The sequence below is a fragment of the Chaetodon trifascialis genome, chromosome 1, assembly GCF_039877785.1.
Source record: "Chaetodon trifascialis isolate fChaTrf1 chromosome 1, fChaTrf1.hap1, whole genome shotgun sequence".
NCBI lineage: Eukaryota > Metazoa > Chordata > Actinopteri > Chaetodontiformes > Chaetodontidae > Chaetodon > Chaetodon trifascialis.
Genome location: NC_092056.1, coordinates 27,664,837 through 27,809,015, shown reverse-complemented (window position 1 = coordinate 27,809,015; position 144,179 = coordinate 27,664,837). Strand labels below are relative to the sequence as shown.

The 144,179-nt window shown below is 41.1% G+C and overlaps 1 protein-coding gene across 2 annotated transcripts; it reads left to right on the top strand.

Annotated features, from left to right (window-relative positions):
* Nucleotides 1–50,906: 50,906 nt before the first annotated feature.
* cdh8 (cadherin 8) lies at nt 50,907–142,383 on the top strand. Of its 2 annotated transcripts, none has more exons than XM_070994122.1 (12): nt 50,907–51,508; nt 53,598–54,141; nt 85,785–86,079; nt 109,367–109,486; nt 115,499–115,666; nt 115,935–116,122; nt 123,014–123,261; nt 131,281–131,417; nt 133,680–133,801; nt 134,538–134,655; nt 139,121–139,372; nt 140,236–142,383. In XM_070994122.1, exons 2-12 carry the CDS (start codon nt 53,884–53,886, stop codon nt 140,721–140,723), a joined length of 2,394 nt encoding a protein of 797 aa, XP_070850223.1. In that variant the 5' UTR covers nt 50,907–51,508; nt 53,598–53,883; the 3' UTR covers nt 140,724–142,383. The 2 variants fall into 2 exon arrangements, with proteins under 2 accessions (XP_070850223.1, XP_070850139.1); XM_070994038.1 differs by having other exon boundaries at nt 140,230–142,383.
* Nucleotides 142,384–144,179: the final 1,796 nt, after the last annotated feature.

The window sequence follows — 144,179 nt, the reverse complement described above, 5'->3', positions numbered from 1 at the left end:
ATCTTTTATTGTAAAATGACTGTGATTAGCTGTCATATAAAACATCAGTTTTGTCTGAAGAAAAGTAGTAACTGTCATAATGTTCTATTGTTTGTTGTGTTTATATTGCACTAGAAGTTAGGACTGAATTGAAGTTTTTATGATGCCTTATGTTTTTCTCTTACTCCTTGTGACTTTTACCTCATTACACCTTCCCAGCCAGAGTATTATTAGTATTACGTGGTATTCTTTAGTTGTCAGCCACCACCAGCATATTTGATCATATTCACTAATCCTTCAAAACCCCCACAATATTTGAGGGGACGCTGTCCTTAGAGGGGTGGAGGTGGGGGTAGAGTGATTGGTCATTTATATGAGCTTGACCAAGGAGACCGGGGGTGTGTCCTGTGAGAAACAAATGCTTTTCCTTGCCTTAAGCGAGTAGTTTTGATGCCTAAACCTGATTGAAGTTAGTTGGTTGCTTACTTTGACAACTTAATATAAAGTCACTTACATCATATGATTTAATATTGGAATGTAATATCTCAGCAATTCACATTCATTCAGATAAGCCCACGGGGCTTTGAATGTGCTTCAGTAGATCCAGTAACATCTAAAACTTGAAATATTATTTTCAAGCCTATAAGATTTCTCTCATTGGGTTATCTTCTTTCCACTGATTCCTATGGATCAATACAACTTAGAACAGTAACATTTTAAACATCAGTGTATTGTAAATTAGATTGTAAATGTAAATTAGGTTGCTTATCATACCTTGGTATAATTACTGTGAACAAATAAGACCATGCTTGACTGGCAGCCTAGCAGTGAGGTAGTTTCTCTAAAAAAACAAGGAAAAGAAAAAAAAGAAGAGAAAACGCCACTCTGGTCACAAGCACCAGTTTTTGCCCTATTTATGTGTGTTTGTGTTTTATGTTATATCTCTTTTTTAAAAGCTATTTTAAACTGAGATTTGAAAATAACTGAAGGACACCTGGAACAAGGCAAATAGGAGAATGGCTGTACTACTTTGTCAAACTGCCAGTGGCACAGTCCCTTTGGTAACAACTTTGTCTCCTTGAAATGCATTTTCTTAAACATTTATATATTTTTCATTCAATACGAAGCAAAATGCTGTTGAGATTATAAAATAACTGCGAAGTGTTTACATATCAGTAAAATGTTCACTGACAATGGCTTTCATTCTTTATGATATTTGCACCTGCAATGCCGCGTCCACCACTCACAGCACTTTGATAAGGTTAGAGGAAATTTTTTGGGCTTGATTTCATACTAAAAAAGCCCTCAGTGATTTGAAACATGAGACACGGCTTCTTTACTATACTGTTTCCGAAAACACAGCCTTCCCCAAACTCAACAGACTTTCTTTTCTTTTCTTTTCTTTTTTTTTTTTTGCTCAAGCCCAACCATGCACAAGACTCAGGATGCAATCCCTTGTCTCGAGTACTTCCTCTAACTTGCATAAATGTAGTACCCCTGTCCCTTACAAAGACTCTCACACAATGTACATTATAGATCACAAAGTAATAGTGAAAAACACAAGATTGTATAAAGATAATTTCTTGGAGACCTGCTTAGTAATACATACATGATGTGTCCACTAGATTTGACAGGTTTATTTTCATGTGTCGAGGACACTGACCTGTCCAATAATGTCTGCATACCTGCAGATCTTACAGAGACTCCTGCTTTAATATCCAAATGAGTACGCATACTTGAGTGTGGTTCACAAACTTGTCACAACGTACGACCAGTTACTCACGTCTCAGTCTAATCACACTATTATCCAGAAAGTACAAGCAATAATGAAACATTTTGGGGGGGAAATCCAGTACATTGTGGCTATGGAGCTTATTCAGCTGTCTGCTTATTATGTTCCTTTAAGCCAAAAGTGAAACTACTTTTCTTTGACTTGATCCCCTTTTAATAGCTATAAAAACAGACATGTCAGCCTGGGATGTGTTTGTCAATGTGACATCTCATTTGTTACTTCTTGGGATTATTACTCAACCAAGGCTGTGACATTGATAAACTCAGCTTCTCAAAAAAATCATATTTGTAGTTTTTTGAAGCATCCATTTTTTTGTTACACTGTGCTACTCAGAGAGCACAGATCAATAAAATTGTCTTGTAGCTCCTTATAAATGAGAGTGAATTATGAATTCAAAAATGAAAAATTTCCTCAGGGCCTTCACTTGCTAGGTGAACAGTTCTTGGGTATATCTGACAATTCTCTTACTGAGGCTATGGTCAGAGTGTTTATTTTCAAGGCAGATGTTTATACATTTTGCAGACATTACTGAAGACATTCATTTCAACCATCAAAGGGTCCGTAGCTCCTAAATTCATAAATCAATGTTAAAATCTGCGCATTGTGTAGTGTAGGTGTAGTGTAGGTGTAGTTCAGGGAGCCAAATACTATGGTACATGAAAGTTACATTTACATCAGAGCAGATGATAGTACATGCTCTCTAATGTAAATCCACGGACATTCTTATGTAGTCTGTGCAATGAATTGCAATAAGCAAAAGACTTTCTTTCAGGAGACTGAAAGTCAGTGTTATTTTAATTTACATAACGTACTTCAGTTATGCCATGTATATAACAGTAACATATTTATTTTAGTTCAACCTTGATCTTTTCATGAACTAATGACCAGTTGTAACTTAAGATTCTATGATTATAGACAGAGGCCTCTAAGAGCTGGTGTTATTCAGTTTATTCAGCATATGTAGTCATGAAGATTTTCTTTCCCATCACTGTACAGTTGTATCTCCTCATGTACAGTATATAACACCATCAAAACCTTATACTGTATCTGCTCCTCAAAGCCAGTATTTTGGCCAGCCAATGCCAGTGGAGCAGGGGGGCTAAGTCTTAGAGGGCTACATGTATACTCATAGAATCTGAAGTTACAATACATAACTAATGGTCTATTTCACAGGTGCCATTGGGTCAAAGGCGAAGGTGATGTAGTGAATGTCCACTGTCCTTTGTTCATGAGGTGGCTGGGAGGGTGGGTTGCATGCCAACTGACAGTTCTTGCTGGGGTGGAAGGTGCGCCTGCTGAGCCATGGCCACCAGCGGAGTGCACTGCAGCAGGGGTGAAGGTGGAGCCACAGTGGCTGCACAGCTGCAGCTGCAGGGTGCCTCTTCCTGGAGTGAGCATCTTGGCACTATTGATGAGGCTGAGGAGCCCTAAGAGGTGCGATTCTTCATCCTCTCTGCCTCCTTGGCTGCTTCAGGCAGGGGAGCTGAAGCAGTTTAAAAGAGTGGTCCAAACAACCAATCAGACCGTCCAAATATTTCTCTGCATCATAGTTGGGGATGTAACCTCTGTTGTCGCAGTGGTGAGAGTCAAGGCTTCCTAATTCAGTTCCAGGCCACAGGAAAAGTGGAGACAACTGAGGACAGCAGGGCAATGTTGTTCCTAGCTGCAGCAATCTAAGTGGCATCATGTGAATGGTCAGAGAGGGTGCAGAAGTGCAAACTTGATCCAGAGGATTTGGGAGCTAGACTCTGCTCTTGCTATGGAACTGAGGGAAAACCTTTGCCCATGTCTTTGTGGACTCTGGTGACGTGCCCGTGCCTGAGGGGGATGCATATGCAGAATCCTTCCTCGCAATCTCAACAGGGTGACGGAGTGAACCGGGAGGAGATCTCACTGGATCCCTACCCAGGATGTCTGAGGGGTTGCCGCTGAAGATTAACCCATCTGTCTCAGTCAGCCCAGCTTCCATCACCACCACTTCCTTCCCCCAGAATTCCCTGAAGGTGTCCGATTGCCACTTGAGCTCCTCTGCCTGGAGGCATGTACAGTACTGCCAGGCGACCTGCATAGAGGGAGCTAGCTCAGCATGCACAGCACCGAAAGAAGCCTCACAGTGAAGGTGAAGGTCTGCCAGCAGGATGTAGCCCGTTTGACAGGCTGGGCACAAGCAGAGAGTTTCAGAGCAGCTGAACTTCATTATCTTCACTTGCATGCTGAAGAAAATTTGGGAGCACAGCTCATAATGCAAATGAGGACCTGACAGCATTAACTGTACCAAGTAATTTTGGTGCCAAACTCTACGCAAACTGCATGCATTTCAGTTACAGTAACACATTTATTTTAACCCAAATCATAATCTTTTCCTAAACCTAACCAAGTACTATTGTGACAAATCTAACCAAATACTTTTGGTGCCCAAATCTAAGCAAACTGCAACTGTTTTACAATGTTATCCTCATGAGGACAAAGGCCTGGTACAAAGCAGGTCCAGTTAGCCTGTTGCTGGTACTCTCCTACGGTGATACATGTCGTTTTTGGAGTCACTGGTAATAAACCTATTCAGTCACTTAGGTGTGAGGATGGGTTGGTTTAAAGCAAATTCATCCTGAGATGCATTATCTGTAACTGTAAAGGGTGCAAAATGATCAGTATCCCAAGAAGAACCCCCTTCTCAGACAGCAAATTTTGATTGGAGCCCTGGGTTTCAAGCAGGTGGTAGATGGAGAAGAAGAAACACATGTCTTAAATAAAGTAACTCCCACAATAATTGTGTGTTTATAGTTGTTGAATAGTGCAAGAGTTTGTCAGGCCTCAGTTTTCAGAGAAACAGAATGACAAACAGGTGTGCAGAGTCTCTTTTTATGATCCTGTGTGGCTGACAAATAATACTTATTAAATCCTGCATTGAGATAGTACCTTTGAGTAAAGCTCTGCTTGTATACACTGCAGTCATCTAATTTGAGGTCTTGCACTGACATAATAAATCAGGCATATCTAGTAGATATATCTGGTACATGCTGATAGTAAACAGCAGGATTTTCATGCATTATAAATAAAATATCAAGAAAAATTGGTTTCTGTTCTCCTGACTGGTGCAGCTGGCACAGGGATGTCATATATGCTAATATTACGTTTTTTGAAAGCTTCTGTGCTACCCGCAAGAGCTTACATTGAGTAATCAGGGGTACAATTACTAACTAGTAGCTGCTGTTTCTCGCTTGAATTTCATGTGTCATGTTACCGAGCTCGAGCTGACAGATATTCAAGTTTTACAATCAATTCAGGCACATATGTTTGTTTGTCATAATGAAACCATTTCTTCCATTTTTTTTATATACTTGTAAGTTCCTTCTTACTGTAATTTGATCCATGTGAATGTATTATTCATTTCCTGTTGTGACCAAGTGATGACATGAGTTTTGTAATCACAATTGACTATAAAGCTCAAATCCTCAAAACTTGAAGTAAATAGAGAAAAAAACAAACACATTTATACAAATTTATAACACGTTTATACACACGAACATACACACACACACACACACACACACACACACACACACGTGTATATGTATGTATATATGTAGCATAATTGATTGGTAAAAGCTGTGGTGAAAACCATGCCTCATTTCATATTTTTGGTTTTATATTTTTATATACTTTAGGGACATAGTGGGCTCAAATCTTCACTCTAAACTCAGTTTCAATACACTTTCACAATTGGAGGCACGTTCTTGCTTGCCACACTGCTGCTACTGAAGTAAATGGCCCAGATAAGAACAACCAGATGAGCAGTATAAGTCTGTCAAATCATAGTGATTGACTAGATCTTTAGAGGCAATGAGATTCCTTTATATTCAACATTAATACAGTATGTTAATATGCTTTAAAACACACACTTATACAAATGTATGTTAGAAACTTGAAGTATTACATTATAAATGTCCTAGCTGTAGATAATAAAAGTGACTGAAAATAAGTATTTAAAAAGCATATTTGAACATGAATCCACAAAGAGAGACACTAATACAATATAACGAAGAAACACTGACGCACTGTCATGGAGATTATTACAGTCATCATGTGTATGCTAATGCAGTTGTATATGCTGTGTTATGCCATGGTCTGCTACACACTCTGGGTAGGACAGGAGCCATTCATAATTGATACCCAGCGTTTACTGCAAGCCCAGGTGTGTTGCAGGAAATAACCACTGACCCAATTACAGTTTGCATCCAGCATGCTTTGGTTAATTTGTGTAAAAGCCATAATTGCTCTTGGTTTTATAATTCATGAACAAGGGCGTGTGGCACTGGCAGAGCACCAGCATCTATTACTAAACCACCCATGAGTGCATCCTCACAGTTGCTCTACATAGACAAATAGTAAACATGCCCCTGTGTGAGTGTGTGTGTGTGTGTGTGTGTGTGTGTGTGTGTGTGTGTGTGTGTGTGTGTGTGTGTGTGTGCGTGTGGACATGTAGTACTCACATTGTCGGGGGGCATACATCTATTTACAGTCACATTCTGGGGACTCGCCTTCCTTATGGGGACAAAATGCAAATCCCCATAATATAACTCATTAAACTTTAGGCTGAAGACTTGGGTTAAGGTTAGGATAAGATCAGGTTTATGTCAAGGTTAAGGTAAGTCTCCAGGAATTGAATGTAACTCTATGTAATGTCCCCAAAAGTGATGGAAACATGACTTTGTGCACCTGTGTGTGTGCATGCATTCACACAGGCGACACAAAGACAAACACAAAGTCTGGGAATGCACTTGGGTTAAACGGTTGCAGATGTTAATAGTGTGGGTGAGAAAGATTATGAACTCTGGTGAGTTGCCACTGGGAGATACTAATGTGTTTTGACTGTCGTTGTTGTGTTTTCCTACAGGTGCTACTGCCATCAAAAAAGATTGGCAGCTGGTGGGGAGTCCACATGCTCATTGTTAACAGCGTTGTCCATAAAGAGGAACTGCACTACATGCTTCAGGCTGTCTGTGTTCCTGGGATGGCACAAATTACATTCACACTATTTACTGGTATTTTCTCCTGCTTCTACACGTTCTTGTTCATCTTGATTCACTAATATGCCTCACATTTATGAATCATGTTGTGGTTGAAGGGTGTGTTTTTCCTGTCATCACATAGCTGTAGGAAATGTCATGCCACATTCAAGGAAATCTACAAAGGCTGTTGAAAGCTGAACTTGTAGCTAATATGTAGAACAGTGCTTATGAACCTGGAATAAATCTGAGGGGGTCAGAAGATTACATCAAAGGAAAAAAAAAAAAAAAGATTTATTAATTTATTGCTCAATTTTTTTTTCTGAGAAATACGCATGTGTTGGTGTTGCGTCTGCGTTGTGTCTCTCTGTCAAACACCTCTGTCAAAACTGACTTTTTATGAATTTTTAAGCAACTTTTTTATGGCATACTTTTTAGATCTTGTTTCTTTTTGTTTTGCCCTCGGCAAGAAAATCGCTGAGCTGGAGCAGAGGATTTCCACTCTACAAAATCCAGGAAGCTGAGAGGACACTATCCTCTTCGGCCCTGCACAAGTCTCTGCCTCCAGTAAAGAGCTTGAGGCCACGGCTCCCTACTTGGCTGCTGTTTACACTTCTTCGGCTACTGACTCCCCACAGCGCGCTACTACGGCCCCGGCCGCGGGTTCCACTCCACCCGCTGCTGCTTCTGCTCTGGCTGCTACTACCGCTGCCTCAATACTTGGCTCTAGGCAGGCTGCTGCTACCGCACCGGCCACTGGTTCCGCTCCATCAGCCTTTCCTGAGGACTCCTGGTTCCAGCTCGGGGCTAAACCAAAGGTCCCAGTCAGCTCCACTCCTTTACACCCAGACACCTGGGTGGTTGTCTGCGATCGCAAAAGGATGGAGAGGCTGTCACTTCATACTCCAACAACCTGTGACATCCAGCTACAAAATCGCTTTGACATCATGGACTCACATAAATTTTCACCACTGGCTGGGAACCTGGGGCCTTCTTCCTCACCTTCGAGGATTTTAAATGATTTCAGCGGATCTCCACCGCTCCCGCCTGTCCCGGTGAACACACCCGGGCGAACAACTCACCCCACACCCCACCAAGCAAAGCAGAATTTCATCCCTTCTCCGCGGGGCTCTTCTCACTTCTCAACGGTACTCATCCCGCTCCACGACCTCTTCTGCCCGACATTGGATCCTGAAGGAGGTCGTGCTCCGGCACTCCAGTGGTCTTTCTCATCCGGAGCCAGCGGGGAATCCCTCTCCCAGGCTCGATAAGGCATTCCCCACACCGCATCCGTCTGTCCGGACGCACAGCGCAGACCACGAATCATCCAGCCACAGGACCTCACAACCACCACCTCGTCCCCTCCAACCACTTTAGTAGTGGGCGATTCAATAATCCGAGGAATTAGCTTCTTCAACGCAGCCACTCACTGCTTTCCAGGAGCCACAGTCCCGGTGTTAGGATCCTGCCTTCGTGGCTCTCCTTCTGTGTCTCCTTGCCCTTTTTCCCTGTGTGTGTGTCTGTCTGTTCACCCCTGTTGGCATGGCTGGGCATCCCCTTACCTTCAGCCAGCTCCACCTCCAGCACTCACCTGTGAGCACACTTCCTCATTGTGTGGAGTATTTAAGGAGTGAGCAGTTCTCTTCTCGTTGCCGGATTATTCCTCATCCTCCCATGATGGTGTCTGGTCTCTTGGTTGTAAGTACTACGTCTCTTTGTTCTCCTCTCCTATCCGAGAAAGTTGTTAATGTTCCACTGTTTTGTTCCAGCCACTGATAGTGTGCCCTGTGGTTATGAGCACATGTTCAGCACAAACATTAACCTGGCTGTGCTGAACGTGCACTCTCTTTTAAACAAATCTTTTATCATAAATGATCTGATTTAGTTAGATGTTTTTTTTTTGTTGTTTTTTTTGGTTTTTTTTAACAGAGACATGGCTTGGCACAGAGGCACCAGTTGTTCTCACTGAGGCTTGCCCACCAAATTTTAACTTTTTATTCTCCACCAGGGTAGGCAAGAGAGGGGGCGGGACTGCATCACTTTTTAATAATATTTTAATGTCAAAGGAAGTTTATTTTAACAGTTACTCATCTTTTGAGCATCATGCCTTTGTTTTTAGCAGTCCTCCTGTTCTCTGCATCACTGTTTATAGACCACCCCATCATTCCACTGCTTTTATAAGTGAATTTTCAGAGCTTTTATCAATCATACACACCTCTTATAACAGAATTTTAATAACTGGCAATTTTAACCTGCACATGCACACCTCTGACTCACTGTCCAGAGAATTCTTAAACCTTTTAAATTGCATGGATTTTAACCAGCACGTCACACAGCCAACTCACAACAGAGGACACACTCTGGACCTGGTCATAACCTATGGCCTCTCCACTGGTGTGTCCTCTGTTGTTGACCTGGCTGTGTCCGACCATTATTGTGTGTATTTACCATTGCCAGTTTTAACCATCAGGACGCCCCGGTGAGAACAGTGAGGAAATGCCACCAAACTTCTGAGGTGGCTGCAAATATCGAGATTTTACAGAGCACTCCTGCAGAATTTTACCTGCACCCTGTGATTTTATTGTTGACAATTTTAACAGGAAATTGCAATTAACTTTAGACTCTGTGGCTCCACTTTTAACAAAAACGGTAAAAACAAAACCTTTACCCCCGTGGAGAAGTGAAGATGAAATTAAAAAATCAAAAAGACTATGCAGGATTGCGGAGAGAAGGTGGAGAAAAAACAAACTCACAGTCCACTGTGAAATATTCCGTGAACAACTCAAATCATACAATAAAACAGTCAAACAGGCAAGAATATCCCATTTCTCAAACCTCATCTCAGATAATAAAAACAAAACAAAAAAAGGGGTCAATTTTAGGTCCAGTACTTTTTAATCTTTGCATGCCTCCCCTTGGGGATGTCATCAGGAGACGCTACGCTGATGATACACAGCTTTAGATTGACGTGTCTCCTGATGACATGGGGCCTATTGATACCCTTTTAAACTGTATTTTAGACATTAAGTCATGGATGGCAGAAAAATTCCTACAGCTCAACCAGGATAAAACAGAGGTTTTAGTTATTGGTCCTGAAGACAAGAGAGAGACACTTTTACTCATATTAAAAATGTAACAAAGATAGGTTTTTACCATCCTAAAGTCCGCCTGTTTCTCTCTCAGGCTAACATGGAGATCCTGATACATGCTTTTATCTCCTGCGGTCAAGACTATTGTAATGCCCTGCTCTCTGGTCTTCCCAATAAGACTATAACTTACAATTACTCCAGAACTCAGCTGCACGTGTGCTGACGAGGACCAGAGGGTGGGAGCACATTACACTGGTTTTAGAATCGCTGCATTGGCTCCCCGTGTGTTTCAGGATCGACTTTAAGGTGCTTTTATTAGTTTTTAAGTGTCTTAACGGTCTTGGGCCATCTTATTTATCTGACCTGTTTTTATCATATCAGCCCTTGCGGATCCTGAGGTTCTCTGGCACCGGCCTTTTAATTGTTCCAAGGATTTGGACCAAAGCCCATGGGGAGGCAGCATTCAGCCATTATGGTCCGAAGCTTTGGAACAGCCTGCCAGAGTGCATCAGGACCGCAGAGACCGTTGGTGTTTTTAAAAGGAGGATCAAGACTCACCTTTTTAGTTTGGCTTTTAATTGATTTCTTTTACTCTTTTAACTCAGACATGTTTTACCCTAGCCCATTGTCTTTTATCTTTCAGGTCCTTTTATTTTACTCAATTTGAGTTTTTAGGTCTTTTATTCTATTGTCTTTTAGGTTTTAGCTCCAGTGGCTCCACACTGGGAGGTGTGTGTGGTCTGCCTGCCGTGGCGTTGCTGTGTGTTCCGGGCCCGGAGGACAGGGGGGATCTGCCCAGTGTACCCATGGTTTTGTAGGTCTATGGGTGTGTTTGGGGGGGGGGGGCTTATTATATTATTATATTACAGTTTCATGTTTTTATCTTTTCTCAAGCTCCGTGTGTTGCATTTTTATGTATGAAAGGTGCTATACAAATAAAGTTTGATTGACTGAAGTTTGAAATATTGATCACTTGCTTTAAATATTGTTCAAGTCGCCTCCTATCTGACCTTGGCCATTCTTGAAATGAAATAATGACAGAAAAATGTCAAACTGTCCACCAATCATGGCCTCACTGAAGGAACATTAAGTGCAAAGGCCAGCATTTAGTGCCAAGAACCAGTAAGTCAGAGAGTGTTTCTCTAGTCATCATTGTTCAACACTCATGCAAGGAAAGACACAAGAGACACACATTTCTCCAGCAGCCACAAAAGACAAGAATGCATTTTTGTAATCTGAACTGGGCACAGTGCCATGGGCATGTTTTCTCTCTGTGTTCATATTTTTTTAATGAGCTATGGTTATTGCTCCTTTTAGCTCTACTCTGACTGCAAGCCACAGTTGATAACAGGACCTTAAAGTGACAAACAAAGATGTAGCTCCCCTAATGGAAACTAAATATTGGCATCACTAGGCGATGGACCCAACTGGCCCATGACCACCTGTGATCTTTACAATTCTAAAATTACTGTAACAAAACACAATTAGAAAGCTTACAAGTTGTCATTTGAGTGTGGTTATAGAAATGTATATCGAAACAAAAATCTGATTTATCAACTTATCATGAAAATACCAGTCCTTGAAATCTAATTAAACTGGACAACTGAGAAACTGAGTCAGTGTACTGTATAGCTCTAGTAATATGTGTTTAGGTAAAAACATTTTAACAACTTAGTCACCTGTGGGCAGTATTTTTTATTATATTTTTTTGCTGTTTTTGTTTGTGTTTTTGTAGAGAATTGAATGTCTTGACAACATAACCAGAAGGGCAGTCCTAAAGGACAAAGAGCAAAAACTGACAAAACTGACATTTTAAGACATTAAGATGTAACATGTAAAACCATATACACAAACAGCAGCTGCAAAAGAAAATTCTGTTGACATAAGCATGTCTACATCAGTGGCTCAACCCTGCAACCACTGTTACTTTCTTTTCTAGTAGTTGTTGCAGGTTAAACTGCAGGGCTGTGACCGTTGGAGACTGTCTTTCAACAATAACTGTCCAATAATGTTGACATGTTGCTACATTTCTTTGCATGTCATTGCAAAACACCATGCGGAGTACAAGCAGACGTTGTTTGTGTGTACAAGCAGTCACATACAACATTTTTATTCATTTAGTTTACTTTAGTTTGGAGGACTTGTTAGACATCTTGGCAATGTAGATGTGTGATGACTCTGGTTGGGCCAGTTTCAGGTGCTTTACATCAATACCAAACTATTTTCTTGTTTTCCACTAAATTTGTACCAATTTGTTAAAGTTGGGGGAAATGAGGCATTTGATTTGAACAAATCCAAGTCTTTAGAGGGCCTGCACCCTAAATGACAAAAAATACACACGAAATATCCATTTGTCTTATTTGTTGTAGTCCTGACCTAGCAGCCCATGGAATCCCATTAAAGTGAATATATCAGTGGCTTAATATTAAGTTTGTAAATGCTTCTGTCTGCTCAGTAAGTTTACAGATTTCTGTAAGCTACAGGTTTGTATGCTTCATGTGAAACTGTATCTGCAGCCTTTACAGACTGTGACTTTGCTGGGATATTTGGATAAAATGTGCAATCACTACTCACATGGTTTTAGCTAGGCCGGGGGTTGATTATATACAGTATATCACAGTAAAAGAGCATGCACAAGAAAATGATGAGGACAATAGTCGGGGGGTGAGTGGATGGGGTTGAGGGAGAAATGTAGAGAAAATGTATAAAGGATTTTAAAGACTCATTTGTCTGGCTCCTTAATGAGAGGAAGCGGAACAAAGACCCTGGCTAATATTCCGAGGGGTCTAATTAAAATTAGGTGTGATCCAATGGAGGAAGGAGCCACAGAGGTGATTTTAGTCACAGCCCAAAAGAGACCAGCTAATTAGGGAGAGTGATGGCCTTTACTTGGAAACCACTGGAGAGTCGCAGGGGCACACACATTGTCCACGTCCCTCTGGCCTGGCATGGAGACTGCTGCCATACTTGCTACAGCCAGGGCAGAGAAAAGAGGACACTACAGGGGAATGAGACAAGAACACCGGGCAACAACAGGATCGCTGCAGTCGGTGAGCGGCTGCAGACTGTGACTGCATGGACAACAGAGCAAAGATGAATTTCATCCCTGCCATTTCTCATTTTCACACAAGCATCTGCTCTATTTGTGTCCATGCTGCACAAGTTTTCCTCTCCAGCACTTGGATGGAGGCAGACTGCAACTCAAGATAGAAAATGTTGCCTAGCTGCATGAAGAAGTCCAAGATTTCAGCCTCCAGCCTCATCATACCAAGAGAAAATAACACTGATGCCTGAAATAAATTAATTAGACTCATCCTCGCCAAATTCCAGCATAATTTCATTTCGCTGCTGTGACGGGATCCCCTCCAAGCTGTTTGAGCCATGTCACTCTCATTGATGAAGAAACATCAATAGCCATTTGTCAATGTGAGCATTATGTATATGAGCTATCGGTTTCTCTTTGATTTTTCCCAACGGCGTGTACATGTTCATCTTACCTTTGACATTGAGGGAATGCCGTCGTCTTGTTGTTCTTTATGAGACTGTGATAGCACTTGCCCTAATCTTAATTGATGGCGCTGTGGCTCATCTGCTAAAAGCAGCCTATATTTATCTGCTCAGACTATATATGTGCACTAATAGCAATTGCTTTCTGCTGCCTGTCCTTGGGAAGCTGCCAAGAAGACTGCGAGAGGGCAAGAAGTATCATCCTAATGTCTCAACACCATGGTGCACTAAATCATTCTGTTCATAATAAAAGCGCAGACAAAGACCACACAGGTACAAGCACACACACACACAAACACATAATCAGTCTTGTCATTATCGGTGGCAGCATGTTTTATTTAAAACGGAAAAGGTTTAACCATGTATCCTTCAGTCAAGGCTCACAGATCGAGATGATCTGAATGAGAGAAAGACCTTGACTCCATCTCGACTCAAAGCAGTCACTTTTCAATTGCTTCTCACACCACAAGCATGGAATTGTCAAATGAAGCAGCATTCATGTGTCTGGAAATGGACTCCTTGGCTCTGTGTAAGCTTGGCAAGCTAAATCATAACAGACCAAAGTGCAACCTGGTTTGTGTGCATTTTGTGTCTATCACAAAGGATATAAATGTGAAAAATCAGTGTTCAACAGAGTTACAAATATAAAACATCACAATACCCTGTCGTTATAATGTAATTATGAACCAAGATAGTTGCAGAAGACTTGGAATTTTCAGCTATTGTTCACTATGTCTTATAAATCATTGACTGTGTACAGTGGTTTGTGGAGAGCTCCTAAGAAGAACGGCAGCATCAATCGTTTTAATAAGTGCCTGAAAATGGCCTGTATACGATCAACTGACAATGCCCTCTAACGGCCGTTGCACTTATGATGGAAACAAAGGACAAAGTCAGGTGGCAGTTCAACAAGGTCCACATGAGGAGGAGGTCTCGGTGAATGGATGGGTTGGTAAACCTTCACACTTTAACACAGGGGACAACTCTTCATCATATGCACGTTTTAAGGATTATCACAATTGTTTTCTTAACCTGTTTATCATTGTAATCATGGTGAGGAAGGTCCCCTGACCTAAACAAAACAATAATTTTTAACTAAAGCCATGGTGGGGTTTTTTTGGCAGTGCTTGCCTTATGCTCAAACCTAACCACACTTTAACTATAATGTTGCTACATCATAATGGTACCAGATCAGAAAAGGGTTACTGGTGTTCTTCTAGAGGGCATGGAGTAAATACTTTTTTGTCTTTTAATTTGGATGACTTGTTGGGTTTATGGATCACACCAACCTCAATATTGTGTTCCTTGTTGTGCACCATGGCTTTGCTATACAGAAGAACTTTGATGGTGAACATGAGTTGATTCCCACAGGAAGAGGGACTTTATTGGCTTCAAAGTGATTCAGATACAAATGATCTAACACTGAACAAGAAGTAATCTTTTGCAAACCAAGCATGAGACATATGTCATATGTCAGCAGTCCAGCTAGATCCAGAGCTTTGCATAAGCCAGTAAGCGAGCGATCACACCAACAGCTGCCACTGGGCCATTTGGAGCCCAGAATGCCCAGGTATTACATTCAAACTGGATGGTTCTTCAGCGCATGTTGTGTGTCCAGTGCCAACATTCAGTGTGAATGAAGTTGTGTGCTCTGACATGGTGCATTGGCATGTAAACACTTTAATTCTCATGCAACAGACAGGAGTTCACAACCCTTCATAATCCAACACTTAAAGTGAACCTTTTTATAACCATCATGTTTTCCTAAACTTAACCATGCCAGTGCAGTTACTGAACACACAACCCTTTGCTCATTACTGTTGTAGTTACTAAATCTTATGCATGCGGTGATATTGTAGATTGAAGTAGATTTGAAGTTCTGAAGAATTGTCCAATATCAGGACTCTTTCTGTCCATAGGGCTGTTTTTTTATGACCAGCCGTGGGATTAATGTCATTGATCATTATAGATACTGGAGATGGATGGCAACAGGAATCTCATGAAAGACGTACAGATACAATGAATTCAAAACCAACATCTTTTGAAAATTGTGGAACTGCGCTGTCTCCAAAGAATAATCAGGTATAATCAGGAGAACCATAATTATTGTCAATATATTGTCACCAGGAACAGATGACAGTCTTTTCTATAACTCCTCGGATTTAAAAACAAAATACTTCCCAAACAGAATGGTACTCAATTTCCGTTAAATTCAGCAATTTCACATCACATCCTGTAGACATTGTATCTGCAAGGGGGAGAGAGTTGGAGTTAGTGTTGAAGAAACAGCAAAATTCTACCAGCAGTACTTTTAAGGTAGCTGACATGGTATTGATTAGATGTCCGCAGAAACTTTGAGCTGAACAACTTATTTTTAAGCTCGTTTGTATTTTAAAAACATAACTTTTGTAACAGTGTAGACTTTGTTGACAGACTCTCCCAGCACCAGTTACCCTGACAATATTTCAAGTGTACATTTTCAATTCAAACCTACAGGAGTCCAGTCTTTATTTAAAGGCTGCAGGTACTGCGTTACACTCTAAACCGTTCATATGGGACCTGATGTGCCCAGTGGCTGGGATCTGACAGGCCACGGGTGCCACAGCAGGTTTATAAAGACCTCCGATGAGAAATTGATCTGACAACCATTCAAGGGTAAATCATTTCCACAAATTAATTACTTTAGAAGAAAAAAAAATAATAATAACACGGCTGAAAGTCTGAGGCATCTGTGCAGAGTGTGAGAGCCAGGTCTCTATCAAGGGAGCGCCACCACTTACCAGCTGATGGATCACACAAACTGCTCTGTGGTGGCTGCTGTTTATGGATTACTCTTACTTCAAATAGGACTCAGAACTAGAATTCTAAGAATATATTGAAATCTTATTATGCTTCTTATGTTTATCGTATTATATAGTCTGTGTTATTTGATTTCATCAGATTGATTTTCATGAATGCGCTGCTTCTGATTGAAAGCCGAGACCAAACAAAATAAACATCCTTTTTTTGTCACCACGTTCTCCACCATGTAACATCTTTGCCTTTTAGTCAGCCAATTTACACATCGTCTCTGATTAGATTTGTGCATTTTAATAAAACCATGGGTGAACTCCAATCTCCTCTAAGTGACTTTAATCTGCTCAGATTAGTCGATTTGTACCACGCGTGAGTATAATGCAGTGAGAAGGGATGCATTTTTATGGATAAGTAGTCAATAACATCAGCATGTTGCTGCCATAGTGCTCCTTGGCTGGGATCCAACCTGTTAATACCATTACAACAATACTGGTAAAAGGCCTGTTGGCTTTGCAAATTGAGCCACTGTCGGCTCGCTGGGATCTGATTGGATTTCCCCCAGTCCTGCGGCTGGGAACATGTGTTTCTGCGATCCCCAGAGCGGCTGTCAGTGATGTTTCTCTCCACCGGTGGAAGGAGAGAACAGAGAGAGAGTGGGGGGAGATAGACAGAGACAGAGAGAAGCACCCGTGGCTATTTACAAAACATTCATTGTTTTATCTGCACGAGGCAGTCAGAGGCCTTCCCAGTCCTCCCCACCTCTCATTAATCAGTGACAAAGCCTTATTTAAGTGCTTGTTGTCCTGACCTATTCATGACTGACGTTGGCATTTAAGAAATACCAGCGAAGAGCGGCATGGTATCGGCAGGGTGGGTGGGACGGGTTGGTCCATGCGCAGCATTTTAGTCAGAAGCAGAGCCATTAATATGTTTCTCCTCAGAAGAAGCTGTCAGCTTGGCGACAGCCCCCTTCTCAGACTCATCAGTCAGAGGGTGAAGGGAGTTGACTCCGGGTTGATGAGCTCAATGGGTGATCACCTTTTGTAATGAGAACGACTGAGAGATAGCAAGGAGAGCAAAGCTGAGACACACAGACAGGGTGAATCACCTGTTCCCAGAGATAAAAGAAGGAACAGACAAGCTTAAAAAGACACAGAATGAGAGATGCAGAGAGTCGAATGAGTCACCTGTTCACAAAAGCAAGCAGGAAGGGAAATCAGTGAAGAAGAAAAGAAGCAGAGATGAGTGAAGAAATCGAGACTACTATTAGAGACAGGATGACGTATGATAATGACTAGAATCATTTTTGTCATGATTTCTATGAGGTCGATATTCTTTCAACCAACAAGTGTGTGGAGAAGTGAAGGCCCACAGTGCATCTATTTGACAAAGGTCAACCTCTCATAACTCCCCCTCCTGACTCCTGTATGGCTGCACATCAGTCAGCGTGGCTTCATCATTAACACGTTCTCTGTCAAGGCTTTATCACAGGTCAAGTTCAACGACACTCCTGGCAAATAAAGGCACTTCATAATTCAGCCGCTTTATAAGCATGACTGGGTGATTGACAGAGGCATAAGTGATGAAGCGACAGCCGAGATGGATGGGGAGAGGAGCACAGATGAGCAAGATGAGCAAATAGGCAGATAGAGCACAGCGGATATCAGAGAAATTTCAAGCAGAAATGCAACCAGAAAAACATGTATTTTTTCTAATTACAACAATTGGACATGGCACATTGCAGCAGTGCTTTTCTGTCTCCTCTCCCTTTTCTCCTGACTGCAGAAACCCCTCTGCAGCGCTGTTATCACTCTCTCCACCTACATGTAGACAGCACAGGGAGCTCTTTGCTGAGAGCTTGTCAAAAACACATTTCTGGTGAAAGTACAATTTCACTTACTGAAGTAGATGTAGACAATGGAGGATGAGAGAAAGTACAACAAATGAATCACTTGCAACTTTTTGTATCAGCACTCACTCAGTCCAGAATAATTGTTTCCAGGCTGAAGTGGATGTGTGAAATGTTTTCACTCCTATTGACTCACTGCACATTTCCTTGCACTACAGAACTAACTAAAAGCAGCACTAAATTATTTTTTTATTTGTACAATGAAGCAGGGAAATATATAAAAGTATAAAGATCCACTCATAGCAAATTCCACTGCACGAGTGTGTGACTATTTCACTTGGTATATGCAAGCATTATCTTATTTAATACTCTAGGAATTGAATTGGCTGCACTTGAAACAGATAGCACAATGCACAGTAGATTCAGTGCAATTCAAAGGTCTCCCTCTCCACAATCATTAAATATGAGCTTCATTGTATCTGACATAAGTCTCTGCCAGATTCAATGCATGTTTCGCCTTTTTTAAAGAGCTCCATATTCTTGGAGCACCTCAAGTTGCTCCGTGCGGACAAGAAAAAGTTTGGGGCAGATCATTTTCAAAGCTGAACTTAGAAAAAGTTTATAGAAACTTTTTTTAAGTATGTGTTTTGCATAGTTCCTCATCATTAAATAGAATATCAACTTTTATTTAAAATAATGAATATTTTCTTATATAATTGATCACATGATTACACATAGAAGTTCATATGAAAGGGGAGAGAATCATCATCCATCTCTGCAGTTCCTCTCAGATCTGTGGGGTACACTCTTTCCGCTCATTGTTTTGGTTTACAGTTTTGGTTCACTCTCACTGCTCTCACTGTGTTATTTTAGCCACAGCAGGCAACTCGCTGTGGTGAGAGAGCTCTAAAAGCCAATTGTACACTACTTGCTCAGCACCAAACAGCAGGCAGACGCAGTTCACGAGTGGCTGGTCAACATAGTGGAGCATCTTGCAGCTAAACACCCAGATATTTTTGAGGAGTTGGTAGAGATAAAATCAGTGCTAAAAGGAGAGTGGTTATTGAACTTGCATTAGTCAAGTGGACACAAACACAACTCCAAATGAATACTAATGTTGCCCTATATCTTTCGAATGTGGAGAGGCAACTTTGTAACTGTTTCCACTGCCCCTAAGTGGCCAACAGCATCAATTAGTGCAGAGCACAGCAAAACTGCAATAAAAACGCGAAAGAAATATAAACAAATTGTTACAACTTGCAGGTGTCTTCACAGTAACCGTGTTCCCATTTCAATACCAATGTCTTTAATAAGGTAAAATGAAATGTTGCTGATACAATTTTGCCATAGAAAAACTGGGCATTGTACATCAACACAAGAACTGTTTGGGTTTGACTTGCAGGTAGTTTGGATACAGAAATCCATTCTATGGTACAGTATATAACTTTTTTGCAGTGACAAAGCCACTATACTACCAAGGTAACTTCAATGGGGTAGAAGTATTATATCATGTAACGCACTGCCACCAACCATTAAGTGTTCAGCAGCTGTCAGTGATGTCCATCCTTTAATGATATTCAACACAAAGGACAGCTGGGATTAGACATATGACAGCCACCTCACTAATAGTGCAAACTATAAACCAGCACAAAAATGACAATTACCAACATAAACCAACATGGAAAATAAGATTTTGAAATTTTAAAAACCAAAATTAACAAGCGACAAACTACTCAGTCCAGCACAGTATAATGGGAAATGGGGGCCGTCACTGTGAGTTGCAGCTTTCAGTAAACTTGGAGCAAAAGAGTTGTGTGTTTATGTATCTGTGTGTTGTGCACATGTGTGTGTCACTGGCTATGTCAAGAGAACAGCACACTCTGTCATACCTGTCAACATTGGGATTTGAAAATAAGGGAAATTTACCTGATGCCCCATCCTGGGCCATCCCATCACTATTACCACTGTCCACATACCGCTTCCATTTAGACAAGGCTACACACAGCGAATCCTAAAATCACCAAGAGGCAAACACTTGCTTTAAAATATCAGAGCAACAAAGATTGGGTTAACTAGTTCCTATGTTAAATGACTGCAGTTGGTGGTCAGAATCAGATACCTGGTTGAAAATGAAATGCTGTGAACATCCCTTCTTTTTCTCTCTTGCTTTCAGGTATGCACTCAGCTGAGACAAAGCTGCATACATTTAAACAAGAGCGTATCTCTTGAGTGAGACGTGTAAGTAGGAAAAACACATCTGCTAAAGCTTGTTGGCAAAATTCCTGTCAAAAACAATCATAAAGTGAGCTAATCTTGCTGAAGAGACCAGTTATGCCAAGGCTATAACTTACAAACCATAATGTAACTGTAATGTATAGCCAGATATAATGCTTGTCATACTAACTGTGGTTATTTTAGTGAAAGTAATGCTAAAGTACTGTTATCACTAATATTGTAAAGTAACTTTAAAATTAAAGCTATGAGTAATATGTAATATATTACATTTTGAAAGGGACTTTCTCAATTATACTTTATCATAGATGATAAAATTATGAAAGACATTTTTTTCTCTTCTATTAAATATTACATTTCCATTGGCTATAAAACTGTTCAGGGTAATGTTCACAGTAAACTGTTCACAGTAATTATGTTAATAACTGGTGCAGATGCCTTTAGAAATCTGAAGTGGTCAAAAGAGAGCCACAGACATGACTTCAAGTGGCTTTTCAAGTTCCTGCTGTAGGCTCCAATTCATCAAATGAAATCATTTTAGACTCCTCTCAAATCAATGGCGGTCCATAGTTCAGAAGTCCTACACAGTATCAGACAGTCTTAAAGTGAAGCTCAAACATTTCAAGGTCACACATGAAAAGGGAGCTAATGAATGGAATCCATGCTAGTTGATGCAGTGCCACTTTTAGCACTACCAAACTCCAATGTGTTAGTTTTCCAAGTTATGTGTTTTGTCAGCTTCCAATCATTGAAAATTATACTGTCACTGTTCATACTGAACTAACGAAAAGTTCTCCAACTCTGCTATGGATGAAATGATGAAAGTGATGAGAAAAAAATATCCTTACAGTATAACCGCTGCATCCTAAACTAGAACATCACTAGTGTAATGCACCTTAGCTGCCCTACTTTGACCAACCACACCCCATTCTACCCCCATCTAAACCCCCACTATTTCTCTCCTAAACCAATAATCTAACCCCCTCCCTGTTGGGTCCACTCCCTCACTTTTTTCCCACGGATCGCTACATCCCACATGTTGGTATTTAGAAACCCTGCTTGTCATCTAAGACCTATCCGAGCAAGGCAAGTCTTCCTGCCAGAAGTGATTATTAAAAGATGTAGGGAAGATGGGGAGGAGGGTGGGGTTGGGGTGCAGTGAAGGGGGAGAGCAGAAGCAGCGCAATGAGAAAAGACAGGGGTTGGAGGGAGAGAGGGAGAGAGAGAGAGAGAGGGAGTGAAGACCCGCTAGTGTCAAGCAAGGCCGAGTCTCCCGATTCAAAGAGGGATTTTCACATTATGATTCTGCAACAGTGTATTGCATACTTCAAAGACCTTATTACAACGGCCTATTAGCATTCATGCTGCCATTCACATCATGAGTCCAACACCTGCATGGGAAACGGCCAAGATTTGCAGCGAGGAGGACTAGCTGAGGATCACAGAGCTAGGGAAGATGACTTGGGAAGGAGGATACTTTTCAGAGTGAGGAGTCATAGGACATGAATTCTAATTAATGCCACTGTCTGAACACTACAGTGGTGATGGAGGAGAGGGAAGCAAATGCATAAGGACCTTTATGTGTATCCTTAGTTTTAGCTTCTTTTTTCTCCTGATAATCCATGAACTTCTTAAAGTCTTCTGTTCTAGACTGTTTTGACTGTCAAGAAATATATGTATTTCTTCTTACTGAAGATGTAAACCTTTAAAAATGGGTCACAACTATTGTTTCATATTTTAACAAAGAGCTTTTTTGTTTTCAAAATCAGCTGGACACAGCTGGGCATTTTCACCAAAAAATCCTCCAACAGGTTGCACACAGGTATTGGAAATAGTGCATTTGCTGTGGACTATTATCAGTGGAATAACACACATCTTGGGCTTAAGTGATATTTTTTGGGCAGCAAGGACTGTGTGCGTGGACTTGACTCAAAATAAACTACATTGTCCATGTTCAGCAAATGAAATGAGCACCTCATTTATGTATTTTTAATAGGGGTGCACTGAATCAGGATCAGTATCATTGAGCGGATAAGGTACGAGCTAGACCTAATTAATCAGTATCAAATACTTGAGTATTTTCTGCTCTGCTCTGCTCTGCCCTGGTCATTTGCTGCTTTAGGGTCATTTTGATCTGCTAAAGTATTTCTCTTTCCATTCTTCTATAATAAAATCCTTTTCATGTGAAGGTGGTAGGCGTGTGCTAGAAACCAGAAGCATCTGCAACAATATTTGCGGCCTGCTAATGTTTTGTACCTAGAAACACATGGACAAAAAAAAGAGTGACATCTGCACAGACCCTCATCAGCTAACAGAGTCTCAGTGATCTCAATCATTTCCATGCAGGTATTGAACTGGTACTGGGTATTGGTGCATACATTGTGTATCAAAACTGATATTGATATTTGCTTCACGGTCATTGCTCTTTATGTGGATTCTTTTACTGTTGGTTTTAGTCTTTTTGTGTGATTTCTTGAGAATATGAACAACACAGAGTCATGCGAGCTGCGGAGCTCCTAGAAGTGAAATGAATCAATTGTTCTTCAATGAAAGCATTTAATGTAGAAGTCACCACTGCAAGCACTGAAACTGATTGCAGGATGGACTTCGGTTCATTTCTTGACTTGTAGAATAAAATGATACTGCTAATAAAGGAACATTACCCCGGCCTTAACAGAGTGACTGCATTTGTCTTAGTCTTATTCTAATTCTAGCGTCAATTTAAGTTTTGTTATTTGTGAGAATGGGGAAAAACCCTTCATAACCAATAACTGCTATAACTGTCAAATAGTTTGTGTTTTTTCGTTTGAAATAGAGAGAACAGGGCGCTGTCTGTCTAAGGTTCTTTCTCTCAGTGCTGCACAATAAACTTAAGCCTAAAACCATGGTACTGCTCCATGAAAAACAAGCCACCGAATAGAAGTAAATTCGATTCATTTCCAGTCATTCGACTGGATTCTTTCTCATGTGTGACGTCTATTCTTTATTGCAACACTGTCTGCTATTTCTCTCACTTTGACTTGTATACATGTCAATGGATTATGTCTGTTTTCCACTAGCTGTAGGATATAGTTTATTCACTTAAGCATGCTCAAGCCGCCAATGAAGGGCTTTTGATGCAACTGCTCTCTCTTGCTACACCCCACAAGCTGTTTGCTATGGTTCATTAGCTTTCTGTTGAGTTGACTGCTAACACTTGATATTGTTGCAGGCTGTTCATTCCACACATTTCCAAGTGCTGCCCACTAGCAGAGCACAATTGGAGAAAGAGAGCGCCTGCCATTATAATAGGACAAATGTTGTGCTCACAAAGCGCCAACAGAGCCAAACAGCTCATCATGTGGACTGTGGAAAGGTGGTAAGTCATTAAGAATGTTTTTTTTTTTTTTTGGCTGATTAATTATGTTGGATTACGATGCTCAGTGAATCTTAGATATAAGCTAAATACTTTTCAGAAGAGCTCTTGAAACATTGTTATAAAGCCCAATATGTGTGAGACAACAAACTGACGAGCAATGTTGGCTGAGGAGCAGCCACTGAGGTTATACACATACTGTTCACAAGATTGTGGCAGTATGAATTGCTCGGGATTCTCTGAAGTCAGTTATTTTAACACCGTCATAATTATGAGCAGGCGGATGGGAAAAGTTCCCATCAGCTTCCCAGCTGTAATTTTCACTCACGAATGTCAAGAATTTCAGACAGCTACAAAATCTCTCGCTTGGAGAAAAGAAGTACAGAAGAGTCAACAAAACGGCAGCAAAACGTAGTAAAGATGTAAAATACAATACTTATGCTGACACTGATTCAGCTAATCAAAAAGGAAAACACCGTTTACTTGTATCTGGTTTCTCTGCCAAAAAATGTGATGCAGTAAACGTAGCAAATTCAGTGTCTGTCTGTCTGGTGTGACAAGGCCATCAATGGGGGTAACTATCTTGAAATAATGTATGAATGCTCCCATGAAGGAATAATGGGAGGTTTTCTTCTTCTTTCCATTCTACCAACAATAGAAGTGTGTAGTGTGTCACAAAAGCAGGAAAAAACTAATGAGGTGTCTAGTGTGACATGGTGTTAAAGTCTTTACATGGCCCGTGTGGTGGCATGTTTATCAGTAAAATGAAAACATATAGAAAGAGTAGCAGACTGCCAGCTAAAGTCCTTTGCACAGAAACATTTAGCTTATGTTAGCAAACATTAGTCAATAATAGCCTTCTTTTTTGTGCATGATGAAGTCAGACTGTCGCATGAAAATCCCACTGTTTTCATATTAATTTGACTTTTCTTATTAGAAGAATTTGTTGTGAGGAGGGTATTCGTTAAAGGTTGACTTAAATTGTAGCGAACACCCACACAGGTTAATGGATTTTTTGTCTATCCTGCTCAAAGTAAGAAAATACAAACCATCAGCAACATGTCTTTCCAAAAACAATGTCCTGGTCACACAGGATGATCCACACACTGCTGGGACTATTTCTTTGGTAAAAAAGTAGTTCCAGTGAAGACTGTGGGTGGCAAGCTCTGTGGATTATCCTCAGTAACTGAGGACATTGTTTATGCAAAGACACACTGAGTTTTTCAAATACCCTCTTTCAAAGATTTTGAGTGCCACAAACAAAATTGCTTTCACCTCTGTTTTATTAGAGTAAGTAGATATTTCTGAGGTGGATACATATCTCGAGATCTTGCCACATGAAAGCACGAATATGTGTTGCTAGATAACACAGAGGGTGAGTGAGAAGTGTTTTTTTTTTTCTTTTTTTGTGTATGAACCAACCCCCTTTGCAAAGTTAAACAACCAGACCAGGACAAAATTACCCTGTGAACTGTGATCAGGCAGCAGAACATGGACATCAGCAGGCACCAGGAACAGATATCTAACCTGGCACCAGACGAAAACACACACAGGGAGGACAGTTGGATGGATCAATACGGCTGCTTGGAATAAGAAGTACTGGGCTTTTAATACAGATTGCACTCCTAAATGGATGTGAACGTCTGCTCAAATACCTCCCAGTGTTAGTCAGCTTAGTTGGAATCAGAGCCAAGAGTTTTCCATCTTTATCTCTCACTCATATTAAAGCCATAGCACTGTGCTGGCCCTCAGGTGCATGGGTATTTAGGGTAAAACAGACAAATTTAGCTCTGTTTACTAATAACATGCCAATTTTATTGAACAAACTCAGCCTAAAGGCAATGGTAAGAACATTTGGTCAATGATTGAAACATTTTAAATACCTACAATACATTTATGTAGCTGCCTCTCCATCGAACTCGGCTGCAGTATGGCTGTTCTTGACTGGAGACGGCTGATTGGAGAGGGTGGAAGATCATAGTATCCCCATTATACTCTGTGATCAGTCTCTCCGTTGACGCCAAAGCATTTGCCTCAACAACAGAAAAGACAAACAACGATCAAAGTAGAATGAAAAGAGAGAGAAAAAAAACAACCTGCAAAGTTAACACAGGATGTATTGCAAACGTTTTAATGAGTCTACTCTTAATTAGTGCCACAGGAAATCGATGGTTACCCCAAATGCTTGTCATTAACAAACGAGCAGACAGCCAACCCATGGGACCTGTGCTGAATAACTGTTTTTCTGTCACGTGCTGCAGCTGAGGACCAGAAGGAATGTGAAATTGTGTGCAAGAGTGTGTGTTTCTGTACGTTCCTGAGCTTGTGTGTTAGGCGGCCTGCTGAGCAGAGCAGAGCACTGATATTTGTAATGGCTGGAGGTAAGAGGAGAATAGTTAATGTATCTGAGACATGGGAAGGCACTGATCTATAATACAGTGCATTTTACCTTGACTCATCATTTCTGTTTCAAACTTAAATGTATTTGTGTCTCATAAAAAAAAACCCTCATCCCATTAAAATTTATTCCCAAACAAAGGAACAATGGAATCTTTATTTTTAACCACCAGCTACATCAAATTAAAGCTCACCTAAAAGTGCAGTGAACGTTGTTTTTTTGCTTGTTAGAGGGAGAAAAAACTCCAAAACAGTCTATGTATTTTTGAGACAACTTACTCCAAAAAAGGCCAGAGGTACTGAGGTGTTGTTTGCCTTTAAGACATCATGAGGGACAGGTGGATCGGTCGAGTCTGGATTCATTAAAAGGTGGATTATTTCATGATATTAAATGTTCACAGCAGTCATCTTGTGTGTTCAGTTAAACCATGGCCCAAATTCATACTGCTTACTAATTCTAAACAGGTTTGGAAGATGTAACGAGTTGACACTGAAAAAAGTGACAAATTGTAAGTACATTCAAACCAGACAGAATGTGTACTGATTACAATTACTTTTTGAGTGTGCTGTCCATGGATACTAATCTGCCATAATGCACTGCACAAGAGAAATTTAAAGGCGTCCACAGCTGTAAAAAAAACAGCAACGTTTCACAATATAATCATCAAAACTCTGAGTGAGCTACAAGGAAGAAGAAAAGAAGTCTTCATGGGTTAGAACAGACTGGGAGATTATTATGAATCATTAAGTAATGATTAAGTCAGAAATATCTGTGAATCTATATCGATTCAGCTTTCACCATGAATCGTTCCTGATTACTCTGAAACAGCTGCCAGTAAAAATTATTTCAATATTAGCAACTATTTTTGTGCCCCGTCAGTAAAGTGGTGAAACGTTGTTACGAGTTTAGTGCCACTCCTCACCGATTCATTCTTCACTCGTTCGTCCACAAATATTCAGTTTTCTTTTTTGTATTGCGAAGTGTCACCAATAAAATAGACGATGTGCGATGGTGAGACAGTTCCAGAGAGACTCAGCAAAACAAAAACATGCACATCAGATTGTAGAAATGAATTTTGTATTCTCTTTGTCAAGTTTAATTGGTTGTCAAATGATGTCCAACATCACGCATTCCTCTTAGTATGAAGTGGAACAGTCAGGAAATTAAGCCACACGACAACACGAAAACGACAATGAAATTGTCAAGAAAAAAATAAATAAATTTAGGGATTTAAGACAAGAAAGATGTATGAAATGAAAAGAGGAAATTAAAGAATTCCAGAATTTAGTCCAATCAAAATCACAGTGGAATTGAAAAAAAAAAAAAAGCTTCAAATGACAGTTTTTCATTTATATTTTTGTCTTTCCAACTGACAAAACATTTGGCCTCTATTTGTCTTCATACAGTCTTGCCTGTCTCTGTGGCAGCAGGCTTTTCAACCCCCATGGAAGTGTGGCACAGCTGTGTCTGAACAGCTAAATACTTCAGTCTTCAGATGATCAGAGGTTGCATTAACTATCTTGTTTTGAGGTTATTCTTACCTTTACGAGCAATGCAGGCCTGCATATGATTCAAATGAAGACATCTGTGGTTCTGTCACACCTCTCCCTGCTCCTGATGATAGTTTCAATGGGAAACCGAAACAATGCCTCCATCCTTTCCCCATTGTGAGGAACATGACTGCATACCTATACAGCCTATAATGCATAACAATCAAACTACATGAGAGAGAAAGACATTTTTGTGTCCTACATAAAAAGTCTTGCAAGTGTGAAAAGCATCTCAACTTTTTTTTATATTTTGGGGATATTAAACCAGCAAGGAAAACTGCATTAAGTTATAGGAGTGCTTTGAAGATTAAAGTTAACTGTCGTCTCATTCGACATTACAGTAGGTACTTTCATGCTCAGAGACAGCATAATTTATTTTCATCGGGATCTGTCAGCATTGGTTGCAGGCGGAGTGTGGCCTCTGTTTGTGATGGCTTTGACTTGCTGAGCGCTTGATTGGAACACACAAGTTTTAAAAGGGGACAAGCCCTCTGACTTTGATGGATTTCCGGGCAATATTAGTCAGCGAGCATGTATCCCCCTAAGCTGTGGTGGAACTGATCGAGGTTGACCAAATAATCTGCCAATTCCCTCCCAAGAAATGCAGAGACGACAAAAAAACGTCTAAGTCTCTCAAGCCCTCATCCCCGAGAGCTGGATCAGCAGTTGTGTCAAAAACTCCCTTTAAGAGCACAAGATTTCAACTTTAGAGAAGGTGGTGGGAGGACTTGCAATTTCATGGTTTCACTTTTAATTCATGTTTAATCAAACAATCGTTTGCGGGATCACAGAGTGAGTGCTGATGGAGTGTGGCAATATCGTTAAAAGAATCGTCAACAAATGTCACGCGTCTGTATTATTATGCAGCCTGAAATAAACTGTCACACCACTCCCTTAAACCTCTGACTTATCACTCAGGTAATGAGTCAATACTTAAGAACGTTTCAATGTTTGTCAGTTTGTAAGTCATGTCAAGGGCTGGCCTCCAAACTCCCAGCGCTCTCTCATTCATCTCACTTCATAAAGCTTCAGTCTTCCGAGCCCCATAAGTGCTGGAATAGATTGTGTCAGTGCTTTTTTTTTTTTTTTCCAGGCGATATAGTCAATATGGTTTATGAAGCTGAGTTCTCCCCAGGTCACACGAGAGCAGGACATGAAAGCCAAGCGCTCGGCCTCCACTTCACAAACAAGCTGTCCCTACTTCAAACGGGTGGCAAAGCTGCCCCACATTTCTTCTCTTTTCACTTCCAATAGCCAACACTGCTAATGGCCGGCGGCTCTCTCCATCTTGCCTCTCCACCTGGCAACAGGACTGGGCTCGCAGCCGCGGCCAAAGGTAGCTTGAACCGTGACAGCACATGGCACAGCGCTGAGCTTTTAAACACAGCATCATCAGCATCCACGGAGGAGTTAAGGTCATCATTTGGATTTTATTCAACAACTTCCATTTCAAGATAAATCGTCTTTTTAGAGATTCATTAAAATTATTTTCCCCCCATTTCCTCCAAAGAAAGCCCAGAGAGAAAGCTCCTCTAATAACAGAGTGTGAAAGGAAAATAGAATCAAAATGATATATACAACTAGAAACAGTTCAACAGTGTTCGAGAGTGTTATCATCACTAATTCCGTTTCCTAAAATATGCTTTTTGTTGCCCCAGGGAAAAACTGTGTCATAAAGCAACAGTAGAAATGTTGTATTAGAACATACATACAGTATGGTCCTATGCTTCAAACGATTTAGTATGTATATTCAGTAGTTTTCCATGGTCATGGTCATGTTTCATGGTCATGAAACAGAGATCAGCATCACATTTTCGACAAGCTGATATTTTAGTTTCCACGGAGAAACACAAAAGTGAATGCAAAGGCAAATGCAGAGAAGGGTGTGAGAGTAACCATGGGCTGAAGAGGCTTGCAGGCGAGCTGACATGCACAACCGACAAACCGGTGCTTCCAGCAAGCTCATTGGTTGATTCAAGATCCTATCAGGAAGTTTGGCTGTACATTTTAGCATAGTGCTGCCACAAGTGATCATTTAGCAGAGCATAGGAAACTAAATTCCTCCTCAAGGCACTCAGTGTTGTTGTCCATCGATTGATATCGCTGTGGTGGTTTGTTTCACTGTCACCGGTGGTGAAATTGATTTCTGTTTCCAGGTGTCTTTTACATTTTCTTTACCTTATGTTTTGCTAAAACGGAACTGCTTCAGGCAAGGTCCATTGTTGCTAGATGAGTACACAACATGTCTTTAAGCTATAATTTATTTAGAGGTGAATGCACCTGCTTGTATTTTTCCAACAAGTTATCTCGATTTAAAGGTCAATGTTTCACTCTCTTGGCCCGGTGCCACATGTGGTTATGATCCTCAAAGTGTGTTTCCACCCCAGAATGCAACATTATTCCCATTTCAGCACATCTTTTGTTTAATCAGAATTATTTAATCAGATAGTAGAATATGTAAGAATTTAAATATTTATAAATGGGATGCTGTGAGGGTCAGAAAGTATGAGCCATACATATAAATCACTGCATGCATTTTCTCTCTTATCCTCTACTACTTTCCACAAGGTCTAAGGCTTCCTGCCTCCAATATGTTCACATCTACTTATCTGTTTGCATGTATGAATGCAAAGACAGTTTATGCACCTCTTTTTGCTCATTTGCCAGAAGAGCACACAGGCACACATGCCTCCCCTGCCTGTCTGCTACCCCAGTCATCTCCACTGGCCCCCACCACCCAACTTCAGCCCAGTGTGTAGGGCCCCTCCCTGCCTCACCGTGCCGCCAATTTGACTGGAACAGCGAGTGCAGGCCGGGCAGGCTTCCAGGAGCCTTTCTAACGCAGCAGAATATTCATCTTCATTAGGGGTATCACCACCCCCACTCCGTCCAGGGCTGGGTCCTTTTAACAAGGAGCAAGTGATCCAAATGGATGCGGGGGGGTCAGACTCCAAGGGGTTGGTGGGAGGTGAAGATGAGTTTTTTCCTTCTTATTCTTCTTCTGTTTATTTTTTATTTTTATTTTTGTCTGAAGGCTGTGTAGGCAGTCTGCTGTTGTCAACATATTTTTAGTACTTGTTGGTCTGACACAGTAGGAAGAAGACCGGGGCAAAGATGGCTGCAAATAGTTTTGGAGCTGGTGCTGATTTGTCACTGCCTGTTGAACATCAACAACATGGGCAGTGAAATGTCAAGAGCTGACAAATCCTTTTCACTACCATTTATAGGAATGGCAATTAAATTCCATGTTATTGTTGCTGGATTCAAATGTCACACACTTAAAGTGTGCTTTGGATGGAAAGAAGATATTTATCATTCTTATTTGTCAGTTTGTTTTTGTTGGTTTGAGCTTCATAGCTTGGACATCTGACTTAAGATGGGAACAGAAATCTTAGTCCAGGGGCAGCACACTATTTGAATAACTGTACAAATTATGCAATCAAATAATGCTCCATTGTGCTGTGCATAACAAAACACTGATCCAGGTATTCATTGTGTTGCTTTGCATAACACAATGGAGCATCGTCATCTAAGAGACATAGAAAAAGCTCTTACATTTTCCAGTTACTGCACTGACAAAGAATCAGTGTTGTGAAAGAGGTTATTTTGCTATTGACAGCAGTGGAAGTACCTGCTGTGACACCACAAGTTGGGGTGCAGCCTGAGGTGCAGTATCCAACATGACAACCCAAACAACACTGGCACAATAGCTATTGTAACTAATGACAATTGACTATCCAGTTAACCCTCCCCCGAACCACATTTGTCCAATCAAAGCAAACAGCCACCACTCGGCAAAGCAGCTCTGTCAAGCTTGGATTTGTCAGCATGATGAGGTGGTGTGCATGGGGCTGTGTAAGAGTGATACTCAGGATCTAAAGACTTTAAGCATTTGTATCTTTCTTTACCACTTTTCCTAATTCAAAAATACAAGAGTAGTTAGTAAGCAGTGTAAGTCATGAGTTTATCTTCTCTAACATAAGCATCCAGTGTTAGCATGCTAACTAGCTCACTACAAGCACCGCATCCAAAGACACAATGTCAGATAGCGACATTAATTTGTTGGGTTACGGGTTACAGCTAGAAGTAAATCATTACAGAAGCACTTTCACTTTTACTTGAGTAACATTTCTCCAAAGCAACAGTACTTTTTTCTTGAGTACAATATTCTAGTACTCTTGCCAAGCCTGACAATAGGTATGAGATGCTGAATAATGCAGGCATTGAAATAAAGTGTGTTGTTACTGAGCTAGCGGGCAAAAACAGTTGAAAAGTATAGGAGCAGAGTAGGTGTCTTTCGTGTTAGATCTCAGGGTAGCTCATGGACCTGAGGGCAAAGAGCTTCATGAACAGCGCAATGCTCCATGCAACCCTCCCAGAGCCAGGGCTATTTCTTAGTTATTGCAGTATATGTATAAATTTGACTCCTCCATCAGAATGAATGGAGAACTTCTGCAAAACACAAGGCTTCACACCCCAGACATTTTCTGCCAATTACATCATTTATTTCTCCCAGTTCTCAGTCTAAAAGGGATTTGCCATTCTGATATTCCCCAATGCCTGTCAGATTGTGCATCGAGTCTCTGCCTAAACCCTTCCAACAGAGCACTGAAATATACATTACAGCTTTATTTAGGATTTGTTTTACCTCCCTGGCAATTAGGCACATGATGTGTCTAGCCAGGCTTCATTCCATTCACTCCATCTGAATATGCAACACAATTAGAGGTGAAATATAAGAATGATTGAGACTGTCTTGCAGCTAATGATGTATAGGTGCCATGGGTTAGATTATATAATCCAAGAAACTCTGTTTGTTGTCCTAGTGGGAGTAAGCACCTGCAAATGCATAAAGCATGAGATGTAAAGGAATATGAATTATGGCTGCCGGTTATCAAATCGTACTCCTCTGTTATCGCAACACTTGAAATCATTTGCTTGAAGTCAAAGTGTTTGCCTGAAAACTTTGGAGACCTTTGGCAACATTAGAATATTTATGCTTTTTACAATTACTTGCCAAAATAGATCAGCATTTGTTGGGCTCAATTTTCTACCAACTAAGACTTTGCCTTCTCAAAGGGAATTTTCTACTCCTGGGTGAGCAGCCTTTTTCTACAAAAGTATGATAGAAATTGTCTGTGACAACCGCCACTCAAACTGAGTGGCCCATAACGACAAGAGAGCCAAGAACAGGCTTAATACTATTTATAAATCTCTGAAATGGCAGGGTTTGCAGTAAAGTGTGAAGGAATAAGGGATGGAGGGTAGGAGGTGGTATGTTTTTTTTTTTTCACCCCAAAGCTTCTTATGACCTTAGTGTTCCTCCAGTCTAAACATAGCCCCACTCCAAATACAATGGAGCCTTCCAATCCAGTGCAGCCTCTAAACAAGCATGCATTTTAATCGCTGTCACACTGCAACGCTGCTGTTTGTGTTTAATGGTTTTTGATAAAAGCACCTATTTCAGTCCTTAAACATTCTTAGTGTTGATATTGTGTTCATCATCTGTGTGCGAGCATAGAAGTCTGCAGAGTATGTTCATTAATTTTTCAAATGAAATATTCCTAATCCCAAAAATAGTTTTATCCTGCACACCATAATTTAAACTCTTGACTCTAAGGCTCCTTACTTTTCCAAGAGCACAGCAAGTGTTCAGTCCTACAACATCCAGTTCTTAGAAGTCCCAAAGGATTAGCCAGATTATTGAATCACGGTTTTAGATAATACCATCAGTTACAGTTTACTTCTGAGAACAGATGCAAAAAAGGGCGATATGGCAATGCTGTGAATGTGCTAATGATAGCAGCAGACTTTTCCTCCAAATAAGCAGATGCAGTGAAGTTTGAACAGCTGTCAAACGTGATGAGCGTGACACAAGCGCCTGCAGTGGAAACTGTGGGACTTTTCCTATGATATAGCGGCCTACACACCAAGAGAACATACCAGATGACAAATCACACTATCTGTGAAACACCTGCCGCTTCTCTTTGAGAGGAGATTCAGGGTGCAGAGGAATTATAATTTAATCAAATGCAGCAAACACAGGTAAAGTATGTATAACAACTCAAAGATTACTGAAAGTGATGATAACAAAGCTATCAAATGAGCAGCTTTATGTCAGCTTATATTGTAGAGTAGAAAATGCTGTAAATCTCAAAATGTAGACTATAACCATAAAACTCATATATATCATACACTGATTGCGCCTGATCATGGTAGCCTCAAATATGATGTCATTGTCAGAGGTGAGTAGCCAAGTCGGCCAATTAATTACTTGCGTAAGATTAAAAAGTACTAAGTGAAAAAACTACTCAAGTACTGAGTAACTGCTGAGTAACATCTTTGTTCATTAATCAGGACGTCAAATAATAAACCTGAATGCACAAAAATATAAAACAGCAATGAGAAAATCCAGAGCCAGAGAATATCTCTTAAACAACTAAAACAATAATAAATTCAATCTTTACAAAGTAACATAACAACAAAACAATGGGCTCAATAAGCAGAGATTTCAAAGAACAAGAGGAAAAAGGCAGTCTGCACATAAGTTTATATCAACCATGTAAACTGTGTGTGTGTGTAGTTCTGTGTATTTCCATGTTCATGTTTCCAAACTATAAAACAAGAACAAGGCAGGCTGCACATACCATAACAGTGTGTGTGTGTGTGTGTGTGTGTGTGTGTGTGTGTGTGTGTGTGTGCATGCGCGCGTGTTATCTTGCTGTCTGAGGCCGCAGTGTGTCAATAAATTTCCCCAAAACAATGTACTTTACAGTTATTTATAACGTTACAACAGGGCTAACGTTAGCCTACGAAGACAGCCAAAAGCACATACTTACCACAATGTGTTTCCTCAAATTCGACGTTGAGTCTTTGTAAGCTGAAACGTCCACTTATTTGGGGAGCCACATATGACAACGCATTATAACTGTTATTTTTGGTTGTCTGGAGAGTGAACACTGATTTTATGTGGGGCCAGGGGTGATGTGCCTCTACCACGTTGCTTCAACTCCGCTTCTGGGCTGTTCTCCGGCTAGCCTAGCCTGCTTGCCGCGGGTATTTTGTGTGCGTCCGGTCATGTGACGGCTTGGCTCTGTTTGATTGGTGAAACCATAGCGGCTACATTTGATCGGTGAGATGCTGTTATGTGACAGAGCGTCCACTGAAAGTCTCGACAAAACAAAACATAAACAAAGAGACCACGCAAAGGACGGATCAATAAAAATAAAGCAGAGAGTAGCGAGCAGAATGTAGCCTAATGTAACGGAGTTAAAGTACCGCTTCTTCTTCACAAATATATCAAGTAAAAGCAAAAAGTATGCTGCATTAAAACTACTCTTACAGGTACAATTTATCCAAAATGTTACTCAAGTGAACGGAATAAATGTAACGTGTTACTACCCACCTCTGGTCATTGCCATTGGTAAGATATTACTTTAAGATGCAGATGTGTCATGAAAGTCTTGTTTAAGGGTCACAAATCAGAAAGAAAAAAATGTTTTATCGCTCACCTTTTGTGCTATCTATCCATGCAGATAATTATGGTTTTGTGTGCTGAGATTCGGTCTCTGAGATTTATTCCTCCTCCCCAAAACAATGGAGGTGACTGGGTTTTTGTTTGTGGTGCTCAAAGCCTTGGAAAATTACATATGAAACACTCAACAACAGTGTGTCCTTCCTGAAACAGTGTTCCAGTTACTGGGTGATCCACGGAGGTCGCAGTAGACAGGTTTAGTTGGGAGTACTTTTTTCTAGAGGAATTAGTTTCTTTCTCTTCCCTTCCGCCTTTCAAACAACATTTATATGCAACTATTTAGCATCAGTGATTTATCTTCATTGGCAGCATGGAGTACAAACAGTACATATAGCAAAATGTCTTTAAAACAATATAGATTTTAAATAACATGAAATTACATTATTTGAGTTGGTTTCCAAGATCTTTCTGAAACAGTCTAACCACCCTTCTCAAGTTATTGAGAAATGTGTATTGCACTGTGGAACAATAGCCAACAGCTCATTCATCACATACATCTAGAGCATTTTTAAAAACGAAACGAAATGAAATGAAATAAATAAATGAAATAAATCTCATGCACATAGATAATGCATGCTTGACAATATCATCTGACACCACTGTAATCCTATGCTATCCTGGTCTCTTCATGAGAGCTGAGCACAACATGCAGCTGACAGCCCAGGACAAAACTTAGCAAGTGGACCTTGAGTTAACAGTTTTTGTCAAACTGTGAAATTTCCAAGGTCAAGAATGAACCCTCAAGCTCAACATGTCTTCATGAGTTTTGATCACATTTCTAAACACTTTTGAAACAACCTATGATTGATTTATAGGCCTACATGTGGATAAACAGTAAATCATTTATATTGTTTATATACTTTTTATATACTGCCTATGAATACCAAATAGGGGGTTAATCTAAAGTGTTATGAATTAACTGTTACATAAAAATACTACACATTTGTTGGCTCCATTCTCTCCACTGTGAGGATTGACATTGTTGCTCTATCTTATTATAAAGTGACTCTCTGTGTTCTTTAAACTGTTTACGCAGAATAAGCAAGTGGCAGACAATGCCTTGAACTAATTTCATTGTATTTTACAGACAAAGTAATATATAAATGAAGTGAATCATTGGTAATGACAAATTCTAACAAGCCTATCAATGTATTTGTAGAATGAGCGTGCATAAACCTGAATTCATGTACTGCTGTATGATTCCTATATATATATCTCTGTGTGGGTGGGTGTGTGTGTGTGATTTCATATTCAGCTCCATGAAACTTAAAAAAACAAACAAACCTCACGTTCCCTATTTGAGAAGCTGCCACCGCTGCCTCCACTGCTGTGTTCTGTTGCAATTACAAGATTAATGGACAAGGTGGATTTTGGTTCACCGGAATTAATTGTGTCTCATTTTACTCCCATGCCCCGACAGATGAAACAATCAGGGCAGTAAACCTGGTGGTGATTCTTGTCAACACGAGTGCAGATGGAAATTAATAGATGCTCAACAGGCCATAACTTCCCACAGCAGTCTGGGCAGGTTCTGGATGTAGCAGATATGCACAAAGGCCTTTCAGACTTACCACACTGACACGTCGTTTCGCTGGTTTTCTCCTTCACTTGTTCCAACAGTTTTGGTCAAAGTGTAGAGTGCATGCATCATCTTAATATCTCTACAAATACTTCAACCTCTCAAACAAACAAACAAACAAACAAACAAACAAACAAACAAACAAACAAACAAACAAAAACCTCTGCTCCTTCCTGGATAGTGGCTGACAATCACTAGTACTGTATTTGTTGTTGTCTAACCTCAGGGCTATTTCACAAAACCGAGATAGATATTAAGATGGCATTTCTCAGTTATCCCTTAGAATTTAGCTGCAGTGGGTATCTAAACTACCATGGAGATCTATTCTGTGCAGCTAGCCTGCTCCACATCAGGCTAACAGCGAAGCTTGATTAACCTTAGTGCTTTATTAGTTCAGTCAGCAGTCACTCTGATTGGAAACGTGTTTGGAAACAGTTATTCCACGTTTCTATGTATGACTTTTGATGTTTTCATTAGCCTGCATTAAAATACCACAAGTGCCATTCAGTTAGGCTTACTATTATTACTTTCACATTATGACCATTATTTTAGTTACTCTTCCATGTGTATACTTTATTTGGTACCACACAATTTGTGGTTACCAGGTTTTAGAATTGTATAATTAGCTCAAATTATAGTCCTAGTTTACTGGAGCAATAACTACGATGCCACAATGGTTTTTGACTTTTTTTTTTTTTTGCTGGGATCACTTGTGCGTTAGGAGCATGAGGCAGACAAAAAACAACAATTATTACATTAATATATACATCTCTACATGCAGTTCTTATCATAATTCTTTTTTTGTGATATTTGGCTTTTACCTCTGCCAAGTCTATTTGTTTTATCGAGTGTGTGCTGTACAGACATCTGACTCTGTGAATTCCCTAAAAGACATATCAATTAGCACAGCAAGAACTCTGCATGGTGTGGATGTATAATACTCACGACAGCTCTCAGGCTGTAGAAGGTCTGGGTCCTGTTACAAATATAATATTTTCTATGACTTCTTGTCCATTATGGACAGAATACTTATTTCCACAAGACTGACATAATACCTGTAGCCTTCTGAAGTCCACTGAAACAATCTCCTCATCGTCCACTGCAGGAGTGTCTCCCTGTCACCCTTCACATTGACTGAAAAATAAATTGACACGTGCCAAGCCAATACCTTTAATGAATAATACTAAATGGATTAAAGTTATTGTTTTGTGGCTTCATAAAACAATAACAGTAAGAGTGTCGTGAGAAGCTGGAGGACAATGTCAGACAGTCCATTCAAGATCATATAAAATGGTTGATTACCAGACTAATGTATCCACAATGGAGGGGCAGTTTCTGTAAGTGGGACTGAGTCAGTGGTTCACCACATCTGTTCCAATTATTCTTTCAGCCACTGGTACTCCTCAATCTTTTCATGCTACTTGTTTCTGATGTTACTGTGAGCTGGGATTGCCACATCTATTCCACCCTTCCTCTTCTGCTCCTTATCAACCACCACAAACTACAAAGTCCCACAGCATCTTAGCTCTGTGGTTCTGAACAACTTTCAGTGGTGTGTCACACTGGGACTTGCATAGATGCACAGATGATCCTGTATTCTATCCGATCCCCTTGGTTATGTCTCTCAGGGTATGCTGTCCTAACTCACATCTTACACCCTGCTACTATGTGCTTGACTTGTCTCAGGGGCATATTCGCACAGTGTGCACCTTGGGCTCTGTCTGCTGTGGCTGACCCCCTGAAGGGCCTTCTTGTGGTGCCATGATCAGACCCTCTGTGCTGTCTTTCAGCACCACCATCAAGTAGGTCGCTGTTATTAGCAACTCACTTATTTGTGCTGACAAGTGATCATGCAGTGCTGTGAGCTTCTTCAGCCAGTAGGAACGGATCATGTCCAGTTGGGGTGAGGTCCAGCTCTTCATGCCTTGTTGAATGTCTTTCTTTGTGATGTTGACTGGTTCTTGTTCTGAGAGGTTCCTGTGGTCTCTTCTTAGATCCACCAGCCACTAGACATTGGTGGTGATGCCTCTTTGTCCCATATGCACTTCCAGTATTGCTCTGGATGGGTATTTCCCTGTGCTGTTATTCTTCTGGGGCTGGGAGTACACCCCAGATGGATCCGGAGAATGGGTCATTTATTGCCTTAGTGCCTACTTCTCTGGTGTATGTCTTTAGCCTGGGAGCCAGAGCTGCGTGTCTTTGTCTCACTTATGGACATCTTGTTTGCACCTCTTTTCCATCCAGGACCTTTCTGTCATGGAACCCCTCTGTCCCTCTGTTAGCAGGCTAATGGCCCTTCGGGCTGTCTTGATCTTGGCTTCCAACCTTGGTCTCCATGGGGGGCACTCTCTGCATGTTGCATTCTTAATCTTACACCCGAGTATCTCCAGCATCTCCAGTGGTGTGTGTATATATATATATATATATATATAGATAGATAGATAGAGAGAGAGAGAGAGAGAGAGAGAGAGAGAGAGAGAGATTTGCGCATAATGTACGTGGTCGTTATACATATTCTAGCATTGTGGATTACTGACTGTAATTAATCTTGATGGGAAATCTCCTGAGTTGCAGTTCCCTTCAGCTCTATGGAGTGGTTTCATTTTAGCTAATTGTGGTTTTATGTCCCCCAACTTTACTATTTTGGTTTACTGTCACTGCTCTCAGCATCACTTTCACTCCATTATGCATTATATTTCCAGCACCAAATGGCAGTCTGAAAAATTTAGCTGATGTCGAACATAGTTGAGCATTTGGCAGCCTGATATGTGTTTCAAGAGTTGGTGGAGCCCAAAGCAGAACTAAACGGAGAGTGAATATTGCACTTCGATTTATCAGGTGAGCAGAAACACAACTCCAGCGGATGCTGAATATTGATCTGTGTCTGCTTCATATGTAACTAGGCAAGTATTTGCTAATTAGCCTTGATAAGATAGCCAACTCAAAAGGTGATATGTTAATGTGTTGTTTCCACTGCCCCAAAGTGGCCAAAGTTAACGCTACTGATAATCTTTTCCAACACTCAGGCTATTTGGAAACACATGACGTACTATTCATACTAGTATATGAATGTCTGTATGTATGATGTCAAGTTAAGTGTGTAGCATGCTTCACCTGCATTCTATGTGGATTTTGTGTACACGAGAAATGCATGGATGTATATTATTTTAGCAAGAATTTTGTGAGTATGCAGCATGAGCTTAGTGGACGTGCTCAGCTGCCCCTCAATGTATTGCATCTCTTCAGACTGCAAAATGTTGGAGATTTTAAAAGCTGTCAATATGTCAGTTATTAAGTTTTGATGTTTTTTCAGGGAAGAAAGGAACCATTTAGATTCCCCGTATGTGGCCAGTTTATCTAAATAAAGCCTGTGACTGCACTGCATGGCTGTCTTGCTTGAGTATACTTCAGAGTGAAGAGCCTGCTGGTAATGGAATACTGATTCTGTATCTATGAAGGAGTCCATTAGTAAGTGATTTTGAATACAGCTTCAGTTTATACCCTTCAGGATTGCTGTCAAATAAAACACATGCAGTGCTAGTACACCATCAGCAATGTCCAGGAGCAACACCAATTACATGTGTTGTTGTTTCTGATAATGGCAAAAGACAAATCAATACCCATGGTTTAAATCTAGAAACTGATAAATATGACCAGGTCAAGATGTTTATAATGAATTGCACTGAGATTTTAGCTTATTTTTGTGTCAATTATCAAAATGTTTGCTAAAATAGATTCAGTTATTGGTGATTTTACAGGTTCTGAAACTTCTAGGAAGGGATCCCAACAGAAACATTGAGTTAATTAGATTGACTGTGTCCCCAGCACTTGTAGGCGGATAAAAAGGAAGGGGGATATGTATGTAGTTATAGATATGCAGCTAGATTGAACAACACAATGTATTTGTAGATGAGAAAACAATATATCTCCTTCTGTCTTTGTTCTGACACTAAAAACACACTGACGCTGGCCTTGGTTTTATCACCATGTAGGATACTGTACAGCCTTTCATTTGGTGTGTAGTCTAAAACACTCCCTCCTCACACAGAGGCTCCTCTAATCTGACCAGCTCCTGCCTTTGCAGTGTTGGGGAATGTCAAGGATCCTTTGAGCCATTTTGAGTTTCCAGTGATGGATATTGGCAAACAGCTTGCCTCTGTGAGTAAGGATAACCTTCCATTTGATCAATCTTGCACCCGTCTCTAAGACTATACCCTCCAATAAATCAATAGCCTAGATGTGTTTGTCCTGGTGCTCTCCATTCTCCTCAAGCCCTTTCCACATGATCCTGTCCTGAAGCACCTTTCATTCCTTTTGCTACCCTCGACACGTTGTCTTTGATAGCCATGTCTCTTTGTTCTCCTTTTACATTTCATTTTGAGGCTTACAGTATTACTTAGACGTGATCTAAAAGCTGCTGCACATTGCATTGTCTGCTAATTTGTCATGATATGGTGCTTCACAGAATTTCCCAATGTTTGTCATCAAACATTAGTTCACACTTGGCTGTCTGTTTTGGTTAATTTTATGGAGAACAAAGGAAACTTTCTGTATGCAGCACCATGGGACAAGCCTTTTTGGACTGTGGAAGCCGTGAGATATGGAAAACCGAACACAGAGGGAATTTGATTGAGTCTCAGGACAAGTAGCAATTTATCATCAAACAATGAAGTAAGTCACTGAGAACAACAGGACTTAGGGTGTTAGCATTAATATTTTTCCATTAAGATTATTCCAGCCTGGAGAAAAAAACATTTTTGCTTTTAATTTCATGTTAGAACAGAGTCATTATTTTGTAATACTCATAGGAACAAGTTTGTGGATGTCGCAATTAAATTTCCTGAACAAAACACTTTTGGTGCGGCTGTGCAATCCCTGCAGGATTGCTGGTCGCCTTCTTTCTCTCCTAGATTCAGTGGGGGTGGGGGTGTTTCTAATGACTTCAAATAATCTCACAGAGTGTCAGCCACATATACCAATTATTAATTAGAAACTGGAAATCCCTCTGAGATCTCATCTTGGTGCATGAAAAAAAGAATTAGGTAGTCCCATAGTTGCCAAGCTTCAAGCCATTTCAAGTCCATCTTCAAATGCAGGCTGTACTGCCAAGAACCCACAAGAGATGTATAGGCAGATAAATCAAAACATCCTCGCTCAGATTATATATTGTATACAAAGTAGTACTGTTACATGAACTTACCCTGCCGTGTAACTACATCAACATACATATCCAAATGTCTGCTCAAATGGGAAGAAATTGCCCAAATAAATGAAAAAAAAAAAAAAAAAGTCATCATCATTGAATCAATCACAGGCATTATTCATCCTTTATCATTTAAACATACAGTAATTGATTTTTTTTGATGACTTGGGGGCAGCATAGACAAGCTGTGAAAACATCATTGGCATATAATCACCATTTAAATTGATATTTTGAACCTCTTAAGAAGCAGAAGCCTATTTACACATCCAGCTGTCAAAATTAGCATTTATTCGGAGTCATGCTTCTGTCCACCTGGAAAATTTAAATGTAATTTTCATTCTCTTTTAGCTCTATTTTTGGTCTCTACTCATTCCTGAGGGAAACTAGCGAGTCTCTGCTGGTTGATGTTGAGCAGGTAGTGTACAGTAGGTATTTAGACATTTGTCACTGAATGCAGCTGTCTGCTGCTCCTGTAATGATATTATGAGAGCTGTGAGAGTGAACCAAAACAGTGAAACTGGGAGAAACTCACTGTAAAGCTCTATGAAGCCACAGGGAGCTGTAAATTCAGGTGGTAATTCTCTGTGGATTCATGAGTATGAGCAACCCCTCTCATATTATCGCATTGTTTTCACATTGTCATTTACTACAGCACATTGTAATATGAAAAGACTGATTATAGCTGCTTTTACTTTAAGGTGTATTCATAATTTTGGTAAGTTGCAATTCTATAGTGATTGCTGTGGTAAAAATCACGATTGAGAGACAACAAGGATGTGTCATTTTTTGTTGCTCTTGTTAGCAGAGGCATGAACACACAGACACTTCCCAAATCTGATGAATGACACCGTTTCAATGACTTAAGTAAAAAAGGTACACTGGTAGCAAACATTCATTGCATGAAGCCAACACTTTAATTTCATTTCAATTTAATTTAATTTTCAGTTGTCTGAATACGATGAATTGTGCAAATGACGACTTCATTGAAAAAAAAATCATTCCATGTTATTACACCAACAGTTTCGTTGGGGTGGGCGTGTGTGTGGGTGTGTGTGTGCATGATGTAGGTCTGCAGGCGTGATGGGGGGTGGGGAGGTGGTATTTTCTATGATATTGCTATTTTATGTTTCTATCTTTTGTCAACCTTGTGTTGCATTTTTATGTATGAAAGGTGCTATACAAATACAATTACAAATACAAAATTGGTCGAAATGCTAAAAGGCCTGTGCTGCAGCTTCTCACTGAGCTCACACAGAGGTTTCTCATGTCTGCAGCAGGTTGTCCAACAGAAAAAAAAAAAAAAAAAAAAGTTGTGAGATCTTCGTTGAAAAATACTTTTGCTTATTAAATGATATTATTTATATTAATTCAAATTAGTTTAATTCTGAATATGTAAAGTTTTACATTTTACATTTTATATTCTGGCCCCCCATTCAAAATGGTCTAGACTGGCTCCTGGTTTACACTTGATGATACGCACCTCTCATCAGACCTTCCTTTATCTATGGCCTGACGACAAATGGCTGAGCTCATCTTTCATCCTCGCTAACCAAGTGGCTAGTCTTCTTAATGAGCACTGTTAAAGGCAAAGTGTCATTACTGCAGCACTCTGTCTATTCATTACAACCATCAATGTCTACTGATGTCCATTTTCATCTAATCATAGAACTCTTCTCCCAGCACTTGTCTTTATCTGTAACCTCCCTCTCACATGACACTAGATTAATGTCAGATTGCTTCCTCTTTTTTTTTTTTTTTTTGCCACATTCAGTTTTGCTTGTATCCCCGTGTTCATAAAGCATCACAACTGTCAGGGAGGCAGACGGACATGGAGAGACAGCCCGATGACAGCTGGGTCATGTAAAGTCCTGATGTAACTCTCTGGTGTTGAGTGTGAGCTTATATAAAACAAACTCACCTTAATCCAAGCGATGCATAGAAGTGGGTAATACCCTATAATGGAAATATATCATTACTATGTATTATCAACAAGATTTCAGTAATTTTATCTTATTTACTATTTTAAGTAACACATTACCACCCTAAATTCTATATAATAAGTTTAGGTATCCACAACAATGCCAGTGTTGTCAATGCTGTCTCCCTTCAGAGAGCAGCACACTCTGCTCCACCTGGGTAAGGGTTAATAGAAAAGTCATAAATAAAAATAAGAAATGTAGATAAACATATTTTTTCTGTGCCTTTTCTGGGCCATCAACCTCATGTTTATGCTCATATTGTTGAAAAAAAAAAAAAAACAGACTTAAAGAGTAAATAAACGCTTCAGGTCACGGTTACACCTGTGAGACTCAGCTGAAACGTGAGCCTACACAGAGCTGGTGCAGATGGCTGCATAGATTAAAATGAGAGCAGTTCTGTTGTACGTGATGTGCAAGTAGAAAAAATGCATCTGATAACACTTGTCAGCAAAATTCCTGTCAAAAGGAATCATGATGTAAGCTAACATTGTCATAGAGACCAGGTTGTGTAGAGGCTATAGCAGTGGTAGCATTATTATTACACACCATATGATATATAGTCACATACAAGTGCTAGTCATAGCTACTTGTACGGTTATTTTGGTTAAAGTAATGCAAAAATAGTGAAGTCCCACCTATTAATAAATAGACTTTTTGACACACTAGAGGCTAATTTTTCAACAACTATTAGATGGATCACCAAGACATTTTGACGATCATGGTCCTCAAAGGAGGAGTCTGCTTAATTTGATGATCTGCTGACTTTTCCTTTATCGCCATCACAGAGTCAAAATTTGAATTTGTCCAATATTTTCAAAATGAATGATATTTCCAAAAGTCTTATCTGTATTTTCTTATTTATATGATTTTTTTTTTTTTTTTTCTGGGTAACATTACATAATGTTGCAGATGTGATTAACATTACATGGACAGTACTGGAGTGGGGCGGGGGGAGGACACGTTCCTCATACATGTTGTCATGTTGGCACAACCGAGGAAAAAATAAAGTCACTGCCTGTGTTCGCTTTAGCAGTTAAATGAGAATCTCATGGCCTCATTAGCTACACTGTATTGCCAAAGTCAATGGACACTGCTGGGCCATCCCACCTGAGATCCCATATGAGCTTGTTGGACCTCCCATTCTAAAACCATGGGCATTAATGTGGGGTTGGGCAACCATTTGCAGCTGTAACAGCTGCCACTCTTTAAGGTGGGGCTCTCCACAAGATTTTGTCTGTGGGAATTTATGCCAATTCAGTCAAAGGTCAGACACTGATCTTTGTCAAGAAGGCCTGGCTGGTAATCCAATCATGTCTTTAAGAGCCTCGCTTTGTGCACAGGGGCACAGTCATGCTGGAAAAGTGCCACAAGTGTTGCCACAAAGTTGAACGAGCCCAGCTGGCTGGCCTGGCATCCACCAAACCCAGATTCATCCATCAGACTGCTAGATAGTGAAGTGTGACTCATCACTCCAAAGAACACATTTGCACTGCTCCAGAGTCCAGTTGTGGAGTGCTTTACACCACTCCAGCCAACACGAGGCATTGTCTATACTGATATGAGGCTTCCGTGCCGTTACTCGGACATGGAAAGCCATTCCACGAAGCTCCCGACGCACAGTTCATGCACAGATGATGCGCAATTTTTAAGCACTACATGCCTCAGCACCCATTGGCCCTGCTCTGTGACTTTGTGTGGTCTACCACTTTGTGGCTGAGCTGTTGTTGCTCCCAGGCGCTTCCACTTCACAATAATAGCACTTACAGTTGACGGGGCAGATCTAGTAGGGCACAAATTTCATGAACTGACTTGTGGCCAAGGTAGCATCCTATGACAGTACCAGGTTTCATAGATATGAGCTGGATTTTATTCAGGCTCTATTTTTATTCAGTATCTATCTATCTATCTATCTATCTATCTATCTATCTATCTATCTATCTATCTATCTATCTATCTATCTATCTATCTATCTATCTATGTCTCTCTCTCTAAATGAGTTCACTCACTGTTTTTCCTGGTATATTGAACAACAACTATTCACTACTTGTTGAGTCAACTTGCAATTTTAGAAGAGCCACATAAACACACACACACACACACACACACACACACACACACACACACACACACACACACACACACACACACACACATTTCTTTTTTACAGGTGGGGTGGTTGTAATGCGAGTTAATTCATATGTGTCGCCAGACGTGAGTTGAGGCTCCCTGTCACACATTTCATTACCCCTACAGTACCCTCAATGTATGAGAGCGGTAAGAAACTCTAATAATCATTTCTGATGCTCTGCTTGTTGCTGCAGCTCTTCAACCTTGGATACTCATTTGTCCCTCCATCCTATCAGCATCTTATTACATGCATGCCTTAATGAAGCAGGAATGGAATTACTGTTTGTTATATCAGCAGGGGTCTGAGGACTGTCCTGCATAATTGGGAAATAAGTGGAATAGATATGTGAATGTGAATAAATAAGCCCAATGTAATTAATGAGGACCAATGATTCGACCGGTGATAATTAAATCTGCCGTGTTTTTCAATTTGCATGATTAAGATGTTAGTTAACGTTATGTTGTACCCACACGTTACAGGTTGTTCATTCTCAAAATGTCAACATATCAGAATTCTCAACACTGCACTTAATTATCTTCAGGAGCCTTAAAGTTATCAGCTAAATCAATTAACTTCAATCTGCAACCAATTAAAGTATGACTTTTACGAATGCTAATGTGCCACATGCTGTACTTACATCTTGGCTTGCTCAAACACAGACGTCACCCAAAATTTCTCAGTGACTTCGAGTGTGGGGGATTGGTTGTCTGAACAGCAAAACCGAGCATGTTAAAGCAGGAGGTTTTTTTTTTTTTTTTTCATGTTTTCTCACACTCAAATCAAATGTAAGTTGGATTTTATGCTGCGTTTTATGATTCAAAAGAGGTTAGGAGTGATTTGCATATTTTGACATTTTAAACAATTCACAGTAGCTCAAAAAAGGATTGTAAAAAACCTGCCTGAAATCAGCCATGGTGGTTTTGAAGGAGCCGAATGGAAGGACCCAGCCCGGGTACTCAATTGTACTGTTCATATTATACTGTCAAAAAGGAGAGGGCAACACTTGACAATGAAGAACAATGAGTATTTCCAAGCCTTTCATGTCCCCCACCCACATACCTATTGAGTAGAGCACTTTGACTGATATTCTATTTCAAATGTTTTAGTGACCAAGACAGGGGGACAAGGTGAAAAAGAAGATACAGAAGAAGAAGACACTTTGATCTGTTTAGTCACAGAGCTATTCCCCCACATCCATCTCCCACACCACACTAACACTTGCACTGCATCGTCACTCATTGATAACGTCATTGTAACCCTTCGCTTGCCCTAATGACTGTGGCAGTGGCCCAAACATTAGTGAGACATGTTTGTAACCAGAGGGAAACTACAGTATTTTCAATCTCTTGATCACCTGGGAAATCCTGGGAGGAGGAAGTGAATGAACATTGGTCCCTGCGGCCTCACTTCCTTTAAAGCTGCAGTGTGAGATTTTTTTTAACAATAAAATGGTACCACATGAGTTAGATATATTGCACAGGTCCAGGTCAGATGTGGTCAGTACCGTGTGGCAGTGCCTCAGTAACTGGCTCTGATCTGCCATCTCTGTGGCTTCAAGACTGGTTCTAATTAAAACCAACCTGTTAAGGTTGAGGACAGCTTGTGGTCATGGTTAAAAGAAACTGATATTGACAAGATGAGAACACAGGTGTGGACACTCATGGACAAGAGGTTTTGTGGCATTTTAACAGTGTTATGATACTTCCATCTTTGCATCATGAGTAATTAAGTTCAATAACTGATTAATGTCATTTTTCTGACAAAACTAGTACAAATTTTCTGATTAAATTAGTCGATTGTGAGGATTTTTCTATGTTATATTGTTAACTGAATAAATTGGGGTTTTGTTGGTTAGACAGAACGAGGCTTGTTTTGAATGTGTGATTTTGGGCTCTGGGAAATTTGAATTTGCATTTTTCATTACATTCTGACAATTCTTAGACAAAACGATTGTATGAATAATTGAGGAATAACTAAAATGATCACTATCACTTGAATAAATATTTTATTCGACTGCATCCACTGTATATGGGATCAGTCACACAATAATATATAGTTGTGTAACACTATAAAAAAAATTAAATCAGATTTTTGACTTCAACCTAAACCAGCACCAGGATGGGACCACTGGAGAGTTATTGTTAGTAATTGTGGTGGCATGGTGGCATGGTGGCAACACTGTTGCCCCACAGCTAGAAGGTCCCGGGTTCAATTCCCGCTGTGGGCGCCTGGGGCGTGTCCTCTACCATGCCTTCGGTGTCTGCTGCTCGAGGAAAGGGGGCCTTTCTGTGTGGAGTTGGCATGTTCTCCCCATGTTCACCTGGGGTATCCTCTTTAAAAAAAAACACTAAAAACATGCAAGAAGATCACCACCTGACCAATGGTGCCTAAAGCTTGGTCGGATGGCAGCCCACCGCTACTGGTCTGCCGTGGAAGTAAGGACGACCAGGATGGGATAAATGTGGAGGAAGAATTTCACCAATTGCATGCCGTGTCAGTGTGTATGTAGTGTGTGTGTCCCTCTGATTCTTCTAAAACAGAATTTAGCTCCATGTAGACTGGCTATAGCGTCTTGGCTTAAGTAAGAACTCAGTCCTTTCCAATAGCTCAGGCATGAGGAGACAAAACCATGTATGACTTGATTGAGCTGTTAGAAAGACAAGAAGGGCTGAGCTTGGCAATGTTTCTAAACTGAAAATAACAGGACTGAATAACCGAGTGAGGATGTTTTTTTTGTTTGTTTTTTTTTTAAACTGGGAAGCTAAAATGACCTCTCAGTTTATGAAAAGAGTCATTAGTTGCATGACCACCACGAGTTGCTGGCCGGAAAACCGTAAACATGCAGTTGTTTTTCTCATTTTGACAGTTTTCCCTTGAAGGCATCTTTCCAAAGAGGAAACTACTTTGCAGCATTTCCCACGGATGAGCTAGGCCAGTCGTCAGCCAATTGTAGCTGTTAAGATGAGGCTAGTAGTCACACAGCAGGGGGTTTACCAGCAGCAGCAGCAATAAAGGAGAGGTAAATCAAAGTAAAGAAGGAACATCAAGCTAAAAGCATGGTGTACAGCGTACAGCTGCTGGTTATCTCAACCTCAGGCTTAATGCTCAGTCAAGGTAGACCGCTCATCAAAATGACTGATAGGTGCTAAGACGCAAACTTGGCCAAATTAGAGTGTGGGGGCAGCAGTGATGGGGTTATTTGCAAATATGTGTCACTGATGACATTTGCACCTGCTTTAACACGCTCATACATTTGCAACTGAGAAGACCCTGGTGTGAATATCCATGAGATTGGGAACTCTTGTGCTCAAAATGATTGGCTGTTGCACAAATAACATAGCAGAAAATCTAAATCAAGCAATAAAGTCTGTATATAGTAACAGTCCCTGTGATGGTGACTTGTTGTGCAGAGTTTCAGACGTGGAAGTCTGTGGCGCACACTGCAACAGCTCTGTGATTAATACCACTGACAAAGCAGTAACTAATGATCGATTGAGGATGCTTGGGTTCTAAAGACCATTTCCCCTTCACTTACTTTGCCTTTTTCAAAGCCATCTGATATTTTGATCACTGGCAGGGGCCATGTCAGTGGAATTAATCACTAATTTAGAGCTGGAACCTTTTCATTCGCACCAAACTCTACTCACAGAAGGTGGTTTTGAATGAAATGTTAGCTTCAGATTCACCTGATGTCAGCGCAGCGTTTCCCCTGCCTTTTAAACGCTCAGGTTCATCACAGTACATATTGTTGTATTAAGCCTGAGTTAAGGCTTGTGCTCGACACATTCACCGTGCTGTTTCAGCCAGTGCGTATGTGTTTGACAGACGTTAGACAGCATCTAATAATTACACCATGCCAACAGGTTCAGTTACTGTCATGTGCCTTTTGGCTGTTTATTTGCTTGAACAGTTACAGTGATTTTAAATGAACGGCCCCCTCTTGAGGACTACTTTTTACACATTTCACTACATCCTCACATACTCAATGTGCTCCTACTGTCCATCAATGAAATCTTCATTCATATCAAGCAAGAGAAACATGGCTCAACATTTACAGTCTAATGTATTATGCAGCAGAAGCTTTTAAAAAAAATGATTGGAGAATTCCCATCTGAGACGCAGCTGCAACATCAAAGCATGAGTGGGAGGAAAATTAAATGGTACAGAAATAAATAATGGTAGACTTGATGTCTTTGCTAATTGGGATCTCTAGAACTTGGGTCAAAAGGCCTCCACCAGGCGAACCCTAAGAGGACGAGCTCTGTTGTGGCAAGGTGGTAAAGTACAATAACATGTTGTGCTAACAGACAAACTCTTTTACTCTTGGACTGAGACTTTTTAACATCGAATATGCATGCAAACACCTCAGCACTGGGTTGCGATGTTGTGATTGTTGGACAGGAGAGGCAGAGTTTAATACTCGGTGGGCTGACATGAGTTTCATAAAGAGATTCTCAGTGCTGAAAAAAAGAAAAGCCATGTGTGGTAGACAGTGCACTGAGCATCCTCTCCTGCTGCGCTAATAAAATCTGCTCCCCTAAGGCCTGCCTGGCTGCTGCCAAGCAGCCGGACAAACACTAGAGGGCTCTCTCCGTGGACAGCAGCATGAGCCCCCTCTGCTGTCACTCATAACACTCTACTGCGCTCACACACAAACACATTCACAGTCACATTCAGATATGCAATGATGAGCATGACCTTTTCAGTGACCGTCTTAATAAGACCTGTGTAACTCTTTCCCAGGTCCTTGTCTGTCAGTAGTCTTTAGTTTTGTGTCTTCCCCCATTAATGAGTCAGAATACAAATAAAGGAATAGAACTGTCAGTGGAAGGGCTAGGAAATGCAATAAACCCACATGACTTGTTTTACTTTCAATCGTGCCAGCAGGACTACAATGTGTGTGTCCATCTGTCCATTGCTTAGGCCTATCAGATGACGGTGTCAATGAGCAGCCACGGTTTCACTGATCGCATGGCCTATTTCATTTGACTAATGACCAAGAGAAGCGAGGGCCAACTCGTGCGTCGTCGCCTCAACAAGGAGAAGAGTTACAACACGGAGAAAAATGTAGAAAAAAAAAAAATGAAAGCGTGTAATATGCAGTATGTAATATCTGCAGCTAAAGCCGGCAATTTGAGACGATAACCTTTGCGCGTCCGTGCCCGTGAAGAGCGGCATGCATTCATTTGTGCGCCTGTTGACCCGGCTCCTCATCAACCCAATGAGCGCCGCGGAGGGGAGGCTCTCGTCGCCACCGTGCATCTCTCCTCCATCTCCTCCTCACTTTTCCAGTCGGCCAGCAAGCCTGTCGGAGCTCTTAACTACAACCCCAACACTGTCACTCAGCCTCGGCAAACTGCAGGAAGGATTTCTAGCCTCTCGCTCCTCCACGTTTCGCTCATTTTCCCACCGCCTCGAATGAAACACATTGGACTTTTTTTGTTGTTGTTGTTGCGTATTTTGAAGGGGAGAAAAAATGAAGAAAAAAACGTTGAAATGATACAGCAGCGGGAAAGGATGCAAGTCCCACTAGTAAGTACAACCCGCCACCATGTATATAAGCCTAACAGGTATTAGTGTTTTTCATTAGTGTTTAGTAGAAGGGTTTAACAGGACTTCTCACAGCCGCTTTCTCCACCGCGGGGATACGGTGCATTAACAGGAGCGAGATGACACGGAGCGACAGAGCAAGTCCACAGAAAGGTCTGCAACTTAGGCACCTTCTTTATCCACGTTTCACTTGCATCTGCCGCGCTGTAGGTCGCAAATATGCTGCCTGTGTCGGATTAATTTTCCGTAAATTGTAGTGCTTATGCGCTCTGGTGCCACATTTGGTGCACAGAGAAGTACTGCTTGGAAAGAACCTCTCCCTCAAAGCGTAAAACTTCAGAGAGATGGCGATTTGGGGTGATCGGGGTTTGAGCTGCAGACTATTGGAGATGCGTAAAAGACAAGGAGCAGCTTCAAACTTTGTGGGCTAATTCGTGTTTTCATTTATTTCTTCACGTTTTTTTTTTTTTTTTTTTTTTTTTTCACCGGATGACTAGAAATTGCTAAATGCATAGCCCCTGTGCGTGCACTACCTCGGACAGCTCCTCCGCTTCCGGCACTCGGTTTTCGGCTGAGCTGTCTGGACCGGCTGCTTTCTGGCGGGGAGCTGTCCTAACCCCGTGGTGCTGAAACCGCTGCTTAGTCACGCACCTCAGTGACTTCAAATGCACTTAAAAGGGGGGGGGGGGGGGGGGGATACAATTTCACGTTAGTCATTCATGGTTTAATTTATATGCTCTATAATGCTATATTCTAACAGGTTTACATGCCCTTCTTCTTCACCCTTTTTACTTATTAACCTGGTCCTGCGTCTTTTAGTCTCCGGGTCAGTACCTATAGTTGGAGAATGTCACAGTAACTGGCATCATTCCACACTTCATGATATAGCAGCTGGCTTCAGGTGGAATACGTGTTACAGCTTATTGTCCTTGGAATTGCACTGCTGGAACAACGGAGCCCATGACCGCTGTGACATACTGTGTGTGTAGTAAAAGTTACCAGAACTAACACTGACACCGTGCTGAAAGCAAGCCATTCGCTGCTGTGATAGCATGTCCACCTGCATCAGTTTTAGCCAAGGACAATTCAAAGCTCAAGCCTTTGTGTCTGTGCTTTTTTCCCTCTGGTTTTGCATTCTGGTGAATAATGCACATCAGTGTGTTGTACACTGAGGCGACTGAGCCGGTTAAATGGCTGTTAAAGCTCAAACTGTTTTTGATTAAAGGGCAAAATTTACATTAGGTTACATCTTTTTTTAACCTTATTTTACATTTCTCTCACTCTGCTGTGTTGAATTGTGTTAGTATTACTTGATTGCGCTCTCCCTGTGCTAAAGAAAATAAAATAGAATAATATAAAAATAACATTTCTGGCCGTGCTTATCAGAAAACAGCAGTTAATATCAAGAGTCAATATCACATATTGAATTCAGCGATTAAACGTCTCTTTAAATACCTTCACAATTATCTCATGTGGATTACTATGATATCAGTGAACTACAGCGCTGTGATATTGTAGAGCTCACCTGCAGCCACCCTCTCTATCTAAAGCTGTCACTATTGCATGCATGCGTACTGATGTTTAGGAATATGATTGAAGCATATAGCGACATTGCACCCAGAATGTATCATCAAAACATTAATCATGAGGAACATGTAATTGCTCAAAATCTTTCCAGGATAATCCCCAGAACAACAGATTAAAGCAAGGCAATCTGATGTTGTGGGCTGAATAGCCTCAGAGTACAGACATACCCATTTGTTGTTCAATTGTAGCAGGATAATATGAAAACGAGATTGGAATAAAGGGTCATGGCTGCTACAGATAGATCATTTGTAATGATGAAGTGACATCTTGATCTTCTTACTGGAATGAGAATTTTCTTCCTGTTTTCTAATATTTTTTCTTTCTTTCTTTTTTTTTTTTTGCTTTTGTCATTCTGGCTGTCTTGATTTGTTTAAATGTTTATTTGACCCCACTTTCTTATTTCCACCCCACTTTCTTCCCCTCCTTCTGACAACTCCTCACAAGACTAAAAGCAAACTAACAAACTGTGATCGCTCCCTTATAGGTCTCCCCCTCGGAATAACGCCAAATGGATGTTGTGCTGAGCGCCTCACCCCCTCACCAACTGCTATGGAGGCATGCCAAGCCATGCAAGTGACCTTTATCGCACCATGAATGCAAGTGCTGCTGTTCAAAGAGGACACAAGTAACCTTTTCTTGTTATCTAAGAAGGAGCTGTTGATCTGAATCTCTATTTACAACTCCTCTGAGTTGTAAACGAGAGACCGAGAGAGAAGAGTCTCGCAAAGCAAACAAACAAACAAACAAACAAACAAACAACGAACGACAGGATGCCAAAGCGGTCCAAGGAGATGCTCATGGATCTGTGGATGTCCTTGCTGCTGGTGTGGATTACTTGTGTTCCCTGCGTGTCTATGACTCCTATCATAGGCCAGTCCGAAAGTACACAAACTGGTGGGTCTGCAGTGGTGGCGAGCGGTCTTGGCGAAGGACAAAGATTACTGAGCCGCGCCAAGAGAGGATGGGTTTGGAATCAAATGTTTGTGCTGGAGGAATTTTCTGGACCCGATCCAATTCTAGTTGGCAGGGTGAGTGCTGTGATTGTCAGCATTATATTAAGCTCGCTTATCGTGTGCAAACATTAATTCGGCCATTTGAATGCTCCCTCCATTTTTTCGCTTCCCATGGGCAGTGGGAGGGTTTTGGTTGTCAGGGGGAAGCAGAGATATGAGGACAAGAGAGAGGGAGGCAGGGGGGGGTGGGGGTGGGGTGGGGGGGCAAAATGGTTTTGGAAATAATTAAACTCCCATCAAATAGCATCGTTTTTTGCAGTGTTGGATGTCCTTGAAATCCAAGATACTGCGTAGCAGTCACAGAGATATTTATGTTTATTTATTTATTTTTCAACCACAGTTACTATCTTCCGTACAAAATACGGATACATGTGATAGGATGCCTTTTTAAAATTTTTTTATTTTAATGCTCAATTTTTGCCCAAAACATTTTTTTCTTGGAAATGAGTATAGGAGATGGCTATTTTAGTTATAGCTAGTTTTTTCATTGCGGCTCTGTAATGAACAGAACTGCGGGCTAATCCTGCGGCTAAGGGCCACCTGCTCCCTGGCCTGTGTCAGGCAGGTTTCAAGGGAGGGGAAGGCTGCTGGCCAGCCCGGCCAAAGCAGCTTGTTCACAGCTCATTGCTGGGACTCACCTGGGGAGAGTCAGGCTGGCAGCCGCTTGTTTCACTCCCCCACAATATCACCCAACCACTCTGGCATGGGCGGGAATGCAGGCCATCAAGCATAATATTTGATCTTGTTCAGTAATAGCTTTTGCAAACAGTATTTCGTGCCTAATATTTGATAATTGGTGGGTATGTCTTTCTTGTTTATGACACATTACTATTGCAGTGCATTGAAATATTTTTGCAACCCTTCAGATCTGGCGCTTGGAAGCAGTAAAGCAAATAAAACTGCTTACATTATTGTTGCACAAGAAAAATAAGTCGCTTCTGGTCCAAGGAAGTACATTCAATTTCCCCTCCTCTTGTTTTTTTTGTTGTTGTTTTTTCTTCTTCTTTCCCGAGCATTATCATATGGCTGCATCAATTAAACATTTCCCACCATGCAGGATTTGCACCTGTGTTTGCTAAATACCATACGAACACAAAAATGCTGTTAAGTGATGCATTAATTTTTCAAGCGAGTCAATTAGGAAGCCTCTGCTGGATTCGACAATGGCTGTTCATCAGAATGCTGAAACAAACAAGCACTCATCGGGGCCACAGTGGCCATATGTAAGCTTTGAATTTAAAGGTTAGATCTCAGATGTGAGATACTGAGCATCAAAGATATGACATATCCTCTATCAAACTGTTATATAGTATTTATAGATATTTAGCTTGAAAACGTTTTTCAGAAAAGAAAAAAAAAACAGGCAAAAAAGAAATCTGCACAAGAATAAGATAACATTTACACGTTCAGACATGTGTGATATGTAATCCTTAACTCACACTCTTGAAATGTTCTTGAGATTTTCAACATAGGATTGTTTGCACAAAATCAAGTTGTTTTCCAAGTCAGGAAGGACGTGTTTTCTCAAGGCCTCAGTCAATGCTTTGCAACAAATTGGACTGTAGGGTAGGTTAGTCATAGGTATAGGCATGTTCCTGTTGAAGGACATGCAAGGATTGGGTGCGGGGGGGGGGGCAGCTCTGGGTGAAGAAAAACTCGCCTTGCCTTTTGTGAGGCGATGATGATGGGTTGCGTTCGCTGCAAGGTTAAGTGCTCATGAGTATGCCTGGCAGAGCTAAGATAAGTCCTATGTTAAACCAAGATGGCACTGTATTAGTTTAAGATTATAAATCTTTCCCCCCTCAGTCCCCGTGTCTCCTTTTCTTCCCCTTTCTCTGTGTTTCTCACACTTAATTAAAAAATGAATCAAATGGGTAGGAGGTGTGATTCAAACGGGTCATACAGCTCTCTGTGTATTTTGCACAATTTCCTCTGCTGTGTGAGGCCGTCTCTGTCTGTAGTTGTGGGCCGATTATCAAGGAAGTCCAATCCAAGATTGGACTCTTTCCATCCCTTAGTTTTGTAGTGCTGGTGTACTCTAAGGTTTAATTATACGTGCGTCCCCCATCTTTGTCTGCGACCGGGCTCCCCTCAACTACAACAACACCGAGAGGGAGAGATAGTGTTCGTGAGAGGGACAAAGAGAGATTGTGCCATCGATTTTTAACGTGGTGTCATTCTTGGTGTTCTCTCTCAGCAGAGACTATTAGCATAAATGCGGGACAGCAGGGGGAGGAGGGTAAGGGAAGGCTGAGGTGTGGAAGAGTGAGAAGGACGGCCACGAGCTGTGACAGCACCCTTCCCTTTTGCTGTTCTTCTTCAGCGCATCGTTTCTTGACATTGTGATTCACTGAGCGGCACACTCGTCAGCCCCCGTCTGTCCCGTTGGCGTCGGGGAGGCAGACATGCAGTACCTGTTAAAGTGAAGCAGGGGAGACAGCTGTGAAAGCTTGTTGCTCGGCTGTAGTTTAAAAGGAACACGGTGTTGGAAGGGATTTTAGGATTACTCATCATGAGCCAGGGACCGTTCAGAAATAACCCATCATTAAGAATAGAAAAAGGCAAACGGAGTGTGAAGGTAGATAGGCTTGAACATATCACTCACGGACTGAGCCAGGGGACGTTTGCTCATTGTTGACGACGAGTGGGAGATGCCACTTCAATGGACAAAGACTCTCATGCAGACCAATTGAAGGCAAGCGCAGGGTAATTTTAGGCAAAGCAGCTCTTTGTCATTGCACAACCATAATGGAAAAGTGTGACCTGGGTTCTACAACAGAATGCGAGTTCTGGAGCATATCAGGTTGTTGCAATCATGTTGAAGACCTTTTGTTTTAGCTTGAGGCCTATCCAAACGTTCTGCGACGTCTGTCAAGTTTTTCAATTGCTTTGCCTCTTCAATCAAAGCTGTTTCAATTATTCAAGCGTACAAAGAAGGAACTCATTTACATCAGGCCATTAAAGGCACAATATTGCCTTAGAACCAAATACAAACAGCGAACAAATTGCTGTGTTTGCACCAAAGAGAAATCAGAATGTATTTCCTTTGTAGTGTGAGGCAGATTTATGGCAGTTAGCGCTGGAATTTCTCACAGCCTCAGAAGCAACTTTCCTACATTACTTCCCAGCAATCATTTAGCATATGGTGTGTGGGGATTGATAATGATGGGTTCCAGTCTGCTGAATTGTATTGCAGATGTAGTAAATTGACTGATCCTTCTTCCCATTGTCCAACACTTTCATCCACCACAGCATTCTATGTGTTGTTGCACAAAGAGAATTGATAATCAACCATTAATATTCATCAATTCAGGCTGAACTGCAAGATTGCAAGGACTGACAGCAATACAGAGAGACAGAGAGAGAAAAAAGAAAAAAGTCTTTGATTATTGATTCACCAAAGAAAACTGATATGTCCAGAAGAAGAAAAAAAGCTTTTGCTATGTGTGTATGTGCAGGGGGGAAACTGAAACACAGCCTTCATTCTTCCAAACAAGCTGTTTGACAGGATTCCCAACAAGAAGGGCCACAATAGTATCAGATTGGTGGTGTAATCCGCAGGGTGTTTTGTTAGAAGCAGAGATGATATTCTGTAATATAAGTCATGTTTATTGTGTTCCCCCCCAAATTGAACCTTTTCTTGTACAGACTTGTCTGAAATAGTTCGATCCGTCTTTCTTGTTTCCCCGTCAGAGGTACATTCAGGTGAAACTGTTAAAAGATCACATCTTGGATTTATTTGTTCAGTGTGTTCCTTGGAAAAAAGCAGGTGCCCCTGTTATGTATGTATTTATTTATTTATTTACTGAATGGTGTGTCTGATCAAGTGAAAATTGAGGTGTAATTTAGGATTGGAATTACTTTTTTGTCCATTTACGACCTTGACCTGAGCAAACCATCTATATCTGGGATAGCTTTCTGAATTCAGTTCAGACCTTTTTGTTGTTTTAGTAGCTTTCTGCGCTTTGGATTGCTAGTACAAGATGTGGGACATCAGTCTATAAATACTGATGCGAGCTACTTCTGCTCAGCTGGATTGCCTCTCGTCTGTCCCTCACCTCCACCTCCGCCTTTCTCTCTCTTTCTCTCTCTCTCTCTCTCTCTCTGTCTCTCTCTCTCTCTCTGACAGTGTGATTATGGAGAAAGTGACTCTTGAGCCCAAGTAAGCTTGCCTCCAGGGCCGATGGGGTGGGGTACAATGACATTGTTAAAATTTCTCCAAGTGTTTGGCTTTGGTGATGTGAAGCAGCGAGGCAAAGCTAAGGCAAGATTGAGTCCTGAATGTTGCTGCCGGAGCTCCCTGAGACTCCCTCGTCCTGCCATTGGCCCTGTTGTTGCTGGTTTACAGCAGATCAAAGGTTGATCCCCCTCCTTGACTGAGTGGTGCCGATGTGGCCTCTGATTAGTGGAGATCCACCACCTTAATCTGCATTTACTGTGGCTCCAGCAATTGAGCGGATATCTGGCACTGCCTTTGAGTGATGGATGAGGAGTGGGAGTTAACGAGAATATTAGCCGAATTATTGCCGGTGATTGATGGCCAATTTGACACATAAATTATAAGCATTGGCTTGAATATAATAAATTCTGAAATATAGCCCAAATTAGACACAGGTTCCAGTGCCATGGTGAGAGGGTTGAATCAAAAAGCTGTCATTCAGTCCAAGAAAGGAAAGCCCATCAATGTTTGTTGGACTTCACATTTCATTCCATTTGGTTTCTCACACCCACAACAGCTCCTGGAATACTGCTCTGCAATCTCTCTTTAGGCAGCACCACAAAGATCCGTATTGAGCTGCAGTGTAGCAGCAGCTCCTCTGTCTCTCAGCTCTTAGATCCCCATTCCCTCCTCCTGTGTAATTTAAAAAGAAAAAAAAAAACATGCTAACAACCCTCTGTCCTCTGCTTCTACCTCTTTTCCCTGCTCTGTTACCGCACTCCTCTCTATCCCAGAGGCTCACCTGTACAGTATATCACTAATGCCGGCAGGGCCATTATATCAATGGGCCATGGTCACAGTCTCCCTCTTCCTTTCCAATCTCTCCCTCTGTCTGTCCCTCCTGGTCTGTAATAAAACACTGAGGGCAGCAGTGGCTCTGATAGAGCTGTGGGATCACATTATTGTTGCCCTCGAAGAGCTTGACAGGTTGTCTATGGCTTTGTGTTGTCATCCTGGTTCCCATTAACAAGCTGTGTATGTGTGTGTGTGCGTGTGTGTGGGACAGTAGTCCATTCGGGGATGTTATAGACTAAAATGAGATGAGCGGACGCAGGCTTGGATGGAGTATATTTAGACATGAGGGTTGTGTGTGCAACAGTAAATACAGTGTGTCCATGAAGCTTTATAGCTGGTGTATCTTTGCAAACATTTGCTAGGCTGTCAGCACGGTCATATTTATGAAAGATTTCCTCTCTAAACTGCTCCATATGTGTTTGAACAGAAATTGCAGACAGAAATCTGTGGTATTTCAAATTTACAGGTGACCTCATCCTCAATGGCATTATTACTTTTCCGGGAAACATATTGTCATTGCTTGTATCTTAAATGTTATTGCCAAGTAATTTTGTTTTTACCAGCCTGTCAGTGATCATTTAATAGAAGTACTGTAGAGAATATTCAAATTTTACCACTGGCGGATGTGTCATTTCTGAAATGTCACTCATTCTGTTTCCCTCTATAAGTCTTTCCAAACACACCCACACATAGAAACATGCACAGCTCCCAACGCCCCGTCTTTCCTCTCACGTGTACATCGCGGCCACTTTGCATTAAATCATGTTCTGTATTCTCTCCCGCTGTATTTTCATAAGGGAACTGAAATCATGTTTCAGCTCAGTGTATCATAAGGAGGCACATGACGCGTCCTGTCCGCGATCCCTGGAAGCTCTCTTGTGTACATGCATCAGCTGCAATTATAATTTAACAGGAAACCACATCCATTCACACAGCTTCAGAGTCCCTGAGCAAAATAACAAGCTTGCTGCTATCACTCACATCTGTGCCTCGGTGTGATTAAATCCATGTTGTACAGTGAGAAGCTCACGTGGGGGCCACTTTCCTGAGCTTCAACATCAGTGCTAATTCATAGCAAATAGCCCCTTTATGGCTTCACCTTGGACTGCTTTGCTGCGATTAGCTCTCTCCCATGTCAGTGTTTGTCAGTCAGTGGTGTCAAACTCTTCCAGTGGAATTCAGAAAAACCCTCTCGTCTCATTAAGCCCACCTCTTCCCCACCCCAGCCCCCTTAGCTGCTTTCCTTCCCCTCTCCTCTCATCTCCTTCCTCCCTCACACTCCCTGGCTCACTGGGCTTGGCCTGGGCTGGCTGTGCGGAGGTGGAGCGCTTAGCAGGCTAAATCGTCTGGCACTCTGCCTCGAACTTTGCTCTAACTAATTTATAGGAATTAAAGCAGTTCACCTCAAATGCTTGGCTCGTGAGCTACTTTGGCTAAATTAGTCTAGTTTCTTTTCAAAATAGGGGATTTTGTTTGTTTGGATTATATCTCTCTCAAAGCATCAAGAGATACATTTGCAATTTAACAGGCTTAAGCGTCTTGGCCTTTGTCTAGTGCTGACATTTAAAGGATTGTTGATTTCCCAGACAAAACACGGGCCCATGTATAATGATATTTTAAAAAGGCAGCATCAGACAAGTGAATTAAGGCAACATTAAACAGAATGATGTTGGACATTCTGCTTACTTATGAATCCAAAATGTGCTTCCCATTCAAAACACTGGCCAAGCATCAGCAGCAGTAAATTAGGTTACAATTATTCAAATCTGATTATTCAAATCAAAAGATTATGATTATCTGAAACCTGCTAATTGGCCCTTGCCTCTGTAGTTGTGAGCATAAGCCACAGCAGCAGCAGTAGCAGTAGCAGCTAAAGATTCCTGCTCCCTGTGCCAGTGTGCTCTTGTGGGCTCGATGTTTGGCTCAACTCCCCAGGCAGCTCCTCTCCTATGGATAGAGCCCAGCGTATGTGAAATGCTGCAGGCGGCTGCAGGCGGCTTATCCCTGCGCCTCTGCTCCCATACACGTCCCATCAGCCAAACTGGGACTGCCGGAGTAATCTTGTTAAGAATGGATGTTGTTATTGTGCGACTGGATGTGCATTTGGCTTCACGGTTTGCTGGGAGCACACGTGGGCTGGAGCAGGAGAGACAATGGGGAGGGAGTTTTGGATCGGGGGGCGGGAGAGAGTGCCTATTTCTGGCACTTAAAAGATGACAGTCCTCAACCCTCTTCCTCCACCCCCTTACTTTCCCTCCTCAGCCCTTCTCTGGCTTCTCTACCTACCTTTACTGCCTCATACAACATGGTGTAATGATAACAAAGAGGCCTCAGTAAACAGTGGATGTGACATTTACTTGAAGATCGGTGTCTTCACCTATAACAGGTATTAAAGATGATGATTATCATCACTGCTGAGCAGAAGGCAGGGGGTTGCTCACCTCAATCACTGAGTTGACAATAAAAAAAAAACACACAAGAAGAATCAATGGCTCCATCCTTTGCTCTCTTCCCTCTCTCAATGCAACCACTCCTAACTCTGGTATCTGGGTGCCAACAGACGGTGGCTTTGACCTTTCTCACAAATGAATTATTTCTGTTTAATGATCCCTTCTGCAGAAAGAACAAAAAGATAGCTGAAATAATAGCCAAAGGAGGAGAGGCAGGAACGTAAAAGGGCAGCACCCACACACACCCCATACTTTATTCTCCAACCTTACTTACACTTTACCTGTGAAGACACCTGTATCCCTCAAATAATGCCTCTGCCTTGTGTTTGTGTCTCCAAGGTGCATGTGATACATCCATCCTGAACCTTATAAATGAACCGACTTCAAGAAAATACACCTTGGATATCACAAGCAGGTGGCGATGATGCAAACACAGGCCTCTTCGTGTGTGTGAAAGTGACACTTTTCCTGGATTATTTTTCTTTCCTCCTCCAATGTTTGATTAATTCGTCTTTTTTTTTTTTTTTCCAGTCGGATCAGAAAAGGGGGTGGGAAGTGGAAGGGAGGGGGGGCGCATGCATGAAAAATTCAAAACGTTATAATATAAAATCCAGATGAATCATGAATGCTTAATGGGAATCAGGGCCGAGTGTGCAGGATGTTGAAATTGTTCTCAAAAAATCCTGCTGTATGTGCGTGGTCTGCCAGCCCTGCGTGCACAACAAGGGACATGGCATGTTACGTCGCCTCTCTCAGCTGCTCTCTCCTCTCTTGATGGCAACGAAATGAGGTGTTGAGGGACTGAATAGAGGATGCCAGAAACATGTGAAAAGCTTTTAGGGGGTAGAGGCCGTCTGTTATCGAAGTCTGGCTAATTGCCTTTATCCTAGCCACAACTGCCTGTTGTGCTTGTGGATTGGACATGCACCGATGGTCTATCTGATGAAATATGAACAAATCTTTGCTAACACCCGGTCTTCTCTATTGTGTTTTAATGAAAGGCAGAGTTCCAAGAAAAACTTCTGCTATTATGAATAATAGAAGATCCAATTAGTGTAACATCATCGTAGATGAGTTTGATGAAAGACTGGACTGGTGTAATGTTAGACAAGTGAGAACATTTAGTTAAGTTATCAAAGTGCTTGAATGTGGGAGGATGATGTAGGCTGATTGCTGAGTGATTTGATGATGACGTCATACGAGATGACACACTGTGGAGTGCTATGTTATGTTACTCTTAACAGAACTTAAAGTTGAACTGAAGTTTACCTTCCTTTCACTTTTTATGTAGGAAATATAAACTGTGATGACACTGTAGCTATTTTGCATAATGTATTTTTACCGTTTTTTTTAAACGGGATAAAATCAGTTTTGCAGATGGAAATCCCGCCAAGCTCCAAACTACCACGGCAGCAGTTGACTGAGGGAGCAAGAGATAAGCTGTTAACTGGAGAATGTCACGCTCTCGTTTTCTCTTTAGCTCAATAGATTTGCTTGTGTACTGTTTAAGTTAAACATTTCGGAGGATGTATTGCATGGTTCACTTTGTATTTCACTCAGAAAAGGGGAAGCCAGCAAGCCAGGCTAACTAGCTTTCCTTTAGAAAGTGGAAATGTAGCTTGCTAACATTAGCTGACTAGCTGTTTGTCTGCCCATTGGAAGTGAAGTGATAAAACAAATTAGTTTTACTGCTTGAATTTGAAGCAAACAAATTACAGCACCAACGCTGCCAGTCAGAACCGAAGACTCACGCCCACTGGAGAACTCTATCGTAAAGGGCGCTGTCACTGCAGACGAATAAATAAAACTTCAATTTCCTCTTTTTGAAATGATAGTTTTACTCTTTTCGAAGTGCACAAATCAAAACAAACAGATACAGTGTGTACTGCCTAAAATCAACTTTGAGTATCCTACAGCATTTCAGTAATGATAGGTAAGTACATAAATTGCTTTGTTAGAAAAACAGCTATTCATTTTCTAAGCTTATGCTATTGCTCCTGCAGGGTCACAGGGGGCTGGCACTTATCCCAGCATGCACTGGGCAAGAGGCGGCGTACACCCTGACAGCCTGCCATGCTATCAGAGGGCTAACACATTTTCACACTCACATTCACACCTACAGGCAATTTAGAATTTCCAGTTCACCAGTTAACCTCCATGTCTGTGGGCGGACACTGAAGCCGACGCAGGACGAGCATGCAGAGTCCACATAGCACCACTGCGCTGCCTTTATGGTATCTTTTGGGTATGTTTTTGCCAGCACACTTTTTAAAAAGTGAGCGCTGATTTGTTGCTCACTTGTGCCATTAATGAAGGCCATTTGAGTAATGCACTGAACTGAAAAACCAAAAATACAACATTGTCAACAATATTATGCTTTGAGGAAATTCTCTTTGAGTACAGACTGAGCTGTTAAAACAAGAAGTGTAAAGATACTTTAACTTTCACAAAAAGTGGGAGCTGTGTCTTGGAGGGAATCCCCCTATGAGTCTCATGAGATGACTCTCCTCGCCTCTAAGAAGAGGAACACTGCCAAATGGCACAGTGCCCTTTTATGTTACTTTCTGTGCGTCATGAAGCTACGTTGCTGCTGTTAGCTGATGAAGACGAGGAGCAGCTGTGGTGAGGCAGCAATATTTTAATGGCTCCACAGATCTTTGAATGGTTTGTCATCGGGGGAAACGACCTGGGCCAACCCCAAAACCATTGTAGCCTCCATCTGGATGGAAACAGTCACACAGGTCCTCATTTCCCTCCATCTCAATCTGTGCAGCACTCCCAGTGTTTACAGAAGCCGGCGCCTGCTTGAATCACCACTTGCCAAGATGTGGCATGTTTATCAGTGTCTCTCTCTGCACACAGTAACCTGCAGGCACATAAACACAGATGCACATGCAAACACAAACACACATTGTCTATGTGTCTCATTGAGTAGCCAGATAAGAAAACATGACATTATCTTTTTGGTTTGTCTGTGTACCTGTGCATGCACACGCACACACCCACATGCGGTTGTGTCAGTGTTTGTGTGCACCCATGTGTCCACGCATTGTGTGTGCAGTCAAAATGCTAATGTCCTATCTGTCTTGATGACCTTTTCTTCTTTGTTGATGCCCAATGGTTTTAGAAATACTGAGCTGATATCCTGGGATGTGTAATTACCGCACCACAGCAACGCACTGCCTCTTTATTAGTTTTCTGACAATGGCCTTCCTCGTCACCGCTGAGTGCCCTGTGTGTGTGTGTGTGTGTGTGTGTGTGTGTGTCTTGATGTGTGTGAGGCTCTTCTGTTGACCTGTTTACACAGCTGAATCCTACAGTACACTAGCAGTCCTCATAGTACATGCTGCTGCTCTCACACACATTTCATAAAGCTTTAGGATCAAATGCGTGATGTTGCTTTTACTTACATGTCAGTTCAGCTCATCAGCAGTCATAATATCCATAATATCCCGTTTACTTAGACAGCTTCATAGAAATGATCTCAGGGGATTCATAAATGGATCATATCCAGTCCAACATGTAGATGAAAATAGGATGGAGGGATTTAACTGAGCAGATACCTGAGTGTGCTGTAGTACCTCAACAAATACCAGATTAGATCAAGCTGGAATTCGGATCAGGTGCCTCGAGCGGGATCTTTGCACAGAATATGTGAGCTAACATTTACAATGCAGGAATCAGAGCGGGATTCCTGCCTTTGTTGCATCACTGGTGTGGAGGGAAAATGCACGTCAAAAAGGTCTCTGTGCATATGTAATGGGATCCTACTTTGCAGCAGCTCAGCGTTTGTCGATAAGGATCACACTCCCCAGGTTCAACTCCGGGGATTAGGGCAGAGGCCGTTTGATCTTGGTGGTTTTGCATAAAAATCGCAAGTCTCCTGAATCCTTTAGCAAAGGAGCTGAGTTAGCTAATTGGGAGGTGCTGCTGCATGCTGGGATGGACACACTGTAGCTTCATGTAGTGTCCTCAAGATGCCTTTGACAACGCCGCAATTACAGTAAAGTCAGACTGCTGTGTTAATGATGCTTTCAGAGTGGAGGAGAGTAGAGGGGTGTTTTGAGTCATACAGCAATTGACACACTGTAAGCATGCTTTCAAATAGAACACACACACACACACAGACACGCAAAAAGCAACTTCTCCCAATTGCAGCAAGCAATCAGACAGGAAACTAAGCTTCTCCATCATCAAATATGAGTCGTGGTCAGCCTCAGCTGGTGAAAGTGTATCGCAAAATGCTCCGGAGCTGCGTTCAGGGTCCCCTGCGTCCAAATTGGATCCACATGTGCCTAAGCAGCCAACGCAGCAAAAGCATAGAGGGGTGTGCCAGTTACAGAACATAATTGCTACTAATGACCATTAGGAGTTTGGTTTTCATCCTCCAGGGGCCGTAGAAAAGGCCTTTCGTCTTATCAGTTGATTAGAAGCAAATAGACGGGCCGGATCCTGCATATTAAGTAAACAGCGGGCTAAAATGGTGTTACTCTATCAGGGGAAAGCCTAATGGAGTGGCGGGCAGCTCATCCTCTGTTAATGCCTGAGCTCCAACAAATGGACAACCGCTCACAAACCCCAACTCCCCTTGTCAAACATTGGTAACATTTTTTTCTCCTGCCAGTTGAAACTGTATCTGTAAAAAAAACAAAAAAAAAACAATAACAACAACAAAAAATCATCCCATTAGCTCGGGGCTTAGACTCAGTTTACTTTCCTGCTCTAACAGCAAAATGCTGTAGACCTTTGTGCTGCTCTGTTGTAGAGGCACTTATGCTTTTCCAGCAGCAGTGCTGGTATCCAACTGTCAGTGATGGCAGCAAAGTTGTTTTTTCCTCTCCGTGGATTCATTTGCATTATGCAAATGAACAATTGATATGGATCTTCTCCCCTCCGATGAACATTTTGCACAGCAATTTGCCAAGCAAGTAATTACTTATTGATAGAATGATATTACACAGGAAATTGGTGTATAAAATGGCAAACTCGTCTCATTGAAATGGTAGCCAAAAATAATAAGAATAACAACAATAAAATTAGAAATCATCAGTTAAATGGACAGGAGTTACAGAGGCTTGCAGTCATCACGGCTGTTCTCACTGCGCTCTCTTCACTGCCACCTGTGGTTGCACTCTGGGCTCGTGGCTTTGCATTTTAATTAATTCCAAACATTATTAAGGATACAAATTCACTGTCTCACTCCACTGCACCACGCAGTGTAGTTGAGCTGTAGGAATATCAGCAATTGTGATGGAATATTTATGCTGTGTTTGTGTCACCACCATGTCACAGTGTGTCGTGACCAGTGATAAAGCTTTTGTTTCTGCTCTTAACATGCTGAAACAGAGAAGTAGGAAAACATCTTGAAAACAACTTAATTTCTCAGTCTTTTTTTTTGCAGCTTGATAAATGGTATTAGAAGAACAGCATTGACTGCACTTACAGTGCATAATATATTGCAAAATGGGAAAGGTGACTCATTAGCTTTAGTTTATTTAGATGGACATCATGTTTTAAGGTATCCACGTGCTCAGTTTGTTTCAATATATGAATCTCTGATGAATTATTAATCAAAGGCTGGATTCTTGTAAATGCATCTCATTTTTGAAGTATTTTTAAGGCCAGTTTTCAGCAAAGTGCTATTTCAACTCCAAGGCAACATCAAACCAACCAAAAAGATGCAGCATTTCTGACCTCTGGTAACCTTGAGAAAAAACAAAAGACACCTAAGTGTCACCTAAGTTAGTAAAGCTATTAATATCACTCGAGCCGGTCAATCGCATGAATTTCATGATGTAATTCATGATGATCTGATTCACAGTTTGATTTCCTTTTGCCTGTTTCCACCTTAATTGCACAAAGAAATTATCTTCCATTGTGTTGATGCTGTTGTGTTTGCTTCAGCGCCACTCCAGCTCTAATATCGAGCATCCTGAGAGATTGGCACCTGGAGGAAAACAGAGAGGGGAAAAGAAAAAAGGGCCAGTGTGCAGCTGCATTTTCTTCCTCAGTAATCGAATCCCTCAAAAGAGGTCCATTTTTCTTCATCTCCCCAGGTCCACAGGACCTTTAAACAGAGCAAGGCACCAAAAGAAGGTGCCATAGAACACAATTATAATTCCAATATAGTCTTGTAAAGAAAATGTAAACAGATAGCCAGGCTGCAAAGCTGCCCCCATTTTCCCAGAAGACTAGTAATAAAGTAGAAAAGATGTAATGCTGGAAGAGGCTTTTTACCCCCCTGTCCTTTTCTCCCTCCACAAATGTAGAAGTGTGGCTCTCTGAGATGATGCTGGTGGAAGAAGGGATGCTCTGAGATTTATGAGAGATTCAAAGTAGAGACAGAGGAGGGGTAGATTTTACTAGAGGCGTTAATGCGGTTGTGCAAATGAACTCTAATGCGCAAGTATTGATAAGAATAAATGGTGCTCTGCAGTGCTGGTAGGCGACCTCTTTCCAGTACAGTAACTGTGCATGTTTTGTCACAGGCTTAATTTCAAAACCCTCTAGACTCTGACAGGGGACACAAACAAGGCACTGACCCTTCCAGAGGTCTTAACAAGAGCAAATTGGTGGCAAATCCTGATTTGCAAGAGCATGCTGCTTTTATATGGGCGAATCTTGAATTCTTCGGATGAGACATTTTATCCCTTTCCATCGTTCTCTTGAATATTTTGTGTGTTGTGTGTGGACTCGGTCGTAACATTTGTTTTTTGCTCGATTTTGTTTATTCGCAAGTTTATTCTCCAATCATTGGAAGGCAGAGGAAACAGCAAAAAGGCTGCTTATGATAATTTCCTGGCTGTGGTTGCAACTGTCCTAACAATAATTACTGGTAGTGGAAGCTGCTTGGGCACACAGCTTAAGGGCGTGTGTGCATACAGGGCGGAATGTCTTTTTGTTGCACTCGTTCACAACAGGCATCGCTCTTCAAATCATCTATCATTTATACTTCACAAACTGCTGCAACAATCATGTGAGGTCAACGGTGCATTTTGTAAAACAAGCCAGACTTTTAAGAAGCATTGGTTTATGCTATTTTCTGAAAAGCATTTTCTTATTATTGACCATAAAAAAATACAATCCAGCAGTGACATCCAAAGTCTGCTTTGAGCCATAAGGGCTGCGTGGTAGTGGCATGACCTTTAGCATGAGAATCTTGGAGACTTACTCACTTACCCATGGCAAAGAGGCTCCTGGAGCCAGTTAGTGGGATGATTGTGACTGGTTTCCCACCGAGTATAAATCACAGAAACAGAGAGAGCGGAATGGATGTTTGTACTTGTGTGGGTGTGCATGTATGAATATGTGTTTGCTCTCCTTGTGTGTGTGTGTGTGTGTGTGTGTGTGTGTGTGTGTGTGTGTGTGTGTGTGTGTGTGTGTGTGTGTGTGTGTGTGTGTGTGTGTGTGTGTGTGTGTGTGTGTTAAGTGTTTGTGTGAATTCCAGTCCGGGCCAAGAAACAGTAAGGCCTGGCAAGCCAGGAAGGCGTGGAGGAGGGTGGTGGGACGCAGTTTAGTGTGAGAAGGGGAAATGGCATGGTGCTGCTGAAGCTAGTCATCCGTCTGCTGTGACACCCAGCGTGCATGGAAGATGTCCTCAGGACCCAGCAAGGCTGAGAGGAAGTGTGGTCGTGCAGAGGAGTGGGCGGTAGAGTGGAAGTGTCATCCTCTCTGTAAGTGTCACTCTGTCACTGGTTCACTGTCTGTCTCTTGCACATGGACGTCGTGTCTGTGCTTCGTACTTGCTTTCACTTTCCAAATGTTTGACCGCACAAATGCACATTTTTTTAACCTGCTGAACCCTAGGCTGCTTTTACACTCTTTCTCCACGGGCCTCTGTCATGGTCACAGCACGTCTTAGCTAGCTATGCTATATATATTGTCAGGTGTAACCTCTTAACACCAATTATTGATAATGCAACAACTTGAAAACAAGCAAAAGTGAAAGTGTAATAGTATTACAAATGAGACTTAACTAAACCTTCAGAAAAACATTGGCAGAAGCATATGGTCACTATGTCTTGTGTGGATTCACGCTGACAGGTCAGACCTGTCAGCACTTTTCAAGATTCTCCTGTATTTTCTCTACTGATGTCCTCCCATTTAAATATTTATCCTGTATTTCTAAACTTTCTCACAAAAAAAGGAGGGAGCTGTAATGCTGATGGGAGGCATAACTATAACTACCTGTTTGATGATTTTGCTACATTCCCCTCCAGTACAGCAGGTGACCGTATGTAGAACCTTAACTATAACATCTACTGATGAGAAGCCATTCATTGAACTGGCACCTGCTAAGAAAGAAAGAAAGAAAGAAAGAAAGAAAGAAAGAAAGAACATGAGAGGAATGCAGTACTGAATCACATAAAGGAAAAATACAGTGGCCAACAAGGACGAATGCCTGGGAAAAGCTCAGAGAAACATGCTGCAGCTTAAGAAAACTCCAAACACAGAAAACCAAAACAAGTGCAATGACAGAAACATGCTAAAAATGAAAAGAAAAATAAATGCATTAAAATCAACCATGCTGCAGTCTAAAAGACATGACCTCTGTATTTGTATTTGTTTTATGTTTATTATAACAGGGAGGTCACCTTTATGAATGAGAATTTTGTGCTTGTAAAATTATGTGAGGTCTTCTATTTTAGTGCTTAATGAACATACCATCAAAAACAAGCACACTCCCCTTACAGGCTTGGAGTACTTTCGTCTTGGAGTGTTTTCGACTGCATCGTTTCTGTATTTGCAGCGTTGGTGCTTTTGATGCAATAGTTTTAGCTTTCTGCAGCACGTTTTATTCTTTTGCGGCACGTTTCTGTTGTTGTATTTGTTTTGGATTTTGTATCTCTTTTGGAATTGGCATGGTTTCTGAAGCTGCAACATGTTTCTCTTAATGGAAATGTTTTGGGCTTTTGCAGCACATTTGCCCTTATCAGCCACCGTAGAAAAGCGATGTGAAACAGCATGTCCAGTCTGCCAAGACTAAGCATACCCAAGAGGCTTCAGAAACATGCTCCACCATGATGCATTTATACTCTCTCTCCCATCTGTTTTCATAATCATCTCTCTCTTAAAATCACAATGTGTGTAAGTGATGTATAAATATCCTTCAAACATTTCACTTTCAACGCAATCCTTGATGCTCTGATGTTTTAAATCAAGTGTTAATTTTAGGATTCACTGTGGAGCCTTGTCTAAATGAAGGCGTCCACTGACAGAGGTGAGGGTGGTGGACAGTCCCGAGTAAGGTGCCAGAAAACATCCCTTATTTTTTACACATTTTCTCTTAAATGTTGACGGGTATGGTCCAGGTACAGATACTCCACAGTGACTGTGTTTACTCTGCAGTGACAACAATTTCACTGTGCAAAACACAAACACGCATACACGCAAACATCTTCTTTTGTCCAAAGAGTCCAAAAGTGTAATTAGGAGAACATTACTGTACATACAAAAAATAAAGTACAACAAGGAACAAAACTTAATGTATAGAGTAACAGTTTTCATGGGAGTGATCTACATCATTGTGAGATTTTCTGTCAAATGTGTACGATGAAGTGATGATGTGCAGAAAAGGATAAAAGAGGAGAACGGGGGACATTGTAGTCATTTGTGTGCATCTCATTTACTAGGTTCCTGGGAAGGGTTAGTTGGTGGATGCTTTTTATGGAGAAAAACAGTAAAGCATTTGAAATGAAGAGGTTTTTTTTGTCACGCCTATTCTATCTTTTCATATATATATATATATATATATATTAGAACCAGGGTTCCCATCATGCTTTAGGTGATGTGAACAGTGCTCACATGTAGTTGGTTGCATTCTCCACCTACAACTGGCCTTTAGCTAATTTTGCATTCTAGAAAAGAGACTTTCTGGCTTGCAGAGTAACCTGCATTTCTGTTGATACTGAATAAAACGTGGAAATGTGATGTTATGAGGCCAGAACTGGACTTATAATTGCCATTTTCTTGTAGAGGAAGAAGTTCTCACACCCTTTATGTTAGTAGCAGCAATACTGTGAAAATATATCTTATTATTTAAAATTATACAGAGCTATGTAGAGACACTCTGGCAGCAAAATGGAATTAAAGTATCAAAAGTGAAAGTAGTCTCTATAGTGTAGTATTATATGTCATTATTGGAAGATTATTATTGGTGCATTAATGTGTCAGTATTTTAATGTCCCAGTGCGTGAGCTGACAGCTTTCTAACTGATGCACATACTGTCAGTTCGTTTAATATGAAACACTGCATCATATTTTGAACCCAGAAAGTGTTTTAGAGTCTTAATTTTGAAAATAAGTAGCTGTCAAAAAATGTAGCAGAGTGACAGATATTTCCATGTGGAACATTGTGGAGTTGAAGGAAAAAGTGGCATGGATTGGAAATACTCAAATAAGTACTAGTTATTAATGTGTTACCTTGAGTATCAAGTGTCTCGCTGTGGGTGACCCAGTTGAGAGAGGGAGAAAGACAAAGAGAGACTGAGGGGGGAGCCAGAGTTGCTGGGATTTTAATGGTTCCTGCTTGCCAAGTGTGGTCATAAGCCTCCAGTGCAGAGCAAGGCCTAATCAAAAGCCGCACACCATGTGAGTGACAGCATCAAAGTGCATCTGCATGCTGCAGGGAATTCTCCAACTTTCTGATTTCTTCACAATTAAAATGGGTGTGGGAATGGAAACGCAAGCCTCAATGATTTCTCCCCCCTTCCTTTTTTTCCTCCCTCCTTTTCCTCCTTTCGCCCGTAAGTAACATGAGTGCTTATCCCGTTCGCCTGTTATGTTTGTGTACATTATTTCCCAACTCTCAAGAGGCCCAGAGGAGGAGAGGGAGAATTAAAAAGGGAGAGAAAGAGCTGAGGAGTGAAAAAGTAGTCTCTCTTCTTCACTGCTGAGGAAGAAGAGAGACGCAGACAGAAGCGAGAGTGTGAGAGCTGTATTTTCACGCTGTTACTGCTTGTACACCGTTTTAGCACCCTGAGTAACTATGCTATGTCAAAAAAAGAGAAAAAAGAAAAGTGTTGTGCTGCTGCATGAAAACATCTTTTTGGAATACATCAGTGTGACCCACAATAGCAGTTGACCAACAAACTATAAACAGGACTTGGATGATTTTCCACATGTGAAGACATTACAGTCGCTGGTGTTTGCTCAACGACAAGTTTTCCTGTTTCTGGCTGCTATTGCATGTTTTGCAATAAATATTTCACACTCAAACTCATCAAAAACATTTTTTTGGGGGGAGAGGAAGCAAGCAAAAACTCCAGCACGATAAAATTTATTTGTCAGGTTTATGCTTTCTATCTCCATTTCCCTTCCTCGCATTAGCGGATTGGCTACTCAAGCGCTGCTTCCTACCAAGGGAACTGCAAAACTCTGCACGAGCCAGAATGATGGAAATTACTTTTCTGGCTTCTTTGTGTGGTGCTACTATAAGGCCAGGAGTGTATTTCAAATGTAATTGAGTTTGGTGCATTCACAAAGGCAAAATGCTGTGTTTGTGACCAAAATGATGCACATTATTTTGCCTTTGGATATGCTGCCAAACTTTTAGCACAGCTATATCCCCCTCCTTCCAAAATTCACCTGGAACGGGTTGGCAGTGTCATGGGATTTGTTTTATACCTGCGTCCTTTAGACCTTCAGTTTCTCCACACTCCTCCTAAAGTCACTTCCAAGCTCCTCCATTTGGCTTTGATGTTTGTAGACCTCAGGTTGTGTGTAGTATACTGGCACTTGCTCACAGCATCGCACTCGACAGACTCGCAGAATTTGGGAACACACCAAATTCAATTTCCATTACTGCCAGCCTAATGATGATGACGACCTCACAGAGTAAATGCAAAATGAAACTTTTTTTTGTGAGGAGCTCTTAGACGTTATTCCTGATCCTGTGGCGTCCTTTGTCTTTTCATCCACCCGTGCCGACAGTGCAGGTCAATAGGTTTGGCCACCCGTTTCTGTGTATGTAAGCATTTTTGCCAGCATCTGGAGCGACTAAATGGATATTGGAAGCTTTTGCCGGAGCCGAAAGAATGTTGGACAATGGTTGAGATTGATGAGTGTTTGGGCGCTTTCCCTGTGACCCCACCGCATCTGGCAGGAACAAAGTCAGGCAGGTGTGACAGCCAGCATCCATCTACTAGTCAGCTGTAATAGGGAGGGGGCATTTGTACAGGGACGCACATGCACACGCACTAACACGCTCATGCACAAACACACACGTAAACACACAACACAAACACACACTCCAGCCTGTTTTTTCCACACATTTTAGCTAGCAAGGATGCACACACAGTATACGAGGCGAATGTGCACACACCCATTCAGACACACACAGACACACTGACTAAGAAAAAAAAAAGGTTTCCTGGCAAGCTTCACTGTGTGTCTTTCCAGGAAGGAGTCGTTCTGTGATGCTGACTTCCTTCAAATGTCTGCGAGCTCTCATGTCTTATTATGGGAGACAAATGGCATGTCGTACAGACGCCGTGTCCCGACTCATTACCTCCGGACATGACAACCATTGAAACACATTTCACTTAGCTGTGTCCACCTGTCCTGTTCACTGAACATGTGCAACAGACAGCGCACATGTCGGGATTTCAAATGTAATCATAGCATATATCAAGCTGATTTGGGGCTTCATTTACATGATAATATAAAGCCTGTTTGTGTCACAGAGGTTATTAATGTCAGTTGGTTCACCCAAATTACAAAACAAATTAACAAAAACAAAAATGCACATTTGGATTTATGTTGTGTATGTGCTTCAATACAACAAAGATAAATGTAATTTCATTTGTGTTTGGATTTGTGGAAAAAATACATCAAAAATGAGGGACATCTCCATCAGAGGCAGCGCCCCGTTTAACCCACAGAACTCACAGTTCTGTAAAAGTAATTACACTGAACAGAGTGATTTTTGATCATGGTTTGCACCATTTTGAAATCTGACTAAAAATCACAGGTTTTAGTTGTTTTAATGACAGCAATTTAGAACCTGCAGAAACACCACTCATCAATAGCTTCAATACGTCATAGTCATGCAAATATGCAGGCTCCTGTTTGCAAATATTCTGGAAATAACTCAGTCAGACCTGTGTGCTGTATATGGAGGATGTGACATTTAAGGAGCTGGGCCTGAATGCAGTCATGCAGGTTCTCTTTGCACTAAAAGCATCTCTCAGCTGGGTGGTCTATGCCACCATTGTTAGAGTCCCTCACTGCGTCAAGCCCCAGGGCGCTAGCCACCCACTCCCCCGCCTTCACCCACCGCCACCTCCACCACCACCACCACCACCACCACCACCACCGTCAATGCTCCCCTCCCTTCGCTGGCATGGAAAATCCCCCATGAGCCTCTTCTCTGATGTAAATCACAGGTAGGGGAAATGTGAGCCCGGCTGATGCACCGGCACTGTGCCGTGAAATCTCTGTTTACATTACCAACGGGCGATTCCAGAAAAAGACACAGAGTGAGAGCGGGAGAGGAGGAAGAGAGTGATAAAGAGGGAAAGGGAGCGAAAGAGTGAGAGATGTGAGGAGACGTGAGCATTTCAGGGAGTCACTTTTGACTTTCTTACTTTTTGACTCACTGTCTTGTCTTCGTCTCCTGGATGATGGAGTGAGCTCAGTGGGCTGCACGCTTTCATCCCCAGTCTCTCATTGAGATTTGGCATGTTTAATGATTTTTTTCTCCGCTCCTTTATAGGCTGACACAGAGAAACTACCTGTTTTTACTGGTCTTAAAAAAGCACCTTTAATTCAACCACTGGATCCTACAGCTATAATACCCTCTAGGCCTAACCTGTTTTCTTACTTTTCTTTAGGTAACCTTTTAACAGACAAAGATTGATTTTTTTTTTTTTTTTTTCCCCAGCTCTAGTAGCTTTGTTATGTGATAGCAAGAAGTGCAAGAAGATGAAGATAACTTGGAATCGAAGTGAAGGTAACAAGGGAATCAGGGAAATGGGTTATGAGAGGCAATTTCCATGCCCACTCCCCTTTCCACTGAAGGGAAGAGTAAATGACTTTTACTTCAGTGTATGAAAATATTTAGTTGTACTTCATCTCAAGTGCACCATTCCAGAAGGGCTTTGGAATCATTTCTCTTGCTGAGTCTTGTTTTTGTGCTATGGGAGTGGTGCAACGGGATGTAAAAGTTTGCCCTGTTTAGCCACGGGATATGATTATGTAAGCAAGAGAGGCCTTGGATATTTGTCTGCTACGGCGGAGGAAGGCTGGGGGATTTTGTCTCTGAGCGGCGGGGTAATGCACTCGATATTTGCCCGTGTGGGGCGAGGGAAGGGATAAAAGGAACATGTCATCACTGTCCGCTGCATAAGACAACAGAGATGACTGTCTCCGCTCTCCTGTCTACTTTTTTTCTGCTCCTTGCTCCTTTGTTCTCCCTCTCTCCCTCGCTCCTCACCCTCTCTCTCTCTCCGGGTCTGTGTTCCAGACAGAGTGTGAAACACGTATAGTGGCATCATGACACACAGAACGAGTGCTTGTGCTTGTAGCTGCCGTCCACTCCAAGGTGATCTGACATCTTAAAGCGATGCTCTGCGCAATTGCACATTCAGTCAGACAAGCGTGTTGACGTTGCTGCCTAGCCAAAGGACCCCTCCTGTCCCCCCTTACCAGTCTGAAGCCGGCTGCCAAGTGCTTCCGCAAAGAGGATGGCTTAATTGTTTCTGCCACAGCCATGCCTCTTCTTCATTTTTCTCTCTTTCCTTCGTAATCCCAGGGACGGGAAAATGGAGCTGTTATTTGCATGTCTAATGATACTCGATATCACAGGCCTCTCAAAGGAGAAGGCACAGATGATTATTAATATAGCCAATGAAGCCCTCATTTATACCGCCTTTTGTTCTTAGGCCTGAGCAAATGCTGCTTTCCAATACCTGCTTATTAAAGGCCGTATCCCATAGATATGTTGGCTTTGAATGTGGAAAATAGGAAATATGTACATGTTAAGTCTTTGCGTGTCTCTCTTTGTGAGATTGAATGCTGGCATAAGACACTAATGTACATAAAAGCTACTTTATCCCAGATAAATAATGTAGCTGGGATACCGCTCCAGCTGGAGATGAGATCAGTACTCCTATTTTTAGATGTTTTACACATACAGGTCATGATCCTTTTTTGGCAGAAATTGGGCTTGCTCCATAACTTGCTCATAAATCTGACAGCTTTTCTTATATGATGGAGCAGGTGTTCACTGTCAAAGTTAGAAGAGTTGACAGACCACTAGCATTTATTGCACATTATCAATTGCTGTAATAACCCTAAGTGCCTGTGGTGCTTTTCTAGAGACTTACTATAAGACAAACAAAGGGCTAAGCAAAAGCTGTCAAAGCCATTATTCAAGTCCCCATGCAGAAAACTTACTGTATACCTGCACAAATTTTCAACAACAGGGGTGCTTGCCTTTCCAGCAGTGGCAGTTGGCATTGAAACCAGCTAATTTGCAAGGCTTCTCAGGTTTAGAACAATGACTTTGACAGCTCAAACAGGCACTGTGGAGTGCATCTGCATTTTTCCGCAGGAATAAGCCCCAAAGAATGGCTACGGCACTGCATGCCTTCCAATTATGGAAATTTGTGAATGTCTATATATATTCTATATATGAAACTCCTCTTGAAACATGCAGATTGAAATGCATATTAGGTCAAGATTATGGCTATAGTTCCCTGCAGGTTTGTTCACCATTTTTTTTCTTAATAAATTGTAGCTCTATTTTTTTTTACTATTATCTGAAACTAAATTCATCCCAGATTCAAAGGAGAATACGCAAACCACCGTCTCTCATATATAATACATATCAGTATTTGATTCAGCATGAAATGTGTTGGTCAGTTTTCCAAGGGGAAGGTTAATCAGTACACTTTTTCAAATATTGGACTTGAGAACAGTTCTGTGGTATTTTACACATTCTACTGCAATTAAGAAGGAAATACTGAACCTTTTACTCTGTATTTAGAGTTAAGTAACAGGTACCAGAAATGTTACACACAAGCCAGTGGTCAGCCGTGAGTCTACAAAATATGATTCCTAAAATTTAAACCACCTTAACAGCATAGACAGTATTTAAAATATATATTTTTAAATGTTTGGATCACCCTGTGTGATGAGTGCTTTTACTTCTGATGCTTGATGCAACATTTGGTTAATAACAAATGTGTGCTTTATTTAAGAAAAACTATTTCACTCTAAAAAAACTCTAAAAAATGTTCTCTCCAGGGTCGTTAACCTTTTCTCTGAACCTTCTTCCTGACACCCTCCCCACAACACGTCAAAATAATATAAAAGTGTTATATTGTTTGACTTGTTTGTATCCCAATTTAAAGCTTAATATCTTAATAGGGCTTTTAATATGCACCACCACAGGACAAGCTAATAAAACCTTCATACAGAGACTGAACAGTTGATCTCTGCAAATAGCAAAGTTCACTTTAGAGCCATAGCACAGGTGAAAGTTGCCCTTTTGATGTAGCTATTTATCTTTCTATGCATGATGTAACAGAGGAAGGCTGAAATTAAAGATAAATTAAGGACCAGAAAAACCCTCTGCTGCTACCCAAAAAAGTCAGACGACCTTACCTCCAGTCAAAACCATTTTCACACAGTTCCTTAGATTTTCAGTCAATCTGGAGACACTCTCTTTTTCTGCTTTACCTTTCTAAACATGAGCTATAACATCTCCACCGTGAAACTCACCAGTCTGCATTTGTTGTTTGTGACATTTCACAAAATCACAGGATCACATGTTCGACAGATGACTTTGTGATACTTATCCACATCAACACTCATTTACTCAGTGGTTAAACCATGAGCAAAAGAAAAAAGAGCCTGTGAGAGAGTGAAAGAAAGAGGGCGGGAGGAAGTGGGGGAGGGGAGTAAAATGTTGAAATATGAATTACAAACCCGAGCTGCACCATCTGGACCGAGAAAACACACATCATAGTGGAGAGCCGGCACATTGAATTAGACTTGCTACGGGATCCATCTGCACCTCGTGAAATCAATCTCATTCCTTGATTTGATTAGGTCAGCCGCACAGAAGAAAGAGAAAACTGTTGTGCTCCTTGATTAAGCTTGTTTTGTTTTGCACTCCTCCACACCCACCCACCTTCGTCATGCTGCGTATGCCGATGAGTTTTGGGCCCACAGGTAGGGTAATGACAGTAGTCGAAGTTAATGCTAAAAAATCTCCCTCTATTTAACACTCAGCATGTGCGCCCCAGCCCCCGTAGCTGAGCTCATTTACACTTTTTTCACAGCTCTGTCTCTTTATTGTTTAGAACATTTCTCTCTTTTGGTTATTTATTTGTTTTGCTCAAATCGCAGGTTTTTCTTGCAGGCTTAATTCTGTCTGCAGAGCTGTTCAGAGGACACATGTAGTGCTACCATGAATGGGACAAATGCTTCATACCAGAACTCATCTTTTTTTATTTACCTTTGTTTTCTGGCATTGAGGGTTGCATCAGGCACACCAATAAATCAACCAACAACAGGATGTAATGAGCAGGCGGCAAAGTCTATACTGAAGATTGCTTGCATACAATAGGTCATTCTTGAAGTAAGAGCCGATGTAGCCGGCAGCCTGGACGTATTATGCAGAATTGTTTCTATTTTCTCATTTCCAACTCTGTCTCAGTGGTGTGACACTGTACCCTCCCATGATTAAAATGCATCCTCCCATGCATCCACACTCACAAACAAAAGGCTTTTCATGGGTGGCTAAATCTAATTGTGTTACCCTCTTGTACTGAAGGTAGCTGCTTTGACTTTGACTTATTCTCCGGAAGCAATAATGTGCTGGTGGCAGTGAATGCAACACATGTGCCATTGCTCAGAGTGCAGGGATGGACATGGAACACATTAGCCCTGATTGACCTTGGTACAGATTGCACACAAATCCAGTACAAATTATCTGTTTTTTCTTTGTTTGTCTCATTAATTCGTGATTGTCCAAGAAGAAAATAAAACAGGATAAAAGCGGAAGGCGAAAGCTTGTCCATGATTCAGTTCTTTGTCCAACAAAAGCGAAAAAAAAAAAAAAAGAGTGTGTGAGAGAAGCTTTAACAGGGCAGGGAAGGTCTGTACTGATTGTAATCACAGTACCTTGTCTGAGTGGAGCTGCCTTCAATTACGACCTGTCACCTTTGCTTGTATGTGGGTCATGACACCATCTCTTTCCCATTGTCTCAATAAAGGTGTAGCATCTGCAGTGATAACAAATGAACAGGAAAACATGCAAGGTACTCTTTCCCCTTTCTGGCCTCCATGAATACTGCATTTGACCTCTCTGAAGAGTAATATTGATTATTGTTTTATTGCAACTGATGCCCACAAATCCCCATTGGATTTAATTATTTTGTGTTCAGTACAAGAGGACGATAATAGGTAATATAGCATTTGAAGTTGTAATCGACAAAAATCTGTATCTGTTAGCAACAAAAGTAAAGAATAATTAATCTTATAGCTATTTAGACATTTTCTCAACATCTCCACGCTTGCTTCTGGCATGCGTTATGAAAAATTTAAGCCCCTATGAAGTTCCAGGCTGCAATATTTCTGAATCGGACTTTTAATTTCCAGTAACTGAGCACATTGGATGTTCACTATATGGTTTCCTCCAATTGACTCTGTTGTGGTTCACACCAGAAGGGAACTTTTCTGTCTAATGTGATAAAACGCTACATGCCATGAGACAGACTGGAGGGAAAATGTTCCCAAGAATAGCTAAGTGTATCATATATCATGCATTGTGCCATCTGTTCCGTACATTCAAAATGTTATTGCAATATTTAGAATTACAGATTATTCATGTAGGTGTAATTAACAGACTCGAAATCCAACAAATGGGAGGAAGCTACAATTAATTTCCAGACATGTTTGAGCAGAGTCTATCTGGAGTAACTATTTAGGCTACAGTTGCCTAAGGCTGTACAGATGGGGAAAAATGGTAGCTCTAATTTTACCAGTTTTGGCAATGAATTACCCCATGTTGATCCTTCATTGCAGTATGAAGCCCTCTTGAGTGAATTCTTTGGATTCGTTCTGTGAGACTGGGTCACATCGACCATATGAGGAGAACTGGGCAATAATAACTGCCTGAACTAAAAAGAAAAAGGTTAACATCTGGCTGTTACAAAAGGTACTGTGTAAACTAGTCCACATGGCCTCAGGGTTCCCATTCATTTTACATAACAACATGCAATCTACTACATATTTAATGTGGTAGATCGCTTCTATCTACTGCAGTATGGTTACACGGTCTGGTCATGCGGCCTTGGCTGAACAAACTCGTCATCTTTGCCACATCAGGATGCAAAACACAGCACATTTTCATGCTCCTCTAGATCTTTGCCAGTTTGCATCATTTGCTACATTAAGTTACATCCAATGCTGCATAATGTTACAAACAACAGCAGAGGAAAGAAACTAAGTGCTGTACAAATTTCAGGTACTTGTACAATACTTTACTTGAATATTTCTATTTTATGTTGTTTTATACCTACTGCATTACAATTCAGCAGGAAATATTAAATTTTTTACCCCACTACACTTATCTGAGAGCTGCTAGTTGCCACATTTAGATTTTACATTAAGAATATACCCATAGAAGCAAAGTGTACTTGGTACGTCTTGTTGTATGTTTCAGATATGTATTAGTTATCTGTTTTTATCTGACATTTCTGGCCCAAACTTCTTAGACTTTACTTTGAATGACTGTTCAAGTCTCAAAAGGGTCAACTTATCAAACACTTCTCAAAAAAGAAATTCAAAGATGATACAAAAGTCCTAAATATGAATGCAAATTTTCTAAATAGCGCTTTGTCTTTTCTCCTTTCCAACCCCATAAATGATCTCATGACCCCTTAGATTTATCTTGTGTCCCTTTGGTGGGCCTGGACCCATAGGTTGGCATTCACTGGCTTAAACTACTTAACTGTGTATATAAAATACAATAGTACAATGCTACTCACACAATTTTATCAGAACTGACAATCCAATAATGCCATACATTGCACACTAATATATCAGTCACAGGGGCCATTTCTCAGAGTTTGCTTCAAGTCCTTTTGAAGCTTGAGGTACATTTTAGTAGAACTTTGTCTGCAGGAAAGGAGCACTTTTACGTTGTTGCAGTGGTAACTTTACTCATCTGACTTCTACCTCCTCCACAGATAGCGTTCATCCAGTCTACTGTGTGTGTGTAACTGTACATTGAGCAAAAGGAGTCATCTCTGACCTTTTCTGAGGACTAGCTGAGGAGGAATCTGGAGAAGGTAGTCCGACGTACTGTGTGCAGTCTGTTCGAGCAGACAGTAGCTGACAAGCTGCATCACAGTGACAGCATCTCCTCCCTCCCGCTCCTTGCTTCAGTCTGCCTCTTCTTCTCCAGTCCTACTGGTTACATAAAGAGGAGGAGGACATGTCCTGTCTACCATTTGCCCTGACAAGGAGCAAAATCATTAGTTCCCTCTGTAGGGCCGTACTTAAGTATGGAACCCAGGCTTGAGGCGGGGGCTAGGTTTTGGGGGTTGAAGTAGAATCTCTGGAATCTTCCTCATTAGGACACAGTGATTGCTCAAGTGATTGCTGTAAAAGTAGGGACTGGCATATTTCCGCCTCCACTGACAGAATAAGCAGTGCTGTGCAGCCCCTGATTGGGAGTTGTGGTTGGCAAATGGAGGTGTGCACGTGTGTGCCCATGGACGTGCACAAGAGTATTTCTTCAGTCTGCCGTGGCTTCCCTTATCATTCTGAACTGCAGCTTCAAAATATGTGGATGTCTGTCTTTTCAACCGCCATAGTGCAGTAGCTAAGGCAGGAGCCACATTAACTTTCCCAGTCTGTGCACACCCGCTGAATCATTTCCTCTCTATGAGAGATTCTCTTCACATTAATACAATAATACAATTGTTTAGTTTGGTTGCAAGAATGAAACTATAAGATCATGGCTGTGGTATATTCCAGTATTATTCAGTGAATCGAAAGGTCTTTTGCAGATGTTACAAACAGGGAGGACAGGCTACTAACAACTCTTACCACTGCTACAAGTCAAATACAAAATAAATATGGGCATGACGATGATCTGTGTATCTAAACAATCTTCACTCCTTTCTCACTGGATTGGTATTTTGTGACTCCACTTTGTGAGGTAACACATAATCATCATGACTACAGTATGCTTTTATCCATTATTTGCTTGTTTCCTGAATGCCACTGTCCATGTCACTGATTGTTGGTGCTCTTTTAGTTGCCCAGGCAACTTGGTTAATGACAGGGACCTGTGACAGACTTTCTCTCCTCCCCTTAAGTAATTGTCCTCTTTGATGACCATTTGTGCACTCCAATGCGAAGGCTGTCAAAGAAGTGGGCGACCAGGGCATAGAGGAGATATCACTGTTAAGAACTGCAGCTGGTTACAGCCAGCTCAGCTTTCAGTGAAAGAACAGTTGCAGTTTCCGGCAAAGTGATGATTGCTGGCTTTCCATGACTATACTGTTTGAAAAGAGAGCTCACCCTGTGCCATTTATTTTAAGCAGAGGATTTGTTCATCCACCTGTAATTTTTGTTAAATTGTCAGCCGCGATGTACCATTGCATGTGCTACCTAGACAAGGTGATAATGTAATTACGATATCACAAGTTCCAACTGTCCATAAAAAGATGAATCCAGTGCAGTAAGCCTTTTGTGTGGTAGATATGCATTGGCATGCTTTTCATGTTGACATGATGAATGTTTTTCTATGCTTGGCTTGTCCTTGGTTTCATAGTCTCAACATTACTGCTTTATAAAGCATTACATGATCTTCAACCTGTTTGACATTTATAATGTATGAATCAGTAAGAGCCTTCAGTTCATCTGGCACAAGTCTTTCAGTTGCTCCAAACGGAGGACAAACAAAACTGGTTGAGATCTGGAACAATCTGATAGAAGTTGAGTGTTGGTATCCAACCATATAACTTGCTTCTTTAGCGTTTTTTTTTTTTTTTTTTCGTCTGTTATCTATTGTATTTTTTTCATTATTTCCCTTTTCTCACACTCAACAAACAAATTTCAGGATGGCATGATGAATACAAATCAACAGCCAGAGCATCAGACTCAACCCTAAATTCTATTCCATGTCAAAAATTGTTCTCTCATTCATTTAGCTGCATGCATGTATATAGTTTTGCAACCTCATCAATGTTATTGTGCTTGTTGACCTTGGGACGAGCAGTTTCAACGTTAAGGTCCACTTGATCACTTGTTCTGGAGCCTTTGACCGTGTCCCACGATCCTCAGTTTGCACAGTTGCCATGGAGCTGTTGTTCAAACTTTCCCTGACTCACTTAAGAGTGTAGTCTGACAGATCATTTTGACCTTGAAGCAGGCTTGGAATGAAAAGATGTATTCTAAATTATCTGTGCATACATTTGTACATGGGTGACCTCGCCTGACAGTATAAGTAAGGAAGTGGAGTGTCAGTGCCAAGCACACAGGGATTAAAATGTTGATGCGCTGCAAAAAAAAATCTGTCTGATATATGTCACAACCAAAACCAGTATGCAAACTTAAATAGTCAATTTGCACCCCCATGAGCGGAACACAGACACATGTAGTCATATATGCTGAGCTGCAGGCACACCACTTTGCACAAGAAATCACACGTGGGATAAAAAAAAAAAAAAAAAAAACAGTGACAGACCATCATTAATTTTAGCTCATTTAAAGAGTTTCTCAGTGTGCAGGATGTTGCGAGGCATTTGTGTTAATGAGCTACATCATTCATATGAAATGATGGCACAATTAGGAAAACAAAAGTGCAAGGTGTGACAATTTAAGTGAATGTGCTTTGTCAGTGTCTGCAAACAACACCTCCGAGACAGTATATGCATAAAAGCTGGCTTATAAAAACATTGCGGGGGGTTTAGAGGTCGGGATTTTCACCGACAGATTTTTACATTGCGATTCTGCACCCTAACCACGCTCCCACAGGAATCTCTGTTGAAACACTGTGGCAGGAAATGAAATTAAAGCTGCTGAATACAAATGTTTTGAAGCATGCCTGGTTTTGTGTGTGTGTGTGTGTGTGTGTGTGTGTGTGTGTGTGTGTGCGTGCGTGCGTGCGTGTGCATTTGAGTGCGGCTGTGTGTTTTTGAGAGGCATGTATACTAACAAAAATAGGAACTGAAAAGAAGAGGGCTGCCAGCCATGTCACAGTAACACTGAACATTGTTGGATTTGTAAATGTTCTACTCAGTCCCTCTCTCCTCCCCTCTGAAAGTCACTCACCTTGGGGATCAAGAGGCTTATATGAAAGGTACCATACAGTTGAAGTGCTCTTTCTGTTTATGTGAATAAAAGCAAAGTTCCTTGCTTCCCTCGTGTCAAAGCTCTGGTGGTTCTCTTTTTCTCTGACCTCTTTCTTTCCACACCGTTGTATCTCCTGCCCTTCCAATTTACCTTTTTAACTTGAAACGGCAGAAGGTTTTTACCCGTTCTTGTCCACAGATGTTTCAACAGCCTTATGTAGCATTGTCAGACTCATTAGTTATACTCAGCCCATGCGGCAAGCGGGAGCCAACCACTCAGCCTAGCACATAATGCAGCTTTAGTGAACTAATGAAACTGTAATTACAAAAATAATGAGGAACATGCAGTATCGTCCAGTAACTTTGGGGCTAGTTATTTGTGAGCATGAATCATCATGTGCAGAGTTGCCTCTTTAATTTTTTATGGATTCTGATACTTTTCTCTTCTTGCTGTGTTATGAAATGCGCATTCAAAGTACCTCTTTGTTCTGTGAATTTCAGACTGTAGGGAGCAATATCCCCCTCAACGTGTGTTTGTATGATGTATTTGCGATGTATAACGAGGAGCAATGTAGGCTAAGGTCCATTTCCTGTGCTACTTATAACGTTATTGTCCCCAGTGGGCCTCATTTAACAAAGTGTAGGCTATGTTGCGCCACGTTCAGTATCCCTGCTACACTAGTTGCCGCAAAGCACAGCAGCAAAAACAACATATTACAGTCATGCTGTACACTTATCCGCATTTACATAGTGAAAACTTCTGGAATCTGCTGACCATATCGACTCATTCATCAAAGCCCCCCGTGTCTGTTTGCACAGTGCGACCAAACTCTGCTGCACCTTTTAACTTTCTCTGTTTCTTTCTTTTGATTGCAGCTACACACAGACTTGGATGTGGGTGGCAAGAGGATCAAGTACGTCCTAGCAGGTGAGGGGGCAGGCACCATCTTCGCCATCAACGAGTTAACAGGCGACATTCATGCTATGAAGAGGCTGGATCGCGAGGAGAAGGCCGAGTACACACTAACAGCCCAGGTCATTAATGCTGACACAGATGAGCCCTTGGAGCCACCGTCTGAGTTCATCATCAAAGTCCAGGACATTAACGACAATCCGCCGCAGTTTGTCGAAGGCCCGTACCGAGCCTCTGTTCCAGAAATGTCTGCTGTTGGTGAGTCACAATAGACAGACTTCCTCTCAGCTCTGTGCCGTACACAGCAGCCTAATCAGTGTGTGAGATTTCAGAGACGGCTGATCTCTAATGGGCTATTGCATAAAAATAATGAGCGAATAAGAACAAGAGGAAATGAGTATGCCTATTTACATGCTTGCTTGCTATGAGTATCTTGGCAAATGAAAATACAAGAACGATAAATCAAATCAAATCACTAGAACTTCACCCATAGCTCCGTGCTGCATTGAACAACTGGCGCCAGTGTCAGCACACTCTTCAGAAGGCTGTGTAATGCTGGTGGGACATCCTCTACCAAACAGCCCACTCACAAAGACGTCCACCAAACAAAATGTAAAACGTGAGCTTGTATTGTAAAATTAAATGGGCCACACCAGGAGAGCCATGCTAAAACTCTTTTATACAACAACTTGCAGCTGAACAAGCAGCTTTCCAACATCAGACATGCATAGATACAGCACTCGCTGTCTGTCGGACATTTAAAAAAAATGCTATTCTCCACTTTGCGTAGGTCAAGAACCATGCTATCTTTTGATGTATAGTGCTTTGGAATATGTGGAATTTTAATTGCATTCCTTAACATTTTCATGTGATATAATCTCGGGATCACTACAATCAAATATTTATGGAAACTTTAGACAGCTCACAATGTAATATTTTATGGGTGGCAGAAGCTGTGGGAAAGGGACAAGAGGCAGGAACCACTGTGGGCTACCTTATTTTGTATCAGAAGCATCCAGAATAGGTCTTTTGACCTTTTTTCTTCTCAGAACTGCAGCAAGGCTTAATAAACCTCACCAACAAAGTGTGCATATAGATAGCTTTGAATTCAAGATTCAAATGTTTTAGTTTAATCATAGAGAAAATTAGAAGAAGCCAAATAAAAGTATAAAGGGTCTGCATTTACACTCAAAGTATCACTTAGCATGGCAAGACTGACTGATGCTAATTGCCACAGGCTACTGTTCTTCAATCCCCCACAAACTGGTACACAAACCGCTGCAAACACTTTCCACTTCATGCTAATGTATTCATATATTCACATTCTTCTTCCATCCATGCATTTAAATGACCACTGTGTGATGATCACATAACTCAAATGTATTGCTCATGTGGGTCTGGCAGAAGCCTATACGTGCATCTGTACACTGAGTTTTTTCTTCAGGGGAGCCTCACCACTGACCCCAGAGCAGTAGGAGTCTTGTAGAAACAGTTTCCATCAGTAGCAGGAAGGAGATCATAGTGTGTCTTTATGGCGTTTTGACATTGGAGGAGTTCAGTGAGGGTGCTGAGGTCTGTTGTTGGGCGGTGTGCGCTTGTTATTGTGTTTCCTCATCAAGCTTCTGCTTGTTACCTGTCACAAAGATGACAGAACATGCTAGGGCAGATGGCGTTAGGTATGTAATGGAATCTTAAATCCCATCTGTAGGTTATAGCCTTTGCGTACTTCTTTGAGTTAATGCTGATTTAGCCGCAGCTTCTCATGATCATTGCAGCTGACTCCTATGTGCCGCGGCAGCAGCGGAAGCAAAAAGGAACAAAACACAATGCAAAAAAAATCTGTGTAAACACAGAATAACAGTGAACCCTTGTTGTCTGAACTCTGTTACTTGATCCCTGCTGCTCATTGTTTTAGATCTCAGTTGAAATGTACTGTATCTCTCTGAGGGTTTTCGCAGTGCAGAGCAGGGACAGCCATAGTGATGGGGTAGAGAGCAAAGTGGTAGTTGACAGCATTCTGTGATTTGTCAGTGGGAATAATGCATAAGAAATGGAAATCGGCATCCCTTTGTTGATTGTTGTTCCCTTTTGTCACTACTGATTAATTAAACATTCACGAATGCTCAGTTGTTTGCTTGAAAGGCTTTTCTTTCAGCGACTAGTTTTCCTCTTGTTAAGTTTTCATGGGCTTATGGGAAGAGTCAGATGCTCCGGACAAACAAACAATAAGTCATTCATCTCTCTCACCTCATATCCATAAATCACAAGTTTCTTTACAGTGGTGTTTCATCTTTATCATGCCGAAATGAGAATTTGTGCAGGACTCAGTGGATTACTAGAAGTGTGCTGAGCAGTGGATAACTAATAAAGTCCACAGGAAAGGGAGCAGTAAATAAACGGATGTTGGCGAAGCCTGCTGGATACGAGCAAATCTCCACCGCGATGTGAAACAGGGAAGCATTAAAATGTAATTATGGCACATGCTAAGAGACGCTGCATTATCTGGTGTTTCAGACGATGGAGCTGAGACAATGCTGAGTGCGCTGATGTGTTTCTGCTCAGAGAGGAGCTACCTGCATCGAATAATCAAAAATCTAATCCAGACCACACCGGGCTGGTTCTCTTGACGATGTTATCCACTTACAGAGGTTGTCAGTTCCACTCCAGACTTCATCAATGTCTTACCGGCTCCTCGCTTATCAAGAGTGTATCCATGCTGAATCAGTGAGACTAGAGACAAATATCAACACTCCCCTTTTATCTGTCGAGGACTGCGGCTAGATAGGAACCCCCCTCATTGAATGTCACCATCCCCCCATAGGAAGCGTTCCCCACAGCTGGATGAGATATGTGACATAGGCCACTGAGGTCGCCATGTTTCCTGTGTGCGGAGGAGCATAGAGGTTAATGGGAAATGAAGGAGGAAGACCTTTTGTTCTCCCTTTAAAAGGGCCAGTCGGATAAGATGTGTAGCTTTCTGTGACTTTTCTCTGACTTTCATTTTCCTGAATGGCTGAGAACGGAGGTGACAACCATTTTAATTGTTTAGTGGATCGTCTCTCAAAGTACAGTGCAACAATGAGAGGAGACGGAGAGCAAAAGGTGGTGGCTGTACTGCAGGAGAGACTTCCAGTCAGAGCAGAGTTTGATCTCATTAGTGAAAGGAGCCGGGATAAGTCTGTTGTCTGCAGAGATTTTGTGACCGCTGTGCTTGAATGACTACATGGTGCTGCTGTCAAGGTGTGTGTTTGTTGGGGGGGGGCAGCATCTCCACAATGTAAACGCCGCAGCAAATTCAGAATACAGGTGGAGAATTGTGTTTTTAAAGCTGCGTCATTTTGGCCATTTTTACTTGGACAGTGGAACAATGTAATGTAAAACTAACACATCACCTGACGCAGAGTAACATTAGCCTTCATTCTGAGTTTTGTCTCTGGCCACCTGGGAAATGTAACTCAAGTGCTCACTCTTCTTTTACCTCTGTCCCTATGCACAATTTACTGAAAAAGTCTCTTTTGCTGCAAAATGCTCCACTATGTCTGGTAGCTAACACTGTAGCTGACATAAAGGAATGTTCTGCAAATACAGACAACACAAGCAAATACATGAAAGAAATGTTTCAAGTTGATGCCAAGGGGGACACTGATATCAACTTGTTAATAATGTTCCAACTTAAATTAATCTTATTTTCACTTCCGCTTACATGACTGTGACATTTTAATTGTAGGGTTAGCCTTCGCAAAAGATATTTGCTGTTCTGTGTACTGCAAATATAATTCCTGGGAGGCCAGGTTGTGTAGTACTGTGGGGAACTGCAGCGTTAGATCTCTTTCCACATCGCTCATATATACTCATTTGATCCATTGTCAATTAAAAAAAAAAAAAAAAAACATTAGTTGTGCAACTTTAACCACATAAGATATTTTAATTAATTTTTTTATGTGTTTTACAAATCCAGGGGTTGTGTAATTTCATCTGCTTCTAATCTTCAGGCAAGTAAAGAACCATGTGACCTTTTCTTTTAATTAAAGGATAAAAATAATAATCATTATCAATTTGTTTAATCAAATTAATATTTGATACCTACCTGTCCATAGTTTCACACTGTAAGTTCTGTGTATTCTCTGGATGATTATCTTTCCCTGACGCTTCAATTAAAAGTGAGTTTGTTGCATATTTGTGCACGCCTGGCCATGATGACAGTTCATTTGCATGGATTGTACAGATCTCAGAGGATTAGTAGATCCTGTTTTCCTGTTAATGGGGTCTTCGACTTTAAGGCCAGTACAAGCTGACAAATTCCCCCATATGTTTGTCTACCATATGCTGGAATTATGAGGCTCTGCTACCCTTCTGCAGCTAACAAGGGGGTTGTGATGTAGTTGGAAATTACAAAGTCTGCTTGAAGTAACGCTTCAGGTAATTAGAAGAAGGTCGCTAGACCGTCCTCCCTGCGCTAAGGGGGGTGTGAATGACAATAATTGCTACACTGCGAAACAAACTTGCTGAAAGTTGTTTTTCCGGATGGAACTCATGTGAGAGATGCCCCAGGAGTGTTAGACTGCGAGTGTGCTTCATTATCAGGGCGATTAATAAACAGGCGCGTAGACAGATGGCCCCTCTCCTCTTCGCACGGGCCGTACTCTCTGAAACCCCAGCAAAATGAGTACCTGTATGGCAGCACAGATCCCTGCCAAATGTGTCAAGATTTGCTAAATTGGACTGCAGACATAAAATTGAAGTGACATTAATAGATTACCTGGAGTTGATTTGCATTTTTGGAGTTATTATGGGTGTGGATAACAGGACTAACAGGCAAAGCCGTCTATTTGGGGCCTTAATGATGTTTCTGATTACGCTCTCATCACCAGCGGCAGCTGGGAAAATAAGTAAAGGCTTGTCATCACAGATTTGGACGATAAATGAGCAGACTTGATCAAGGGGAGACGTATGGAAATGAGCAAGATGCAAACCTTCATCAGAGAACTCACACTTCCAACATACAGCGGAAAGCTCGCTGTGATCACAGATGATTTAATACACAGCCAGTTTTATAAGTGATACACTGCTACATAATCCTACACGAAGGGTAACATTGTCGAATTGTGCTGCATGTTTCATCTCAATGTGTGTGTGTGTGTGTGTGTGTGTGTGTGTGTGTGTGTGTGTGTGGGTGGGTGGGTCTTAAATCAATAAGTCTATCTATCTATCTATCTATCTATCTATCTATCTATCTATCTATCTATCTATCTATCTATCTATCTATCTATCTATCTATCTATCTATCTATCTATCTATCTATCCCTGATTTCACATCCTTCACTTGGTGTTCTACACTTTGGCATCTTCCAGATCAATACACTGAAAGCTGAGCTATTTTGAGAGCATTTCATGCTCCACTTGGGCCAGATGATCTATAAAAATCCCCTTCCCTGAAATACCTAAAAATGTTGTTGTACTATGCTGATCTTACAGTAAATCTTGAACATATCTTGTTCTTGGAAAGTCTGAGTCTGAATGCATTAAATGTAGTTTAACTTGAATAAACCCTAGCAGTATTTCAGGGTCACAGCAACCCACATAAGTAAAAGAAGCACATTTATAGTGCATCTTTTATCTGGCATTTCTCTGCTGAGCTTTGAGCAGAGAGCTAAAAGCGAGGGTGTCTGGTGTTTGTGTCTCTCTCTTCTCTGATCCTAGACTCTGGTCTGCAGCTTGGCAGATGGACTGAGTGGCAGGGGGCCCCTGGCCCTTTAACATAGTGGGCAGCTGGGCCAGAGCTGGGCCAGTGCTGGGCCGGGGCACATCTGACGAGCACGCTCCTGGGCTGGGCAGGGACGTGGCAGTGGCTGCAGTGATGGTGGTGGGCGACTCACAGGCTGAGCTGGGGTGAGAGGGGGTCAGAGCAGTGAACCTGGCCGAGGCTCTGACTCTCTCAGGCCTGTCTAACTGCCAGGCAGCGTGCGTGCCAGCCTGCCCTTTTCTGTGGCCGTGCTAAATGGGGATAGGACAGCCTCCGAGGCAGAAAGGATTTAACTGACATGCTGGAGTTTCTCTGTAAATAACCTGCTACTCCTATCTATCTCACCTCATTTGGCAACAGCATCTGCACTTGTGCATCTGTGTGTGTGTGTGTGTGTGTGTGTGTGTGTGTGTGTGTGTGTGTGTGTGTGTGTGTGTGTGTGTGTGTGTGTGTGCATTTCCCTGTGTGTGGGTTTATTTGTAGGCTTGTTTTTATTCACACCTCATATTTGTCACCTGTCAATAACACAGTAACTCTTTTCTTTGTGTGTACCCATTCGTCTTAACTGCTGCCTTTCACAACACCCAGCAGCTTACAGAGAGTCATTGCTAATTCAGCATCTCTTTGTTTCACACTTAGCCATTACATAGCCTAAATAAGAAAAAAAAAAAAAAAAAAAAGCACGTCAGATGTTCCCCAGCCAACACATGTGTTTTTCAGGAGTAAAAACCACAACATATCAGAACATACATACAGTCACAGCTGCTCAGTATCAAATACAAATGTGTATTACTAATTCATCAAAGGTTATTTATTATCCAATGTACCTCTGAATTATGTATGTAACATCATCAGTCAATGGTCCAGATACAGTAATATAAACCTTTTAGAGCCTCCTGGGGCATTATTTTTTTTTCTGGAGCATGCAGGCGGGCATACATGTACACACTGAACACATAAATGTGTATCTAATGCACACAAGCAGATCACACACCAGTGCGTACAAGTGCACACGTGCACTAAAACACATACCTTGTCTGTGTTAGCATAAAGCCACCATGCAGTCGCAAAGATGCTGTTCAGGTGTAATTTGTCCCTGCTCCCCTGTGTAGCCCGCAGAGACGCATTCTCTTTGTAAGTCATTCCTTCTTTCTCTCATGCACACACTTTTTTCTCCTCCCTTTACTCCCCCCCCCCCCGCTCTCCCTGCCTTTTGCTTGCCATCGCTCTCTTTTGCTAAGCTAATGCTCTCTCTCACTCTTCCCTTGAGGGAGAACAAAAAGTAGCTGGCTTCTAGGTAATGAAGCCCTTCAATGTGATCTGCATAAGATTGCCTCCCTTGCTGGCCTGGCTGCCTTGCCCCAATGAATAGCAAAAGACTCTCAATGAGACTAAGGACAAAAAGCAGACCTCTACTTCGCCACAGTGTCGTTTCTCAAACAAACTTGGCTCTTTTTTTCTGTGCCCGTGAAATAGCAAGAGAAGAAAAATGAAAAGCTAAATAACAAACAAAGTTCATGAAAGAGAAGGTAAATTAGAGAGCGTGTGCAAATTTGTTTGTCACAGCATGTGTGTAAGTTGTTGTGTGCATGTATTTGTGATGATGAGGAGAAGGATACGAATAGCCAAGGCTGTCACAAATGCCACCGTGTGTGTTGTCGCGCTGAGTGGATGTGATTAAATGGATTTCATGCAACAGGGTCAACAGTGGCACAATGGGACATGAGGGACGCAAAGCTTAAAAATGAAATCTATTTGGCTGAATGCATTTTGTTGTTGTTGTTTTTTTTTTAGATTTGTGAGGCTGCAGCGCTAGAATTAATACATGAAAAGACCTTTTGTCAAAATGGCATAACCTGCCACATCCCAGGTTACTGTTCTGTTTAATTAATGTTTGTAATGAAAGGTTTTGCAGCCTGTAAGCATGTAAGACTCATCTTTCGCTGTCATACTGTCACACACTGCTGATCATTGAATCAAGGTCAGTTAATCAATCTGAGAGTGAAAACAAGGACACAGCATCCTCCCATCAGCAGTACTACTGGGGAGAAGGGGGACTGATCCCGGTTCAGTGTGTCAGCTGAAGACATTGTAATTCCTTCTGATAAATGAATGAATGACTTTCTGAATTACTTTCTGAAAATAAGTCAACGTGTAAACAGTTTTACAGCCGGACTGTCTCACATTATTGTAGCTAAAGCTGACACAAATTCGTTCCTTCAACTGTAAAGATGCTCTACTTTTCTTTGCTTGTTTTGTTCAGCCAGCAGTCCAAAACACACTTTTAAGATCTGAGCTAAATGAAATTGTATTGGGTATTTTTTAGTGCTTTCTGACCTTGTAGTGACCAAATAATGATTTTTTGAGAGTAATAAACATCAGATAATGAAAATAATCATAAGTTGCAGCCCTAATTCTAACTGTCATTGGCTTTCTACTGGTGTAAAATGGGTGATAAAGCCTGCGTTATCTATTGTCTTTGATTTGAATCTGTGTGCTTCTGATATGCCATCGTAAGGCAGTACCAGAGACAGATTGTGCACAATGAAAGAATTATTTCACACTGTGAAGGGAACTTTTATTACACTACTTTTCATTCTGAAAGACCTCTGCATCAATGTGGCATTGTACTTCCATAAAGTTGGAGATTTGCATGAGACAGATTTAAAAAAAAAAAAAAAAAAAGAGAGAGAGAAAAGAATGATGGAAATTCAGTGAAGGGGAGACCAAGACATCCTAATTTTTTGTCCCTAATGTGGTTCTAGCACCAGTAAATGCTTCTACAATCTTTTGTTACACCCCAACATGTCTGCTAAATGCCTTCATCTTTTGAACTTCACTTCTTGAAATGCAGGCTTTGTGTTAAAAATTGGTGAGTCTCCTCGCCTATAGGCAGAGAATTTTCTCGGGCTTACCAAAGTCCTCCTGAGCCACAGAATAACACCACTGTTTTCACATTGTGTGCAGTTCTCACCATGACTTGAAACGTGTAAAATTGGTGGTCTCCCTTTCAGTAAAATTTCAGTGGAGCCCCACTGTTAATGGAGTGCTATTCAATTGAGCTTTTGATATTTTAGTTAATGATTTGAGTAGCCTTCATTTTTCACCCCTAAAGAGAGCCAGCTGTCAAAAAGCACACCCTGTGCGTGCACAAGCCACAGCTTATAGCCTCTGCTCAGAGCCCTTCTGATGCTGCAGGAGTGGGAGCGACTGCACATGTAAGCAGCCACGGAGCATTTTTTATGCATCTGAAAGGGATTTTATCTCTTTTATGTGACTTCTTTTTGTTTGTGTAGTGTAAATAAAGCTTTTCGCACTCTGTTTTTTTTTTTTTTTCCTTTTTCTTTTTTGCTTCAAAGCCTCTCAACGGCATAACACAGAAGTGGTATTCTGGCACTGATCTACAGGAGGTGGCCTTCAGCCGTGACCCTGCAGTATGACCACCGGCACCACACAGTATAGCCTGGCCTTGAGTGTGTTATTGCTTTATACAATATACAATAATTCACATCTCAAGATGCATTCCTATATGTTTTGTATCTCATTGCAGCATGTAGATTATTCACGTGTAATTCTTTGCTCCATAATAATGTGCGACTTAATAGAAGCTGGACATATTGTGTGAACAGTGACGTGCAGATGACAAAAAGGGCAAAAGCCTCAACATGAGTTAGCGCAACCACTGTGCAGTTGACAATAATAAAAGCCATGTGTCATCAGAGCGTTCCACCGCAACCTCACCTGCCTGTGAGATCTGTTAAGTTTGCTGCAAACGCCGCCAGCTGCATTCATTAGGCTGGGTACATATCACATCTTACTGGAGATAGATCTGGTGTAGCCCAGCTGAAACAGTCATTTTCTCACTCAGTCATACACTTACTCACTAATTGCCTATTGGCCTCCTATTCTACAGATGACACACTGAGCTGGGATCATTCACTGCACTTTCTCTCTGCTGTACTGCTGAACCGTACGGCGTATCCGTGTTTACAGTGTCAGACAATGACTTTTAAAAAACACTTTGTTGTTGATGTTTCTTCATTTGTTTACACATGCACGATATAGCTCTGTAATAGTAGAGCTTGAGTTGTTAACCTCCGCAGGAAATTATGAAGACAGGGCACATTTTATGGACTTTGATAGAGAATCCTTCAATTTGACTCATAAAAGTTCCATTTCAAAGATTTGTGGAAGTAATCTAATTAAACTTTCCTGTGTGTGTGTCCTTATCAGCTGTGTTATATATCAGCCAGAAGTGACAAGGGACTGTTTGAAGTTATGCTGGTGAGTGGGAGGTCCTCTCTGCATCCGCTATAACTGGCAAAATGAGGAGGGCTTGAGTTCGCACCTCTGACTTGGCAAATGCTTACTCATATCTGCTAAGATGCCAGGATGCTTTCTCACACGCATTCTTCAGTACATAGCCGTGACTCACCTATTAATTATTCAAGAGGAGAGTTGTGGATATTTAATGTTGTGTTGTAGAGCCTTTCTGTGCACTTTTCCTGCTCTGCATTCATTGTTCTTTGCTCCTTTGCATCTCCTTCCTGCTGTATCCTGTATTGTGCAGCATGTCATTCCCACTTAACACGCTGCTTTTTTCAAAAAAGCAAGAACTTTTGGCTCCGCAGACAAAAGTTAACATAAATGTGTGTGTATGTGTGTTTGTGTGTGTGTGACCTGGTATTTATCATGTTGTGGGGACAAAAATCTGTTTACACAGTCACATTGTGGGGACTCACCTGCCTTATGGGGACAAAATGCAGGTCCCCTTAATGTAAATCATTACATTTTCAGGTGCAGACTGAGGATAGGGTTACAGGTTAGGTAAGGTTAGATTAGGCACAGGGTTAGGAAAAGGCAAATAGTGGTTATGGTTAGGGTGAGGCTCCAGGAAATGAATGTAAGTCTATGTAATGTCCCCACAAGTGATAACAACACAACATGTGTGTGTGTGTGTGTGTGTGTGTGTGTGTGTGTGTGTGTGTGTGTGTGTGTGTGTGTGTGTGTGTGTGTGTGTGTGTGTGTGTGTGTGTGTTGGAGGCTGTGCTTCCTTTTCATGCTTCAGGTGATTTTACAGTGTTGAGCAGCATGAACAGGATCCCCTGTACTCTCATCCCTCCATGTCTGCATTATTAATTGTCTGAGGTACCAACCAAAGCTATTTGGACCCTGCAGGCACCCAGCTCTCAGTACCTAAAATTAAAAGCAGCGATTGCATCCCATTGAAAGACATAATAACACTCTTTAAAGTTACATTTTGCCCCACAAAAGACTGTGTAGACTTAATTTAACTGCAAGGGAAACAAAGAAAAAATGACAGTGAAACAAAAATGGGCTTAGCAAATGTCTTTATTAGCTGTTTTTTCTGTGTGATTATGTGTGTGCGAGCACATACTCAAGTGGCTCCAGCCAAGATTCATGTGCCATGCTGTAGCCGGTAGTGAAGGGGAATTGTTCAATGCAACATAAATGGGGGTGAAACACATTCATCAAGGTGGCAGAGATTTGAGACTAGAGAGGCCCATCCAATCTCCGGCAGAGAATAAAGGAGAGAGGCATAAAAGTCCGTACAGCAAGGTCATTTGAAAAAGAAGCTGATAAGACGAAAGGATCAAATCTCCAGTACAGGCAAGGCCCTCCTCTTGATGTCTGTCCCCATTAACTAAAGCCTTCGCCTGGCTCATGCAGTCACTGCCACGCCTCAGCTGTCTGACACAATAAAGGGAAAATCAAAAAAAAAAAAAAAAATAGAAGACTTGTCTGCCATGCTTTTGCTGCTTTTATTTTGTCATCAAAATTTATGGCCCAGCTTGTAATTTAGTTTGTTCTTTTTTTTTTTTTTTTTTTCCTCATTTCTTCTACAGGTATTACTTTAAATGTTCTGTTTTACCAAACCCAGGTCTGGTAACTGTGTGTGTGTGTGTGTGTGTGTGTGTGTGTGTGTGTGTGTGTGTGTGTTTGTGTGTGTGTGTGTGTGTGTGTGTGTGTGTGTGTGTGTGTGTGTGTTTAACCCTCCTGTCTTGCTGTCATGCAGGCGACTGATTTGTGGCATCACAGCCTTCTTTTGCTCAGGCTGTTTGTGTATTGGAGCATTGGCAGCAGTATTGCTCTCAACACTGCAGTATGGATTTAGTCAGTTTGTGGTTTTACCACAGTCACAGTCTGGTGTCCACACACACACACGCACGCAAACAAAGATACACACACACATAAAACCACACGCGCGAACACACAAGCAGTCAATCCTACAGCAGGTTTACTATGTCACACTGGGGGCTGCTGTGTAATTGGGTGAATCTGCTCTCTAGCACGCTACAGAGATAGCCCTTTAAAATTTCACTTCACTTCTGGGAGTGTAAACAAACCTTGGGATTACTAGGGGTGTAAATCCACATTCCACCATTTCTGTCATTCTCCCCCTCTGTCATTTTTTTCCCCCTTTTTTCCTGTTGGCCACCTACTTTGAGAGTTTTGGGGTTGGTTAGTTGTTTGCTCAGTATTTGGAGTGTGTTTGTGCATCTGTCTGTCTTCCTGTGTTGCAGAACTGTCAGCATGTTAGCAAGTGCATGATTGTGTGTCTATGTCCGTCAAGGATATGCATGCATGTGTGTGTCAGCGCGCGTCAGTTGGGGCGCACCGTAGGCATGTGTTTTAGCATGTCTGGCGTGAGGACACTTTACGTTATGGCATGCAGCCTTCTGTCTGTGTGTTCTCTGTGATGGATTGCTTGTCAGACGGCAGCATAGCACCACTCTTACCGGCTGACGAAGATATTTAGTCACCAGTCACGTAGTACGTTTGGACACTCCTTTGGGAACACGCTTAACCCTTCTCACTCCAGGACTGCTGCCAGATGACAGAGTGCATTACTTAGAAGGTGCTCGGCACTAAAACAAACTACATGGCTGGATTCAGTGGAGCTCAGTGTCTTAATGCAGCTGTGTGGGAGGTTGAGGGCCTCTGTCAAACTTCACCCTTAGATATGCCAGTTGCTGGAGATATGGCCAACAGACAGTGTGCTACCACTGTCATTAAGAGGTTTTAGTATGCTTTTTTTTTTTTTTTTAATGTTACCTCTGCAGACTGTAAGAATAGAAAATATGTAATCGACTGAGAACATCTTGCACAGCAGCAGCCTGGGAGAGTCACTGCTGAGGGAGGGATGGCAACGCTTCTCTCCAACTCTGTCCTTTGTTTGAATGCAACGTCATCTTCAGTGCTGCTGCTGCCCCCAGAAGATGAAAATAGCACATGCTGAAAGAATGTGAATGTTCACGCTGGCACCTACAGAAAATTTACTTTTTCGATTACAGATTGCTAAAAAACACCCCTGAGCATTACCTGTAAACTGTGCATTTGGAAGGGACTGTGGATCCTCATTATGGGAATTTCATTTTGCAGCAAGTTGTAGTGTATGTTAATTGCATGTTATGTTGTAGTGTATGTTCAAATTGACTTAACAGTGGCAGGGTTTTTTTTGTTGTTTTTTTTTTAAATTCACTTAAATATAATTCTTTTCTTATACCTCACTTTGAATTGAAGTCAGTCCTCAGTCGTTAAGATCTAAGTTGTTTCTCAGATCTGAGATTACCTTTGTTTCTGCTTTTAAGGTTTTTCACAATAACAATAAATATTCAGGTCTAAATGAACAATACCAAAGTTAGAGTTGTGTTTGGGCAAAAATATGCATAGTAATTATTTATTAAATGTTTAAAAAAAAAAAAACTCAGCTCATCTGCTTCATCAGGACTGTGTGGGTGTGGTCTGATCAGACTTGACTGACAATGGCCCGGTAACATGAGAAAAAACCACCCACCATCAGTCATCACGCTTACATTGAAATATTTCAACATTTTGATTTCAGCCTTCTTCTAACTGAGCCCTGCCCACTTCAAAGCAGTGATCAGAGTACAGACAGACACTCCAATGCAGTCATTTCTCATGTGAAATCTCTCAAATTGTTCAAAGTTAGCATTTATAAAATTCACCTAGGACCCGAAAACTATCACTAAGGAGCCTGAAAATAATCCCAATCCAACATCAACACTACAACTGAAAACTGCCTGCCTCACTCACCGCAGTAAAAATATCTCTTTGTTGATTTCTGATCATTTGGTGGTGTTGCTCCAGTGTCTTGAATTGGCAAGGCTTCCTTCTTGTCTGCACAGTGGCTTTCTTTCTTTCTTTTTTTCTTGTCTGGGTTTCAAGTGAAGTTTGCTGACATATCTTCTGTTTTAGTTTTTCCTTTCCTGCATACTGATGTTGCCAAATGGTTTGCAGGACGATCTGATACTGCGGACATTTACTGCTAACTGGCTGTGAGAAGCTTGAACTTGAGAAACCAGCAGACAAACTGTGCTTTGTTTTCAGTTCAACATGAAGTTTAAGTGGGCAGTACATGTTTTTTTTTTTATTCGATATAAATCCATTCTTCAGAATTCCCTTCTTATATATTTCTGTCTATATGGGGGATTTTGTTATTTTCGTTCAGTTGTGTTATTCCTCGGTGTGCCATAGCTGAGTTTTCACAGAAAACACACACACTGGGAGTTGTCTACCGCTGGCCACTGAGCAGCTCAGCTGGAACAGGATTGGGCTGCACGCCTCGTTAAGGGCATTTTGGCAACAGTGTATACATAAGTAATTCATTTCTGGTATTAAGTAATAACTTTGATCTCTGGTTTAGCACTCTCAGGAGCTAGTGCTGATATAGTGTGGCAAAAATATTAACTGCAAGTTCATTTCCCACCACAGTTTTGCATTATGCTGAGACTTGTTTTTTTTTCTTTCTTTTTTTTTTCTCATAATTCACATTAAACACCCTTGCCCCTGTGGCAGAGTTCTCAAATTACGGTAAGCAACATTTTGTTCATTTACCCATGATAAAGTTGTTCATTAGACAATATACTCTGCCTTATTCTATGTTATTACCTTGCCATTGTAAATGCCTTGGGAGCAATTAAACATGTGAAGTGCCCAATTTTCCGTCCTCGACTTCCAGTCCTGAACTCTATCTGCATGTTGCACACATTTCCTATGAACTAATTAAAGTGAATCAATGACACAACCCTTTAAAATGGCGGCATATGTCACAGCCATCAGTAGGGAACAAAGGACCCTCTTAATTATTTTGTTCCTGCTGTTCCTGTAAAGGGCTTGTCAAAGGCGGTAGACTCAGTAGCCAACTCCTTGAAATAGGGATGTCATGTACACACACAGACACGCATTATGCACACACAAACACACATATAACGAGCACACAAACACACACACAAACACTGTCCCCAGTTTCTCTGTGACAGCTCCCTCTCTGTCTTATAGAAGACTAGTAATTGTAATACAACAATGACAATGTAAGTGCTTAAGTGTGACGGTCCCCTTACTCTTCAAAAGAGCAGCATCCCTTATCCATCATTGGCTCTGGGGAACAATTTCTTGGATGCTGACAACCATATCTTATCTTCAAGATATTTTTCCCTTTTGTAAGCCCTCCTCTGGCCCATGTTGTATATGGCCAAGGCTAATTTTGTAAAGTGCGTTAGGGCCTGAAATAAACACATCCTGATCTTTTCAGCCTCAGCAGAGATTCATTTGCTGCGTTCCTCAGCTGCTGAAACATGCAGTTTAGTGTGAGTATGCATTAGTCCTTATTATGAAGACTGATGGGCTGGGGGAGACCATGTTTTTTCCTGCCTTGCAATTATTTACTGTGCCTCTCTGAAATCTGAAATACTCCCATCTTCCTGATATATATCAAACATCATGGTAGAGGAGAGCTGCTACTTTTAGTCACAGCCCGGGCTGTAGATCATATGAGTGTTTGGTGGAAATGGTGACAAATGAAGGGGTGGGAGGTTTGAGGCTGCATTGGCAAATGACAAAAAGTTCACACATGCCAGTTGTTTATGAGCATGCTTATTTGTTTAAGGGTTTCCCTTAATACCCATCTGCAGTGTTGCCATAAATGCCCATCTGTAGCCCAGGAATCTAAAACTGGCTTTGACTACTGTAGGAAAATCAACTGGCAGTGCTCCAAGTATGTCATCTTCTCCTCTGAGAGAATAGACGGACGGGGATGGATGGATGGATGAAAGGATGCCTCGACACGCTTGTTTTCTCCACCTCGTTACAACCATTTCTGTGTTATCAAGAGCTTTGGCCTGCCACACTACAGCACAGCGCTACACTTTGTATTTGACAATACTCTGCCTCACAGCGCTAATCGCCTCTTAATTCTTGCGTTATTCCCCATCCATGCACACGCATTTCAATCAAATAGGTGGTACTGTCCAAAAATAGTGCTGGTGGCACTGCCTGGAGAGATGGGCTGTCAGTCTCCCTGTCTGATCATGAGCTATTATCCTCTCTGCCCACAGACAAGAGAGAGAGCTACACCAGTGTCTATGTGATCATGATCAATACATAATCACTTTCCTGTCACCACAATGGCGCTATCAAGGGACAGTCCAGCCCCACAGACCAGCCATTTTAGAAAAAGGGTTTGGCACACCATCTTTCTGACCTAGAAAAGCGGGAGGGGGGTGGGCAGTGGCTAAGTGAAGGCTGGACTCATTTTCAGCCAAACACTCATTGCCATGGGATGCATTATCACATTTCCACTGTGCTTGGGTTCATTAGACTAGTTCGCAAGAAAAGAAACCGTAAAGAGGCCAGAAAAACATTTACTGACCAATGGGCTGAATACTGTCTCCAGTAAGTGTACAGTTGACATCATTTTTTACATGGCTTTGTTGAACAATTGTGTAATTGGCAGTTAATGCATTGTGAGGTTTGCACTTTCTGAAGCTTTTTCATATTCCATCTTTGTTTTATCAAAGTCAATAAATCTGTTTTTATTCACAGTAATCAAATTATCACTGACAGCTAGTGAAAAAAAAAAAAATCCAATACAATGTCATATTTAGCTGCACACATGAAACATTATGATGCCAGTTAGAGGCAGCAGTCTTTCTGCATTCCAGACAGCTTACTTGAAATAGATTTTGAAATGTTGGGTATCGGGCCAACAAAACCCCACAGAACGCAGTGAAATAAACAAAATAAAACTAACGTTAAGAAAACCCTGTTAGGGTATGAGAGGAAGAAAGATATGTGAAAAATAGCATAAACATCACATTGGACACAGCTCTGCATCATAATTGCATGGTTTGTTAGCACTTAGATGCTGAACAAAGATCTCAGGCTTGTTTGGCATCAAGCTATTGCAGCTTGTCATCATGACAATACGTAGGCCATGACATGACCTTTAAGGAGCAAATGGTTAAAAACGATTCCAAACAAGGCTCCAGATTTGGTGTTTCCTACGAATTTTAGACCTCCAAAATGGCTGCCTTAAAAAATCAAACTTTCTAATATCTAATATGCACTTTGTGCATGTCTTAGTGTTGCAATAAGGCACCAAAAAGTCTGTGTTGTTTATGCACACTTACTGCCCCTGTGCCCCTCTCTCTATTTATCCCTGTGTTTCTCCCTCTCCTTTTTGACCCCTGCAGTGTAAAGCCAGTCAGACATAAACAGTATTGTTTTACCCTGGTAGGGCTCACAGCAGGGCACTGTTAGCCCCACGCCTCATGCAGCCCACAGCTCTCCCCATGCCTCAGTGATATCCCTTCTCTATGGCTCAGTGCCTGCATACATATGAATGCCCCCTGTCTTCTACCCTTCACGCTTCTGAGCTGGTCCAAGCTGAGCAGAGCTGAGATGTTACACAGCTGCCATGCCTTTTGGATGGAGGGATATGAAGGAAAAGTCTAACATTCCAGCAATAGTAAATTAACTGTAATGACACATTGTTTGAGTGATTATAGGTGTGATGGTACTTGAGCAAAGAGTGCTTCCCTGTGGTGCGCTTTGCTGAGTTGAAATAAGCATGCTGAGGTTGAATTCTGGGCAACAGGGGGGAAAAAAAGCAGCACGTGTTCTTGCTAGATCAGCTGGAAAATAGAACCTTTATGCATAGAAACATTGTAATGAAAACTTTCAAACAGTTTTGTTCAATACAGTGTGTTGCACTTTGCAAAATATCATAAAGTGAGTCATCATAAAGTTAGATTTTTTTATTATTACATTTTTCAAGACACTTAATTGCGCAGGAGCCCATTGCATGTGGTTTTAAAGAATGGTCAATTTGAGAAGAAAATACAGTATTTCTCATTTTTATTTCACCATCAAGTAGCCTTTTTTCATGAGGGTAAATGAATATCTAACATTTGGAACATTTTGGACACTTTCCTAATTGTCAACTGAAATTTGGGTGTTTTAGTAGAAGTGAAAAATGTGTAGTACACACCTGTAGTGTGTATTTCATTTTATTTCCTGCCTGCTACCCTGCAGTATACAGTAAATGTCTGTAAATGAGCATCTTGTGATGGCTCCAAGCTACATCTTTATGACCTTCCGCTGTTAGGTTATCCTCGCAATACTTCTAAGGAAATGAGCAGGCTAAACAGATGCGGCTGTGTTGTGAGATAGTGTTGTACAGATATAAGCTGTAATGTCCTTCTGCAGCCATTGTGTGTCACATCGGGCTGCATCCCCCAATTTATCCCCTCTCTGGTTCAAGGAAAATTCCTATTGATTTCCTATCACTGGGCCAGTTTACGGAGTAAATAGGAAGTGTGTGCCCTATTATTTCTGTCGGTTGATAAAATAGGAGGCTAGACCCCCATGTCTTTGTTCTACAAACCACAGGCCCCTCAACCAACAAAGCAATGGCTGTAAATTTGATGTAAATGCCTTGCATACAGTAATGGCATCCTTTGAAAATGATGTTTGTTTAAATTATTGGTGTGGTATAAAGCCTGTGAACTCCAGGACATGATTAATGAGATTACACTTAGTGTGGGAAAACATCCGTAAATGCAGGCTGTGTTTCCATACATGTTTAATGCGTGTCACTCTGTGGACTACTGCCCGAACCAGCAGAGGGAGATTTGCTTTCCCAGGACAAGGTTATATGCAATCTTTCAGCGTCTGGGCATCTGCTAGACAGCAGGAGCAAAGTAAGACAAATCCATTTAGACAGGAAACAGCATGATTGCTCCTACTTGCACATCTCTAACAGGTCTGACCAAGACTGGTGCGCTTTAACACTTTTTGGGGTAAAAAAAAAAGAGAGAGAGAGAGAGAGAGAGAGAGAGAGAGAGAGATGCCAAAGCAGTAGACTGTACAGAACATTAGCTGCATTGTGGGTGAACAGTTTCCATTTTCCATTGTAGGCTTCTTACATACCTAATTCCTCCCTGCACTGGTTTTTGTTTTTAGCAACCATTCATCTTTTTCATCCCTGGAAGTTTATAGGTGTTGTGTTGCTGTAATCGCCACAATGCTACAGGCTTCAAATAAAAGCCAGAGACAATATCCCTCCTACAATTGAGTTTCTGTGCCCATTGCCTGGCCTACAGCTGCATCCATTTCTGCAGTGTCCCTGAAATTTCTGTGCATTATCAAGGGGAAGGACAAGCTAATCTGCACTGATTTGAAACAGGACCAAAACACTGGCTTTCCTAATCCCTCATTTTTTTATCAGGGGTGATGAGGAGCATTTTACCCCTGTGGGAGGGAAAGAAAGAGGGAGCTATTTCATGCTTCACGGGTTCCACTGTTTTTATGAAGATTTTCCTACCCTCTGCTTCCCCCACTTCAATCCATAGTGTAACTGAATTTATAAAGCCTGTTTGCAATAGCCAGACAGCTTTTAGAAGTAAGAAGGTACTTTTCATAATTAGGGATGTGTAGATGGCTGCCTTCTCCCTCTGTAGTAGTAATTTAACTTTAAGGCAGATAAGGCTCTGTATCTTTGGAAAAAAAAAGGTGCAATTTTCTTGGCTGTCTCTCATTTTATTCATTTGACAATTGGCAAACACCTATGGCATACTGGATATAATGTGCTTCCCAGCATTACTGCATGAGCACACCAATTTGGGTTATTGCACACATCTGTGAGATACAATTAATAGAATGTTTCCCTTCATTCTGTCAACTAGGGTGTTTGATATATTTACTTTTCGAACATGTTTGTCGGAAATGTCCCCATAATGCCAGATTTTCAGGCAGAAGTTTGAATAGCACACATGCATAACCTCATACTGAGATGTCATCCTATACGGTGTGTCAACTGAAAGTAATGTGATATTTTCAGGAACACTCATGCAGCTTATGATATGTACAGTCACTGCAATGATACACTATTAATAGCAGATGAAATGTGATAACTGGAATATCATGCTCACTTTCTTTTCTTTGTGTAAATTGAGAGTAAGTGATCTGAGCAGCAGTTCAAATTGAGAAAATTCCAACCTATCAGCAGCTGACATCAACTTATAGCATGAGGTTTTTTTTTGCTAGTGTTATCACAGCGAGCAGAAACACAGAACAAGAGTGAGTGCTCATTGATCTGCTGTGATCTAAACACTGCAAAAGGCACGCGGTCTAACAAGGGATGTGAAATTCACAAGGTAAGCTTTGGCAACACAACAGCCTTGGTCATCATAAGACTATGATTTACTAGAACACCTCTGTCTCAGAGGACCACTTGAGACTCTCTCAATGTAAAATAATTGGTCTGCAACAGTGAATTTGCTCCAGTTAAGGTGCAAAAGTAGCTTTTGCTTTGTTTTGCTGTCACAAGACCACAGCCATTGCAGTGACCATTAATCAGTGCTTTGAAATGTGTAGCTGACGTCATACAGATGGAGATGAGTTGAAAAACTGCACCACATGGAGCTGAAAGAATCTTAGCTATCATGAAAGGCCCTTTGTGGTTTACAGTGGCTTGATTTGAAGAGAACATGTTGTTTTGAACTTCTTGTATGTGAGATGTATGTTAAGTCATCACGGTGCTGCACATTGGTCCAGTGGCAGTCTGAGGAGCAGGGACGGAAAAGATAAAAAGGGCACCAGCATGCACAAAGTGGTGATGCATTTATAGTGAAACACCTCCAAACTCTGTTTCAGATTAAATCACTTGACTATGTGACTACAGTATGTGCAACTACACATCTGTAATAAAAACACATTACAGGGCAATAGCTATTTAAACATTTAGAGGCATGCACAAGCCTAGTATGTATGGCAGTGTATGGTTTTCTCCACTGGAGGAGGGAACATCATCACGTTCTTTTGTGCAGTGGGCCACTGTAGAAGGCACATCATGGTTTATCTTCCACAGGGGCATCCAAGAGGGTATGCTGTTTTTTTCTGAACACGGGGCAGCTGCACCGGTCTAGTGCATTGGTCAGCGGATCAGTTGGAGGTTGCTTCAGTGCCTGTAGAGGCAGGAAAAAACAATATGCCAACAGAATGCAAATGTCTGGTTTGTGGGTTACACACTGTAGACTTTACAGGCTCTGTGTTTCCAACACATCTGGCTTTCTTTCCTTTTTTTTAATTCAGAACTGAAACCACAGGTCTTTACTACAAGCCTTTTTGTCTGCAGTGGACAGACTTCGATGCCTGTGGCAGGACCTGTGCTGTCTGCGATGAGGGACGCCTCTCTTTGTTGTCCGAACACCTCTAAACATCTTTCACAGAAACAATTACCATACCATCTGTAGCCTCCTGCCAGCGTGTTGCTCACTGTCAGCATGTCAGCTTCTTTTCTCTCCTTCTTTCTCTCTTCCTCTCACACACACTCCCTCACACTGAGACTGATGAGGAGCTAGGTCACTGTGAATTAAAATGGATGAGTTTAATTGCGTTAATAGTCTCTTTATATTCAGTTTTTCAGTGCACTTTTTCCTTATACTGTATAATAGAGCCCTGAATGGTGGATAGAATTGTCACTAATCTATTTTCTGATTTGCATTGAATGTTTGGCAGAGTTGATATATTGATGAAGGTCTTTGCATACATTTTCTGCAAGCCTCATAGAGCTGGTTTAATAAAGAACCTAATTTCTGCTAAATTGAGTATTGTTGGTGTGAAGGTAATGGCTAATTGGTCTAGTTTTAAAGGAATGATATCCGATTAGCATTTAGAATACATGTGCCACCGGTTACATTAACGTAGCCAAACTTTTAATTGGGTAAACTCTTCTTAGAAGGTAAAGTGTTTCCATTGTATGTTAAGCTTGAAGTTTGCTTAAAGTGATAAGGGTTAAAGGCTGCACATTCAATTATCTCATAATGTTCAACATCCCGTTTGCACTTCCTACATGTTAATATATATCTATCATGAGAAAAGTCGTAATACGTAACTTAGTATATGTTGGTAATGTAAGTAACTAATGTGCTTCTTTGAGGCCAAACCATGACCTAGACCTGCCAAGTACTTTCAGTGCCTAAACCCAACCAAAGGTTTCACAGTATTCTATTAGCTCTCTTTTGAAAGTCTAATATTGCTAACCATAGTTGTATAATATTGCTAACTTGGCTGTGGAGCATGTTAAAAAAATGATATTAAAGGGAGAGCCAGTGCCTTAAAAAGTGATGCCAAGTGATCCGAAGCAAGCTTCAGTGTGTGATGATTTGGGAGTGAGAATGTGTAGCCTTCAACCGTATTTTCAAGGGATGTTTTGGTTTTGGTGTGTATGTTAGAGATCTGCCTATCCAGTCTGGTTACTTACCCTGCTGTGTTACAATCAGTATGTGACACATCCATCACTGTCAAGTTGATTTGCACTCTAGCTAACATGTCCAGCAGAGGCTAGCATTACGAGAGGCTAAAGAGGCTAAATGACTAATCAACACTGACATGACTGGTTTGCTCAGTTAGGCCAAACAGCCATTATACCATATTTCATCTGAAGTCATGTCACATTTGCCTCAAGTAATTGACACTTTGACGGCAGAACTGTACACATGATTGGAAGATGAATTGTGGGCGTACATGGCTTGTGAGTACACATGCTTGGTCAATATCGAGCTGTTTTTAGTTGAGACTAAAAAAGGCTCAAACAATAAATATGTTTATTATTGCATTGCAATAAGGGACTGTACAAAAATTATTAGGGAGGACGGGCAATAAAAAGAGGGGAGAGTTGTGTGTTTTGTTTTTTTTCTTTTTGCTGAAGAGAGGGTAGTGTGAAATTTTTGGAAGAGCAGGGAAGGATCTTTTAAATTTGTTTCACACCAATATCATACTTTGTTCCTGCTTTTGTATTTGGCAGAGCTTTTGCCTGTGGCCAGCTTATTTGCTTACTGACAGTGGTTGCAAGGGTTCAGTTTAGAGGTCTCCATTGAAAAATAAAGTTGCTGCAATTTTTGGTGCCATTATTCTGTTTGTGTGAAATTTGTTGGAAACTGTGAAAGTTATTGTTCCAGTTGTATATTAACTTTGAAAAGTATGCCATTTTAAATTATTTTTGCACCTTAAGTTTTTATTATTTAATGACTCGTACAAATTTAACATGGTATAGGTATAGTATTTTGAGATGTTACAGGGGAGGGTGTTACAGCTTTTTTTCCAATATCTTTCGAAAGTTGTGATACAGCGAGGGAGTGCTTTGATTTTTTTAAAAACTGAACCACAAGGTTCAGCTGCCAAGCTCTCTGCATCCCAGTATATTTCAAACTGTTCCTTCCTTACTAAATTAAAAATATATCAAGAAAAAATGGTCAGATCTCATGGAGACTGCTGATATTTCTGAGCAACACAATTGGCAATGCTTTGCAAATATCAAGTATGTCTGATACAGATGGGACTGGATTTTTGAACAAATCTTCTCCACAGTGGGTTGAATAGTCTCCTCCTGATTGGCTTCTACATTTCAGTTCAGAGCCATGCAGCAATGATTGCTTGTAGAATCATAGTTCATAACGCCATCTTTCTGCCCCACAGGTACTCCGGTTACCCGGGTAACAGCTACAGATGCTGATGATCCAGTATACGGGAACAGTGCTAAACTAGTCTACAGCATACTGGAGGGACAACCATATTTCTCCATAGACCCCAACTCTGGTAAGTGCCGTTCTGTGCTGTGTTTTAGAATTTTAAGACAAATCTCCCTTCAGTGGGCACAAACATTGTCAGAAGTGTGGTCCTCCAGCTGAAATTTGATTAAAAGACAAAGCAGCATATAGTGGAGGCCACTGTGGACCATGTTTGACATGATGGATTTAAGAGTGACCTGTGCAGGATGGTCCTGCCAAGTTATTTACTGCAACCAGCTGAAGTATTACACATTACACAGCATGCTGATGCTATACACACAATAATACAGAGGTCCAGTGTGATCACTATGACTCTGAAAAAAAGGAGACACGGGAGTAGGACACCTCCGTGGTGCAGGCAAATCTCTTTGTGCTGTTATTCATTGTTTGCCTGACAAAGCCTGACGAAGATCTCTGTGAGATCGAACACTGCTTCATTAAATTTAATGGGAGCTATTAATACAGTGCGCAAATCCTTTGTCTGTTTCTAACCAACGGAGAGCATAATGTATTACAAAATGTAATGAATGAACGCCACGCCCAGAATGGGACAAAAAGGAAAGAAATAGGCTTTACAGTGAGAACATGATTACACTGTGGGATTATTTCAAAGGTCCTTTTCTTGTAGACAGGGCCAGGTACATCAGGCCAGAACCTTTCAGTATTTAAACACCCGGCCTGTTTTATTACCTGCTTCAATGTAGATAAATGAGCTTACAAAGTCTCTCCAGGTCAAGCTGTGGGTTATCTCTGGGTAAGTATGTCTAACTGACTTTTAGGAATAACTTTACCTTTGGAGGGTCTTACTTATTGTACATGGATGGTGCACATATTTAACGTAAAGTCCTACAATAACTGTGAGGCCTGATTTAAGCTTTCAGGACCCACATGTGTATCAGAACTCCAGCAAACTAAATGTTGGGACTGTAGCCACACTTAAGCAGTGTGTAAAATTATAAAGTGAGTTTTGCATTGTCATTTGAATAATAGCTAACAGCATCCAATGCCACATAGTACAACTATTCCACAGTAGTCATAGTACTATTACAAATATTAAATACATAAAGTTCTGACCAACTTTTTTCATGCTACTCACAGTCACCTTAAGGCAACCAGCTTTTCTGAAAAATCCCTCCTCTTAACTGGTCTTCCAGGTGAAACCATGGTAGAGATTTTTATTAAAATAATCTGAAGGATTAAGTTTTCCTTTATAGACTGGGACATTTCTCTTACTTAACAGAATAAACCACTAAAGAACCTAATGGAGTTCCTTAGAAATGCATCAAACAAAGCTGCAAACATGTCAGGTTTTCTTAGCCCTTGAATAGTTGACATTTTGGAGATGCATGGTTTTCAGCAGACAGCTTGGGTGCATCAGGCATTGTTCTTCTTGTTCTGGAAAAAAAAAAAAAAAAAAAAAAAAAAGATAAATAAAAGGGGAACTGAATGAAAAAGATGACAGAAAAATCAGCAGTGGAGAAGAATTAGATGAATTCCAATGAATTTAGAAGAGATCACTGGATGATACAATAGAAACATTTGAATATTCAAATAAGTTTTGCTTTTTGGTTTTGAAGTCCTGATTATATGAATACACATACACATTATGCTGCAAATCATCAGAGGCTCCTCTCAGCTGGCATTTAGGCGACAGGGTCATCTGTCCTGCAGTATTTATGAGGGATTTGACCAACAAATTCAATGTAATTCATGAATATTTCATTCATAATTATAGTTTGAATTCTGTTTAAATGCATTTACAGTGTTACAGAGTTTTGGCAGCAGAGCTCTCCGTGTTGCCAACACTGTAGCTTAAAATAAAAAAGAGAGACAGAGGTGAGTGAGGGGGTGGCTTTTTAACGTACGTGCACTGCCGACAGGTGTTAAGGGTTGGAGAGGTTTCCCCACCTGCTGGCCCACCTGTGATAATCTCACTTTACTGCTGTGCATTTTCATAAAGGAGCAAAAAGGGAGTCATAGTAAAAAAATAAAACACACTTATCAGAAGACCACATGGCAAGTATGTTAACGAGTGTTGTTCACCAGTGCGTAAATGTTGCTCTTGTTATGTAACTACTCCTTTCAGCAAACATGTATGGGGGAACATTAACAAACAAAGGTTGCTGAAAGGGAGCTGATGATGTTGGTTATTGCTTAAAAAATTGTGTAACAACAACAGGACTGCAGGTAACTCAGCCCATCTGTTTTCTGAAATGCTTGCAGATTATCACTGCATGAGGCTGCTGTTAACTTCCAGGCTCTCTCCATTTCTCTGCCCCATCTCTCTATAGCTGCACACTTACAGTATGTCTGAATTCACGAACAGTACGCTCGGGGAAGAATGTGTATTGATGGGTGCATTCCAACAAAAATAAGGAGGGCATGCAGTAGCTTTACTTTAAATAGGAATATGCAGCCACATCTGCTGATATGCAGAGTGAAACAGAAATAAGATCTGCACACATGTCAGCCAATCCCAATAAATGTAATAAGGGAACATTTTGATCTTGCACAGATCTTTGTCAGACAACACTTACATCACAAATGCACAGTGTCATACCCACACAATATTACTCACAGGTGATTACAATGCGGACGATAAAATCACAGTGGCCTTTATGCTGAATCAGACAGGACACTGCTTAATAAGACTGATATACGTGTAGCCGTTCACAGCAGGAAGTATAAACTATGCGTATACGTGGGCGAGGACAAAAGCAAGCCGCTATCAGTGGGATACATCAGAACAAATGCAATGCCTTCTCTACTGTGCTTGTCCTGGTTTAGCTGGGTCAACTGATCGTCGGTGATATACGGTATGGTTCAACAATGCACTGCGTGAAATTCATTATTAAATCTACAAAATTATGAAATTCATATGAGCAGAGCTGGCCATCACTGAGCTGTGGGTTTCCATTAGCTGACTGGTCGCCCTAAATGCTAAATGGGCCAGTACTCATATGCTGCTGTGTAACATCATTGCGTTATGCATTCAAAATAATAATAATAATTACTTCTTCCTTTCACAAGGCAAACTCTTCAGCAGCGTCATCATGCATAAAGTTATCTCAAAACAGATTCCAGATTGGATCTTTAATTGCTTTTTCAGCTGACTTTTTAACATGTGTCTGTAAGCAATATGATTAAATAATGGTGAAATTACATTAATAAGAAATGAGATGGAAATCGACTGCTCACAATTTGGAAAACAGCACACAATAAACAAGCTTCAAGAAAGGGAGTCGCAAAATTTATGTACATAATTAGGAGGAACACTCAGTTCAACACATAGAAATTGGGCTCGTCCTCACTGCTATAGGCCTCACAATCTGGAAGCATCTGCAGCCGGAACGTGGCTTTAGAAAACGCACTGAACGGACAATTTAAGGATTAGCATTCATGCTTTGTGTGATTGCGGAGCACATGCAGATGGCTCATTCAAGTGAGCCAGATGTTTTAATGAATGTTAATGAAAAATAAAAGGTAAGGGGAAAACAACCATTAGAATGTGTTTGACACTTACAACACCACATTGGAAATGAAAAGCATTCAATAAATAAATAAACATCATGCCCCAATTCATCACTTGGTTAATGGTCGGTGAAAAAAAAAGTTGAAGCAAATATCTATGGAAATGAGTGTTTGTCTATCCTCCCTTTTCAGTGATTAGGAATTAATTTGAATAATTAACGATGATCAACAGAGATGAGAGTGTTGCTTCTAGCAGGATGACTGAAGTATGTTTATGAGTGTGCATGTGTGGAAGAGGCAGGACGAGTGACTTGTTTGTGTCACTCATTTGGATTCATTTGTTTGTGTAGCCAACAGAGAGGTAGGTCTACCTTATTGATGCCATTCAGAGCTTTCACTGAAATCAGATTCGTTATGCATTTTTACAGCTTAGACCAGTGACATAACACAGTTGGTAGCATATCAAGGTTGCTTATGCACACCAAGCACACACCCTTATAAGTTGGATTAGTTCTATGAGCAGAGCAGACATCAGAATAAGGTGAAACATTATTTTACAATCCAATTTGTTTAACTGGGCATGCTGATGTTGCTTGTTGATTTATTTTCACTCACTCTGTCCTTCAGACGTCTTTTTGTGGGTTCCATGTGTCCCAAGAACAAGTGAGATGATAAACTACACACTGTATGTGGTGTCACAGTTAATAATTCCTTAATAAGTCCTTAAACATGAGAACAACTTCTAATATATCTGACTAAATAAAGGCTTTCATTGTTTCTCCCTCTCCTTGTGTAAGAGTGCTTAAAACACATATCTTCTTAACCATATCTGTCTGACCAGTTTCATTTTTTTCTTTGAGAGCACCTTAAGGCTCTCTGGATTTACTGCATGAGCACTCATTATTATTATTATTATTATTATTATTATTATTATTATTAGTAGTAGTAGTAGTAGTAGTAGTAGTAGTAGTAGTAGTAGTAGAATAGATCAAATATACTGAATTCTCCTTGTGGTAGTACTCTATAGCCTTAAAACTATTTTTTAAATGACAACATGAATTTTTTTGGAATATAATGGGTCAGTGTGTTGTGGGATCACTTATCTATTACTACATTCGCAAAGTTAAGCCACTGGTTCCAGCATTCTTTCAAGAAAACACCCAAAAAAGTCAAACCCTAATGCTCTTTTTGGGCAGGTAGACAACTGCACCCTCTTAAGATTATGATATTTTCTTAAAGCATGAGTATCACAAACCTGATTTTGAACTGATGACATGTGTCAGAAGTCCAGTGTAGGAAATGACGTGTTAGTGCTGTTAGGCTGTGAGAGACTGCTGCTGTAAAATATGGTGAAATACAATGCAATACAGTTATTCTGTGTTATTTTTAGACACACAGTATAGCAGTGACCCCAAACAATGAAGTCAATGTCAACAAAAAACAAGGGTCAAACATGGACATCATACTTATAGGGTTGAGACATAATAAGTAAAATCTTGGCCTTTGGCACTAATGTGGCCATTCGATTTGCTGTGCTGACCCCATGGTCACCAGATGTGTACCTTTTCTTTTTTCTCTTGACAAGAAAGTGGCTTGTTCTGTCATTACTGTGAAGATGTTAATTGATAGAGCTGAGGGAACAGTGATAATAGTAACCTGTAATGCTTGAGGGGGAGGAAAAACCCCAACCCCAGTGACATAATATTAAAAAAGCTTTTTGCATTTAATAAGATACCTATTTAATAAATTATCTGAACAAGGCTACTGCTCCACTGCTGGCTTGCTGATGAGATGAGGTAGCTATTTTGTTTAAAATATCCAATTCTTCACATCCTTGAGTTGTTTAGATCATCAGTGCTGTGTATGACCTCCAAAAGCAAAACTGACCCTGAAATTGTGCTGCATCTCTGAGGAAAAACTGTCTCAAGAATAGGAAATGCAGGCATAGACAACAACCCCTCCCACATTTTTCATCATAGCCAAGCATATTCTCATTGTCTGAGGCAGCTCAGGACCAAGGCAGGGTGTCATGCCAAAGCCTGGCTTTTATGAGGGGTTTTATATTCATTTGATGATCCTGCGGGCCTCTGTTTCCTGAGTGGATTATCCGTATATGCCTGTGCTGAGCCCTTTTTATATTCAGCGCCGTGGCAGAGTCAATAAGGTCCATTCTGCATACAATATTCAAGATTATACAAGACAGACAGCATAATTCACACTCAATCAGAATACAAATGACTGCAGACGGCGGAACAACACATTCAAAAACAAACACAGCTGATTTTCAGTGCTGGGACTGGCTCAGTCATGACCACCTTGCCATACTCACATAGACCGTGCTTTTTCAAAAAATAAACCTGCATAGAATCCTCTACCTGCGCTTGGTATCGAGACCTTGTTTCGTAAAGTCGTGGTGTAAGATAATAAGAGTAAGCTACGCGTGAAGGTTACAGTGTGCCTCACTTGTGCTTGCCTGTGCATACTCACATGAGGATCATTAAAACGATGTGCAGAGTATCAGTCATGTTTATAATTGCATTAATGTGTTATGAACTGTTTCCACCTCCAGCGACCATAAAAGTTGCTCTCCATGGGATGGATCGGGAGATGAGAGAGGAGTACCTGGTGGTCATTCAAGCTAAGGACATGGGAGGTCACATGGGGGGCTTGTCTGGAACTACCACTGTCACCGTCACACTAACAGACATCAATGACAATCCACCAAAGTTCTCTAAAAGTGAGTACCTTCAGAACCTTAAATATCTCAAATTGAATTGGGAGATGAAACAAATTACTGCTGCTCTAAACGAGTATTCCTCTGATTGGTCATAATTGGAGAAAACAAATCTTATTTTGTACATTTAATCAAACAGGCTTTTCAGAAACTACTTCTGCTAACTGCTGTAATGTCTGATGATGATGTCGTGCTGGAATATACTTCTGTAATTCCGTTTTATTTGATCAACGTGTCTAGAAACCGAAGGACTTTGTCTGTTCCTCCCCAGGCTTGTACGAGTTTGTGATTCCTGAAGACCTACCGACAGGAAAAATGGGTGGCAAAGTGAAAGCAAATGATAGAGACATTGGTGAGAATTCCAAGTCAACATACAGCATTGTCGAGGGAGATGACCAAAGCATGTTTGAGGTTATTACGGACACACAGACACAAGAAGGGATTCTTCGACTGAAGAAGGTAAGCCCTAGAAACTCGCTGAAAATGGCTCAACTCATCATGCTCTCTCTGTCCCTGGAAGTCACTGACTGACAAAACACAACAGCGCATTTTATCCGTGTGCACATAGTGTGTCTATATGCACGTGCAGACTGACTGTAATAACCAAGCAGAAAGTCCAGAAAGGTGAACAAAGTAAAAGACACTGCCTTGTACCTGGTAATGATGATAATGATGATCCTGAAGCTTTGAAGTCACTGAAGGCTGCAGTTATTCTGTCCCGTCTGAGTCCAACCTGCAGATCATTTGATTTGTGACCCTGAACCCCAAACTAGTGCTGTGAGATGACAAAGCCCTGCGTCTGTGACTTTTTCCACAGTGAAATAATACTATTAATAGTAATAATAATGATGATAACAATACACTCATACATTGCAGTATATATTAATCCAAACATGACCCAAGATTCAGGGCTCAGAAGTGGCTCTCCATTTACCCTAGAACTGTCCCTGCATCAAGCTGCTAATTTTTTGTAAGTATAAAGCTTCTGTGCCTGTCGATAGAAGGTTTCACTCAGAAGTTAAATATTGCCCCCTGCTCCCTGAGTGTCTTGGAGGTTAAAGGAGCCTTTGCTTTTTGGTATATACTAGCCTGGTCTCATTCCTAGTTCGTGCTTTTTCATGGCCCTCGCCATCTCAAACAGAAACAAAAGGCACCTGTGGTGTGTGTATGACACGCACTGTGTCCTCTGAGAGGTGGAGGTCAGGATAGAGCGGTGGTTCACACACAGTAACTTCATCCAGGACAGCAGGGTTTAAAGGAGAGAGTCAGGTGATGCAAGAAAGTCTGCATTTGGAGGAAGGTGGGGTGGGTGGATGGATCAAACAGTCTCAGGACTTTTACCTAAGAAGAAGCTGTTTGTGTCCCATGTGAAATTGAATTCAATGCTAACCCATTTCACGTTACATAAAACACTTAAATTATGTCTCATTACAGTAGCATGCAGTAACATGCTGATTTAAACCAAAACTACAATATTTTCCAAACCTAGGCCAGTAGTTTTGGTGCCTCATCCCAAGCAATCTGTGACTATTTCACAACGTTAACAATGTGAGGATGAAGGTCTGCCTTCTTTTCACTAGTTTGTCACTGGCACTGTCCAATGGTAATATATGTCTACACAAGTCACTGACAGTCAACCTATTCAGTCCTTTAGGTATGAGGGTGTTTTGCAATAAATGCCAGAAAGGCTCTTCTTAAATGGACCTTTTCTGAGACATAACCAAATCGTTTTTGGAAAAGATAAACTTATTTTCATTACAGTCTTGCACATTTAGCTGTAGCTGTTACATATTGTAAATTGGTTCAGTCCATCACCATAAGAACAGATGGACTGAACCGAAAGTTGCCTGTTGTTCTTTGCAATGGTAACACATCCATGTATGAGAGCTGAAATCTTCTTCTATAGAGGCTGTAAAGGCTATAGAGGTTAGAGCACCTGATCCCGTGTTTTGCTCAGTATGAAAGTGTATAAAATGTTGACTTCAAAACCACAATGCATTGTCGTAACACTATGACCTGCAAGCAAGTTTAGCTGCAACTGAATCTCAAGGACATCTGTGGAAAATGAAGCTGAGATCTGAACACATGGTGTCAAAGATACCAAAGCACGTGTTATTTATATATGTATGTATTCTATACTCCAAGTGTGTAAGTCCCCTTCTTGGTCGGGAATGTTTGCATATATTGAATCACACACATGACTGATGGATGGGCGTTCTTAAGTCTTGAGTCATGGTTGGTTCAGTGTCTGTTGAAAAAGGCTATACATCACTCAAATGTGGAGTGCCATTGTGTTGTGAGTAAAATGACATTACCCCAAGGACATGTGGTGTGACTTTGTCAAAGTGTGAACAATGAACTGCGTGGGAGGTGGAATGCATAAGAGCTAAGGCAATCTGCCGGGACCACAATTCACTGCCACTAAAGAAAACATCAGTGCTGGAGAACAAACTCGACACAAAGTCAAAAAATCTCTAACTGTTGACAAAGCAAATGTCAAATGTGTTAGTCTTTTAGGCACCCTCCACTTCCGTGTCCCGCGGAGAGCCTCGCTCTTCCCCCGTCTGCTCAGCTTTCTCTCTGTGGCCCTGTGTTGGTTGCCTACATCACTAAAGCAAGATAGACGATAATGTTTTGGGAATGTAGCAAGGCATTTGCTCACTTACTGTTTCTGCATCCCTCCAGACGGCATCGTCTCAAGTTGAAATGAGTTAAAACTTATGCTTGTTGTTATGCTTTAGCTCTTTGTTCCGTATCCTCACCAGTGTTCTCCTCCAACCACTGTGACAGGAGAGAAAAGATTCAGTGTAGCTCTTTCCCTAACACACCCTCTCCCAGTCAACAGCTGTACAGGTCTATAAACTGCCATCTAACGTGGAATTCAAATTATTACAGATCCTTTGCGGCAAGGTTAAAACACATTGATCTAACTGAGGCTGGAGAGGCACAAACCAGGGGAGAGATTCTTTGCTGTTTGGGTTTTAAGCTTTTTATCTGCTAGCCCCCAGGCCTGTCGAGGGATGTTAGTGGGATGCTGAGCTTTCACCCCTGAAGCCAACGCTGAACTTTTAAGTCTCTAAATGGTCTGTGTGTACATACTGATTTGATGCTAACGCTTGAGAGACCGAAAAATGACATAGCAGGGTTGTGGGGTGGGACAGCAGTGAAGGGGTGTTAACACAGGAAAAGCGAGAATGCCTCTTTGTTGCTGAGTGTAAGTCTGTGGTCCACATTTAGAAATTTAGCCTCATTCAGTTAAGGCATGTTGTTTAGTGGTAACATGTAAGAATGCAAACTGGCTGTGCAACCTCGACTCCAATATGGCAAAAAGCTCTGCTGTTTTCCTTTAGCAGTCACGAATCTCTTAATAATCAACTGTAGCTGTACAACAGTGCCACCATGCATACTAATAAAAATCAAAGTTGCTCTCTCTGGATTACTCCATCAAAGCACCATGTGCATTTATTGAGTGAATAATTTGAACAGATTAAAATATGGCTTGTACTCTGATTCCTTGGGTTTTATACAGTCACTAGCTTGCATAGATGCTTTTTTGATTTTATAATTAATATCAGCTCTTGACAATTAGACTCAAACTCAGAGAAGCTGTTTACCACTACAGTATGTTTTACCTCAGCCATGTGGTGGATTTGGTGTGATTCAGTATGCAAGCAATAGTGAGACTCTCCCTTGCCCCGTTCCCCCTATAGTAGGACACTGGAAACAAATAGAATGAGTTGTTTCTACATGCTGGGATAATACTGAAATATTTTATGAAGAATATCAATTTCCTCCATATCAATTTCAGAAATTGATATGAAGCACTATGCGCTATATTACTTATGTAGAGGTAAAATTTAGCTCACAAAAAATGCTCTTCTAGCAGCATTAATTGACATTTTCAAGCAACTCTTACAATATATTGTCAGAGAAAAATATATTTAATGTTTTACCTCGCTTCATCTATTTTACACAGGTTGTATTAACAATCATCAGATTATTATTTGTTCCTCATTGCCACCAACCCCAAAGGGATGTAGCTCTTTCTCTGACTTTCCCTGCTTTAATTTTGAAAATGGGTCTCAACATACTGGAATTTTGGAAAATTCCCAGTCGGCCATGTGCTGTTCATGTCACTGGCCAGTGGTATGGGTAGAATTAAAATATTCTGCTGTAACTTTAGTCACCAGTGTAAAAATACAGTTGTGAAAACAAAATTTGCAATTACATCCTTAATCCCAAACAATTAAACCGATGTATGAAACACGAAATGACTTTAAAATAATACTTAAATAAAACCTAAGCCTTTCTCCTCTCAGTATTTCCATATTAGTATTCATTTTGTAAACGTAAATTAATTTTGTAAAAACTATGACTGAATCTGTTCGTTAGTGACCTTTTTTCCACGATTAAAATAAGACAAGAAGGCACCGACATCATTACACACTAACTGTGACTATGTCAACATGCAATATTGTTAACGAAAACAGAAGAAACTAAAAAAACCTTACCAAAATCTCTTTATTTTCATTAGTAAAAGGAGGAGACAAAATATTATACAAGTTTCTTGTACCATATTAGGACCACCGGCGGCACAGTCAAGCCTCGGTGTGTTTGAGAGAGAGAGCGTGTGTCAGTTGGGGGGTTAATGTCAAACAGTAGCAGAGCAAACTGAATGGGAAGCACTGAAGTTTCAGCTAGATTGCAAGTTTATTTAAAGCAGGAGTTGGAGCATCAGGCTAAAACTAGCGAGTTGACTGGCTAACAGCCACACACCGTGCAGTCATAAACAGCAGCCTGGTATGCACCAAAACCAGAGCAGCTAAATGAGTAACTGATGTATTCGAGGACATAAAATTGCTGTATTTATTTGTCCTTCACATTACAATCAAAGTGAATCTGATTTGATTTGGCATCAAAATAGATTTGGATGTATTCCTTAAATTGATATTATCAGAACACTAGATCAGACACTTTACGCAAAGCTGCATTGTAAATTAGTCAAGCTGTGTTTTTCATCAGACAAAAATAAAATCTTATGGGAAATAATTTTGAATTAAATGACAAGAAAAAACAAAGGGTTTGCCAAAACAAGATTGACTGTACAGTTCAGAATAATCTGATGACTAAAAATCACCTAAAACTTGACAAAAAAACAGAGTGAGGTTGACTTAACTAATACAAAGACTAAAGGTAAATAATAAAAAACAAAATGAACTCTACTCCACATAATCTTTTTGACGATCCAGCCTCGAGCTTTTGCTCTTACTCTCCCGTGCCATCTGAATTCAAGTGTAATCCATGGGCATGAGGTCTGGACTCACTAGTGCTTTTGTCAGCACAGACAGCAGGATCAGAGAGAGAGAGGAAGGAATGGGGGCAGGGGTTGGGTGTCAGGAGTGAGGAGGAGGGGGAGGAGGAGAAGAAGATGGGGAGGTTAATAATGAAAGTGTTCCAAATAGCTTCTCCATGGAGGAGTGGGGCTTGGAGAGGCTTCAGGGGCTTCGGTCTGTCTACTAGTGCCCTGATGCCAGGAACGTAGGAGCGTGGAAGTCAAAGCCCTGGGTCGCCTCCCACATCCCCCTGGCTCTGCTGCCGTCTCACTGCTGGACCCCCAGACACCCCTCCACCCACCTGCCCCCTCTGCCCCAAGAGCTCTCAGCGCTGGCCCTGTCTGAACTCAGGGAGAAGTCCTCTCAGTCTCTCCCTCTTTATCCAACTGAATACATTTCTCGTTCCGTTCATATCCCTCTTCTTAGTCCTGCTCTCTCCCCAAGCCAGCTCCTATCCCCTCAAGCAGCAAGGCCCAGTTTTGATTTCCCTATAAATCCTGGTTATGGACCGTGGAAGTGACTTGATCCCATTATTCTAGTAGTATGAGAGCAACCAGAGGTGATTCAGAATGAAATTGTGACAGTCTGGGATGTCCTCTGAGATGCCAAGAGAGTAAAATTGTGACTCTCCTATCTTTTAAATATTAATGACAAGCCATCTGTAAAAGAAATACTGTATAGCAATTGAAAATAGTGATTGAACAGATATGTGAGTCACACCGTGACACGTCCTGCTCAACATGTTTTCATTTCTCTTCGGAAAATGACAGCTTTTGTTGATAGCCTTGAATAAGCACCTGTTCTCATTTCTTCTATGTGATCTGGTTGTGATCGCAATGTGAAAGCTCTAATAATCTGCTGTAAATGAGAGCATTAGCAGGGAGATTTGTGTTATTTCATGCCTATAAAGGTTGAAAAATATTTTCAAGTTGGGCAGTACTGGAAATGACAATTTAATTGATTTAAATCCTAATGATCAAATAAATTGTGTTTGCTGTCATACATGGTGACCATATACATTATCACAGTCACTCACAAACTCTATCTCTTCAGATTAAAGCCTTCTCTCTGTGTGTATTTTTGTGATTGTATCCTTTTATGATGACATGATAACTTTGAGTAGAAAGAAAAAAGAAAATAGTATGGATTCTGACCCAGCTAACAGCTAACAGCTCAGCTCAGCTCAGCTCAGCTCAGCTCAGCTCAGCTCAGTGTCCCTGGTTAGATCCATGGAAGCATGAGTTAGCACTATGCATTGCTGTCTGCCATTGTCTTTTTGGATACCGCTACTGGCGGTGCCAAAGTTGGACATTATCAAATCTTACACATAGGTTCTTCGAATTGAAATTGTAGCTAATCTCACAATTAATTCATATTACCAAGAATGCTAAATGTAGTGTTTATGTTATAAACCTCCCAACTAGTTCTCAAAAATTCCACATAAAAGAAGAGAAGCCTTTCCAGCAAACCTTTCATGTACCTGAAGTATTAAAAGTAATTGTACTGGATTGTTGTGTTCAACTCTCCGACTTTGTAGTCGGCCAAGTCAAGGAAAACCCTGTGACACAATCAGGGTTCTTTTCAGACTCCATCCAAGGCCTCAGAGTACATTATACTACTGGCTGAGTGATTATTCTTGTGACAGGTCAAGTGGATGTGATGTCAGTGCCCCTTTTATCCACAACAATACATGTTATTAGAAACATCCTATTTTTCATAAAATTGTGTTTTGAAAGGTAATCCTATCCTCTTCGGATAAATATTGTTGACCATGAGTACATTATGTTCCTCTGAAATGCAGCATCATTGAGTATAAAGAGTATGAAATGGCGATTTATCAAAATACTCCAGTAAGAACCTGAACACTGTACTGTGCATGTGTGTACTCAAGTGCAGTACTTGAGTAAATGTACTGTCCAGCAGTAGATTGTGATTTGGACAGATAATGGAGCAGGTTAACATCTCTGTCGGACAAGGAAGCAGTTGTTGACCTCTTGTCCCTCTGTCCCCCTTACAGATTTTAGACTTTGAGAGCAAGAGAGCCTACACCCTGAAGGTTGAAGCCACCAACATCCGCTCTGAGCCCAGCGGCGGTGGGCCCTTCAAGGATACAGCTACAGTGAAGATTGTGGTTGAAGACTCTGATGAACCTCCTGTTTTCTCCAAACCAATGTACTCACTGGAAGTGAATGAGAACGCCCCCATCAACACGGTCATAGGTACAGTCACCGCCAGGGATCCGGATTCGACTGGGAGCCTTGTCAGGTAAGAGAGTGGATGCAGTTACTGTAACAAAGACTTACTTACAAAAAGGGGGAAAAAAAAAAAAGAAAGAAAAAGAGAAGCTGATTTGTTATTGAATGACCAGAGCAACACAGTAACACAACTCGAAAAAGAAAAGGCTCTTTAGTGTTATTTCAAGAAGTGATGGAGAGAAGTTAACAAATGAGCCTTTTCAGGCCGTAATGAGTTGTTTTAATAAAAAGGTGACACTGAGGCATGCAATTAAATCTCTTCATGCCTGTGACCTTTGGAGGCTCTGGTAGTGTTGTTGGCAGAGAAGAAGTGATTCAGTGATTGTTCTCATTTCCACAGATGTAAAAAAAAAAAAAAAAAAAGTAGATTATGAGGTGAAGGCAGCACAACTTTCTCCTTCAATGTGTGACCAGCCCAGCTATATTCTCCTCTTGTGTGACTTATTCTTGGAAATACCACAAGGGCACCTTGAGGATAGGTTATACAGGCAATTTCTCTCCTCCATCTTGGCATTTCATTAATTCTCCAGTGACTTGCTGACCGCATTCCCGGGACAACACTCAACAGGTTGTGTGTAATTGCATGGCGAGCAGAGAGCAGGCTGGGTTTCATAGATTGGCTGAGGCTATAGAGCAGGGCCAGTTCATTTTACTTTTGCTTTTTTCTCGTCTTTTTGGTGGCATCCTCATGTTTAGTGATGAGATTGCCAGGAGGAATTGAGCCCTGAGGTTGCGTGATGTCCCTCCCCTGGTAAAAAGAGTACATTTGGTGTATAATGGCGTCTCTCCTCTCTCCTTGTGTCATGGTGGTCCTATGTTTGTTGAGCCAGTCTGTGTTTTATGTGTGTTAGAGAAAAAGAGACAAAGTTAGAGAGATCAGTTTAGTAATTTTGTAGTTGTTTTGTCTTTTTTTACTTCTTAGTTTATAATAGTCCAGTGTTCTTAAATTAAGCTTTTTCTTCAGAATCATGTGCAGTATTAGCAGGGAGTTATGTTGTCTGCTTCCTTGTCATTTGCTGCCTTCGGTGAATGATTGTTAAAAGAAAAAGAGACTAAATAATGGATGAGTTTGCATGCAAATGGCAGAGCCCTGCTGACATGATGTCTCTTATTTGAAGCTATGAAAGTGTCCAGATATCAACATGCTGTCTTGGCACTTGTTAAATGTTTTGAGCATGATGCAGTGCCGCTGAGTCACAGGCTGCCATTTTTATGCACCAGGTCATTTGTCTTTTTGTAGACTATTTCCCTTTTTCTTTCATTTTTGTAAAAATTTGTCCTCAGGTCATTCACTTACACTCACAGTGTTCATTATGCTTTTAATCACCAATTTTGCAATTTTGTTAAGTTGTTATTTTCAGAATGGATTGTTGCTCAAGGGCTTTGTGTGACTGTCAGGCCAATGGGAAAAAAATCCACTGCAGTCAGAAAGGCAGAATAGAGCCTTTAGAAAAAATATCTTGAGCTGTTAGATTTTTTTTTTAAATACAGCTCATTCTCAAACTTTCAATTTTACTCTGTGAGAGAAAGAAGTCATAAGTGCCTAAGAGAACGTTGCATTAATCATCTGCCAACTCCTGTAAAGCCACTGATCATCAGGATCAGAAATAAGTGCTCAAAGATTACACACAAACAGCCAGACATTTTCTTGCTGTTTGCATTTTGTCGCAACCAATTGCTGTACCTCAACATGTGATTTTCTTTGAAGTCCAAACATACGTTATTATCCCCCCTGCAAACCTTCAAGATGAGTGTGATCTACCACAGGTGTCAAGGGTTTTGAGATGAAACAAGTTATTGTCGTGTAGGGCTTAATATGATGCGTTACTATCACCAGCGACCATTTGATTTTACTTCCAGCCAGGGTTTGTATTAGCCTGTAACTCTGAGCTTTGGGCTGAAAAAATGATTACAGTGTGCAAGATTTTAATCCGTCCAGATATGCTGTCTGACAGAAGGCTGTAGACTCAGTAATGCCTCTGACAAGATCAGAAGTATGTTCTAAATAATGGAAAATCTGGACCAAAGCCTCACAAGACAATAAGCCAAGTGATTAGACTTTGAAGTTTGTTTGCATACAGGGCTGCAGTTAATAATTGTTTTCATTATTGATTAATCTTCCATTCAATATTAGATTGAGCGATCAATCATTTGGTCAATATCACATCAGAAAACTGTTTCCTAATCCAAGGCGGCATCTTAAATCTTGTGTCCAAAGTCAGAGGACGCTCCGTTCAGAATGGATGTCTTCACTGACTGATTTGTTTCTTTCAGTGTCCGGCACCATATACTGCCCAGCCCACACAGCTTTACAAGACACGTATAACAGAGAAAAGCTGTAAATCCTCACACTTGAGAAGATGTAGCCAGAAATTGTTCACTCATTTTTATTGAAAAATTACTTAAATGATTAATCAATTATCAAAATAACTGCTGCTTACTTTTCTGCTTATTGACTCACCCATTAACCAACTAATCAATGCTGCTCTAAATGTGCAATGAAATGTATTTTGCTCTTTATGGATAACAAATGAAAGAAACAGACATCTGTTGGAGTATTATTGTGTGTGTGTGTGTGTGTGTGTGTGTGTGTGTGTGTGTGTGTGTGTGTGTGTGTGTGTGTGTGTGTATATATATATATATATGCCACAAAACTTAAACTCAGTACAGCCAGGTGGCTGCGAGGACTAGATCACCTTTCATGCTTTAACTTTGTCGAAAGTCGTCTTTAGAAACATGTGTTCTGCATGAAGGGTTTGCAAAAAATTATGTTTTGTACACAGGTAACAAAACATTGTACAATGGTTCAACCAGAGTGACAAGTGAAAGGATGGAAAGCGACAAAGATACCTCTGAGCAACAGTTTAATAAAACAGTAGAAATAACCAGTCATTGGTAAAAGAAACTGGAAGCTTAGCTTAAAAATCTGTGCAAATTTAAACAACAGCAAGTTCCTGTTAAGCCTGTCCACATTAAGCTGGAATTAACAGACGAGTTGCTTCAGCAAAGCTATCCTCAAAACTAGATACAGAAGAAGAAAATAGAAACAGAAGGTTAGTTTAGGGTAAGCATTGTTGGAATATCAGCTGAGCATACTATGGACTGGCAAATCTCAGTTTAAACCTGTTCAGTCTAACCACTGAGTGGACTGTAGAGGGCTAAAAGAAAAACATTTAGAGCCCAGCTTTCAATAATTCAGTCATGATCTCGGGTCACTTATGCTTTTTTGAACTGGAGACAAATTCAGAATCCAGGGTTACAACAGTTTTCTGTCCTGTCATGCCACACTGTGGGGACATGGACTAAATAAAAGTTTCAATCATTTCATTATTCTTTATTATTCTCCTCTCTTTAATTATTTTAAATCTATTTCAAATATACAAAATACTTTTGCTGTTTGCTTTATACTATTTATATATGTATCTAATTAAAAGCCATTATTGAAGGAAAGAAGAAAAAGGTTAATATAACATGGCTGTGGCACAGTTGTATTATTTCAAGCATTCTTTGTCCACAATCCAGGTGAGAAACTAAGCATTCTTGTGAAAACAATTCAGGAATTACCTATAAATTATTAGGCCACAGTTCTCTTCTTTTCTCCCTCTATGTCTCTTATTCTTTAACTTTCTGTTCCAAAAAATGGTCAGACACAGAGCACCCCATAAGAAAGCTGCAGTTAGTGAAAGCCGATCTATATTGGAGGAGTGGCAGCAGTAATAGCAGCATTAGTGTGGACTTTCTCCTGGCCGCCATCAGAACGAGCTCTCGAGTCGACCCCTTTGATTAGAATCGCTCTCTGTCTCAATCCCCCCTCCAGCCGCACCAGAATAAACCAGTCTGAGACTAAACCACTCGGGGCAAGTGCTCTGGTGGGCTGCCATGTCCTCTGCACTCAGGAGACAAACAACCCCTTAGCTGTACTTAATGCATCCAACCAACAACATTTCAGGTGCACTCCATGAAATGCTCCCTCAGTATTGCTTCTGGAGCCTGTGCTCTGTCGTTTTCTACCTGACTGATCACAAATAAAAAGCTTTGTGACATGTGGCAGTCACTATGGCTGTATGACACACAATTCTTGATTTCGTAGAATAGCTGTGACTGCATTTGGATTTCAACACCCTCTTATTCCTTGTCTTTTTTTTTTTTTTTTTCCTTTTATAGTTTCGGGAAATTGCGGGAACATAATAGAATTCTGTAAGCTTGTTTCTTTCTGCAGGCTTCCATATGTTGTTTTAGCACACAGCTGACATGCTGCCTATGGTAATACAAGCAGCCTAGAAAAGAAAAGGTTTTGAAATGAAAGGAAGTTTAAAGTCAGAAGGCCCTATTTCGCAGGACTGATTAGTTTGAATATATTTTAATATAGTAGCATAGTGTATTAAAAAATGTGCCGGGTTTCTATCCTCAGTATACATTTATAGTCATTTATGCTTTACTTTGGACTCTTCAGGAAAATCACCCTCTAGGTACAGGAGCCTGGGATCCAACCTGAATAAAATGTATTGTTAAATTCTAACTGGTCAGCAGTCAGGGGATGGCAAAAATTAGTTCTACATCTGTTATCCTCCCAGAGGAATTACAGTGCTGACCTCGTAACAAACAGGAATGTCACACAGGTTTTTTGTTCTCTGTGGAGAAAAAAAGCAAAAAATGCATTTGTTCTTGATCTCTTCACCTCTCCTCCCTCCGACTCGCACAGGCACTTGCAGGCACGCGTTCACTCACATTCACAGTCCAACCGCTCACACAGACGTGAAAAAGCACAAGCAGGAAGCTTTCCTTTGCTGCTTAACCTTCAGGCTTCTGTCGTTCACCGGTGACAGGAAGCTGATAAGTCAGTTAATAATTAAATGACGAGACTGAAGAAGAGAAATGTCAGAAATACTTTTGAATCCAGAAGTCACAGTGTTACATCGTTTATTTTTCAACTGTAATGTGTTTTAGTCACAATTCTTTAATAATCAAATTAAAGCAGAAGGAAAATATCTTTGTGGTGGATGGTGGATAATGTTCTCTCTAGTTTTCTACCTGAGTTACTCTTACACAATGTGAAGCATTTATTAATATGTAGTACTTTTTTCACTTCAAATGTGTGCTGCTGTGATTTAGTGTTGCACTTGCTGGATTCACAATGGATCGACTACAATGATGCTGAATATGCCAGCAAGTGGACAAACCGTAGCCTCTCTTAATTATGCCATACAACAAGCGGTCACACCAGATTTGGTTACTTCAGTGTTTTTCTGCGAGATTTAATAGCTGTCAGTTTGCACTGTGTCGTTCTGATACAGAAGCCATACTACAGTGGCATGATCAATGCTCATGGTTAGATGGTAGCAGATGTTGTGGACTGTTACATTTATTGTTGTGTTCACAGTTTGGTTCATCGTGTGCCCCCACTGAGCTTTCAAGATGTTATTTCACATTTTTGCTCTTAATTTTAACATTAAATGTATCATTAAAGACTATTTCCTCGTAATACCAGTCGGTGTTGGTGGTGCAAGTTACTGACTGATGTCACAAAAACTGCCGTTGCAATAGCAAGCTATTGTTGTACATTTAGTTGATGAAGTTTTTACACTTGCTGCACAGTGTCTGGTAGGTCTTTCCTGGAGACAATTGTTTGGTACATATTATCTGATGGAAAAGAAAGATCACAGGGTAGTTAGCATGAGCAATGATAGCCAGCATGGCAACGGAGACAAAGGTTTGCCACCCACAGGAAGTCTAACAGAGAAGATGTCCCGGCCATACTGTTTGATTGACAGGTGATCTGTGGGAAATGCAGTGCAGAGGTGTCACATCAGTGCACCAAAGGACCATGAATGAGTGGAGAAGAAAGAATGATTCCACAGATTAGAGCTCTGAGTTCTCCTTTTTTATACACAGAACATCTTCTGCCATTCTAATTAGAGTATTATATTTTTTGATATTGGCTTGAGTATATCTGGATGTCTGCTGCGTCAGTTGTAAAAATGCTTCACTGCTTTGGAACATTTGGCACAAACAACCTCTACGTGATGTTTCACTGATCGACTGAGGTCAGCCTGATGCCGTTTAAGGCCTGTGAAGAGTAAAGCGAAGCTGAAACGAGACGATACACACACACCAACGGACGTGCACGCATTTGCACACATTCTCACATCGGGAAACCGCGCACGTATAATGCTGGATATCATTTTTTATTTGCTTTTAATTCTTTTCACATCACGTTGTCAGTTTGAGTGACAGGTGGCAGAACATTTCAGGGTCTGTCTCCTCGCTTCCACGTGAGGCTGTCAGAGTTTGACTGGGATCCACTCAGTCTGCAGGAGAGAGGCTGCTCCCAGGTGGCTTGCTGCTGTCTGCCTGTCTTGAAAGTGCTCTGCGTCTGCAGGGCAAGAGAGAAAAAGAGAGGGGGGTGGCGGGGGGTTGGGGGTCCTCATGGACCTCTCCCAGCTCGGCGTCTAGAGGATTTTACACCATTTCATCTCAAAAATGGAAATGTCACGGCTCGGTACATCTCTCCAACAATTGGAATCTGGGCCAGTGGTTTATTTATTTCATTTCCTATCATTCTTGTATAAGCAGCATACTCCTTCATATAAATTGTTGTTGTTGTGACTTTGTCTTTGGCTTTTCCTGGTGCTCTGTCTCTATTTTTCTTTCCATCCTTCTCTATCCCTTCTTTCCTCCCGCTCTCTTCTCTCTCTCATATAAACACTGTAGGGTGCCTGCCAACAGGTCTGAACTGATAGGGATGAGCGGTTCCACTGCGAGATGGTACAAGACCCAGGGTTAGGAAGGAAGGGAGGCAGGGTGAGCAGGGCATCTGGTGGTCGAGGGATGTCTGTGTGGGGAAGGGGTCTGCGAGGAATTGGATAGGGGGATTGGATTAGGAAAAGCTTGAGACCCAGCTGGATAGATGGAAAATAAAAAAAAATACTTTGTGACTGTTCATAAGAGGGGGAAGAGATTGTGAGGGAAGATGTGAGTGTGAGACAGAGAGGGAAAGGAACAGGGACAGTTTGTCCTGAAACACTTGTGCGGTACACAGTGTAATTAGCTCACGTGAATCACTGCGGCCTTGTGTTTTGGTTTGAGTAGGATGTTTATGACAGTCACACATAATGGTAAATGAAACGTGTGAAACCAAAGATGACCCATAATGACAGATTCTTTTTTAGTCCGTTTTGTGTGGGCTTGTCCCGAGAATTGGCGCTCAGCGCGTTGCAACATGAAAGAGCAATTTCACAGCTTCAAGTGGAATCGGAAAATTCTCTTTTATGTGCATTCCAATTTCATACCCGCCGCTGGAGTTTTTTCTGGGGAGTTTTATGTCTTGCCACTGTATTTTTAAAACTGTACAAGTCTCAAAAAGTCAGTGTGTCACAGGCAGGTTCACAGAGAAGAAGTCTCAGGAAAAGGAAAGTTTTACAAGCGTGCCCTTTGAAACGGTGTCTGAATAATTTTGAAAATGTGTTGCTTTATTGACAAGAACCTAAAAGTGGCTAGTTTTTTAAAAAGAAACCAAATTCCTTTTGCATAAAGTCAGACAAGGTCACACATAACCGGCTGATGGCTGGTTCTCCATTACATCCATTATCCTATCCCCTCACACCAACCCCCCTTCCACCCTCCACCCCAAACACCCTCCACCCACCCCCATGTGTTGTTAGAGCTCATGTTTGACACAATGCTGTCCTAACTCATTAATGCAAAGCCTTTGGGAGCCATTGAGTGTTGACAGATACCAAACAGGGTTAACAACATCCCATCTCTTACCCTGACATAACATGTACTAATGGTCTTTTTTGCTGTGATTTGGGGAGGGGGTGGGGGGATCTCAGACCTTATTAGGCTTTAATGCCCCCTGCTGCTCATGTGAAGGCAGTAATTATTCCACAGATAATTATTGATTTCCTACTGTTTTTAATGTGTATTAATCTACAGGTTTCTCTTGATGGATAGGGCCCTGTTGGCCACAACACCCAAAGGACTGCAGAGAGTTTTGGTTCGAATTTCTGATGATTGATTGTCTTTGCAGGTACTTCATTGATCGGCACACAGACATGGAGAGGCAGTTCAACATCAATGTGGATGATGGGAAGATCACACTGGCCAAACCGCTGGACCGCGAGACAGACATGTGGCACAACATCACAGTAACCGCCACAGAAGTCAGTAAGTAACCTCTCCTGCCTCTGTTCACCCCTGCTGTGAACATTGTTCCTCATCGGTTGTAATGTCCTGTTTTCAAAATCAGCGTACGATTAGACATTCACCGGCAGGGACACTGAGAGCAGCAGGAGGACACGTACGATACCTTCTTCTGAGCGACCTCATGGGTTGCCTCAGTCAAAGGAATCACTGACCTGCTACACACAATCCTCTGCTCAACAGTGTGGCGGTTTGTAAACCAGCACTTTTAATCGCTCTGAGAATGTGGCACAAACAATTAGCATTTGAATCCACAGAGGCATTAAATACGTTGATTTGCTGAGTTTTGATTGAATTAAACAGCTCAGTAGTCAATTTGTGCAAGTGCAAGAACATTAAGACGTATCAAATAAACAGTTTTAAAGACATGCTCCAGAGTGGATTGCTCCAACGCCAGCATCCATTACAGATTAAAGAACATCTGCGAACCGCAAAACTCACTGACTACGTAGAAAATCTTGCCGGCAGAGCTACAAACAGCTCAAACCATATGTAAGGCTTTATTTGCATACAGATTGTTTCAGGGGGGCTGTATGTTGTGATAAAGCTTAATGTACCCCTTAAAGCTATTGGAATAGAAATTGACACAGCTTGTAACTTTTCTCCTGTCCTCTCCTGCTCTCTCTCTCTCTCTCTCTCTCTCTCTCTCTCTCTCTCTCTCCACTTCTCTCTCTGTCTCATCCCCTATCTGTCCCTTTCTTTCCTTAATCAAAGGAAACACACATTAATTGTGACAATAAATGAAAACCCAAACGCTGTCATAATGTTTTGGCCATGCAGCACAGACAAATCCCGCCATCGTAGCAGCCCTTTGGAGTAATTGAACGTGTCTCATTTGATAAGCGGGTTGCGTTGTCATTTCTTGCACCCATACATTTAAAGCGTGTTTTCATGCCTCTTGGCAAAGTAACTGTGGCTCGAGATAGTGGCATCTCTGAGAACACCTAATAGGAATTTGCCAAAATAAATATGGCAGTGTTGCTATTCTTCACGGATGGGGAGGGAAAGCTGGTGTCTTCTCTGGCGTGAAGAGGAATAGATGTGTTCCCGGTTCTATCCCGATGCCATTTGCCACCCAAACGGAGGCGCGTTCTGCCGCCTCGCACCAGTTGACATCTGACTAATCAGATTCTATTCCCTGTCTGCTGCTGGGGGAAAGTCACTTTTGTAGTTGGTGGGGGGGGGGGGGTGTCTCCCTTTACCCTAATCCATCTATCACTGTCTATCAGACTGTCAATTTCCACACCCCTCACTGCTTACCTCTTTTTCAGCTCATCTCCTGGCCCGTCCGCTGGCTTGTCCAAAGCTCCATGTTTGTTTGTCAGTAAAAGTAATCCAAAGACATTTTTATTCAGTCTTCTATCATCTTGCAATTACTCAAGCCACTGTTCAGCAAAAGCTACATAAACTTGCTTTAAACCTTTTTTAAAAAACAACAACAAACAAACAAACATTGTAATGTGATTAAAAATGTCCTTGATAAAAGGGGAAAAAAAATCCCAAAGAATCTTCACTGGCTATTATAAGTGGCAACAGCAAATCTTCATTCACTTGCTGTTCTTCACATGCCATCATCCTTCTTATGAAGTGAAGACAGGGGTGAAATGAAATAAATAACTGAATCAATAAGATAAAAAAAAAATAAATAAAACCACACCAGTATCATTGGCCACACTGACATAGCCACCTTGCTCTCACATTAATGGATAATTGCTTTAAAAGTGGGCATTGCATAGCTGATTAATAAATACAACCGTTTACGGGGACTCTCGAAAGGGACTGTCAATTACCAGTGATGAATAATTCCAATCAAAATCTAATCTAATTAAACTGCCTTTTATTGTCTTTTTAGACTTCAGTTACCAATGACTCATTAATATGCATGTTTTAACCCTCATGTATTAAACATTACAGTGTACAGGGGATTTTCAAAAGCACTTTGAATGTTTTTTTTTTTCCTTTTTTGTTGCCTAGAATCCTGTTTTGCATCGCTGATACCAGCTGAAATGTAGATTGATGTGGCTTATCATCTGTCCTCCCATCAGCTCAGGAAATGAAGGGAGAAATAAAGATGGAAAATAAAGGAAATTAAAAATAGGTCACAGAATTTACCTGGGATTTTCATGTGTAACCTTGTTGTTTTTTCCACAGTTTTGAATGTTGTCTTTTCTTATTTATCTCCTCTTGTCTCTCCTCTATTTATCCTTATTTCACACTGTCTATTAGGAAACCACAGTCAGATATCGAGGGCAATTGTGGCCATCAGAGTAATGGACATTAATGACAATGCCCCTGAGTTTGCCACCGAATACGAGGCCTTTCTGTGTGAAAATGGAAAAACTGGACAGGTAAGGAAAGAAGTGGCTCATTCATCAAAGCAGTGATCTATCTTTCTCTCTCTCTCTCTCCCTCCCTTTCTCTTTCTCTCTCCTCCCCTGTAATGATTGGCCACAGTGAATTATAGCCTATTTATTTCACTGGGAAACTACAGAGGTGGGAGTACGGTCCTTTTTTCCCTGCAACAGTCCTCCCTTGACACAGTGTGTGTGGAGCAAAGGGGAAATGAGAGCAGTCAGGATTGATCAGAGTGGCTCATAATTCAAGACTGTCTTTCATGTCTCCCTCCAGATGGCATAATGCTTCCCCCAGCCAAAAATTCTGGACAAGTACTTAGCATTCTCCTTCTCATCAATCGACCTCATTCAGGGGACCTGCATACATACAATAGGGAGCTTTATTGAAAGGATGGGAAAAAACGGCAGGAACTGAAAAAGGGAAACTGTCCTGCAGGGCCTGAATTCTAATTTCCAATCAATCATAAAGACATACAGCACGATAAGACCTATGATGACAGATTAACAGATAGACCCAGGAGCCTGAAAGTGTGCCAGACGAGACAGGCCCTCATTGATAATAATCTCAAAATCCAGGAATGAATAGGGCATATATTTCATCAGGTGTGATCCAGCCAGTATTAGACTGAGGCAATCTGCGGTGGCAAAAAGAAGAGTAATAAATAGGCTGCCTCCTCTAAAGGCTTTGAGTCCTCCTCTGTATCTTCTTGTCTCTCTGTTTTCAACACAGGTGATCCAGACTGTCAGCGCGGTGGACAAAGACGACCCAATCCAGGGCCACTACTTCGACTATCGTCTAGTGCCAGAGATGCTCAACAACCCCAATTTTACTATCAAGAACAACCAGGGTGAGTAACAAAAGAAATCATGGAGAAGTAACTCTTTTGAGGCAGAATGACTGAAGTTTCTGTAAATTTCTCCAATGGCTTTCCAGTCTAATCTCTAACCCGCGGCATGTTAGCCACACTCAAGATGAAATCTGGTGGATCAGTGTAGCTCACAATTAGCAGATGTGAAAGTGTCTGGACACCAGCTTCTTTTTACTCCCCAGTGCGTTTTGAGGGAAACTAAATGAATGAGATCCAAATGGCTTTTCTTGGTAGTCTTGCAGCTCAATGTAGGGTGACTTCTTAGGAGCTGTTACCACGTGGCAGATGGTACTAAATTTATTTGCTAAATACTGTGATTGGTTTATTTGCTGGATTTCTCTGTCTTTATTCCATTCCTCTTCTCTTGCCTCCCCTCCATAAGAGGCTACGAACAAGCTGTGTTCATGATGACATTGTGTAATGTTTTCAGCTTGGGGCAAAAAAATCTTCATATGGTACTAGCCTTCTGTTGCAACGCAGAAGCTGCAGGCTTACTTGCTGCAACCTCTCTCTAACAGAGGAAAGAGTCCATAAAAATCAGGTCATCAAATGGACGAGCCATCTTTTCACAAAAATAAAAATGTTTTACTGTTGAAACAGGTTCATTAGCAGGCAGGAAGATGAGATGCCAGTGCGATAATCACACGCAATGCAAACATAGCCTTGGCTAATTAAGTTCATATTTCTTTTTAATGCAAGTAAATAACTGAAGGAAGAAAAATCCTATTCTATCACATATGTGCAAAAATCTTGTCATAAAATTGAAATTCAAATATCATAGGCTGTCTAACAGACACACAGGTGACATAATGATTTCTAAAGGTGATATAACGGATAAAGCCCTGCTTGAACTGTTTCGCAACTATAAGCACAGCTCTGCATAGTCCAAACAACAGAAAAGTCTGCATTTTTCTCACTTGCCTGAAACCAAAGCGAATATGTGTTGTAGTTCAGCTCCATATATTACACACCCCACCAACCACTTGTCTATGGTATTGCTAATTCCAAACAAAGAAAAGAAGCCCATAGCACCATATCCCCCAGCACTTCAGTGACTATTTCTATCTGAATCGTCAGCTGTGGGAGACACTTCAGTGAAGAGCGTCAGGCTCCTGTGAGCCTGTGTGTGCTGCTTTTGTTTGTGATGATGAGCCTAATTGTAGGGATTGAACAGTGAAGAGGTTAGGGGTTGTCCACACTGTGGAAAATGGCTAAGGCTCCGACCAGCTGTATACAAGATATCAAGCACTCTGACAACTCTCTGTCCAGGAGGCGGGGTTGCAACAGAGCATCCCATCCTCACTAAGTGAGACAACATGCATTCAGCATAGTGCCAAACATGAAATTCTGCTGATAGAAACTCTTTGCACACTCCATGTTTAACATTTCAACTTATTTATTATTCAGACAAATGAGAAGTGAAAGCCCTGCTAAATTCAACACAGCTACAGCTTAACTTGGTCTGGCATGACTTACCTTGTGCTGGTTAATGTTAACACAATTGTGATAACAATTATTTGTGACAGGACTGAGTCAGCTCAGTGACTGTATGACTCCACTCTTCTGATGTTAATGTTGGCTACACCATGTTTTAGCCTTTAGCATTGTCCCATAGTTGTCACTTGTCTGCACAGTAGCTACTGTTTAGCAAAAGTTACATAGACTTGTCGTAAATGAGAGTGTGGGTGTGATAATGTGGGTCTGTAATTTGTATCCAAAAGGGAGAAATTCATATTTTACATTTTTGGTTTCATGATGGTGCCACTGTACTATGCAGTTTTAGTATTCCACTATCTGTATCTACTATCAGTATTCTACTATCATGATCTCATCCATTGACCTAAATGACTGATTAGGTCAATTGCCAGTGACTCCCAGAACAACATATATGACCTTTGGAAAGTACCAGCAACATATCATCCTCACATCATTATCTTTGTGAAAAGATCACAGTTTGGCACCAAAACTACTTGTTTAGGCTTAAAGTTAAGCAAAGACTACGTATATAACTTAATACATTAGGATTAGGCAAAATTTGTCATTGTTCAAGTACTGGCTGGCAGTGACGCTACAGTGTTACACAGTGTGCATGCGTGGGTTCTCTTCCTCCCACAGACCAAAAACATGCTCATTAGGTTGATTGGTGACTCTAAATTGCTCCTAGGTGTGAGTGTGAATGGTCGTGTGTATGTGCCCTGCGATCGGCTGCGTGTACCCCGCCTCTCGCCCGTTGACAGCCGAGATAGGCAGCCGAGATAGGCTCCCGAAAGGGATAAGTGGCATAGAAAATGGATGGATGGATGGTAATTGGTAGAGTTACTTTTACTTTCACTTTACTTGCTAGTAGCTGTAACTGACTACTTTTGTTCAGTAACTTCAACAGCACTGCTAACTAATAGCAACACAACACAACAGAGCCACAGAGAGAACCAGAACCAGTTGTAGCTTTGTAGCGAATGTACCTCGGCTTGCTGAATGAGCTACCAGACAAACATCCATAGGTACTTGCTGTGCTTGCTGATTTTGCAGGCTAATTAACTAGTCAGCTATAGCACACTGAACAGCCTAAAAACCTGTAAAATCTGTAAAATGTCAGCGTCAGTCAGTTTAGATGTTAGTCCTTTTCCTTAAAAAACACTGGCAACCCAACAGTGTTCATAGTTTGTGAGCTACATTTTTTAGAAAAGGTTTACTTTTTCTTGGCTCATCCACACAGAGGCTTGGAGGATAAATGGGCATTTTGGTATATCTCTAAAACCTTTTCTTCCCTTTGAGCAATATAGTTAAAAAAATAAAATAAAATAAAATAAAATAAAAATTACAATCTAGAAATCCTTTTGACAATAAATTCTGGCGGTCGGAAAAGGATGACTTGTATGATTTCAGGCAATGCTCTAAATACTATATTATTACGATATACTCTATAGAAGGTTGAATGCATTATGAAGAAGTAAGTAGGGGCCAATTATTTCATGTCAGTGTTGCACACATGCAGTACAGCTCCATTTACATATTTAATTTACATAATAACGCGGCACATACTAACAAACAATCCATGCAATCAGTATGCAGGGTCAAGAAATCAAACACACTTAACGTGGTAAGTGGTGGGAAAGTTCCTCCAGTCACCAATAGTGAATATCGTTTGGTATTATGTTCCTGTAAGGTATTTATCCTGCTGATTTGACATTCCTGAATGTGCTGCGTGTAGTTGCTCTCACAATCTTAAGAGACTTCAGAACTTCAGAAAGTTTTCAAACTGTCAGCATCACTTCTGCTGTCACTGCTGTCATTTGGAACCACCCACATATTAAGTTATTTATAGTCAACAGTTTATTCAAATGGGTAATTGCTTTTGTTATGGTGATGATTAACATTTCAATGTACACATTTCTTCGTCTAAATTTGTCACTAGCTTAGATGAAACATTCTCCTTGTGGCCTTATACATAAAGTATAATAAAAAGAGCATTCTTTTAACTCCAGTGAATTCAGTCTTTTTGAAGGTTATCTCCACAGCTGTCTTTTTCTTTGAGACTTTGTTTCTGTGGATGGGCTGACAGACAAGAAATGTTTAATTCTATTTTTACCATCAATAGTTGCCTTGAAAATGACCTGTATACAAGGACAAGCCCTAATGCTTTACTGCTGTATAGTGGATACTTGCATACGCACTGCTGAATGATCCAAATGAAACAGGACATGTTGTTGCTCACAAAGCACAGCCTATCACTTTGTGGCAGCACTCGTAAGAAAATAAATTTGAGCATATGTTCACATCAATTACAGATTGTGCAAAGCAAATAATTCTATCATGAAGCATTCCATCTTTTGATTAAGTTTGCATTGTCAATGCAAATGTGTCACCATGGCCCTCTCTCTATAGTGTATATCACCAGCTCTATTTTCCCTCTCTCTTCAGTGCACCATCATGCAGAGGCAAAGGTTAGACTATCAGAAATCTCCTACGTTTTCCATAAGATCAGCAGGAGTAGATTCTTATGGGAATGTGAGTGTTTGATAATGTGAGCAGGGTAAGGAGAGCCAGCTAATGAGCAGACAGCTTCACAGAAGTGTCATCAAAGAGCAGCTGGCACCTTTCTGGGTCGACATGTGCCATCTTCTAAGTCAGTGTAGCCTGCCGTGGTCCCTTCATTTCTTCAAATTTCAAAGGGGGGACAGCAAACTCAGGCTCGCCTACCTTCAGAGTTCCCAAAATTGGACTGTTGAGAAAAACGAAAATGGCTGAAATCCATCTACAGCATTGGAATGTGAGAGTCCTAGAAAGCCTAGTGACGATCGATGTGAAATTAGTTTACCCTCATGCTGCACTGATCTTCACACAATTTAATAATAGAACTTCAGTCTGTTGCCACTATGAATAATAATGAGTTTCTCACACATTCTCACAAAAATTCATCTTTGGCTTTACCTCTCTCTGACAGACAATTCAATCAGCGTTGTAGCCAAGCATGATACCTTCCGACGACAGAAACAGGAGATGTACTTTCTGCCAATCATCGTGACGGACAATGGGAATCCACCTATGAGCAGCACCAACACCTTGACCATCCGAGTCTGTGGGTGCAGTAAGGACGGCATTGTCCAGTCCTGCAATGTGGAGGCCTACGTCTTACCTATTGGCCTCAGTATGGGAGCTCTCATTGCCATCCTGGCCTGCATTATACTGCTGTTAGGTGAGGTGTTTCTTTTTTTGCATTGTAACGTTTTAACCATGAAGTGGTCTGACAGATGTTAATGAAAACATTCCAACCCATTCTCATTCCCAGAGCGTCAAATACTGACGCTTTATGACACCCTTTTGGCATCTCATTCAGGTCTACAAGGTACACTTTAGCATCTGTATGAGACACACTGGACTTTCAACAAACTCCACACAAACCCATTTGTGGCAATATTAAACGCTCAGAGCAACTGCTCTGGATGTCAAACACATTCTCATCCCAGTGGCACAAAAACCCTATCTGCTAGAAAGCCTTTCTCATATGGTTCGTGTTGTGAAACGCAGTTTGGTTAGGTCTATGTGCTAAAACTATTTGGTTAGGTTTAGGCAAAAAAACTACTTTGTTAGGTTAAGGCATCAAAACTGCCTCATTAGATATGGGAAAAGATTGTTTACTTGTGATTTATCACAGGATATACACCCTGGTCTCCTGGGTGAAAGCCGTTTGTTTGTTTGACCCAGCCATCCACCCTACCTTCCTCCATTTGCAGACAGTCTTGCTCTTTATACCATGTCACCTTGCTCTGAGCATCTAATATTTCCTTAGATGGATTTACACTGGAGTTAGATGAAAGCCCAGTGTGTCTCATACAGATGATAAAGGGTACCTTTTACGTTTGTATGAGACACTGAGGAGTGCAGCAAAGCTTCAGTATTTAACGCTCTGGGAATGAGACCAGGCTCAGCATTTATAATCTGACCTTGGATCTGATCATGATCGGCTTGTACTAACCAAAAATGCACTTGTCAAAGCTTGACCTGGACTTCCTCTTTTTTTCCTTCCTTTCTTTCCGTCTTTCTTTCTGACAGTAATAGTAGTACTATTTGTGACCCTGAGGAGACACAAGAATGAGCCCCTAATTATAAAGGATGATGAAGATGTGAGGGAGAATATTATTCGCTATGATGACGAAGGAGGTGGCGAGGAGGACACGGAGGCTTTTGACATTGCAACGCTGCAGAACCCGGATGGTATCAACGGGTACCTGCCACGCAAGGACATCAAGCCTGACCTGCAGTTTATGCCTCGGGCTGGCCAGCACTCGGGACCGAACGGCGTGGACGTGGATGAATTCATCAACGTACGGCTCCATGAGGCAGACAATGATCCCACAGCCCCGCCTTACGACTCCATCCAGATCTATGGATACGAAGGCCGGGGATCCATTGCTGGCTCCCTCAGCTCACTGGAGACAGCGGCGTCAGACTCAGACCAGAACTATGACTATCTCAGAGAGTGGGGTCCACGCTTCAGAAGACTTGGGGAGCTCTACTCTGTGGGCGAGAGCGACCGTGAGACCTGACCTTTGGTTTGTTAGAAAAAAGACCTTTCTGATTTTTCTTTTGTCCACATACTTGTGTATTAAACGCTAGGGGTTTGCTGGCTTTTAGAAACAGATGTTTAAAAGAAAAAAAAACAGTTAATAACAAGGGAGGCCACCTTTTTGTATTCTTCTTAGAGTGAGGTATAGCAGTCGTCATCCACTATGTCAAGCGCATTGTAATTGTTGAGCCAAACAATGTCTTTATTAGGAGATCTATGATTCTTGTGGAGTGTAACTTAGATTCCGTTGTGAGGTGTCTAGCAGTATTTTGGGTGTTAGTGATTTGCTGTGACTGCCAGTTGCAGAAAAACCCTGGGATTGCTGGTAGTTGCTCGATGAAAGGACACAGTGAATATCGTTGGGTTCTCTGAAGCTTGAGTGGACACCATACCCCATGCTCCATGGACAGCAAGTTGTACCTCAGAAGCTGCAGAGGGACTCTTGTTTCATGTCTCCCTAAGCCACCCAGCCGATCGGCGATCTGAAACAAAATGACAATGAAAAAGCAATATATGGTCTACATTACAATGATGAATGTATGTATGATTTGAAAAAAGCAAAAAGACAAACCAGTATTGGCTTTAAGGTGAATTTGTTATCATTTGATATCTTCTCTGGTGGCCACATTTATAAACTATCTACAGCCGAGAAAGGCTTGCTTTATACAACTCTTTGTATTTACACGCTACAGGTGTGGGTCGCAAGTGTTCCTAGCCTATAAAAGACTGAAGTGAAGACAAAAAAGAGAAATGTAGAAACTCTGAGGCCTTCTTTTTACAGAAGCAACATTAAATACAATTGTAATCTACTGTTTTTTGACAACAAACGTGTTGATTCTTCATTATTGTTCTATGAGTTTTGTATTTCTGTTCTTAAATAATTTTTTTCTGTGCTGACTATTTGAAGTGAGTGTGTTTAGATTATTTCACATTCAGCTGTTTTTCAACCACTTGAACACCATGTCATAACAGCCAAACCATATCATGAATTTATTGCAATTGATAATATAGACTAGATGTAAGCAGGTAAACAGGAGCTTGAAGTTAGTCTAACATTACAGATGATCTGATTAATTGGGATTGCAGGAATGGGACCTTTCTGACACCTGCTACTTCTGTGTAAAATATCTCATAATATATTCTGAGACACAACCAGTGAGCATCTGAGCACAATAGTCCAATTGATACCTGAGTATGTGACTCCCTCCAAACATCAAATCACATTTAGGAAACACAGATTGCATTAGTCCAAGAAAAATGAAGACACAAATCATGTGCATATTCTGCTTACCACTGTATGATATCAATAAAAAAGACTTGTACTGTATATAGAGTTACTGCTAACGTCATTAGCTTTCAATGAGGTGGTAGGTTTTGTCTCTGCACGTTAGCTCTTGCACATAATGAGAATTTCAATGGCACTACAGCTGCGTGCATACTCAGTTTGTACTGATACAGTATTATGGCAGTCAGTAGACTAAACAATATATATGGAATAGTCCTACATGCAGATCATATTTTCTACTGTGCTTTAATGCTTATAAATGTGTATGTTCAATTATTTACTCCCTGTACTGTAATCTAAGATACCCTGTATTGTTTCCTACTTTGTGAAATATATTTTTATAAATATTGCTGAATGGGTGTGGTTTTCTTATGTAGATGAGAGGTCACAGACAGTCAAAAGTCATAGATGGCACATCAGTTAAAGAGTCAGTTTACCTGTCATGAAGAGTGAAAGTGAAAATCATTGTATAATCTCTTCTGTGGCTCTGGAGTGAGCTGTCTAAAATTTGAGAAAATACCCAAATGATGTCACAGTGATCTCATCAGGATTATCTGAGTTTGGGCTTGGAGACTACTAATTCATAACAGAAAGACATGGAGGTTGAAAGACACAGGACTCAACCAGGCATGGAGGGACTAACAAAAGATGTTTTTGGTTGCGTTACAGGTAATGCAGGAACCAGTATCTTTGGAATTGCCTTGCAATTCCATAAACTTTATGGACGTGCAATACTACTGGAAATTGTTGGAATACCCCTCTATAAAAGCTGTTAACAGTGTACCCTGCAATGAATTCCATGGTATATTTTGCTGTGAAAAGGGAAAGCAGTTTGACTGAAAATGGTTATAGCAAATAAGTATATTGCAACATTTCATCACAAAATATCTCCTTGAAAGGATCAAGCAACAGAATCTAAGAGCAGGAAACAGAACTGGACCCTTCCTCAAAACAATAGGGCTGCTTCTGGCAGGCTAATGTGTGTGTCATCAAATATGTGAAAAAGACAAAAAGCACCCTGTAACATTACATTTCCCCCCTGATTGTTCCTCACTTAGTCACCTAGCATATTCTGCCTCTCCACTCCTTGAATGCTACAAAAATCTGTTGGCCTGTCGTTCCCGATGGAGTGCAAAAAAAAAAAAAAGGACTTCAAACCCACTTGACTCAACATTCCATTATTATTACAGCTTTAGATTGAACCTGCACCCCAAAAACAGCAACAAGATAGGAAAACACATCAACAGAAGAAAAAAATGTGAAATGCTTATCATTTTCGCCTTCCAGCAGCTTTTCTGTGGCTTGAAAATGTCTCTGATGTTGAAGGCAACCTTTCATCCCTAAAAGTTGCAGTTGTCCAGAAAATATACTGTCTTAAGGATGTGCTTTATCAGTTTGACATTATGAAGTTTACAATTTAACGTTTAGAAGGATATAGCCGACAGTGCTGTTCAAATGACTTGTAGGATTGAATGGTGCATGGCTGTCACACTGATTGCAGCAGAACAGTCCTTTCAAATACCGCCGCAATGAAGGAATCAAGGATATAATCAAGAAGCAGGGGAAATGTGGCTTGCATTCTTGTCACTCAGTTTGTCCATCCAAGACGGTATATATGATTCTAAACATTCTTTTAACACGCAGTATAACCGCATTAATAAAACACCACTATCTTTGTCTTATCAAAGGGAAGAAATAAGGCTTGGGGACCATTGTGTATTAATCCTGATTTGTTATCCCAATCTCACAGAGTATGTGCCCAGGGAGATAAAAGCTTTGCACGAGAAAGACTTCATTATATTAATTAGTCTGGGATGTAAATTGTGGTGTTGTGTTACAGTAATACTCATCTACCCCTGTTATTTATTACATTTTTTAAGTGCAAAGAAGATTAGATATAATGCAATTTTTTAGTTTCTTGTCTTTTCTATTTTTATTTCTTTTAGTCTCCTCTTTGTTAATCTTGTTGAAAGATTAGGCTTTTGTTCAGCTTTATCTGATATTGAGGTTTCTCCTAAATAACAAAAGCTCTTGATTGTATCAAATTAACAGCTGTGCCTCGCTGAAGTCAAACTTATAAAATCACACAAATCGACTTGCACATATGCCTATATATAGAGCGTGGTGTCTCTCTCACACACACACACACAC

Coding starts and splice junctions, on each gene's coding strand:
- cdh8 (XM_070994038.1), top strand. CDS start 53,884: ATGCCAAAGCGGTCCAAGGAGATGCTCATGGATCTGTGGATGTCCTTG. Junction 133,802..134,537: donor AAAATGGAAAAACTGGACAG/GTAAGGAAAGAA, acceptor TTTTCAACACAG/GTGATCCAGACTGTCAGCGC. Junction 139,373..140,229: donor CTGCATTATACTGCTGTTAG/GTGAGGTGTTTC, acceptor TCTTTCTGACAG/TAATAGTAGTACTATTTGTG.